A 144,179-nucleotide genomic window follows, 5' to 3' on the forward strand; every position below is an offset into this window, starting at 1 on the left:
AAAATAAATATCCACCTCGAACCACAATTCTCATGACCTAAAATAACTACTTGCATCATAAACATAACATACACATCACTATTAAAACGCTTATCACAAATTTCACCACCACATTCATTGGCAAAATAATATCAACCTTAAGGCATAAGTCTCATTGGCTAGATAAATACCAAACATCAAACCACATCAACCATTTACATCCACTGCTAGGAAGTCCAACTACGAAAATATGCTCTAAAATGCTTAGAAGTAACATATGGTAGAAAAACCAAAGTTCAGAGCAGTAATAGCTTTGATAATAACATGATGCACCCCATAGTTAAAAAAATCTTTCTTGGTCATAAGGACCACAGAGCAATTATCCTTTAATGAAACAATAACACAACTAATACATATACACCATTAAACAAAATTACCCATAGTAAATTTAAAAACTTTATCTTTTTCTTCCTTTCAATTTGTTCTCTTTTAAATTGCTTTAAAATATAGCCATCGCTCGCGTAAATTAGTGAGCTACACCTCCCACACTAATTACATTTCATCAACCAAATAAGAGAATTCACATATCACAACTCTAACGGTCAACTAAATTAACCCTTACGAATCACATTGCCACGAAAATATATGCTCTTCATCAATTTGGTTCGCAATATCAAATCTGACAATAATATCTCATGACTATGATAACCAAACCAATCCAAACAAATTTGTAATTTATAAACCTTTCCCATCAATTATTTTCATCTAACGAAAAAAAAACTTAGCTGAAACAAATCATTTATATTACATAAACTCAATTTCATTCCACAGGTTCATTCACGTCCACCCACCAATCTAATTTTAATGGGGAAACTACAACCACATTTTATAGTTCCATTTCCTTTCGATAGATTACCATAAACCATCACCACTGTCGTAACTATTAAAATTCTCAACCATGGTAATCCTTGGTTATAAGGTTTTAAAATCTCTATTCATAATCATTATTAACCGAACAATGATTTCATCATTTTTTCCCTTGATTCCAAACAGTGATTAGTAGACTGGAAAATATTGTAATATACCTGGCCAACACACATCACACTTTCTTTTTTCTTTTTCTCTCTTTTTTTTTTCACATATCCACGGGCATTTTTGCCCAATTCACACATCCACGGCCTTTTTCGCCCAATTTCACATTCATGGGTCATCGTGCCCAATTCACATTCGCGGGTCATTGTGCCCGATTCAAATCACATCCACGGGTCATTGTGCCCGATTCAATTCACATTCACGAGTCATTGTGCCCGATACACATCCACTGGGTCTTTGTGCCCATACAATATTTCTCACTGGCACAGGTATAATACAATTCTTCCCTCTACTTGTCACCATTCCACCATCATTTTAACACTCAATTCCATTCAAAGCATCATAATTTACAACATATGCATTTCACATAATTTCCGTCATACTCATAGAACTTATGAAATAATGCAATATCAATATAATTTATAATTCACACCCACATCTCAATAATATTCTATAATACATAACATAATGTTAATCCAATTCATTTCACTTCATGATGATTCTCAACATGTATGTAATTCACATATAAAACATGAATGCCACTTTATTCACAAAAATTGTGAAGTCACACAACCATAATGCATACCATAAGTCACACCAACAAGTCTCAAGAATAGTGCATCTCATAGAATAGGACCATTTGCTTTGATACCATTTGTAACACCCCGCCCCGAAAATATTTATTTTCGGCAATAATTATCGGTGATAGGCCCAAAAATTTAAACTCTCATTTATTTAGCTACCAATCTTCACGACACTTTAATTAAGTTCCTTAATTCCACACGTTCTATAACCTTAATTCTCTTAGCAAAGCATAATACAATTTATTTATCAATTTACTACCTTTACTGCACTTAAATAAATTTACGATCTAAGAATAATTCTCAACTAAAATAACATTCTCGATTATTTAAGGCTGCATCTAACACTGTTAGACTGCCTACGTACCCTTGAGCGGGATCAAGCCTCTCGTAGTTCACATACCATTCCCAATTCATTAACTTTAACATCTTAGTGACCAACAATCACAAATTTAGTCCAAACATTTTCATCACACCATGTGAACATAAATTATGGATTCAAAACATCAAAATTAGCATGAAAAATGGCAGAGTCGGCCCACTGGCCAGGCGCCGCCACACGCGCCGCCGCGGGTGGCGGTCGGCCGCCCCGACTTGCCGGAAAAATTAACTTTTTCCAAAAATTTCCAAATTTTACAGTTAAGTAGATCTTAATGAGTAGAACAACTTTCATACCTATGGCCAAAGCCAATTTGGCCGAGAAACACCTCAAATTTCCCACGAACCATCGGAACCCTTATTTTTTGGTGTTCTTGATTCGACTCCAAAACAACTCCGACGCCCTAACCAATTCATGGGCTTTGTTCCTGGGTTTAGGGAGAATGTTCTAGTAGTAGTAATTGGAGGAGTTAGCTTCATAATTGGTGAAACACCACCCAAACCGCCGCACCCTTCTTTGAGGGTTTTACATAAAATCGAACCTAAATTTAATGGTTTTAGAGAGAAATTAGGAGGGAGATCGAATGGAAATAACATGAGGGTCATTTTGGCACCTTTGCCTGCGTCAAAGGTGGCCAGGTGGGGTCACGGGTTGGGGAAAAAACCCAATTTCCCCATGCTTCTCTCTCTCTCTCATTTCCCTCCTCCTTCTTTTCCCCCATTCGTTCCTTTTTTTCTCCCCCCCTGATTCGTCCATCTCCCTTCTTTTCTATCCTTTCCTTTTCATCTCAGCCACACACGTGGCATTACAATAATGGCTTCAGAAATCTGGAGCCTTCTAATTATAGCCAAATTTACAAAAATGTCCTTGACTTTAAACTTTAATAACTCTTTCGTTATAACTCCGTTTCACGAATGGTTTACGCCTACGCGTTCGTGAGATCGAGCTCTATCCACATGTATAAATTGTGACCTCAAAAGGTCTACGGTTTTTAATTTATAAATTTTCAAACTTTAAACTTCATAACTAGTTTAATTTTAAACTAAACTCAAGTGAATTAATATAAATTCTCAATTTTTTTCACATAATCATAATTTTGACATTCAATTCATATATTTATATATTTAAATTTTTCAGGGTATTACAAATGTAATATGTTAGCCGGAACTTCTGTGGTAGTCTGTACGGCTGAATTCATAGCTCTAAGTCAATCTAGCCGGAGTCACTACAATGACCTATACGACAATATACTACACATAAGTCGGAACCACTAAAAAGGGTCTGTACGACAAGATTGGGTGTAATATAGTTATGCTCAATTTTACTCTCTCATAATAGTCAGGCGATAAATCGCTAGTCACCTACGAATCGGAACCATAATTAAGGTATGTACAACAAGACTGTGCCCTTAAATTGGATCCAATATGAGCATATAGTGCGGGAGGTGACATAAATAAACAGGCATGTACTTCATATCCCTGACTAAATCATAATCACCCTAGGTGCAGTTTTATGAGCTCAATATTATTCAATCATATATCACATCATCGATGATTCACATAACCAAACGTAACTTACCTGAACTTACATGTGCCTCCATAGCACCACATATATATATATATATGCAACCATGAAATGCATATTCAGAATATAAAAGCATTTGGCATATTATTTCAAAGCATACTTTCCTAAAAAATGCATTTCTGGGAAATATATCAAGTATATAAATATATACTGAAAACAAAAGCCCACTCACTGGTATGTCGACGAATCGTAACCCCCGAGTCGCCCGTGGATACGCTCGTCCTCGGGATAAGTCTCACCTATATGCGTATTAACTATAAAAACGTTATTTTAAAGCCATAGGAAAAACTAGCTAATAACTTCTCATACATTGCTCAAAATGGTATATGAATATACCACAGTGACCTACACAACCTCAAGATCATCCCCAAATTTTTAAATAAATTTTTCGAGCTCCCACGCTCCGCCACACGCCAGCAAGGTCACGACAAAACGCACCCCCACGCGCGGCCAAACCTGATGGATTCCCTGACCACCGTTAGGGAATATTCCTTTAAAACCTAACAAATTTCATTACATTTATCTGACGATGTCAGAATATTCCGTCAGAATTGACAGAATATTCTGTCGTCTTTAACCTCAGACTCCGGCGACCGTCACCGTCGGCGGAAACTGGGAAAATCTTTAAACTCACTATTCTCACTCGTTTTTCAACCAATTCCTATGAAATTATACCAAAATGAAGCTTAGGGTTCATAGAATCACGTTATACCTATTTGAAGCTTCAAATTCCACGAGATCACGTCGGAGCAAGTTCGAAAATCCGGTGACCTCTGCAACTCCTCGAACCTGGGCTTTCCGACGTCCAATTTTCACCAACGATGCACCCCGAGCATCGAGGGAAGGTCCTTGAGCTTGCTACGGTCCTGAAAATCGAAGAAATTCATAGGTTTAAAAGTTGGTGAACAGTGTCACCCTCGAAGGTTCGATTTCCATGGTTTCCTTACGTTCAAACTTAACCAAAACTCATCCAGAACACTTAGGAGGAAGAGAAGATACCTTTAGGAGCCCTGAAATGGTTTGAAACCTTGACGATCACCACGGTGGTACTGTACCTCAACGGACCTCTCGGTTTCAAGGGTTTTTCTAAAGCTCTACGTTCTAAAATTGTATGGATGAACTCGTATCGCCTCGAGGAATACAATGGTGAGCTTAATACCTTCGATTTGTGAAGTTTGAGGTGATTTTGGTGCTTGTCCGTACATATGAAGAGGAGAGAGAGTGAGTCCGAGAGAGAGAAGAGAGAGCACGGGAGAGAGAGAGAGAAAGAAAGGATAAGTGGTCCAGATTTTTGGGTCACCAATCAAAACAAGCAATTTCCTTACTTCCAATTGGGTCCAAAAACTTAGGAAAGTAATGAATGGGTCCAAAATCCAACTTAAATCACACCACATACTTTAACATCCAAGGGTAAAATTTTCATTTCAAGTCATTGAGAATAATCTTCCGGGACGGGCTGTGACAAAACACCTCCTCGATCGGGGTCTTTAAGGAAAGCTGGGAAGCCACCTCCTCCAAAACTGTCTGGCCCTTCTCCACCATGGTGGACTAGAAAAATGAAAAAAAAAACAAATTAATTTGAATATACATGTAATTAATATTAATACAAATTGAATATTATAAATGTGAAAGAACTTACATGAAGTTGCTCCATCAGCTTATCCCCGAGCCGAACGTACACCTCCTTGAATATGTCAATTTCAGGAAATTTTGACCTCACCTGAAAATTTTTAAGAAGTGTTAACATAGATTAGCAATTGTGTAATAAAGAGTAAAAAGATTGAAAACTTAAAATAAATATACAGTTACCTTACGTTGCTCCTCCAACCTATAAGAGAAGAGTTGTGACTCGAATCGGTGAAAAAGTTTCTTCTTCGACCGATTGATCGAGTTTGCCTTCACTTTTTTCTGTTGAATTAAAAAAACGTATTAGTTTAGATATTTACAACAAATGAATGAAAAAAATGAATTGTTTATTTTAAATTGTAAATTTTTTTATTATTATATTATTGAAATATAAATTATACGTACGAAGTATTTCTCGTCTTGAAAATGGCCGCAGAGCCACTCCCATTCATCCTGACGATCCAGCAACTCCATAGGGCACCCAACTTCTAAAGCGACCTTTGAACCGTCATATAGCTTATAATGCTTGTGGAAGTCACTCTTCTATTAAGTGAACCTACTGGAACAAAGGTCATTGATGTACTCCATTTGGTTGGAGAGCTCATAGTGATGCTGCAAAACTTAATCCATTTGGTTGGAGAGCTCATAGTGATGCTGCAAAACTTAACAAATAAATAGTAGTTAAAATTTATTATCTTTGTATACTTTAATAAAAATGTAGTATTTGAGGTTGAAAATACTTACCGATAATTCATAAAAGCATGGTGTCCTTGGTTTCTTGTGGCACAACTCTCCATGACTCTCACCTGAGGGGGCAATGGCTCCTGATAACACAACCAACGTCGGTGGCCAACACACTGTGTTGTTCCTTTGTTGCAGCTGCACGATGTTGAGGATCCCACGTAATGTTGATCTTCTGGGTCATGGTGCAAGTGGTCTTAGAAGTCTTTTGCAGTTTGCAAGGGGCCCTGGTTTTTTTTTTTACCTACCAAATAAACAAAGTAAACATTAGATGATTTCTATTTTCTACTGACAATTCGACAGAACCTCCCCTAAAACTATAACATTTCCTAAAACCTGCACACAAAATAACAACATAAACAACACATTCACCCAACAATTCAAATAGTTTATACCAATTGGGGACGTTAAAACAAAATTTACAACTTGTAAAGTAAAAAACACAAAAATTGGTACCTTCGGCTCATTGTTATGTTCCCCAATTATAGGTTTTATTCGACCACCAAAACCCTAAAACAAAAACCAAAGAAATCAATGAAATTCATGCACCAATTGAACTAAAGCTTCAGGCGAAACTTGAAGTGCTACAAATACTACAAAAGGAGAATTATTTAACAAAAAAATTGAAAAAGAAAATTGACAACATACAATTCAATCATATAAACCCGAAAGAACATGGTTCAAATCCAAACTCTACGAATCCTGAAATAAAATTGACTAAGTGATTGCAAGAAATAAACATTTCAATCAACACTTAAATATAATTTTATAGGCTGGTTTACAACTTGGGATGAATGTATAGCTACATACACAGAGATTTAACCCAGGATTCCCAATTCCGTAAATCCCTAAATCCCAACCCAATTTTAACCCCAAACCCCTTACTTCCAACCCAAGTTTAATCCTAAATCCCTAAATGTTGTAATTACTGGGTGCTTACCTAGTAATATTGCGGCGGCGAGGAAAGGGTGTGGTGTCGGAGTACAACAGATAGGGAGATTTTCAGAGAGACAAAGAAACAAAGAGAGGTGTGAGAAAGGGAGAGAGGAGCTTGAGGTAGTGAGTCTGAGATATAGAGAGTGCAAGAGAGGGAGAGAGAGGGAGAGAGAAGCTTGAGAGAATCGAGCGAGAGAAGGAGAGAGGAGCTTGAGAGAATCAAACAGAATCGAAAGATAGATTGAGTAAGTCTGAATGGGAGACAGAGAGTCAAGGCGTGGAATTAAAAATGCACCCAACTTTGGGGAAAAAAAAATCAAATTTTTACATTTTTGCACGACGAAGATGTATAAACTTTCGTCGCGCAACCAATTTAAAAAAAATAAATGTTTTTTATTTGCACGAGAAATATTTATACAACATCGTCGCTCATAACTATAAATTTAATTTATTTTTTGGTTTAAATAAATAATTATTTTTTTTAATTTCATTTTGTTACAAATTTTAAAGGAAACTTTTGTTTGTATACAACATTTTTAAATACCATTCAATACATTTAATTAATGTACATCACAATTTTTCGTTAATCCTTGTTTGAACTAGAATAAAGATAATCACTATCGTTAGATTCAGACTCTCATTCCTCCTCGTCTGTAGGCATATCAATATCGCCGTTCGTGCGCTCGGGTGCATTGTAACGCGGCAAATCCCTGAGGTCAATCATAATGGAATCGATCGGTATTTCAATTTCAGGACCTCCAACTACCTGATACGGTTCTTGTACAATAGTCATATCCTGCAGTGTATCTGCACCAAGTGTTATTGAAGTCTCCAATTGTTGGTAAGCAATGTCACCATAATCATCATCGGCAGTAGGATCTCGGTCCCCAATATCATACACCCCTCTGTGCTCAATCTTCTGAACTACTTTCCATCCCCTCCCAACCTTAGGGTCATCTATAAAATTTGTGCATATTTATAGGAAGGATAGGGCATTTGCGCGACGAAGGCTTTGTCATGCAAAGACCTCACTAAATACTTTCATATTCTGTTAATTCACATGCACTAAATGCTCAGACTGAAAACTGAATGTAACTTGCGTGATGAAGCCTTTGTCACGCAAGTGTTCCTTGATTTCCCAAGGTTTGCGTGATGAAGCCTTTGTCGCGCAAAGATACAACAAGCTTTGCACGACGAAGCCTTTGTCGCTCAAAGATATAGAGGGAAAATCTTCTTCACACATTAGGTTTCCCGCCAAAAAAAAACCGTGTTTTTCTTGTTGGCTTTGAGCGGCGAACATGTTTGTTGTCGTTGTGCAAAAGGTTTTGCGCGACGTAGGTCGGTTCATCATTGCGCGATGAAATTTGCTTTGTCACGTAAGTAATTTTTTGTACTAGTGACCTAAGCTTCCAATTGTAGTTTTTTACCACCTGAACTCTCTTAGTTGTTGGAATCTACCACCTCCTGTACTTTTCATCCATTTTGCCGTTAAAGCACGTCACTTGTGGGGTATTTTCATCAATTTACTTCATAGGGCTAGTTAGAATAAAATAGCTCCTAAATGAAATTGTTCAAGTCAATATGGCGCCAAAATTGGACGCATAAGTCAAACCCCCAATTTTGTAAAAAATTACTAGATTTTTGCATAAATTCATTGAATATGTTATAGTAATGATTACATAGTCCTAAAACATTTTAATGGCAAGCCAACTGATGAACAACATTAGGCCTCCAATTTAGTTGACTTATGTGGTGGACATGTCAAAGGTATTACATTACGTGATCATTAGTTAATTAATTTTGTAAGAAAATATGATATCGTTATTTAGCATTTTCTCTCACAATTTGATAGGTTCATGCAGACGTATTATGTTCGTCGTGTGCCATGCATGCATATAGTAATATTAGGTCCATGATGCGACTCATCATTTCTGATGTAGTATGGGGTTCATGTTATCGTAATCAACAAATGTAGTATAAATATCATTACTCAAATTCTTAGTCCTATGGATATTCTATCCACCATAGGTAGAGGAAATGATAAATTTCATGATGATGTGAGCATGACCATTTAAAGTGATTTAAAGATGTTAATGCATAAATGGTATAAGGAATAAGTATCACGGCAAAACAAGAAGAAAAAGATCGTTCGCGTTCAGATATATCATATATGTGGAATGACCAAGATTAATTACCAGTTTAGTTGACTTAATTAAATATTAAGTTTGAATCAGATTTAGTCTGATAATTAATTATTAGATCCCCAATCTTTTTCAATGACTCTATGAACATCAAATCCCCAATCTCTTTCAATGGCTCTATGAACATCAAATACAAGAAGAGTAATGTAAACGCTACATGGTTAGTAAGTTAATACCGTGTTAACAATTAGTTTGCATTCACTATGTACCCAACGTCATTTCAAGACCCAAACAATTCAGTTTTTAGGTCATTATTCCAAGGAAAACGCTAGCAAAAAATTAGTTAACATCGAAAATCATTTCATCATTTAATTGTTATCATGAAAATTTTCATTGTTTGTACAAAATATTGTGTTAAGATATGTTATTTTGCCAGAGTTTGATGACTAAATGTCATCGGATTTGGCTAAATTTTTCCAAACATGATTTTTGAATGATGACCTAATCAAAGAATTAAAAGTTTCGATCATGAGGTGATGACATTGTGGAGTGAACAAAAATTTGTGGGCATTCTTTCTAAAGCTACTATATATAATACATTTCAACAATCGAAACCATCTACATTTTAAGTACTCTCTTGAGGACCGTCTTTGTGAAGGAAAAAATCCAAATACAAAACTATATGGTCATGTAAAATGGCAAAAGACACGATTCGTCAGATAAACCTATAAATAAAAATGCGTGTAATCAATTGGTACACAATTACTAATTTAGCCAAATTTTGACATGAATAATCATTGAAAGGGAATCTAAAAACTGAACAATGTTAAATTATGTGAATCACATATCCAATGGTGTTATGACCCACTTGTAACTTTACATATATACACTTAAAAAAAATGCTAATCTCAGAGTTTCAAACTGGTCATGAATCATGATAAATTTGTTTTTATCTATAGATATTTAAAGGATTTGATGATTAAGAATATCATCAGCAGCGTTCCTGATTGTGTTTTGGGGGGGGGGGGGGGGGGGGGAATTTGGTTAGTGTGGGAGCAGAAGATGAAGGTCCAAGACAAGCCGTGACATGCTTGATTGTAGTTTGTGGTTTGTGGTTTTGTACAATCTTTTTTAGCGAAAATAGTAGTGGTTTCAAACTGTTATGTACCCATCGTTCATATTAGTGATGTGATGAAAAAGAAAAAGAAAAAAAAAAAGAAAAAAATAAACGTTATATTATTGAACCGGTGATAGGTAAAAAAAAATTCGATCAAGCATATGAGATACCACCACTCTCAATTGTCAGACTCATTTTCGCCTACTCATTCATGGCCAAAACATTCAGAGACAATTATTTCTTTTTTGAAAAAATATTCAATCTTCGTTTGGGAGTGATTGTGACTTGTGAGAAGACCAGAATCACCATTGAAAAGAACCACTTTTTCATGTGCTTCTCCATTAAAAATTACATGAAAGTTAGTAATTTACACTACTACAAAAAACACTTTGCACGACGAAATAAGTTTGTTGCGCAAAGTGCAATTTCGTCACGCAAAACCTTGCGCGACGAAATTTTGGCCTTGCATGGTTCGTCGCGCAAAGCTCATGAAGATAGGGTTTGCACGACAAAAAATAATCTTCATTGCACAAAGATTTTTGTTTTTTAATTTTTTTAATTAAATTAAATTAATTTAATATTTTGCGCGACGAAATATTTTGTCTCACAAAGCATATGAGATACCACCACTCTTAATTTAATTATATTAATTGTTTGTCCAACGAAATATTTGGTAGCGCAAGATTTTTCAAATTTTTACTTTTTAATTTAATTTAATTGTATGATTTTATTTTTTAATTAATTTAATTTAAATTAACATATTCAAAATAAAATTACACATGAAAAATAGTGATCAGATTATCCAATATATATAATATATTCAAAATGTACACATAAATTAACAAAGTACAATAATAAAAATCCTAATACAAGTCTATTATAGTGGTAGTGGCGGGGGATATTGTGACAGCCCATCCCTAAAAATTATAGTTTTTATAATTTTTAAAGTATGAAATTACAAAAATGCCCTAGAAGTGAAGGTGTTGATTTTCATTGACCAACGCGTAGTGAAACGTACTAAATATTCTTTTAGTGTATTCCTGAAGTATTCAACGATACGAATGCGTAAACGCAAGCAGAAGTGAATTTGGATTTACAATTAAAGTTTTATGGAGCTACGAACCGAATGTGTTTTGAAGAAATAATTTATTCTAAGAATATTATATTATTTTGTACTAAATGATTGGGCCACATGGGTGTGGCTGAGAAAGGGGAATCAGGAAGAAGAAGAATCAGAGGAGAAGGAGAGGGTTACTGTCCAATCAGAAAGAAATGAGGGATGAGACTGACCAACCAGATAGGAGAGAAAGGAGGGAAAGGAGGGAAGGTGAGCAAGAGGGGAAGCCAGGTCTTCTTCTTGATCCACGGGACCCGGCCAAGCTTCAAGGCCAAATTCGTTCATTTTCCGGCCAATTTCGGGTGAATTGTCTTGAACCACTACCTGGAAACACCACCCTAGCCCTCCCTCTTCCATTTCCATCCAAAATTTGAAGGAATTTGGTTGAAGTTTGGTGGAAAAACCACCATGGGTACCGTGGGAAAGATTGCTCGAGATCCACCAAACCTGAAACAATTTCATTCAATTAACACCACCAAAACACTCCCCTAGAACCTAGGAACAAAGCCCAAGCAATGGTGGAGGCGTTAGAGCAAGTTTGGAGGTCGAATCGAATCACACCCAATTCTAGGGTTTTGTACCGTTTTAGCAAAATTGGAGCTTTTCCCAGCCAAATTGGCCTTGGCCATAGGTATAAAGTTTGCTCTAATCTTTGAGATCTTCATTTCTGTAATTTTTGAGAATTTTTAGACATAGTTGAATTTTCCGATGAGCCGAGGCGGCTGACCACCACCCGCGGTGGCTGGTGCAGCGGCGCGTGGCCTGGGGGCCGTTGATGTTATTCTTAGGTAATTAGATGCCTTGAGTTCATTTTTGGTAGTTGTATGATGTAGGTTGATTGTTGGAATCTAAATTCTCTACGTTATGTTAATAGGTCATTATATGAATCGACGATCCGACCGTTGGATCGTCACCAAACTTTAATATGTTATAGTACGTAATATTTGAGAACCATAGGAACTTAAGGATTGGAAATCCGACGTACGGATCTTCCCGAATTGGATTTGCAAGTTCATAAAATAAAATGTTGACCGCCACTTGATTTTGGCAATTGGCGGAGATCCGACCGTTGGATCATAATGAAACCTTAGGATGTTATTCTAGAAGTATAATATGGATCTTTGGAAGCAACGGATCGGAAATCCGTGATGCAGATCTTCCCAATTGAATTGCGTAGGGATGCGTTTTATGTAAATTATGTATTTTATCGATCAAAACTCTGAGATGTGATTCGATAATTGGTTATAGGCGACGATGGTTTGTGATGTCTCGATATGCATGCTAGAGAGTCGTAGCGCAGACCTCAGGTGAGTGGGTCTTTTCCTTTCTACTGTATATTATATATATATATATATATATATGATTGACAATCCCATAAATGTTTATAAATTGATTATTGCTTATGATTACTGTGAATACTTTGAAATACTATTGCGAACTACGAATGGCTTGATCCCTGTTTAGGGTACGTAGGCAGTCTAACAAGACGTTAGATGCAGGCATATAATAAATGAGAATGAATAATCAAGACAATAGCCTAGTTTGGGAATGGGGCATTACAGTTTATGCATTCTAGACCATTTGTTTATATGTTTATTTATCTGGAAATATTATGATATGTTGAATTTTAGACTTACATCCTAGTATTTCCATCTGTATATTCCTTGCACATAATTATTGTGAACACTCCGAAGTGCAAAGGTGAACGCAGGACACAAAGGTAAGTTCAGGTAAGTATACGGTATTAGTTGAATTCATGGGGTTATGGTATGACTACATTTATGTTTTAAGAAACTCCGACACTGTCATACAAGTTGCAATAGTAGGTAACTCCAGCATTGTCGTACAAGTTGCTTATGAATCGTACATGTTGTATTAGATGCATTTAAAGCTCATAAACATGCACCCCGGTGTTAGTGCTTCCGCCCGTGGCCAGGCACAGTCTTTCACGTAATGTTCACCTCCCGCACCATACGCTCACCTTGAATTTAAGATCGTTGCACAGGCCTGTCGTACAGACCACTATAGGTGGTTCCGACTCGTAGGTGACTCTTCACGTGATTGTAGCACTTGAGCATATTCATTTACACCCAATCCTGTCGTACAGACCACTACAGTGGTTCTGACTCGTGTGCAGGCGTAATGTCGTATAGGTCACTATAGGTAACTCCAGCTAGATTGATTGATGAGATATGAATATGCCGTATAGGTCACTATAGGTGACTCCGGCTAGATTGATTAATGAGATATGGATAAGTCGTACAGGTCACTAGAGGTGACTCCCGACTTATGAGTTAGCATATGTGATGAGATATGGATAAGTCATACAGGTCACTAGAGGTGACTCTCGACTTATGAGCTAGCATATGTGATGAGATATGGATAAGTCGTACAGGTCACTAGAGGTGACTCCCGACTTATGAGCTAGCATATGTGATGAGATATGTGATGAGATATGTGATGAGCTAGCATATGTGATGAAATATGTGATGAGCTAGCATATGTGATTAAATATGTGATGAATTAGCATATGTGATGAAATAGGTGATGAACTAGTATATGTGATGAGATATGGGTAAGTCGTACAAGTAACCCTGGGTGACTCCGACTTACGTACTAGTATGAGTTATTAATCGCATAATTATTTGATATTACTGATGAGATGTTGTGTTGTGGTATATTATGATTTTTCTGGAAATTATATAGGTATTGCAGTGAGGGGTTATAATGTTTTATATGGTTTCTATTAAAATCTTACTTACAGGGCCACTCACCCTTGTCTTGTCTTCACCCTCCAGGTTTTATCAGCGGAGCTTTCTTATCGTCGAAGATTCGTGGCGATTCTTAGTATTGGAGATTATTTCGAGGGTACGATTCTTAATTCCCTCTTCTGTACTTACTTATACTTTAACGTCACATGTGAAGTGGGTTTATTCCCGCTCACCAGTGCACTCTGGTATTTAGGCACTCTTAGGTTTAAATTTATTCACAATTTTTCCCACATCATCACATTTTATGGCTTTGTCACCTTCCAGGTGTCGGCCAGCACAGCTCGATTCAGAGTCCTAGTGGACATTCCGAGTCGGGTTATGTCAGATATGGTTTGATAGCGTCCTAATCCTCAACTTTAACCGTCAAAGTCTCGACGATTCCCTACCAAAAAAAAAAAGCAAATATGGTCAAATAACCAAAAAATAACATAAACTAATACCAAAAAACTGGCATAATCTCCCCTAAAATTGGTATACACCAAATCTGACCCCAAACTCCACCCCTTACCCTATAATCGACACCAAACCCCGCACCAAACTCAAAATTAACTCCAAAAACACTAAAATTTAGGGAGAATATACCTTTTGGCAAGATTGAGAGTGAGTAAGAATAAGAGGGAGGAGTGAGTGTGAGAGATAATGAAGAGAGAGAAGAGAGATTAAGTGAGAGGAGTGAGTGTGAGAGAGATGATCGGATTTAGGGAAAGGGAATGAGAGAGGAGATGTAAGAGTAGAGAAAGACATTGAGAAAAATTGTGGCAAAGTTATTTTGGTTTTAAAAACCGTACCACTTTGTGCGACAAAGGATACAAGTTTACACGACGAAATATTGGTCGCGCAAAGTCTTAAATTTTTTTTTTTTAAAAAAGAATTTCCTGCCTACCATTTTTGGCGCAACGAAGTGTTGGTCGCGCAAAGTTTTGTGCGATGAAGGATTGGTCGCGCAAAGTCTTGCGCGACAAAGGATTGGTCGAGCAAAGTCTTAAAAAAAATTAATTTCCCGCGTTCCATTTTTGGCTCCCGTCCAAATTTAAGGATTTTGCACGACAAAATATTGGTTCATCACACAAAAAATTTATAAAAATAATTTTTATAAATAATAAAAAAATAAAATAATTTTATTTTACAATTTAAAATATAAATAAATTGAAATAAATAAAGTTTAGGCGACCAACTGTGTATTCGTCGCGCAAAGAAAATAATAAAAAATAAAGAAATAATTTAGTTTAAAAATATAAAATATAAAAATAAGTAAATAAGGGTTAGGCAACGAAATATTAATATTCGTCACGCAAAGTTTTTATCACACAAAGTTTTTAAAAAATAATAAAAACTTATTAAAACAACTATATTTTAAAATTTATAATCTAAAATTAAATAAAAAATAAAAAATAAATTGGTTTAGGCAATGAAATATTTGGATTACGTCGCGCAAAGATTTAAAAAAATAAATTTTTAATTTTATTTATTTTTGTAAAGACTTTGAGCGACAAAGTTTAAAGTTTCGTTGTGCAAAGTGACTTTGGTGACGATGTGTGTTTCGTCGCGCAAAATTTCATCACACAAGACTTTGCACGACGAAGTTTAAAATTTTGTTGTGCAAAGTGACTTTGCGCAACGATGTGTGTTTCGTCGCACAAGGGGTTTTTTTCACTAGTGTGAATAGAGAAGTACGAGTTAAAGTGTTTCTTGAGGATTTGGATCCCATTCAGATCTAAATTGTGGGGATCCTAGGGATCCTCACATCTTAATCATTCATCGTACATCGTGCGGTCAGAAATTATTTAACTTTTTTATCTAAAATTAAACACAAATAGTACCTAACGAAAAATTGTCGCACAATATAAGATGAACGGTTAGGATGTGGGGATCCCTAGAATTCCCATAAAGTGGATCTGGAGATGATCCTCTTCCCTCAATAAATACAGCCAATAAAGAATCAGTATGTTAAAATACTTCTCATATTTGTTGAAAAGTAGGGAACTTTACCATCAATTATCAGATTTGGTAGGTTGTCCATATGTGGCTTTGTCGAACTCCCCCTCCCCTTAGTGTATCGATGTACTAAATAAAAATGTTGGGTATCCACATGCGTTCCCTTTTTGGTTTTTCCTCGTGTCCCCACACCTCATCGTACCAACAAAAGAAGAGAAAATTAACTAAATTGGTTGAAACTTGAAACATAAGCACTTAGAAGCTGGATAAGCACTTTCTTTATAATTGCTTTTGTGGCACTTTCTTTATATTTCCATCCCCATGTGGTAGATATTTCCACTTTTAGATGACCACATGGGCTTATAAGAAAATATAGACCCTCTGTGGTTTTTGTTTTGGAAACTAATTAAGATGAAAAGCCACATAATTGAAGGTGCACGATGGTGAATGGGATATAAACTTGGTTTTGATGTACCACCCATTGGAGCAGCGGGAGGTCTAAGCCTATGGTGGAATGAGCCAGTGGAGGTAAATATTTTGATTTCTACAAAAAATTTAATACGTACAGTGATGTGAATTGAAGGTGAATGTGATTGGATTCAAAATACTTGGATGTATGGCAGTATATAGAGAAGAAAAGGTGGACTTCTAGAAATGGGCTATGGAGGTGCTTCAAGTCAGTGATCTTCCATAGTTTTGTGTGGGAGATTTAAATGAAATACTATGAGACTACGAGAAAAGAGGTGGTAGGGAAGGGCCGTATATTAGATCCAAGTTATTGTATGAGTTCATGGAGAAAATGGAGTTAATTAACCTGGGGTTTAGTGGCCCAAGATTTACTTGGCGGGGAACGCGAAGTAAGGCACTTGTGCAGGAAAGACTTGATAGAGGATTGGTTAAAGCTAAGTGGCATATCCAGTGGCCAAATACGACGGTTGTTCATGGGACTGTCAGCGTATCAGATCATTGCCCATTAATTATAAATACTGATCCAATCACGGTTAGGGGACAATGTTTGTTCCGCTTTGAGGCCCTTGGGACAAAAGATGAGTGATGCAGAGAGGTGGTGAAAGAAGCTAGAGGAATCACTATGAAGGGGACTGGCTGAATAAATGGCACAGGAAACTAAAACTTTGCAAGGAAAACTTGAAGGAATAGAGCAAAGGAAAATTTAAGGAGATTGAAGATCTTACAAATCATCTTGGGAATTTGCAATTGAACTGGGAGGAAAATGTTAAAGACATAAAGACTATTACAGAGTCTTGAGATATTAGAAGAGGAAGAAGAAAAGTTTTGGCATCAACGTTCGCAAATAAGGCGGTTACAAGCTGGTGATGCCAATACAGTTTTTTCCCACCATGCCTTCACCCATGAGCGGTAGGTCTCGGGTTCGAGACTTGGGAGCAGCCTCTCCATAAATGGGGGTAAGGCTAGCCGACATTCACCTCTCCCAGACCCTGCGTAAAGCGGGAGCCTTGTGCACTCGGTACGACCTTTATACTACTATACAGCGAAGGAGGATGAATAGAATTGCAAAGATTCAGGATGGAAGAGGGTCATGGACAGAGGATTAGGAGGGTATCAGAAGTACGGTGGACAGCCATTTTAAGACCTTCTTCTCGACAGGTGGACATCATGATTAGGAAGATATTTTGGATTGTGTGGAACCAATGATTACACCGCAGATGAACGAGATGCTGATCAGACCACCGAAGGATGTAGAACTAAAGGAAGTTGTGTTCTAGATACAGGATATGTGGAAGGTATACAGATTAGTTCCAACGGGCCAAGCCTTTCCCATCTTCTATTTGCGGATGATACTTGATTTTCCTCAAGGCTACAAGGAACAACTGCCAAAACATTGTAAGTTTACTTAATGCCTACTGTCATGCATCTGGACAGAAGATTAGCTTGCAAAAATCTGTTGTGTATTTTAGTGCTAACACACCAGCCGGGGTTTGTCATGAGCTTTGTAAAATTTTGAATACGCCACAAGTGGAAGACCTGGGGAAATATCTGGGAATTCCGACTGAATGGGGAAGATCAAAAAAAGAGGCATTGGCTTATGTCAAAGACCGAGTTCTTAGGAAGAGGGTGGAAGCAACAATTTCTTTCTTGGGCCGGTCGAGAGGTGTTGATCAACGCGGTAGCTGAAGCGGTTTCCGCATCCCCATGAATGTTTTCAAATTCCTGGATAGTTTTATGTGAAGAGATTGATGCTGCTCTTGCTAGACTTTGGTAGGGACAGAGAGAAAATGAAAGAAGAATTCATTGGTTTAGTTAGGAAGCTATGGGCTATTCAAAAAGTGAGGGTGGAATGGGATTCAGAAATTTAAAAGGTTTTAATCTTACTCTTCTTGCCAAGCAATGTTCGAGGTTAATCCATGATCTGAATTCTCTTTGGGCTCAGGTCCTAAAGAAAATCTAGAGTTTCAATTGTGTTTCTGATTTTAAAAAAATAAAAATAAAAATAAAATAAAAAATGAGTAGCTTTAATGCTATAGGTGTTTTAGCGGTTATATGTGATTTTCACAACGGTTTAGAATTTCTTATTTCAGTTTCAGTCATTCATATGATTCTCACAACTGTTTCGAATTTCCTATTTCAATTTCAGTCATTCATTTTGTATCATTATATGCTACAGAATATTAAAAAAAGAATTGTAAATAGCAGCACTTTCGAACTTCGAATATTCTAGTCTTGCACATGGAGAGAGAGAAATCTTGGAAATTTTATCGAAAGATCTCTGAAGTGCATTTCACATTCCTCATCAAATATTTTATACTAAATATGCAAAGCAAATAATGTGGTTGTTAACGATTAAATTATTACTTAAACGTTGATTAACATATTTAATGACACATTATTTGATTTAAAATTTTAATCTTCCTAACATTACCCATAAAAATATAATGGGTCTTGTACTTAGCCACATGCAATATTCAACGTCTGCTTACTCTCTTAAAACCGAGAGCTTGTAAACTCCAATAATAGAGCTTTCTCTCCATGATCAAGACTATAATATTTTGAATTCGAAAGGTTACTCATCTCAACTTACAGACTAAGATATCGTTTCTTTGAGTTCGAAAATGCTGTTATTTTGTACTATCTCAATTGACCACCGAGTGTATCACCTTCCTCATAGCGGGAGATGCACAGAACGAGAGCAAGGCAATCGGCATTCTTTTTCCTTGTCTTATGAAAAAATAACAAGAAAGAATTTGAATAGCTCAAATAAATAACCAAAAAAAAATATCATTGGGAGTCAAAGTCATAATCAAGGACGGAGCCAGAAATTTGCCTTCGGGGTATATTTTGAGCAAACAAAATAAAACAATATGTTGACACTTGAATCAACAAAGCTCGAATTCTGATAAAAATCGAAAACTAGAATTCTGAATATGGCAGTTTCTAGCACATATTCTTAAACCAAAATCTTTGGAATTAACCGATGTGGCCTCCTTATACATGTTCTAGATAGCCAGAAGCATGGAGAAAAACGAAATCTGCATAGGAACGTTGTTCTGAAGCAAAAATGATGGCATACCTCATGCCTCACAACCTTTGATTTGTGCCGCAGAACCGCAACAAGCTGATACTGTTACACTTGTACACGAGCAAAAATTAGCAGGGAAGAAGCAGAAAAGACCTGATGCCTCTTAGTCGGTCAGCGGTACGTCCAAAAAAAAAGAAAGTGAAAAATAAAAATGCAGAAACAACAGGATGGAAAAATCTACCTGAAATGCTGCAACTGCAGTGCCTCCAGCATCGCCCTTTCCCCTTCAACCAATTCCCTTACATCAACGCTTCAAATTTCAAACTTGTAAGATAAAGTTGGTGAAAAGTGACCTTATTGTTTCCCTTGAGATACTTACCTCCTCGAGTGTTTATCTTCCTTTTTGACGCCTTGTAACGCATCCTTTACCAAGCAATACTAAAGGTACTATTTGAACACACTAGGTTTGATATTATCAGACAAAGAATAGAGCTAGAGAACAAAACCGTTGACAAATTAAAAGGTCAAATTACAACACAGGAAACTAAAACAATATTTTCATCGCTAAATTTTTTCAAAATTCCTGTGAACAGTGTCTGCGTTTAAAATCCCCACGTTTGCAGATAAACAGTCAGAAGCTGGCAAGCATATTATAGAATCGACACTTCGGTATCAGAAAAAGCAAGCCAATCAGCATGCTGAGGAATACTTTTGTAGATTAAGACCTAATAAATAAAAAGAAAACATTAAAGAGAACACAAATAATGGTATGATAAATGTTTAAACATATGTGAAACAGCTATATCACACAGAACAAGGCCATTCTCTGCTTAAAATTATATGAATTTTAACCATATTTGATTTGGGAAATCTTAAAACCAAATATTACTGACAAGGAACCATCTCACATGCTAAGCAAAACCGAATCAGATAATATCACAACCTCCAGACACAAAAAATATATAGAAAAATATAGAAAGAAACGGAAACTTGTCAACGAAGGTTCAGTGCAAGGAAAAAATGAAAGGGGGTAAAGACTAAACAATATTTGGAAACATCAATGATATAACTAGAACTCATTAAATTCCTCCAATATATCTGTAGACATCGAAATTTCGGTAAATAAATGTTGACCGATAAATCAAAGTGTCAACGCTCATGTATTACATAAATTTTACACGTAGCGTGTGACTCAACGAAAATTGAAATGAGTTGGAAAAGTCATCAAATAGGACACGTGTCAACACCTGGCAGAAACGACTTATTTCATCTGGGATATTATATTCAAAATTAGGCCTTGGAAAATTATATAAATACAAGCCCATTTCATTCATTTGAGAGGAACCAATTCATATTACACCTTGAAGCTCTGAAGCTCTGAAACTCCGAAGCTCTCAAGCATCCAAGTTCCCGAAGAATCAAGAAAGCTCTCTTCGTTCTTCGTTCTTCGTCCATCGCTCTTTCAAGATCAAGCCCCGACGGCCCTTGAAGAAAGCACCATCGTTCATCATCCGTTCATCCAAGATCAAGCCCCAACGGCCCTTTGGATCAACAATCATCCACCTTCAAGATCAAGCCCCGACGGCCCTTGAAGAAAGTGTTCTTCGTTCATCGTTCTTCCAAGATCAAGCCCCAACGGCCCTTTGGATCAACAAACGTCGACAAAATCCACACATCCAACCGTTCTTCAAGATTAAGCCCAAAAGCACTTGAAGATCTGTTCATCACTGTTTCTTCAAGATCAAGCCCAAAAGCCCTTGAAGATCCGCTCAAATCCACCTTCAAAGATCAAGCCCACGGCCCTTTGAAGAAACTTCCAACTGTTCATCCAAGATTAAGCCTCGACGGCCCTTGGATCAACAAAACACCCACAAATCAACACCTTACGGAGATCGAATCAGAGGATCAAGTTGAGAGAGATTGTAACCCAAAATCATCAAATACTTAATATTTGTTTGTGCACGTTGTTCTTATCTCTTTCGTTTTAGGAATTTTCCGTGTTCACAAATTGGCACGCCCAGTGGGACGATCTCTACCTCTTATCTCTTTCTCCGTTCAAGAAATTCGAGCACACTTCCAAAATTAATGGCTTCAAGGAAGGCTCAAACTGTTCCCGCAACTGGCGCAAAGAACAAGAGCGCCCTCGTCGCAAGAGGTGTCACTTTAGGCATCACGACTCGAAGCATGGCAAGAGCTACTTCTGCCGCCTCTTTCACCTCTGCATCAACTCTGTCAAGGGAACAAAAGCACCCAAGGCACGAGCCTTTGATCACCTTAGCCTCACTAAGGGCATCAAGGGGGAAAAGCCCAAGGAAATACTCCGAATCCATGCTCTCCGATGCCGATTCAAGCGACAGTTCAGCCATGCAAGTCATGACCATTGGAGCAACTTCAATCGATGAGCAGCTGGCTCAAATGAATGAAGCAATCGCAAGGCTAACCCGAACTGTGGAAGAAAAAGACTTGCAAATTGCAGCACTAGTCAACCGACTGGAGGCGCAGGACGGCGATAAACCCGACCCAGAGGATGATCCACTAAAGGGAGGAGCTGGCGGAGACGAAGAACCCCCGGTGAAGAAAATCGATGGGAAGCCGGAGCCAGACCAAGCAGCGGCACTCATGGGATCTCTTTCTATCCAGCAGCTGCAGGAGATGATCACCAACACCATCAAGGCACAGTACGAAGGGAGCTCACATACCTCTTTGTTCTACTCGAAGCCCTATTCCAAGAAGATTGATGCCCTAAGGATGCCAATGGGTTATCAACCACCAAAGTTCATGCAGTTTGATGGAAAAGGAAACCCAAAGCAGCACGTTGCACATTTCGTCGAAACTTGCAACAACGCAGGGACGGAGGGAGACTACCTCGCCAAGCAGTTTGTGCGCTCGCTGAAAGGAAATGCCTTTGAGTGGTACACGGACCTAGAGCCTGAGTCCATCAACAGCTGGGAGCAATTGGAGCGGGAATTCCTCAACCGCTTCTATAGCACCCGTCGCACTGTGAGCATGCTAGAGCTAACGAGCACAAAACAGTGGAAGGATGAGCCAGTCATTGACTACATCAACAGATGGCGCACTCTAAGCCTCGACTGTAAAGACAGGCTCTCGGAAACCTCTTCAATCGAGATGTGCATCCAAGGCATGCAATGGGGTTTGCAATACATCCTTCAAGGCATTAAACCACGGACTTTCGAGGAATTGGCCACTCGCGCCCATGACATGGAGTTGAGCATCGCCCATCATGGGAAGAAAGAACCAATCGTCGACTACAAGAACGACAAAGTTCTTGGGACAAAGGTGGAAAAGGCTGCATGGAAACCCACCAAGGAAGCAATGACGGTCAACACAGCTCCCGTCAAAATCTCCACACGAGGCAAGGTGATTCAAACCGAAGCTTTTCGTGATCAAGAGATGCGTAGACGCACTTTGAAGGAGCTTAAAGAGAAGATTTATCCATTCCCCGACTCTGATGTAGTTGCCATGCTGGATGACCTGTTGGACAAGAAGGTGATCAGTTTGCCTGAGTGCAGACGGCCGGAAGAGATGAATCGTACCGACAATCCAAGATACTGTAAATTCCACCGCTTCATCAGTCATCCAACGGAAAAGTGCTTCGTACTGAAAGATCTCATCCTGAAGCTAGCACAACAAGGGGAAATCGAGCTTGACCTCGAAGACACGGCTGCGGCACACACTACTACTATCGTGTTTGAATCACTCGATCCTGTGCATCTCCGAAGCATGCATGACCATTCCCGTCAATGTTCAAGTCACATGGCACCTCCTACACAACCATCACCGGGGGCAAGCAACCAAGATGCATCTACTGGTGATAAGAAAGGGTGGACATCGGTGACCTACAAAAAAACGAGAAAGCCAAGACCACAAGCCACAAGGCCAAAAGAGGAGCCTAAACCCGCCCCTCGAACTTCAGTCTTCGAAAGGCTGAATTATTCAAAACCTAGAATTGCAGCACTTGATCGCATCAGTGGTCGAGACCAAACTTCCATCTTCAAAAGGCTTGAGACGCCAATACCGCAAAGATCAGTCTTTGAAAGGTTATCAAAACCCAAGAAACAAAGTGGCACAGCTAGATCTCCTCCGCAACGGTCGGCTTTGGACAGACTCGAAGAAACTAAGAAGCTTTCTAGAAACAGGAAGACAACGCCAAAGGGAGAGAAGCTCGACGGTCTAGCAGGAAAGGACGATGTTCAAAGCTTGATTCCTTCAAAGATGAAGCGCCAAGCAACTTTGGAAGTCGACACAAAAGGACCATTAAAGGTAAGGAGGCACACCATCATCTACACCGGCCAATCTTCACGGCAACAAACCCAAGAGGACCGCACTGAAGAGAAGGCCCAAGAAGACAAAGAAGACGAAATCCTGGAAGAAGACGTCACTTTCGGCTCTGTCAACTCAAAATTTTCACCTCAATCGCTGGGGGCATGCTCCAAAAACATGCCAGTCAAGCCAAGTGAAGTTGAAGGATGGACTTATGTCACTCCGAAGAAATTGCACAAGAAGCATATGTCTTCTCCACAAGCTCACCAATGGGAAAGGGGGCAAAACAGCTCCTATTCACCTCCAGAACAATGTGAAAGTGTTGGAGATAATGAAACTTTGACACGAAGATCATCCATCCCCATCACGATGCGTGACATCTTCCCAGAAGAGTCTTCAACTACTCAGTCAAGGCTCCTTGCTATGAAGATTGCGAGGAACAACTCTCTCAGATCGCTTGACGAACCAATGCTCCTTGTTCGCACGAGCCTAAACTGCATGAACCAAAGCTCCTTGTTCGCACGAGCCTAAACTGCACGAACCAACGCTCCTGGTCTGCACGAGCATAAAAGGCAACACCAACACTCCTGGTCTGCACGAGCATAAAAGGCAACACCAACACTCCTGGTCTGCACGAGCATAAAAGGCAACACCAAATTCTCCTTGCCTGCACGAGTTGAAACTGCAAACGGCACCAAAAGAAAATACCAAAAAATATACGTATGTATTTGAACTACGTTACGACTTGATCTCTTCTTTAGAGGGGTACGTAGGCAGCTTGAATATTCAAAATTTCGAGTTCAGTCACATCAAAATATAAATAAATGTTTTATTAAAGAAAGTCAATTTTATTAAAAAAAAATGATGAATACATATGTTTATGTATTTAAAAAAAAAAAAAAAAAAAAAAAAACAAAAAAAAACAAAAGAAACATATATATATATATATATATATATTTGTATGTCTTGGCCCAGCTACAAAACAGGCTTCCTCCATTTCACAGCCACCAAATCCCATGCCCAATAGGCCCATGAAGAGGCCCAACTCTCTCTCTCTCTCTCTCTCTCTTTATTTGCTCAGAAAACAGAGGAGGAAGATTTTCTCGGAGTCCAAACAAGTCTCTTTGAGAGGTGACCTGAAGAAGAAGAAGAAGCAGTTTTAGATCTGTATCACTGTCGCAGTCCTTCAATGGTGCTGCTGCCGCCCTCTCTTTCTTAGCTGGAAGATTTGCTGGCATCTCAGCAAATGAAAGCATGTGCAATGGATCAGACCAGTATGTGTGCGAAGATCTGCAACAAGGGAATTCCTCAAGACACCCAACAAGAAATGCAGCCCAGGCCCAATCTCTCTCTACTTCCTCCGTGACGAGTCGCTAGTGCTGTTCGGAAAAAATGGTAGACGACTGCGTCGTTTTGATCGCGATGTGCTAGCAGTGGTGATGATCGTGTAGCTGTCTGATCCAGTGTAGAGATGACGAACGTTTAAAGCTTAAATCCTTGTGAATACTTTTGTTACGTTGCAGTTATGTGGTATCTGCAACAAAGGCGACGCACTGTGACTGCACAAAAATGTAAATGTGACGAGCAAATGATACTCCTCTTTGGCCAATGACCAACAGCCACGTCGTCTTCCTCATCCTCAAACGTCATGATTGGCACCATCGCAATTGCTTCGAACTTGGTCTCTACCCAAACACGAAGTCTACGTTGACCATCGCGAAGCTCTTCAAACCCGTCTCTGCCACAAAGGTTGCAAGATCAGACGCCATGAATCGAAGCAGTTGCGACGGCCGCACCATATCTGCTAGCTTCTCTTGTTTGCTTTCGTCGTCCACTGCGACACAGCTACATCATTCTCCTCCTCGCCCAGCGCATCCGTGACACCTTCCTATCCGTCACCTCACTGATTGTCTACTCTCGACCTTCCTGGAAGCAGCAGCACAGCATCATGGTTATTTTGGCAGGTGAAGACCTGAGACGAGAGCATCACACATTTCCGTTACAGAAGATGGCTCAACTGCTGAAAATGAAGACATGGCAGATTCTGAAGTGGAGGGTTCATCCTCAGTGCCGATTTCTCAACATGCTAAGGGCGTCAAGCGATTTGTTGGATCCGGTGATTCTTCTGATGCTCAGAAGGAAGTTCGAAGGTTTGCTGATTCCAATGTTGTCAACCTAAATGGGCAGAAGAGGTTTAATATCTCATCAGAAAATGAATATAAGCTTGGGAATATGGCATATGGCAATCCCCTCTCACTGCAATCAGTAAACATGATGAACATACCTTATTCTCTCCCGACGAAGGAATCTAACTCAGTTGGTGCGACCACCACATCAGGACATCCAATGCATGGGATGATGCAGGCGATGCCTACTGTTACTGGTGAGCGAACAGGGACTCAACCTGTGAATCCTGGAAACTTGCCAGTTATGTTTGGCTATTCACCTGTCCAGCTCCCAATGTTAGATAAAGATAATTCCTGGGGTGCGATTCTTCATGCTTAACAAATCCATCCTGCCTATGCTGGCAGAAATCCACCAGCCCCTGCTACCTCATCGGTATCCCTCACATCGCCACCAGTGATCTCGTCCGTGACGAGCTGGTTGCCTCGACCATCAACACGCCTTCTCCCGCATCTCCTCCTTGCTGTTGAAGTAGACCAAGTCACCATCTCCGCCGCTTAAGCCGTTCGCAGTGATCAAGCTGCTGTCAACTCCTCCTCCCCGACCGCATCAGCAACATCAGCACGGGCAGTGCACTTCTGGACTCAAAGCTCAGCAACGAGCAGCAGCCACATCACCGACTCGTCCTCGTCCTCGTCCTCCTCTGCAAGACCTTTCCTTCTGCCCAGCAAGGATGATCAGCCACGAACTCCACACCTCCGGCTCCCTTTATCCGTCCATCTCCGTCGATGCTCTCTGCAAGCCCTCTATCCCTATATATATATATATATATATATATATATATATATATATATATATATATATATATATATATAATAAATAAAAAAAATAAAAATAAAATAATAATAATAATAAAATATAAAAATATAAAAATATAAAAAATATAAAAAATAATAAAAAATAAAAAGTTTCCAAGTGGTTGCCAGCACCGAAGGCAAAGAAAAATAGATTAGAATTTTTTAAGGGGTATGATGCTTTGTGTGCGTGTTTATATGTGTGTGTATATAAAAATATATGTATATATATGTATGTGGTGCATCCAGCACGAAAGAAAAAATAATAATAATTAAAAAAATAAAAAAATAAAAGGCTTCATGGTGCGTCTGGCACCATGTGCAGAAAAAGAAAAAAAGAAACGTCTGGCACCATGTGCAGAAAAAGAAAGAAAAAAAAAATATATATATATATATATATATATATGTGTGTGTATGTGTATAGGGGGAAAAGGTTTTGGAATGGTGGATCAGTCCATGTGAAAAAATTAATATGTATGTATGTGTGTGTGCATAATATATGTATGTTTACAAAAAAAAAAAAAACAAAAAACAAAAACAAAAACAAAACAAAACAGATGCATCGAGAGAAATAAAGTCCGTTTTTATTTATTTTTTTTAGAAATTTTACATAAATTTGCATTATACATACTTAAAAAAAAAAATCAAATTTACAAGAGGGATCTTCAAGGACGATCAGGTGCCGCCTCACCACTCGGCAGAGCTCCAGAAATGAGAGGCGCCGGAGGTTGACTATTTGAAGCCACACCACTCGGCGAAACTCCAGGAAGAAGAGGAGCCAAAGGTTGATCATTTGGAGCTTTATTACACGGTACAGCCCCAGAAGACGAAGGCAAATGCTGCTGGAACAAACCCACAAACCGCTGATGATCAAGTAAAATCTGACCATCAGATTCCTGCATCTGGTCAATCTTCCTCTTCATGTTTGTCGCATAGCTATGTGCGAGCTTATGCAACTGTTTATTCTCCTGCTTGAGCCCTCTAATCTCCTGTTTGAGACTCATCACTTCCGCCGCCAACGATTCAACTTGACGGGTTCGAGCAAATAGGCGTTGGGCCATATTAGACACAGAACCTGCACACTGCACACTGAGAGCCAGAGAATCCTTAACAGCCAACTCATCAGACCGTTTGGAAAGTAGTCTGTTATCTCTGGGAGTGACAAGGTTCCGGGCCACCACCGCAGCGGTCATATCATTCTTCACCACTGAATCCCCAACGGTAAGAGGACCAGTAGGGGATATGAAGGATGGGCGCCATATGTTGTCTGGAGAAGAAGGGATTGTCTCTTCACCAAGGTCAAGTCAAACGACGATCAGAGGGGCCAGACATTTTCAAAAGTGTTGAAAGAAAGAAGAAGATCGGACAAATCAAGATCTTAGAAGTGCAAGAAGGGAGTTTCTACAAGCAAAAAATTCAAGTGTGCTTTGAAACAAACTGCATGCCTCTATAAAAAATCAGCACTCGACGAGATTTCAGAGATCAAAGAGGTGAGCTCAGAGTTCGAAAATGCCGATTCAAAAATCGAAGAGGCAAGCTCAGAAATCGGAGAAGCATCTTGCTTTTCCAGACGTGTTAGCACCCGTCACACGCAAACTCAGCTTTGCGGAAATCACGGGCAATTTGTTAAAGCGCCAATCCCAGGTATCGAAGAGGCGCCAGTCTTTTTCAGCCTCGTCAGCACCCGTCACGCGCAAACTCAGCTTTGCGAAAATCACGGGCAATTTGTCGAAGCGCCGATCCCAGATATCGAAGAGGCGCCAGTCTTTTTCAGCCTCGTCAACACCTATCACATGCACACTCAGCTTGACGAAAATTACGGACAATTTGTCGAAGATTTCTGATAAAGAAGAAAGCACGTGAAGCCATACTGATCAATCACGCATTGGTTACCGACACGAGTAAAAGAATAGTACCTCTACAGGTACTAAAGAAATTCCTATAACTGTCCACCTTCACCTTCCATAGCAAGGCAGACATACAGAGCCTTTCTTCATCTCCAAAAATGCTTTCCCAACGAAGCCTCTCGAGTCATTCAATGTTCCTTATTCCTTGGGATACCTCTGCAAGCCAATGACTCCAAAGCAAAAGTATCTCATATCACAAGGGTAGAAAGCAAGAGTATCTCATATCATGCGTTCTCCCTGTCCTTTCCTTTGTCCTTGTTCTTACCTACAAAGACAAGGATAAAGAAAACAATATGCCGGAACTTCCACTCAAACTCGGGTAAGGAACCGACTGCTTGGAACCCTTCCCTGATTGCCTACCTAGCACTGCTCTCGAGTACTCGTTTCCCACTGCTGTTGTACTTCCAAAGAGGCTACCACATCTGCCTGAAGAATAGATAAGGCAAGTGAAAATGATACCTTGCAGCATGTGGAGACAACGTGCAGAAGGAACAAGCAGAGAAGAATGCGGTCTGCACAGTCAACTCAGCAGAAGGAGTCCGAACTGAGGAACTCGAGAAGCTGCCACATCTGCCTGAAGAAACAAACAGAGAAGAATGCAGCATGCACAGTCAACTCAGCAGAAGGAGTCTGAGATGAAGAACTCGAGAAGATGCCGCATCCGCCTGAGAAACTGTTAAAGGAAATGAAAATGATACCTTGAAGCATGTGGAAACAAGTGCAACAAAGCACGTGCTGAGTCATCCGCTACTTCTTCAAAATCAAAAGTATCTCATATCATCAGGGTTGCAATCACTCTGGACGGTGAACTCGTTTTGACCCTCAAATTCTTGGGTCGACTTACTAGGCGTTGTGGGCTGTACGTGCCGATTCACCACCCTTGAATCAAATCCTTAAAGATCAAGTCACCAACTGGAAGAAGAGCCCATCAATCTTGAAGATCATACCGTTGACCAAACTGCTCAGGTGTGAATTAGAAAGATTGAACAAAGCAACAAGTCGTCACCTTCACCTCGTGCCTGCTTGCCATGTGTTCGAGTCAACCTTTAAGAATCAAGCCTCGACGGCCCTTGAAGAAGTTTCCAACCAAATTCAAGATCAAGCCTCGACGGCCATCGAGGAAATCACAAGTCCGATTCAAGATCAAGTGTCTACCACCCTTGAATCAAAACCTAGTTCAAGAATAAGCTGTGGAAAATCAACAATTGGAGGAATCCAGAAAATCCTCCAACCCAGTTCAAGATCAAAGCTGTGGAAAGTCAACAAGCGCAACAAAATACATGCCGATTCACCCACTACCAAAGCCAAAGATCATCTACCACATGAAGCTCCTTGTGGTCCAATTTCAACCTTCAAGATCAAGCCTCGATGGCCCTTGAAGAAATTTCAAACAACAATTCAAGATCAAGCCTCAACGGCCCTTGAAGAAATCTCAAGCCCAATTCAAGATCAAGCCTCAACGGCCCTTGAAGAAATCTCCAACCCAATTCAAGATCAAGCCTCGACGGCCCTTGGATCGACATCTACAGTAAGGGACTTCAAAACGCATCTCCTACACGTGACAAGCACATGTATACGACGTGCCTTGAAATGGGGGCATTTGTAGACATCGAAATTTCGGTAAATAAATGTTGACCGATAAATCAAAGTGTCAACGCTCATGTATTACATAAATTTTACACGTAGCGTGTGACTCAACGAAAATTGAAATGAGTTGGAAAAGTCATCAAATAGGACACGTGTCAACACCTGGCAGAAACGACTTATTTCATCTGGGATATTATATTCAAAATTAGGCCTTGGAAAATTATATAAATACAAGCCCATTTCATTCATTTGAGAGGAACCAATTCATATTACACCTTGAAGCTCTGAAGCTCAAAAACTCCGAAGCTCTCAAGCATCCAGGTTCCCGAAGAATCAAGAAAGCTCTCTTCGTTCTTCGTTCTTCGTCCATCGCTCTTTCAAGATCAAGCCCCGACGGCCCTTGAAGAAAGCACCATCGTTCATCATCCGTTCATCCAAGATCAAGCCCCAACGGCCCTTTGGATCAACAATCATCCACCTTCAAGATCAAGCCCCGACGGCCCTTGAAGAAAGTGTTCTTCGTTCATCGTTCTTCTAAGATCAAGCCCCAACGGCCCTTTGGATCAACAAACGTCGACAAAATCCACACATCCAACCGTTCTTCAAGATTAAGCCCAAAAGCACTTGAAGATCTGTTCATCACTGTTTCTTCAAGATCAAGCCCAAAAGCCCTTGAAGATCCGCTCAAATCCACCTTCAAAGATCAAGCCCACGGCCCTTTGAAGAAACTTCCAACTGTTCATCCAAGATTAAGCCTCGACGGCCCTTGGATCAACGAAACACCCACAAATCAACACCTTACGGAGATCGAATCAGAGGATCAAGTTGAGAGAGATTGTAACCCAAAATCATCAAATACTTAATATTTGTTTGTGCACGTTGTTCTTATCTCTTTCGTTTTAGGAATTTTCCGTGTTCACAATATCATTTATATTCAATTGGCAAACTTGCTAAAAGTATCACACAAAAGAATGATATACTTCACAAGCTAAGATCATTTACAAACAAATCAAGCGACGAAATAATGTTACAACAAAATGTGACTTATTCTGGATGATATCATTGATATCATCACTGATCTACCAATTCCCAACTAATTCTATTGGGATCAAAAACCTCGAGCTGAATTCTGCCAGACCTCAACAGTTTGCTGATCCTTCCTGGTCATGAACATCTTATTCCCTCCGAAAGCCATGTTTGTTATCCTGGAACCGCCCATATCCTTCATTCTCCCCATTAAATTCTTCCTAAAGAGCCTTTCCACCTCTGTCCCATTTTTACTGTTCTTAGAGCCCACCACAACCTCTGACCATAGCTCTACATTTCCTCCCTTGCTACAGAAGACTTGGCTTCCATGACTTTCAATCTTGCACCCGGAACCTTCCTTCTTCCCATTTACTACTTTCTTCGTTTCGCCAAGAGAAACCCATGGATTCTCCGCACCCATGTTTCTCAAATCCGCAAAGAACATCCCGCCTGTATTCACACCAATCTTGAATATTGATGACAAGTTATCTGAAACCGTGACATCGGAAAAGCAATCAACTTTCTCTTGTATCTCCCAAACTACATTGCCAGACCTAGTATCCCAAAATCTAATGTTGCCCAAAACTCCTGAAGGTCCACTGTGAGACCCGGACGCCATCAACAGACCATAACCCGAAACCCAATTCAGTTTCGTGGCCGGTATTGCTGAGTTAATCTCGGCACCATAAATTTCGTAATGACCAATCTCACTAACAGGGCTCAAGCTATTCAAATCATACATCATAATTGAATTCGAGTTCCTCCGAACTGATTCAAAACTAGAAAAGAGAAACTCAGGCGATGACCCAATTGCTTGTACTGTTGACCCGGACCGAGTCACATTCTCCCAATTCAGAGTATCCTTCACAAACCCATTTTCAAGGTCAAGAATTTGAAGCCCCGAGAAGTCGGTGGCTCCCACCGCGGCCGTCCTCGGCGATATCGCCAGCATCGAATCGACGGCGGTGAATTGGGTCAAAATCGTCGACTTTTTCCTCAGCGACCAATCAAAAGACGTGATTTTGCTGCCGTGAGCAACATGGACAGAACCAAACGGCGTCGTGGCAATCGACGACGGCGAGTCTCTGCCGTTCAGGGGCAAAATCAAAGACTTTTCGAGGTTAAAAGCATCGAAATGCGATGGGTTCGACAGCGAATTCATCAGAAACGTTTCGATGCCATAAAATTGGGATTCGAAAATTAGGTCCTGGAGGTCAAGGGATTTTGCCTTTGAGGGCAAATTACCTGTTCGGAGAAGCGAGAGGAGGATCGAGAAGAGCTCCGGATCTCGATCCATGAAAGGCGGAGCGAGTTGAGCTGAGGCCAACTCGGAAATCCGGGAGAAGAGCGAGTCCGGCCCGGCAAGGTTCAGGGTTTGCTTGGTTGTCTGGAAGAGCTGGCCGCCAACGTCTATGGTAGCGATGTTGGACTCCGACTTGGTATGCTTATACCCGTTTCTGGGAAGCCCCGAATTGGCGGCAGGCGGCATGAACTTGAGCATATTTTGTTCCCGAATTGCCCCGAAGAACCTAGTTTCTTAACGACCCAGAAGCCAAAATTGGCAGAGGAATATAGGGTAGGATCGGAAATGTGGAAAAGAGCGGCGGCGGCGGTCTCTTTGGAGGAGGTGGAGTTTGGTAGTGGAGAAATTGTGGGCGTTTGGTATTTAAGGGGCTGAGCTTCTTTTTCTTTGACTTCTAGAAGGTATGACCACAGACGTGTTTTGTGTTTTGCGGTCAACCAAAGGTGGTGGTAAAATTAAAAAAACAATATATCCTAAATGCTTTTTTATTAGCATATCACTGAATACACTTCTCATTAAAATTTAATATTAAATAACTTGCATACATAACACGTAATAACAATTTCGACCTTATAAATTTTTAAAAAAAATAAAAATCCAAATTACTTTTCACATGTATATCCCAAGTTTATTTATCTCTTCAACTCTCAAAACCACTCTCATACTCCATTGTAAAATTAATGAAACTACAAACACATTAATTTGAAAAATTAGTCTTGACGAATGAAATATGAAATCAATGTTTCGAAAACTTTACATAAGGTAAGACTTCGTATTTTCATTATTTTAATGATTTCAACGACATCGGCATGCATATAATTACTTTATGAATGATATTCATTAAAAACAAATATGATTGATGATGAGAATCACACACCTAATAAACCTTAGCCACATTATATCACAAAGATCCCTTGATTTTAAAAGCAACGTAACAACCTAATCTCTTCCTCTAATTCAATGATTCAATAACTAAATCCATTTCCATGATTCGATCAAATAAAAAGAAGAGGAATCATCATCATCAACCCTAATATTTATTTAATCCCCAGTACCCAGTGCCATTGTTCCTACTCTATATAAAGCTCTACACTTTTGTAGGTGCCATATTTTTTTTGGATTTTTATCCTCCTCATCTTCTTCATCCACTGATGCGAAAATCATCTTCCACATCTACATGCAAATAATCAAACAATTGTTGGCATCACTTCGATAGAAAAATTGAAATCACACCAGCTTCAACTTTACACCGAACGTACTTTTGGATGACCTTTTGTATTTGCACTTAAGATTTGAAGAGTGTAGGGTGTTCGTAGAAAATATAAGGTATATGGTGAGAGTGTGGGGTATGAGAGTATTATAGGAAAGTAAATGGGGTGTATTAAGATAAGTTTTAATTAAAAAAGCAAATGTGTGATGTATTAAGTACGTGAAATGTATTCAACAATATGAGGGGTTTCAATATAATAAGCCTATCCTAAATCCTATTTTTTATTTTTTTTATTTCTTATTTTCTAATTTTTTTCATCAAAAATATACCTCATTTGTGCTATTTGTTTTTAAATTGGTGTGACTTACACATGTACTAGATCTATTTTTATTAAAAAGATAGTAGAAATATAATATTAAAAAATAATTAGTGTAGCATTACTTACTTCTCACGATATTTGTGTGATTTTAAAGAAATGTTCTGACGAGAGCAAAGCATCGAAAATTTAAAGTGTCCATTGAAAATGGAATATCTCTCTCGGCCGTTGAGGACAAAAAGACGGGGTTTCATGCAAGTTGCACGATTGAGGAGAGAATCTTCGCGGCCCGCGTCCTTTTTTTGGGTAAATTGGTAATTTAAACTTGCCAGGTGTTTTTTTTTTTTTGAAGCTAAACTTGCCAGGTATATTATTAATTTATTATTATAATAATATTCCAAACTTTCCAACGAAAACAAGTTACATATTAGTATTACTACATGGTCCAAGTTGGACGGCTTCAACACCCATTTTTCCTTTGTTACAAACCTGGCAAGTTTAAAAAGGAAAACGGCTTCAACACCCATTTTCCTTTTTAAACTTGCCAGGTTTGTAACAAAGGAAAATGGGTGTTGAAGCCGTCCAACTGGGACCATGTAGTAATACTAATATGTAACTTGCTTTCGTTGGAAAGTTTGGAATATTATTATAATAATAAATTAATAATATACCTTGTATTTCATTAAAAATAAATATATATATGTGGTGTAATGAGCTAGATTCTCGTTTAGAGTAATAGATTTTTGGGACTTTGCTCTGGAAAGGGGAAAAGCATATTCTTCTCTCTAACTTGGTTTCTAGAATTTAGAGTATTCAATCAAAATTTTAAGATAAATTTTTAAAATGGAATTTTAACAAAAAGCTTATAGTACTGTTCACTTTAACGAAAAATCATATTTTTACACTAAAAAATCAATCATGATACTATTCACTTTACCCTTTATTTTGTCCTTATCGTTAAAACTCAAAGTTTTCAAGCCCTTTTCATTAGTTTTCATTTTTTTTAAATCCTTAAAAATTCGGGTATATTTAATTAGGATTTCAAAAAAAATTATAACATTCTAGATATATTCAATTAGGATTTTATTTTAAAGAATTTTAAAAAGTTGAGGAATTTGTCACTCAGTATCACGGTCTGATGTATTCTTCTTCGCTTAGAAGTGAGAGGTCTTATGTTTGAATCTCGTGGATGGCGAATCCGATAACAATTTAGACTGCCCATTGTGTGACTTAGCCGAACTCCTCCTTCCCCTAGTGTAAAAATATCGATGTATTAGGAAAAAAAATTGAGGAATTTGAGGAAATTAGTGAGATTTCGTAATGCAATTTAAGCATTCACAAATTTCACTTCTCTCGTTGATATTTTGAAGGAATTGAATCAAAAAATTTCATGAAATCTCTACAAATCAATTAATCCCCTTTAAACTACATGGATTTATAAATTCATTAAAATCTTTCAAAATCTCAATTGAATACACCATCTAAAACTCTTCAATCTTTTGATGTGATTCCAGATTAGTCTCAATTTTTTTAAATATTCCGAAAGAGTAACTGACACACCCCAACCGAGATCGAGGCATGCTGGCCATCACGTGAGGGTGACGTAGCCATGTGCACAGTGCAGAAGCAATAAGGATAAGAAATATACGAATAAATAAAAACCAAAAGCTACTAGTGTATACTAATAAGCAGAAAATGCTAGAGTGAGATACAAAAGTAAATACTCCTAATCAGAGCATAGAAAGTCTAGGTGCAGTCTACTAGGACGAGTACTAGTTATACAGTACCAGAAGATGTCCTACTAATTTTTATTCTGTCAGAACCGCCGAGATCCTCAATGCCACCAACAGCAAGTCTACCTAAAACCTGGAGGGGCGCAAAACAGAAAATGTGAGTGGGCAAAAACAAATGCTTTGAGAACACATTTAACTTTCAAAAGCGCTAACCCCTCGCTGTAAAACATGTATACTTTTTCCTAGAAATAAAATATTAACATATACATATATATATATATATATATATATATATATATATATATATATATATATCCATTCAAATCATGTTACACATAATCATAAGTATGTCATGCCAAGATAGAAACAGGATAAGTAACTCAGGTGAAAATAAATTCATGGGAAATAACACATTAGCAGGAACCTGATGTGAAATTTATCTTAACACACAAATTTAACCTTCTTTTGACAATTGTAGTACAAGTATAAGTAAGGATCGTTCTGGACCAGGGATTAGGAGGGTTTGCTAATAACGTCTAAACTGACTCAAAAACATAAAACTAAACTTAAAAATACTTAACAAGACTCACAAGACTCAAAGCAAACTTAAAATACTCATAACAGCTTAAAACAACTAAATAAACTTAAACTAGACACTAGGAATGACTTTGGACGAAAATTGACTTTTACTTGAATCAAAACATTTAAAAACACAAATTAAAACATATTATAACTAATTAGACACACTAAAGTAAAGGGGAATTGAGTTTTGGACGAAGTTGAAACAAACAAACAAGTATGAAAAACTAGACAGATTGTAAAACAAATTTGAGAAATAAGATGATGGATGGGATAGCTAGAGGTTTTTTCTCCACACATGATATGTATGCAAACAACTCGATTTCCAGTTACTACTTCATTGAATTATGAATGACAATGCCCTAAATTAACCGTGACATCACTAGTTAACTCTCAGATTTTCCTTGTTTTATTGGATTGGATGACATCATTCGACAACCCAAAACATTCTTCAAAAGTTCCCTACATGACATCATAATAGAGATACTATCAATGATCATTATGTTTAATGAAAATCATAAGCATTGACAAAGCACTTGCAACTATGACATCATGTCACTCATGCTAGGAATTGAACTTAACGCGATCGTTTATAAGCGACATTCACTACATGTGAATATAAGTTTGTAACGATTATGTGAAACTTCCTTATATTCTAGCAACGGATTTATGCATGCCAATTAAGTGTCGACCCTTAATTAACAAATACAAATAAGTTATCAATCAAATAGTTAAGCCAATTGCATTCACGATTCAAAAGTTCATAACTGGAATTTATCAAATTATATTGCACACATAATCATGGCTTTGAAATCACCCCTAGCCAAGAGGGGTTTAGCCACTCATATTTACAACAAAACGAAAGGAAATGAATTTAAACATTAGAAACAAAAGAAAGAAAACACCTAAACGCTCCAACGATCCAAAGTTGGACAGCAAGCACATCAAAGCACTTTCCTTCCCTTCCTTTGCTACGGCACAAGGTGTTGGTGAGTGTTTGAATGTTTGTTTGTATGGAGGAATTGATGTGAAGATGAATGGATGTGTTTGGATGAAGGTTGTGTTGAAATGGGAGTGAATGCTCTAACCAAGTATGAACTAAATTTATGTTACACACACTTCCTTTTATAGAGGAAGTGCATGGCAATAGAGGGGAACATGGAGTGGTGTAGCAATTGAGTGCAATGATTCAATGTAATGATGCATGAATCTGAAATGATGGAGGGAACAAGGAATGGTGTAGCAATTGAGTGCAATGATTCAATGTAATGATGCATGAAATCTGAAATGATGGAGGGGACAAGGGCGATTATGCATGGCATGGGTGGAAAGGTAAGTAAGTGGTGAATCAATAAGTGCAAGGAGGTGAAAGGATATTGTGCACATGGTAGACAAAGGAAATGAAGTGGAATGATGCAACAAATGAGTCAATGGAGGGAACATGGATGATGATGCACGGCATAGGAATCCAAAGGGAGTGCAATGGTGGTGCACGACAATGATGGAAAGGTGAATGGTGGAGTGACACCCCTTTGTGGCTGAGCTCTTTGTCCTTTTTACATTAATTCTTTCTCTTTAGCACATTCCTAGCCTCTTTAGTCTTCAATTTCGTCCATCCACCTTGCTCCATGCATGTGCTATTCTTTCCAAGCCCAAAACTGCTCCAAAATGCACCAAAATGCATCTTATTGCTTTATAAGGCCTATGGACCTACAAACACACGAAAATAGCTTAAAATACATAATTAACTAAGAAATAAGAACATAAATGCATGAGAACAAGCTAACTCAGTCGCATAAATATGCTCCTATCAGAACCCCTCCAGAAATCTGTACGGCTGAATTCATAGCTCATTAGTCAATCTAGCTGGAGTCACTACAAATGACCTATACAGCACTACATTGCACACAAGTCGAAACCACTAAAAGGTCTGTACGACAAGACTGTGTGTAATATAATTATGCTTATTACTACATTCTCATTATAAGTTGTGCGATAAATCGCTAGTCACCTACGAGTCGGAACCACCTATAATGGTCTGTACGACAATACTGTGCACCTAAATTGGATCCAATGTGAGCATATGGTGCGGGAAGTGACATCATAAACAGGCATGTACTATCTCTCTGGCCAAATCACAATCACCCGAGGTGCAGGTTTATGGGCTCTATGCTACCCAAATAATCACAACCGTTATTCACATTCACAATTCATAAACTCACTTGGGCTTACCTAAGCGTCCACAACACCACAATTATATATTATGCATCATATACTATTTCATATTTTGAATATAAATTTATATGCATGCCATTTCAAAACATACTTTCATTTAAACGCATTTTCTGGGAAAATATCAAGTATATAAATATATACTGAAAACCAAAAGCCCACTCACTGGTATGTCGAAGGGTCGTTGCCCCCGAGTCGCCCTTGACTGCGCTCGTCCTCAGGATAAGTCTCCCCTATATGCGAAACAACTATAAAAATGTTAATTTAAAGCAGATAACCAATACTAGCTAATAACTTCTCATACATTGCTCAAATAGGATGTTTGAATATACCAACGTGATCTACACAACCTCACGAACATCCCCACATTTTTAGAAAAAATTTCCGACATCCACACGCCGGCAAGGGCACTGCAACACGCGCAGGGACCCTAACGGAATCCCCTAACCCCATTAGGAATATTCCGTTAAAAGTAACAGAAACCATTAAAACTAACCAACGCCGTTAGGAATATTCCGTCAAAGTTGACGGAATATTCCCTCATCCCCTACCTTCGAACTCCAGCGACCGTCGCCGTCACCAGAAACTAGAAAAACTTAAAATCCTTATATCTTCTTCATTTTTCAACCAAATTTCACGAATTATATACCAAAATGAAGCTTAAGACAAGTAGAACAAAACCCTACCAGTTTTAGGACCTAAAACTCACGGGATCTTGCCGGAAAAATCCACGATAATCCAGCCAAACTTAAAACTCGCCAATCTCCAGTTCCTGACGTCCAAATTACTTGGTTTTTCTTCTCCGAGCTTCGTAAAGATGTTCTAAAGCTTCCTATAAGCTTCAAATCTCCTGAAACGTCCATAAATACGACCATGTGAACAGTGCTCTAAATCGGCGTTCTCTAGTTTTTCATAATACCGACGTTGAAACTACTCTAAAATGTCAAGGAAGTTAGGACAATACCTTTTTGAGTCCTCAAATGACACACCCCGACCGAGATCAAGGCATGCTGGCCGTCACGTGAGAGTGACGTAGCCATGTGCACAGTGCGGAAGCGATAATGATAAGAATTATACGAATAATTGAAAATCAAATTACTAGGGTGCACTATTAAACAGAAAGTGATAGGAGTTAGTTACAACAGTAAACACTCCTAATCATAGCATAAAAGTCTAGGTGCAGTCCAGTAGGACAAGTACTAGTTATACAGTACCAGGAATGTCCTACTATTATTAGGATAAGTCAGAACTGCCGACGTCCTCAAGCCACCAACAGCAAGTTTACTTAAAACCTGGAATGACGCAAAACAGAAAACGTGAGTAGGCAAAAACAAATGTTTTACAAAACCATTTCATTTATCAATATACTAACCCCTCACTGTAAAACATGTATAATTTTTCCCAGAATCATAATATAAGCATATACATAATATATATATATATATATATATATATAATCATATCAATTCAATTCATGCTTCACATAATCATATTCAAATGTATGCTATGCCAAAATATAACAAAGTAAACAATCCAAGTAAGAATGATTTCATAGAACTATGATATGTTAGTCGGAACCCCTGAGGTGGTATGTACAGCTGAATTCATAGCTCAAAAGTCAATCTAGCCGGAGTCATTACAATGACCTATACGACAATATATTGTACATAAGTCAGAACCACTAAGAAGGATATGTACGACAAGATTGGGTGAAATATAATTATGCTCAACCCTATTCTCTCATAATAGTCGGGCAATAAATCGCTAATCACCTATGAGTCGGAACCATGAATAATGTCTGTATGACAAGACTGTGCACTTAAGTTTGATCCAATATGAACATATAGTGCAGGAGGTAATGTAAATAAACAGGCATGTACTTTATATCTCTGGCTAAATCAAAATCACCCTAGGTGCAGTTTCATGAGCTCAACATCATTCAATCACATATCACATCATTCATGATTCACATAGCCAAACATAACTTACCTGAACTTACCTGTGCCTCCACAGCACCACATTTATATATATATGCAACCATGAAATGCATATTCAGAATATAAAAGCATTTGACATATTATTTCAAAGCATACTTTCCTTAAAAATGCATTTCTAGGAAATATATCAAGTATATAAATATATACTGAAAACAAAAGCCCACTCACTGATATGTCAAAGGGTCGTAGCCCCCGAATCGCCCGTGGATACACACGTCCTCGGGATAAGTCTCACCTATATGTGAATTAACTATAAAAACGTTATTTTAAAGCACATATACAAAACTAGCTAATAACTTCTCATACATTGCTCAAATTGGGTACATGAATATACCACAGTGATCTACACAACTTCACGAACATCGTGATATTTTTAGAAAAAATTTCCTATGGCTCACGCACTGGGGAGGGCACGGCCTCACGCACCCTCACGCGCATTACCTTCAACCTCCAGACGCCGGAACTGTGTCACCAGTGCCGAATTCTGGGCAGACCTACAACTGCCTATTTCTCTCTCGTTTTTGCACCATTTTTCACGTAATTTATACCAAAATGAAGCTCTTAACTTGTAGAACACAATCATACTAATTTAAAAGTTCTAAAAGTCACGGAATCTCACTGGAGAATTCCAAGAAAACCGGCCAAACTTCGTCCACACGATCCCGATGTTCAAAACCTTCAAATGAAGCACTCCGAGCTTCCTTGGGACCTCACTAAGCTTCCTACAAGCTTCAAATTCCCAAAAATATCCATAATTACGTGTGCATAAATTGGGGGTTAAGAAAAACTAGGGTTTTCGAAGGTATCCTTACTTGAAATGGGTGCCAATCGACTCGTTTGCGCTTCACAAACACAATGGTGCCAACTTTGACCACGATCCGTGAAGTTTCAATGGTTTTGGAGGTTTGTCCGTACGATTTCGAATGAGAGAGACGAGAGAGTCTGGGAAATGAGAGAGAGGGCACGGGACTGAGAGAGAGAAGGGTATGGATGTGTGTGGTCCAAAAATACACACCAATCAAATTGTTTAATCCTTTTTGGTCTAATTGGGTCCAATTAGTTAGGAATATAACTAATTGACCCAATTCCTTAACCCAAACACAAACACACGTCCAACGCTCAAGGGTAAATCCGTCTTTTCACAACCACGATAATTAATTCTCGGGATGGGCTGTGACATCAAACTTCCTAGATCACCCACGATCACGATCGAGTCACTATTTACCTCGCTGGAGCTTATGGAACTTAGGGTTCTTGACGTTCTTTCTTAAAAACAATGGTATCACTTGACTCATGAGAACACAAGGAACAAAGTGGTGACCTTAGATGGTTTGATCCGTGAGGTTTTGATGTAGTTTGAGGGATTGTCCGTACAGTTGTACGGACAATGGAGGAAATTCGAGAGGGAGGAGAGAGAGAGTGCACTGGAAGGAGAGAGAGAAAGAGTTGGAATGTGTGTGTGTGTGTGTGTGTGTGTGTGTCCAAAATTGTTTGACTTCCAAACAACCACAAAACCATAACAACTTGAAGTTCTAATTGGTTCCAAATATCAGGGACTTAAGGCATTAGTTCACTTCCAAACTTAAATCACACAATCACACAAAGCGTCCGAGGGCAAAATAGTCATTTCACACCATCGAAACTGAATATTCTAGGACGGCTGTGACAGTAACCAACATGTAGAAAATATCACTTTCGTTACATCCCAAGTTTAAAAAAAAAAAACAGTTAAATGTCTATATGGCATTCATGGTTAGATTTTTTTTTCAATGAAACGTGGACAAATCTCATAGTTTTCAAACCAACGTGGATTCCCACTCATTAAATAGGTCCCGATGGAGGCCAAACATGAAAATACTTCTTTGAAATCCTAACCTCTTTTTCATCTAAATTGCACTTAGGTTTACAAACTTAAGAAAACAACAATTATGGTGACATGGCTCGGAGATTTGCACTTGGATATCAATGGATTTCTATCGATAGTTCCTTTAAATACTAGAGTGCTCCCAAATCTTATATAATTTGAGATCATACAAATTCATGATTGTCATGATAAGAACTTATTAATAAAAAATCCTGATTAAATAAACAAAAATGAGACAAAATGGTGAAAATATTAGCACAAGAAAGCGTGTCATGCCCCGATCTCGGCATACGTCTAGGATTGACACATAACGCTCGACTGTAGGGGTGCGAGGAACTACAAACAAAAAATAATGAACTGAAATTCACAATAAAATAAGTTGGTGAATTCTGTCACAAACAATTATAACAGTTGTACAACAAAAGCAACTAACCCATAAAAGAAAGTCCAAAAATATAACATAAGGAAAATATAGGGGTGACCAAAGTACTCCAATATTTGTACTCTGAACTTTGAACTACTTCCCCAAAAGCTTCTACTACCTTTCACCTACACAATCGCCTCCTACACTAAGCGGATGGTGCATCAGGTAAAGTAACAACTCGGATAAGCTGTGAAGCTAGTGTGAGTGAAAATAATCTAGCGTATGTGATAATTATAAAACAAGTCCATCGACCACAATTTATAAACAACTTTCATCAAATCATATTTTATAAAAGTTCTGCAAAAGCGTCGAAGATGAAGAAACTGTATGATGATAATGACTTGAAATACACAATCTTGGATGTTATCAACAGACGGACAAATGGAAAAAGACCTGGTTTATAAACACACCAAAAATCTCGAATGAGTCACCCAGGTATCCATTGGCCTTTCTAAATCAACCACAAAGGTTATCAAATCTATAATTCATAAATATACTCAAATCTCACTCTAAATCGACACAGTTTGGTTGAAGCCTACAACTCCTATGATTCTAAAATCTAGACTAAATCCAAGGAATAAACAAATCAATGGAACTGAATAAGAGAGGGATTTCGGACCACTCAACGGAACCAAATAGGAAAGGGATTTCGGACCACTCAACAGAGTTTCGGAATGCTCAACAGAACCTAACAGAATACAATTCCAGACCACTCAACGAAATCCAGACATAGTAGGGAACTAGACCACTCAACGAAAGCGAGTAGAGTTCAAGGAACATAGTTTACAACGGCTTAACAAAGTGGGACATGACACAAATTCAAAGCAACAACTCCCCATAACCATGGGTTAACGGTTCCCTACTCGCCCTCACGTTTCTTAAACATTTCAAATATGGATATCAAATCACATTTTATAAAATAGATCGATGTTTCATAAACATTTCAATTATACATTTTAAATCACATTGCATAGAATTGATCAATGGCATAATTTAAAAAACAACAATATAGTAGAAAACACATTTATAAATCCATGCTGTATCCACCAAAGATACTAACAAATGAATTTTCAGGGTAATAATCGATACCACACATTTTACAGTCACTCACCTAGAATCTATGCTAATGCACCCTAGAACAATGATCAAGGCACACATGTACAAAATTGTCGCACAGAACAAAAAATCAAGTCATGTCTCAAAATTTTAGCAATAAAACATATAATTTTACGTTATGCACATCCTCTAGGACACTCTACATGGATTTGGCTCACGTTGACCAAAATCATAACTTGACGTTACATGTCCTCTAGGACATTCTAGATGGATTCGGTTTACATTGACTAAAAGTCAACAATCGGTCAACCATTAACGGTAGGGTCAAGAACCCTATGTAACTCTACCCAGAAGATTCGCACGTCGAATTTCCTATCCATAACTTCCTAAGGGTCTCCTTATGCTTCTAGAACAACATACTAAAATTTCATGTCGATTCGACAATCAGATTTCCGTGAATCATAAATTTAAGTGGCGGTCAACTACGAAACTAGGTTAAAACGGTTGAATTTCACTAAATGGATGCCAAAAATAGATTCAAGGCACTGAAAATAGCTAGGAAAGACATTTTGGGTTCTTGGCCACGCGCTACCACGTGCTCCCATGCCCGAGCTGAGATCAAATGGAAAATTAGATTCAAGGCACTGAAAATAGCTAGGAAAGACATTTTGGGTTTTTGGCCACACGCTACCACGTGCTCCCATGCCCGAGCTGAGATCAAATGGAAAATTTCGTCAAAACTAACATAATATTCAAGGTATATACCTAACTGCGTTAGGAAATATTTCAAGGTTAACAAAATCTTTCATGCCTTCTTACTCTCTTCTCTAGTCGTCGGCACCGTCGCTGTCTACTGTCTGCCGCAGTGATTGTCGTCAAATTTCGCAAAAAAAAAAAGGCCAAAAATATGGATAATTTTCAAAGGCCTACAAGTTCTTCATTACTCCACCAAATTGGACGATCTTTATGTCAAAATGAAGCTAGAGATGAGTAGAATAAGATTATACCTGTTTCAAGTCTAAGAAATTGCCAGAAAATAGCTTGAAATTAACAGGAAAAGTACAGCTCAAACCAATGTTCTTAGAACCTGTCTGTGAATTGATTTTCAGGAAACAAATGATGGTTTCACGTTTCTAGGGTCCAGAAGAGTAATTTGATGGTGGTTTGGGTGATTAATTCAACAAGTCTGGAGGTGGTGATGGTTGTGGCTCACAATGAGGGAAGAAACGGGAAGAGAGAGTTTGAGAAGTGATAGAAATCGCAAAAGAAGTAGAAAAGAGAAGAAAGATCCAGAAAAATGCATTTTTGATTTGAAAACCCTCTGACTACTTAACGTAAACTTTTTTTTCCAGCACTCCATTGAGAAATACTATTTTGACATCCAATTGGAACAGTTTCCAATGTTTTTGAGTTTTGACATCCAATTGGAACAATTTCCAATGTTTTTGAGCTGACAGGGCTATTATAGTTCTAATAGTGTCCAACTTAGTCATTGGGGCAAAGGTTTTATTGAAATCAACTCCAGGCTGTTGTGAGTACCCTTTGGCAATAAGTCCTGCCTTGTTCTTCTGCACAAACCCATCCAAGTTAAGTTTTGTCTTGTACACCCACTTAACATCAAAGGCAGGTTTGTCCCTTGGTCTATTGACTAATTCCCAAGTTGAATTCTTCTCTATAGTTGAGATTTCATCCTCTATTGATTTCTTCCATGTTACATCATATCTGGCTTCTTCAGAGTTTTCTGGTTATACGACACAAAAATTGCAGAAAGCATAAATTTCATTCTAACTCCTCATTCTATAGGAGTTGAACTTGGGGTTGAATCTTGTAAACCTGTGAGTTAAGGACTCCCACTTATAGTCTAAGGTGTTGACATCTGATAAGATTAAGGAGATTGAACAGGTGATTGAATCGTAGCGCTTATCCAGCGTTTTAAAAGACGCGCCTCAGGGTGCGCCTAGGTGGCCTTGGAGGCGGGGCTTCAACAATTTCACCTCTATTTTCTTGGATTGGGCGGAAACTTGCCTAAGCTTCGCCAGGGTGCGCTTAGGCGCCTAAGGTGTTGACTGGGCATTCCGTGATCCAAAATCTTGCTTGAAATCTGAAATTTTCGAAAACTCTGCTCTTTAACTTTGTTGTAGCAGCATCTTCACGAAGAAGACCACCGTGCAAGGAAGAAGAAAGGTTTTTTTTTTTTTTTATAAAGACTTGGCCCAAAACGACATCATTTTGGCCAAGTCTAACTTTTATTATTTTTTTTTATAATAACTACAATCCTTTTTCTCTGCCAATTCTCTGCTATTTTCACCACCCAATATCCTATTTTCTCTGTATATTTCACCAACCAATACCCGATTCTCTGTACTATATTTCACCCCATCCCTAATTCCACAATTCCCCAATTCCTCAAACCCTAAATTCTCAATCCCAATCATATATTTCAATTTTACTTCAATCTCATACCTCAATTGTTTCAAAATTCTCCAAACCACCATAATTTGTTTCAAAATTCAAGTTTTTTAGTATTCTAATCACAATATATAATTATATATACAATATATAATAAATTGTTTAGGTCCCATGAGGCTTCGCCTCATGCCTCACTCCTCACGCTTAGGCAAGACTATCCATGGAATGCCTCACCTACGCGTCCTCCTTTTAATACATTGCGCTCATCTTAGGTTCCTCCTAAGTGTCAGGCTGTACATTGTTGGAAGAATCATCAACCAAGGGTACAGACATTTGCACTTCAGTGTTGTTCTCCCATATCCAGTTTGCCTTTTTACCAAGGGTACAGTCTGTATCCCTTCTCACAACCTCCACACCCAACAAACACACATTTTTTGCTAGTTATGTGGGCTAGCACACATAACTAAATACTTTCAAGTGTTTCACAAAAGGCTTTCTCCCACTCAAAGCTTCAAGGGGTGTCAACTTGTCCACTGCCTTGGACATCAATTCAGCAAGTAAACAGCTGTGTTAACAGCTTCTCTCAAAAGTGATATGGCATTTCTTTCTCATGCAACATTGATCTTTCCATTTCACTATGGTCCTATTTTTCTCTCAACCACTCCATTCTGTTGAGGGCTATAAGCTATTGTCAATTGCCTGTCTAGGCCTCCGTCATCACAGAATCTATCAAATTCCAGTGAAGTGTATTCGCCACCTCTATCACTTCTTAGTTTTTTTTTATTTCAAAAGCACTTTCTTGAACACATCGGACTTGTGTCTCAGCAAGTAAGCCCATCACATTCTGCTCCTGTCATCAATGAAGGTCAAAAAATACCTATTCCCTCCTAGTGTTGAAGTCCTCATTAGACCACACATCACTGTGAATCAATTCCAGTCAGTGGCTCTCCAAGTTTGGATTGTAGAGAATGGTTCTCTATGTTATTTTCCCATTGCACAGCCTTCACACACTTCTGTCACATCTTCTATCTCAGATAGTTCATAAACCCACTCCTGATTCTTCCAGTTCCTTAGACTTTGGTGAATAAGATGACCAAGCCTCTTGTACCATAGCCAAGCATTTTCAACCACATTTTCTCTCATGGCAACTGAATCTAAGTGTTTAAGAAATAGAGGGAAGCTCATGTTCTCCTTCATCCGTACCCTAGTCACCAAGTTCGACAGTGATCTGTCATCATAGATTTCAATCATGGAATCACCAAACAAGAGAAAGTACTTGAGTTTAATCATTTGTCCTACACTGAGGAGGTTCTCATCAAGTCCAAGCACAAGCATTACCTCCTTTCCATTCTTGGTCTTGGTCAATCATTTGAGTTCCTCTACCAACTGAATCAACCAAATTTTCATTTCCTATTTTGACTCTGCCCTTGAAGAATGCATCTATGTCAATGAGTAATGACTCATGTGCAGTCATGTGCTTACTACAACCACTATCAATGGACCAAATGGTGTTTGCCTTCTCCACAGTTGCCATTCTACACTGAGCAAAGAACACATTTGCTTCATCAACTTGATTTGCAAAGTTGACTTGCTAATTTCATTTGAGTTGCAGTCCTTCGGCAAATGCCCAAATCTATTGTATTGTGAGCACTTGGGTTTTCCTTTGAACCAGCAAGCACCAAAATGCAACTTATCACAGATTTTGCAGGGACTTCTTCATGCCTCATTTCCTGCATTTTGTTTCTGCACAACACTAGACTTGCCATCTCACTTCATGTTTTTCCCCTTCCATTCTTTCTTGCCTCTAAAGTTTTGATTTCCAGAGGACCGTCCATTTGAATTGTTATTTCTGTTTCCAATGTTCAGCCCTTGGAAAACATTCTCAGTTGTGTTCTCTGAGTGCCTATCAAGCCTTCGGTCACAATCTTTGACAGATGCTACAACTTCATGAATCCCTAAAGTGTCAGGATCTTCGTCACCTTCTCCTTCTGCTTGGAAGGCTCATAGCCTTTCTGCACCAAATCCCAAAGGTCATGGGATTTGAAGATGGTTTTCATCCTGATACTCCAAAAACCTTAGTTTTCTCCAGTAAAGACTGGAGCTTTAACTTCTCCACTGTTGTTCATAGACATTTTGAAAAGAGGGGGATGATTTCTGGGAAGGTTTTTGGTGTTTCAGACTTGAGCTGTCTGGGTTTCAAACTTTGAAATCTCCCCTTGAACCACAGCTACACCCAGCTAATGATCGAGAACCGGTTCTGAGGCCATGTTAAACTTGGGATAATTAAAAGAAGAACAAGAGGAATTTCTGGGATTACAGTCTACTAATGATTGCAGCAAGACCGATGCATTTCGTTCAACATTGATCACAAAACATTCTCTGCATTCTTATCAGAATTGCAAGAGGTACATGTCCTTCAAATGGACAGCTGGATATGTGAATCACAGCCCCACACTAGTCCAAATCCCAACCTTACATCTGCTCTAGCTTGACTAGGATTTTACCAACTACACTTATCAGAAACTAGCTGTTACAACTTAAACAAAACTAGCCTTGGAAATGCTCCAAACTTTCAGAACCAACTTCCAACCCTCAAGGCTGCAAGCAGCTTTTATTCCAACAGATCTCGCCACCAAGGAATATTGCCAGTTTCCCACGCCGGTCGATGGGGATGACAGTACTGAGATGTTTTTGGCGGTCTTGGGAGGCTCTTTATGCATTTAAGTGAATCGTTGGGGTACCAGGAGTGATGTTTGGATTATGAAGAAATACGGAGTGACAGAATCTTGGACTTTGCTATATTCAATTGAGCAGGAAGCTATGCCTTGCGCACTAAAGCGTTACAAGCCTGTGGCGTTTTCAAAGAATGGCGAAATGCTTCTTTCGATTAAGGATAACAATTCCCTTTTATGGTTTGATTTTAGGGAGAAGAGAGCAAACCAGTTACAATTCGTGGTCTGCCCTTGTACTTGAGAGTAACAGTTTGTGTGAGGAGCATTTGTCTTCTTGACCATGATTCTCTACCTGTTGGGAGCAGCCGCGAGTCCCTTTCTACCTCTAAGGAGGAGTCAGCGAAAGGGCTCTACCTCTTCTAGAGTGTTGATGTTTCTACCTCTAAGTCGATCATCAAAATTAGGCCGGAATGCCGTGACAACAGATGGGTGGATTTTTGGTGAAGTTACAAGTATGCAGACTTGTTTTCAACTCATGGTGAAATATTAGGACAGAAGAGTGTATGTCGTTTCAGATTTGGTTGCGTTGTGATCAGAGGAAGGAAAGGCTGGATCAGTTTTCGCGTGACAAGAAGATAGGAAACTGCAAACAAGAACACAAGACGATGATAGAAAAGGAAGCTAATAACTTATGTAGTTTTTTGTGGTTTGAAGAAGTAATACTTGTAGTATCTTGTTCTTGATGCCGGTCCTGTAATCGTAGAAATCCTTTTCGTATTCAGCTGGTATTTGTATTTGATTAGTTTCATCATTTCAGGCTTTGGAATTAATGAATGTAATTAGAATGTATCTACGTATAAGGCGGAAGAGATGAATCAATCGCTTGTGTGTCTGCACCGCAGTGTCAAAAGCTACATACTCTCTCTCTCTCTCTCTCTCATTAATCCCAATTATGTTTCGAAATTTCAGAAATTTCTCCAATTCCGAAATTTCTGAATATACCGAAACTTTTGAATTTAAAAAAATGATGATCCCATCCGATTTTAAAATTTTAAAACGGAAATTGAAAATGTTGTTTCCAATCGGGAAAACGCCCCTATCGGGGATTTATCCCCATGTCGGTACCTCACTCACCATCAGCAACAGTGAACCGACGACGAAAAGAGTCAAAGCTACATTCGTAAGAAATGTCACTAGGCAAATGATGTCATAAGGCAAATGAGTCAAAGATAAAGGCAACGACTTTAATCAATTAGCATTCTACCATCATTTATTTAATAACATCATCCTTATCTGCTTCTATTGTAATTTATAATACATAAAACACATTTAACATATCCGAAAGCTGACACTAATCTGTGGTTTTATAGTATCCATACCTGTCTTTAGAGCTTGAATTCCAGGTCACCATGTACAGAAAAAAAAAAAACAGCCTTAGACCTGGCTCAGTCATCGTCTAGTAGATTTCCCAATCTATAACCCAAAATTTCTCAGTAATTTGCGGCCATTGTGGCACTGTATATGTGTCGACCGGTTTCAAAAACCAAAGGCCTGTCTTACCTCTGATGCTCCACGGATAGGGAGGCAACCAGCGAGATGCTTACTAGTTAACTAACACCCGGCTGCACCATAGGGAAGAAAGACCAATTCTTTGGTGTCCCGTTTTCCTTCAGACTAACTTTCTCATTTGCCCACCAGTCGGAGCCAATAGTATTTGAGTTACCTGAATCTCCTCCATCAGCATTGTCAAAATTGAATTCCTTACTAGAACCAAGTGTGATGGATCGGTGCTTCTGGTGCAGCTGTGCATCCTCCTCGTCGGCCACAGCGTTCTCTGGTGCATCACTGGGTGTCTCACAGGCAGGGCACTCGGAACTGCTCACTGCTTTGCAAGGATCCTCTTCGCTCTGGCCCTTTTCTGTTTCTTCTATAGAAGTTGATGCAGCTTCCGCTAATGCCGTCTTTTTTTCTACACTTCTTACAATTGCTTCAGAACTTAACTCAAAGGAAACTCTATGGTTGATCACAATTCCATTATTTCTACCTCTAGTGTTGGATCGTGGATTTAATACAACCTCAGGGGTTTGAGGCTTTTGAAGGAAACCATCAGAAACTGTTGACCTTGCACCATCAGGGGTCACAGAACCAGAAGCTAGTCTTGAACCCCAATCACGGGTCGAAAGAATGTCAAGGTTCAAGAGCTTAGGAGGATCACCTGTTCGGAATTCCAGGAAGTGAGGACCACCAACAGCAAAGTCGCGGTCGGGAAAAGGAGACGAAGTACCAGAACCTGAGATTGCTGAGCTTGGCGATATAAGCTGACCAACTGGGCTTCCAGGGTAAAGTTGGTAAGACGGAAACTCGTAGTGAGATAATGGGAATCTCTGACCACCTTCACCATTCCGAAAGTGAGGATCAAGAAGCTGAGCAAATGGAACCTCGGGCGAGGAAGGGGTAGTCAAATGAACAGACTCAGGAGGAGGAGTAAAGGGAGCAGTTGATGGTTCAGTAGTGAGGGTTGAGAAAACAGGCGGTGAGACCAACTGGGTGTCGTGAGCATAAGGACCGATAGCAAAAATTGAGGCAGGCCCAGGGGAGTACATGCTTGCTGAAAGAGAGAAAAAACCAGTCGCTGGTGATTGTGTGACTGAAGGTGGTTCTGATTGAAGAAAGGATGCAGGAGAGGACGGAGGTGCAACAAAGGGAAATACAATTGAAGGTGCCTGGATTGAACTTTCTGCTCTTGAAGCATCACCTCCAGGGTCCGTCGGTTCAGGAGCAATATGCCCAATGCTCTTTCTGTGTCTTTGAAATCCAAAACACCAATATGTGCTCAGGAAACTACCCCATCTTCTCTTCTGCATTAAACCAAAAATCATGAATAAAACAGACCTCTAATACAATAAAAACAGCAGTGGTTATCTTTCCACATTGCGGATGCTTAAAAATTTGAGTCTATTACATCATATCAGTTCGAGATGCCAAATCCAAACGGATGTTATGTTACTCAAGAATGATTTCTATTCTGAACTTTAAGTTAGCTTAAATAAGCATAAGTGGTCCTGTTTTACATTAACCCCTGGTACACTGCTATTATTAACAAGAGAAGATGCACATCTGTTTCACCTTTAGCTCGTTTATTCATCATTCATTCTCTCTCTCTCTTTCCGGATACTTCTTGTATAAATCGGAATAACCTCTGCCCCCCCTCGCCTTAAGTCAATGTTGAATCGTTTCCACTGCCGAAGCTCGATACTAATCAACTAAAGCTGAGACTCCTAATGTCAACTAAAAGGGCGGAACCGTTTATATCGATCCTGCCTCCTCTACAATGACAAATTATAATTCACAAGGAATCTTTTTTCTTCTTTTCTTGTTTGTTTCTTTAGAGGTCGCACTTGGTGCGATGGCAAGTGCCTTCGCCCATGAGCGGTAGGTCTCGGGTTCGAGACTTGGGAGCAGCCTCTCCATAAATGGGGGTAAGGCTAGCCGACATTCACCTCTCCCAGACCCTGCGTAAAGCAGGAGCCTTGTGCACTGGGTACGACCTTTTTTCTTGTTTGTTTCTTTGTTTGTTTCTTCATTTGGCCGAAAGCGAGACCAAACCAAAATCATTCCAATAATCCCAAGAAAATTTCTTATCATTTTTAAAATCTAGTAACCAAAGCCCCATGCTTTTGCAAAAAGCAGGTCAACTCCAAAGAAACTCTCATGGAAATTTCCACTTCCAAAAGCAGTTTCCCGACCAGAAATTTCCAAAAGGGCAGCTCAATGAATTTAAGAAAATACCCAATTCATAAAAACCAAATCAGATTTGCAAAACCAACGAGAACAAAGATTAACATAACACAATCGGATCTTATAAATTTCTCGCATAAACATGGGATTAAAATTAAAATATAAAATTTACCAGGACCAAAGATTAACACTTCAAAAATCCTCCAAACAAGGTCAAATCAACATATTCAGAATCAACAGCAACATCAGATAATAACATTTTGTGACAAATTTACCTGAGCGGTGGCGTGAGGCGCACGGTTCTCCGCGGCTGCAATCGCGGAAGCAGCTGCGTTTATAGTCTCAAAAGCGGTGTTACCAGTTCTCGAGTCTCCACTAACACCACTCATCTCCGCTTCTCTATTTCACCGGAAATCGCCGTTTTTCATCGTACTTCTGACTCCGGCCGAGAAAATAGTCGGATTTTCCCGAGAAAATCGAACAAACCAAACAACCCAGAACAGGAACCGGAAGGATCAAACGAAAATTTGGAGACTTGGGTTTTGAAGATTGAATCGGGAAATGGAAAAAACGAATGAAAAATCCAACTTTTGAGTCCCCGGGATTTGAGTTGATTTGATTTTTCTCTATACTGTGTTTGCGCGTGTGTTACGTAGAAATGAATAAAATGATATTTAGTGATAATATTTAGGCATTGTTTATATTTTTTTAATTTAATATTTTTGGGTGACAACTTTTAAGGTCAAACACGGCAATGACTTTGTTTTCTGTCGTGATTTTTTAACACCTCTCAACTTTAGATTAGTGTTTATAAATTTGATTGTATTGTGATTGGGAATCTTCAAGTTTACTAAAATACCCTTGTTTCTATCTTAGGTAATAATTAGACGGGGAAGTATAATTTGTAGGGGTGGATTTTTTTGCCAAATTGCCATGCCAACCGAATTGCCAACCGTGCCATACCGATTTTGTGCCAAATTTTTTGTACCAATCGGTAATGGTACGGTATTGTACCGTACCGAAATTTCATGGTACGGTATTGGTAATGGATACCATTACCACGGTATTACCGTACCATACCGAAAATACAATATAATTTATAATTTATAATTTCTATAATACATAATTATATAACACATATTTATAATATTCCAATAATTTGAAAATAAAACCCTACTTATATTAGCATTGTTGTTGGTGCTTTGATCTCTTAAAATTGTGGAAATCAAACACAAAAGAGTTCCTAATTCTTTCACAAATAGCCAAAATATCTTTGTAACCCCCACTTCTACTGTTGCTAGTGAAAATGCATTTAGTCTAGGGAGGAGGGTTGTGAACCCTTTTAGGGTATCCTTGACTCCTAAAATAATGGAGGCACTAGTGTGTACTAGTGGTTGGCTTAGGGCAGGTGAAGTAAACTTCTACAAGGACCAACAGAAGATATGTTTCAATTTTACAAGGAAATAGAAGAAGAGAAAACAAGAAAGATGTGCTTTAATTTTTTTAGTAAATTTGTTATTAAATGGTTTTCAACTTTAATTTTTCTTGCTACTAATTAATATGTTTTCTTTGTTTGTAATGTAGGCTTGACACAAACTCAATCTTCTACAAGTTCAATGCCTCCTCCAAAAGCTTCGACATCTCAAGCTTGAATAACTGATCAATGAATTCTCCTTTTTGAAGTTTACTTCCAATTTTCATTTGGTTTGAAACTTTAATTTCTATTTGGATTGTTAACTTCTATTTGTTTTGTTTCGTAACTTCTACTTGGATTGTAAGCTTAATTTTCATGATGAATCTTGATGCTTCATTTGAATTATTATGTGTGTGAATTGTGAATGATGAATAATAGATGAATTTAATCTATAATGTATGAGATAATGGTACCAAAAAAAAAGTTTTGCCCTTGAATTGGGTTAAAAAAACAAAAACATATTTTGTCCCAAAACAAAATGGCAATTACTATTGCCATACCATGCCAACCAAACTTTTGGCAATACCGAACTTCGGTATACCGAAAGTTTGGTACGGTAATGGTAATAGATTTTACCAAACCGAAAGTTTGGTACGGTAATTGGTACAAGAGTTTTGGTACGGTAACCGTACCGAACCCACCCCTAATAATTTGTAGTCGCCAAGGAAGGAGCCATGAAGGGACCGAAATGGTCCCAAGTCTACTTGACATTTTTTTTCACCCACAAAAATTCAAAGTTATCTCTCTGATTTTGAAAACCTTTTTAGAGTATTTGGGTCCCAACTAAAATCTTTTCCTTATTTCCTTCACCGGATTCGATTTGAGATTGGTAGCTCTTATGCTATTAACCGGGTCATTGTGAGTTTTGAGTGACTCAGGTGATCGAAAGAGCTAGTTTTATTTTTATTTTTGCTTTTGTTTTATTCTATTTCTTGAAATCTTAAATACATAACTTTTGCTTTTTCTTTTTCCTGTTTCCTCATTCCTTCATTTTTTTGCTTGAAGGGGCTTTTATTTTCAATCTTAGTCATGATACTAGGCATGGGGTTTGACTTGAGGAAGAGGATAACAAAAACGACATTATACCAAAACCAAATGATGAGGATCGGTAGCTTAGGACATGACATATCAAATCATAAAAGAGTTTTATGGTATACTTTTGGCTACTCCTGAAACAAAATTCTAACTTTGCTATTAGTAATCACTTATAATATTTATTTATACAGCGTTATTGACTGAGGTTTTGAGCTTAATTATATAATTAGTTAGTCATAATTAGATATCCAACAAACGGAATTAACCCGAATGCATAAGAGGAAGAAAGTTATCATTTCACACAAAACTAGTACTATTTCATGGTAAACGGTGGGGTATGAGGGCAGTTTTGTCAAGTCCCGTAATGCAAGGATAATTAGTGATAGCGTTAGTTGGAGATTAATTAACAATTTTTATTTTTAATTTATTATAATTTAAAAAGGGACAAAAAGGTTGGGGGTATTTATTTGTCAAACAAGTGTGCACGTGTGGGCAGCCAGCTATTGATGGCTTTCGTGCGCAAGCGCAACACCAACCAGCCCCCCCCCCCCCCCACTGGCCTCTGCCTAATATGTGGGGCCCTCAAATTCCGCCCCCCTTCTACCCGCCACTTTAAACTAACTTGCACGGTTGGTGCATCTCTCACTTATCCCTCCCCTTCCTTCTCTCTTTTTCTTTTTGAAATGCTGGACTTTTTTTCCCCAAGTCTCCACTCGTTTGTCATTTAGTACTACTGTCTAATGGTATTTTTCTTCACTTGTAAGTGAAAGGTATTAGGTTCGATTTGCCTCACACTCTTTACTTCCGATCGGGCTACGAGCATGAGTAGGTAGGCAGCTAGGGGGGTTTGGGAACAAGAAAAGGATGGTCAAGCAGGCCCAAAGAAGCCTTGTTCGATCTCTTGTTGAAGTGGTGACTCACCTGCAAGTAAATAAGCAGCATGTTCCGTTCCATAGGGCCATCTACTTTCTTTATCTGAGCTTGCCTTGATCTTTTACTTGCTTCTGAAGCAACCTCGCTACTTGATCTATTAAAGGCACATGAAACAAATGATAGCCTCAAAGTGGAATCCATGAAGCTTGAGCCTACGCCCCCTTATCTGTGAAACATGTCTGGCTTGAAGGTTTAGCCTATTTGTACCATCTCAACAGCTCCCTTGCCTTACTTATTTCTTCCTCTCGCCAAAGGCGAATTTGAACCACATTATTACTAGTCTATTGTAAGGCTAAGCCTACCTCTCCCTTTAGTGTAGATAATATCATTTGTTCAAAAAAAAAAAAAAGGAACCAGTTGATAGCTTCGTTACAGCAGTTCATTTTTTTTGGAAACCAAAAAACTTACTAAGGCATTTCAATCTCCCCTACCCACCATCATGTGATTCACTAATGCCAAGAATCTAAACAGGATGTGCTGTATAAATACGGTCTGGAATTCGTCCCCAACCACTAAGGAGCTTTTTCTGTCACTTCATGTTTTTTGCACAATATGTTATAATGTTAGCACAAAAATTGATGTTAAACTGTGAGAGATCAAGAGTTTATGGAGAGTCCCACTTTTGAGAGTCTCCTTACATTCCTTTCTTTTTTCACTAAAAAAAATAGTACTTACATGTTACTTAGGACTACGGTTTAATAATATTTTTCTTTACTTGTAAGTGAAAGGTTTTATATTTAAATCTTGAGAATGACAAGTTCGCTGCTACTTTATCCATACCCCTTAGTATAAATATAAGAGTAGGATTCTCTCCCGTCTTATTCTCATCCCCTTTTCTTCCCTCCTCTCACACATTGTTTTTTGTCTTATTGTTTTTATAAAAAAAAAAACAAATGTAAGATGTTGACATGGTTTAACATTAACCATTGAAGTATGAGGGAAGGGAAAGAAAGAGATATTAGGAGGGAAAAGAATCCTCCTTCATAAATATATTGCTGTATTAAAAAGAATAATAATACTTGCCTCATTTTCAAAAGGTAGGAAAATCCGTATCTAATCAATATTAATGTATCATCATTTTACAGTGCAAAATCATAATTATAACCATACATTTTTCTATCATCCATTAAAAATATTCTATAAAAATATTTTTTTTATATAGATATTGTTTAATTACCTATTGAATCAAATAACAGTTCATCATAAAGATATTACTTGTTATCATAACTAATAGTGAAAGAATGAATGATTTAAAAAAATTAGGGAAAATAGGTCCAAATTTATAGGCCTACTTTTGAAATAAGTCTAATTTTTAGGAACTTTTGACTTTTGAAATAGATCCAATTTTTAGTTACTTTAGACTCATATCAAAAGACTCTAATTGTTAGTAAAGAAATCAGACTTTTCGCATTCCCATAATGACTAAAAACTATTCTCCCTTTATATATGTCTTTTCTATGAATCTTTTGAGAATTTGATGCCCCAAGAGCCAAAAGCCACCTCCCCATCCCCTTTCCTCACATTGAAAGGAAAAAGATTCTCTCCGGATCTCTTCCACCAAAGCCACTGAATCAAGTCATATGGGCCCTTGAAAGTTAATTCAACGGTTAAAAATAGGGATCCCTTTAAAAGTTATAATAACTTTAATCGTTGGATCAAATTTCAAATGTCTAGATCACTTAATTTGCTGACATTGGTGAAAGAGATCCAGAGATGATCTCTTTCCATATTGCAATAGGTTAAAGGCCCTTCTCTTTTCACTCTCTTCTCCTTTTTCTTATTACATTTTGAGTTTTGACCCCTTTGCATTTTGTTTTCATACATGTATAAGTGCAATCTCCAAACTACAAGTTTGGTTTGCGTCAGTTGTTACATTTAGGGTTTTTGTTTAAAACGTTTAAGTATACAATCATGTTTGTCTGTTAACTATTTAGCTGTACATATGAATTTCTTTAGAACGAAAGGACTTTGGAACTAGGTTTCCGTAATTGTAGTTTTTGTTCAACCCCCATGTGTGGTTGTGTTAAAAGCATACTCATCATCTCTACCTTTAAGACTTGGACACAAATCCACTTTTTTAGTACACATTGTTCACAACCACATGTTTTAGGGTAAAAAAAATAACCAAGTGTTATCTAAAAGTGAAAACATATGCTTTTGGAATATGTCATTCACTCATTAATATGTTCTATTTCTCTTTATGAGTTAAAAAGCAAATCACCAACCTATTTCAAAGTGGAAATACAGTTAAATATGTAAAAAGGTTAAGTCAAAAAGCTTGATTTAATGAGTTACCAAAGTTTGGTACAAGGGAAAAGGCTTTGGGGTTGGGATAAATCAATGACCTAACTAAAAATTGGATTTGGATCCCATCCGAATCCTCTTTGTCATATCCAATCTATTTATTATACATCGTGCGGTAAGAAATTAGTTTGAAGTATTTTATTTAAAATTAAACATAAACAGCACCTAACGAAAGTTGGCCGCACGATGTACAATGAACAGATAGGATGTGAGGATCCTTAGGATCCTTTGGAGAAAATCCTCATCCCTAAAAATTAACTTTTAAAAGTTAAAAAGGATAGAGATACTTTTGACTCTAAAAAAGAAGACTAATTATGCAAATTTGATTGAGAATTCATAAATTATCGCATTTGATGGGTGAAGGATTAGGACTCCCTTTGGGGACATTTGGTCAAAACAAAGTAGATTCCTGTTTGGAAAGTTTGGAACCCGTTTTTCTCACATGATATCGACCTTTCTAGGACCTTTGAAAAAGAGGCAAAACCCAAAATCCACATAAGTGCTTTGCATTTGCATGTCTTATTTAGGTCAAGTTTTTCTTTCGGGTTCTCATGAGTCAACATCTCACGTGCTGCGGCCGTGACCATTTCAACTCTCCATTTTGCAGATATTGCCAAGAAAAGAGTTTGTCGTACCCCACATTTCAAACTTACATGAAATAGGACCGCTTAAATTGCGGTATCTCAACCAATTATCAAAAGTTACCTGTGAAAAACGCTATTACTGTTAATCTAAGATGCCACAGTAACATGACGTAGGTCACCAATAAAATTTAAAGACATTTAAAACGCAAGGAACAGCTTTGTTATCATCATTGAATTCCTTACACCGTTAGTGAGAGACGTTTTTGCGGTCCGTTTCTAGTTCGAAACTGATATTGACACTCTAAAAAAGTAGCACTCCTCCCGTCCTCCTCCGTAACGAAGATAAATAAATAAAGAATTCGTCAAGTGCAAAATGACGTTTCTAGAGTAGTACAACAACTCATAAAAGCAACCCCAATAACCATTAACATAATTTGAACTTCACCACAAGTGCAGTGCATAACAACAGCAAACAAGCAATTCTAAAATAGACTTGTCCTCCTGCATAACAAGCCAACGGATGATTATTTCCCTATATTACAAGAGAGTGATACAAATGCATATGCAGTTTCTCATCCAAATTCCCCAAAAACTAAGCGGCCAAACTCTTGGACGCGATCTCAAACACATTTTCTGACAGTCCATTGGCAGCCAATATCTTCTCCAGTTGTGCCTGCAAACACCATACCATGGAATCTATTACTGTGCTGCTCCGGAATTGAAACAAGTACAAACACTGCATCTAAACATCGATTTTTCTGTTCGAACTTTATAACAACATTGTGCTTTCTAGTCCAAGAAATTAAGCAATGCCCAATAAATGTCCTGTGGGAAAAATAACAAAAACGCGAGCGATAAGAATGAAATACTTACTTTGGCAAGGTTTTGCCGGGTTTCATCATAGCGCCTCCACCTGGAGAAGGCTGACACCATGCGGGAGGCCACCTGCAATCCATGACCATGGATGTTATTAGGGAAGAAATAACATGTAATGACAATCAAGCAATTCACAGCAAGAAAATGTTATTCAAGAGGATTCGATGAAAAAACCTGAGGGTTTATTTTATCTAATTGCATCACAATTTCTCCCAAAAACTTGTAGCCTGACCCATCTTTTGCATGGAAATTAACAGGAGAGCCACAGAAACCTCCAATGAGTGAGTACACCTTGTTTGGATTGCGCAAGTCAAATGCTGGGTGGCTTAAGAGGTTCCGCACATTCTCAACATTGCCAGGAATGTTAGACATGGCTTGAAGTTGAAACCATTTATTCACAACCTGAGGAGAGGAATACAAAAATACGGAAGGAAAAAAATACAAAAACAAAAACAAAAAAGAAGTGAAGAAGCTTTTAGTTGAATAAATGAGAGAAGAAATCATGAGAAAGGTACATACTAAACAACTGTAGGCCGGGTTAGCACTCAGCCCCTTTTTTTTCGAGGTCCAAAAGCACCAAGTTACTTGGTATGCAAAGGTGGAAAGGTGAGAAGCATGCCGATAAAATAGAACATCTGATATATGATAAACTAATGTTCATTGAAGAAATTTCAAAAGCTGAAACTTGTAATAGGAAATTGACAAGGAGCTCGGTGAAGACAACAGAAGTCAGAGCAAAATAGATTATGAGTCACTATCATAAAGTATCCTGGGTTCAATCTTGCCTTACAATTGATGTGGGAAATGAAAACAAAAAATTTGGTGTGTAGCTCCATTAAAGTGCTTAACAGTGCAACTTAACGACAAGGAAATGTAGGTTTAGTGAACATCATACAGGCTAACATTAGTTACAATTAATGAACCTCAGAAAAACATGCAGACAGGGAAGGAGGGAGGGAGGGAGAGGAAAACACACACCAAAGAACTAATAAATATAACTCATTCTAGCAATTTAGGGACTATTAAGTTGGAAAGAGAGCTTTACCAAATAGTCCTTCTTCCATTTGTTATAGAAGTCGGCCAAAATATCATCACGAGTTTTACCAGGGTTTTGTGCTAAGGCTGCCAAAGCTGCAAACTGCTCAGTCATGTTTGTGGCAGTCTTGTACTCGTTTAGCACAAGCTCAGTACACTTTGAATCCTCCAGTGATGCAAGATAAGCTATAGACGAAACAAAAAAATATAAGCACAATGAGTTCATGAAAGGTTAACTTCACCAATATAGAAAACATTACGTCTCAGAAGAACAAAACAGACCAAGAGCAATATTCTTAAGAGCACGCCTGGACAAATTGGGGTGGTCAAACACATACTCTTCTGAGCTCCTGTTGTTTTCAACCTGTGAAACATGTAAAGTTCAAGTCTGTTCTTGGTATAGAAAGAGAAACTTCCTCTGTAAGATTTACAATTTGTATTGAATGAATAATTCAGTTACACAGATGTGAATATATATAGCCTTAGCTACCTTAGGCTAGTTACAATAATACCCTCAACTACCTTAACTAATTACAGGTACTAATAAAACTAACTAAACTTAGCTTTAACAAACTATTTGTCACTAACTATATTGGATGATTTGTCATTCTCCCTAATACTTGGTAGAATAGAAAAAGTAAAGAAAGCACACGACGAATTTCTCAATAAAACTCTAGGTAAATCAAAACTATCATACTGTGCTCAGAAGCTCTGCTTTCAGTTCATGGGCTAGCTGCTTCCTGATAAAAGAACGAACAGCATGAACAGCATCAGGATCTGCAACTTCCATCATGTCCATTATTTCTCCTTCACCGGGGAGAGTTATTGCCTTTGCCACAAATTCCTATTCAACCAAGGGCACATACAGTTCACTTATGAATTAATTCTTCCCACATCACAAAATTATTTTTGAAAAAAATAAAAGGCTCCATCATACTTTATCCAAGCTTAAGTCAGACAGTATGCTTCTGAGCCCAAGCACAAACTTCGGATTCAAAACCAAAGGTTTGTTTTGTTGGAAATCAGCAACCAAATTAAGCATCAGCTTACGTGCCAGCACTTGTCCAGCCTCCCAGCTGCAACACAAATATAAACAAGTAAATAAGCAAACTTCAAACAGGGGCTCATTTAATGAAACGAGATATTTTCTGTTTGCACAAGACAAACCGGTTGAATTCGTTGGAATCATAAGCAAGGAGTAAAAAGAGATCACTATCTGTGAGATCAGTTTCCAGACGAATAGGTGCACTATAGCCCCGGAGCAGAGATGGAATCGGTCGTTCGGATACATCAGAGAAGATGAACTCTTCTTCTTTCTGCATAGGACAGTAAAAGCAAAAATATTAATACAAGCAACTGGTGTCCATTTAAAAGACCCAGTTTTACACGCCAACACCTCTATATTTTGCCAATATACATCACTGTGTAAAGTGGTAAAAAGATAACTCAAAGAAAACAAATTAGAGGCTTTGCATTTAACAAGTTTGAAAAAAGATTTCAGTTTTACATCTATTTAGTAAGTACTAGTACATGAAATAAATAGAGAAACCCAATAGACATAGCAGTTTTAACATTATTAGCCTTCTTAATCTTAGAGGTCACACTTGGTGCGATGGCAAGTGCCTTCGCCCATGAGCGGTAGGTCTCGGGTTCGAGACTTGGGAGCAGCCTCTCCATAAATGGGGGTAAGGCTAGCCGACATTCACCTCTCCCAGACCCTGCGTAAAGCGGGAGCCTTGTGCACTGGGTACGACCTTTTTAGCCTTCTTAATCTTGGAATCTGATGGGTTTTGTAACCACCCTCCTAGGACGTTCCTTGGCAATAGAATACTCATTAGATGATGCCCCTTTTGACTTTAATTCTATGTGACTCCTCAGATGATCCTTGATCACATAAAAATCAAACCTCTGAAACAAAATACCCTAGAAAATCAACGACACAATCCCACGGGAGATTATTTTGTGCAACAAAAACGAAGGATTTGACAGAAAACAGGACGCGACGAAGACAGAGAAAAACGAAATGAAGGAAGCAGAAAAACGGGAAGCCAAAGGTAAAGCAAAACAAATGAGTTGAACCAGAGAAACGAAGGATGAAAGACATGTGGCTATCATGGGCAAAACAGACATTCCACTGCACAAAAGAGAACATAAAATGGTAATGCCAGAAGAAGCGGAGGGCAACATAAAATGGTAATGAAAGAAGAAGCGGAGGGCATTTCCGCCCTTTCACTGTTCATTAACAGTGAAAAACAGTGCCGGGGAACTGGGTTTTAGTATATGTATAATATCTTCACAGTTCACACAAAGTTCTGCTGGTTATAATCCAAGCTACTATGCATTCTTGTCAGTGACACTATTGTTTGACATATAGCCTCTAAGGTGGAGGATAGAGAAATCAAAACCGTAAATATGAGACAGAGAAGAATAGCTAAAAATGGAAAATCTGAGCCAACCTTTGTTACTCTAAGAACTGTGGTGTAGACTGGCTGACCATTGTTAGCAATAGACTGCACTATCCCATCATGATGCACAGAGGACAGAGGCAACTCCTTGCCAGTCGAGTCGAGTAAACCTACCGCCACGGGAATGAACATGGGTTCTTTAATGGGCTGCCCTGGAGTTGGTGGCACCTCTTGACTGATCATGTCCATCATCAAACAGAGCTGGTTAGTAGTGCCACCAAACAAAAAGACAGATAAAGACAAGACAAAACTACATCCTGTTGAGTCGAGTATACCTAAACTTCAAAGAAAAAGTACGGGCCTCAGCATTATAAGAGGATGCAACTTTGACAATTGGGGTCCCAGCTTGGGAGTACCTACAGTTTAGTTACACTCTAATATGTAAGAACTAAGCATGAATACCATCAGTACAAAAATTAGGAAACCCCGAAGTGAGGGACAGACACGCACCATAATAAGAAATTAGCAAAATCTGCATTATTAGCATCTCGCATGGCAGCATAAAAGTCTTCACAGGTTACAGCTTGTCCATCATGTCTCTTGAAGTAAAGATCCATGCCCTGAAATCGGGAAAACTCAGATAAGTTGACTTTGAAAAATGGTCCGCCTGAAAATATTAAGTAAACTTGTAATCATTCAAGCATTAGTTTTAGAAATAGGTTTTCAGTCTTACATTTCGGAAACCTTGACTTCCAAGTAAGGTTTTGTACATTCTGACTACTTCAGCTCCCTGATAAAGTTGGACCGTAAGATTGTGCCATTGACTCTAGCAATAGATTTTGTAAACGCGCATATAGATATATATATATATAGAGAGAGAGAGAGAGAGAGAGAGAGAGAGAGAGGGAGAGGAGAAACCTTTTCATACACCTGTCAAAAGAAAATGGAATAACAGAGGATAATTAGTTGTCTTCTCCACAAATAATAGAAAAGGAAAACGAGATAGGAAGAACAGTTAATAATCCCTACCGTCACTGCAAGTAGATGTTGATGGCAGTCCAAAATTACAATCAGATACAACGTGATTGCACAAGACACCCAAAACATGTCAAAATTGAGAGCACAAATTCCTATGACAAACAAAAGAGGCTTCACCCAAATTACTGAAGATAGAAAACTCACCTGTATAGAAGTTATCCATCTGCATGAAAGAAAGAAAACATGAAAATGATCTAAAGGCAATAATTAGAAATGGATTAGAAAAAGCCAACTCTGTATGAGCTACCAAATAGAAGGTGACATCTGACCTTGATGTAAGAATGTGGCCGCACGGGATGAGCCATGGGGCCAGCATCCTAAAAGACCAGAAAAAATATATCAGTACTTAAAAGGTGGCACCGTACAACATATCATTCGAACATCAAATACAGCCATACAATGGACTCATAACTCAACTAATAGGCTCCATAAAATAGTATAAAATAAGATGAAAAAGCAAACCTGTGGAAACTGAGAATTTCTAAGTCTGGAAACATCAGAAATCCGCTTTACAGGGCGACTCCCCATATCAGATGAAAATTCCTACACATAATAAATATCATAAATGAGCAAAACTCTCCATGTCATAAGATCAAATCTACAAGTTTCTCCATGAGACTAAATGGCTTGGGGAAAAAGATAAAAAGTAATACCTGATCACGGAAAACAGTTAGACCCTCCTTCAGGCTAAGTTGAAACCAATCACGACATGTCACTCTGCATGTATATTAGCGAAACAATTAGCTCAAGACTAAACATATTCTTGCATTAAAAAGGTTGTAGACACATAAACCCTAATGCCTTGGTGTAAATACTGAACTGTCTCATGGGACAGGATGCATATAATCTTTGCGAACCAACCTGTTGCCAGTCCAGTTATGGAAATACTGCAAAACAAAAATGGATAGAGAAAAAAAAAAAAAAAAAAAAAAAAAATCAGCACCAATTTGCTCCTGCCAAAAATAAAAATTGGCAAAGGATGAAGGTTTGTGTCCCCCGATCTTATATATGTGAAAAACAAACCTCATGGCCAATAACACCCAAAATGGCTGCATAGTCTGCATCGGAAGCAGTTTCTGGAGATGCCAAGACAAGTCTGGAATTGAATATCTGCAAAAATTAAAAATTAATCAACATTGTACATATATAAAGAAAATATGGAACTCTTTATCAACAAAACTAGATTCTGAGAGGAATACATACGTTCAAACTCTTGTTTTCCATGGCTCCCCTGGTAATCAAATAAGAACAAAAAGTATCGTTAAACTATAGAATAAATTAAGGTTAGTAAAATGAAACCATCAGTCACATTCCACCAAATAAAGTTCAAATTTGGAATGTTGCATAATTATTTTTTAAACTTCTAACTAGAAAGGAAAAAAAAACATACATGTTAAAATCTGGAACAGCCACAATGTTGAAGAGATCCAGATCATACTCGAGACCAAAAACCTGTTAGAATAGTCAAATGTTAGCACTTAGCAGAGCACAACAAACTCTACAATCAATTCAATTACAGAACTTTGATATCAAAACCAATAATCTTCTTAAACGAAAAAAAACCCACATCCTCATCCCATTTCATAGCCGCCTTAAGTGAATACATGGCATGTGCTGTTTTTGCTACATCTTGAGCAGGGGTCCAAATCCTCAAAGCCACTTTTCGACCCGAACGAGTAATAAATGTGTCATCTCTGCTCTCGAGCTGTCCAGCAACCAAAGCAAACAAGTAGCAGGGTTTCTTGAAGGGATCCTCCCAAAGAGCATAATGTCTATTACCCTGAACCACAAGCACAAGATTAGAACATATAAAAGTACAGTAAATCTCCATATATTGCTTCATTTAGTAAGTGATGATCACCTCTAGGTCTCCCTGCTCTGTGAGATTTCCATTGGACAACAACACTGGGTATAACAATTTATCAGCTTCAATGCGGCATGTATACTTTGCCATTATATCAGGACGGTCCTGTTCCAAGTGAAATGTAATCAGTACAGCAGAAGTTGATAAAAACTATAACTGGAGGACCGGAATACATAATCAATTAAATTTACAAAACCTGATAGAATGTAATTTTACGAAAACCCTCAGCTTCACACTGGGTGCAGAAATTCCCGGATGACTTGTAAAGTCCCTGCAGTAAAATTAACCTATGGTCAAGGCCAAAAAGAAACACATACCAGACAAAAAAAAATTGTAGATAGACAACATGCACCTCTAATGATGTGTTCTTCTGGGGATACATCTCTGTTAAAATTTCCAAAGTAAATACACCACTAGGTAGTGATTTTAGTGTCAAATGGCGGGAATCCAAGTTGTAATCCTCCTCCTATCAAGGGAGAAAAAGCAATAAGAATAAATCATAGGATTTCCAGAAAGGGGAGGAAGAACTTTTGAAAATAGAAATCAGTACATAATATATTTCTAATAGAAAAGGTATGCTCATGATCTCAAGGTTCAGGTAAGATGTCAACGAAAGAGGCAACTTAAACTGCTAATTTTACAAAGTAACAAAAAAATAAAAAAAACCTTTCTATGCATGACATTAAGGAATAAGCTTTGAGTCAATGCTTTATGTTCTGCAGAAAGCAATCATTAAACTAACCAAAAACCAGAATGGCACAAACACAATAGAAATTACATGCCTTTAAATCCTTGCCGTTGATCCGAACTGAGAGTAATTTAAGATCTGTTCCATCCAGAACCAATGGGGAAGAAGACCCTGTCATGCAAACAAAAATTTATGAATAAAAACATTACTAGGAATTCTTCCACAAAATAATATGCAGCATAATAGAAAAGACAAGCAAAGCTAGATTTAGAACACTGCGCCAGACAAATGACAATATTTTCTGACAAGCATAATCAACAACAACAACAACAACAACAAAGCCTTTTCCCACTAAGTGAGCATAATCAATTCGTTAAAATAACCAGGAAGTTACCAGACTAACAAAGACAAAGATATTTTCTACCAATGAAATACTATATGTGAAGAGTGGTCATACGACTACCTTCAACCCTGGGGAAGACACATATTTTTGAACCAACAATTGTTTTCTCCTCACCCAGCGAAAAGTGCAAATCCACCTGAAGTAGTAGCTCCATAAGTACAGAAAAACTCCGGGTACAAAAGATCAGAAACCAAAAGAATATACAGTAATTTGATTTATTAAAGTGTAGTATACCGAGTCAAAGTAGTAGTCAGGCATTTTGTAATCCTTCAAAAATATTTCCTTTGGTGCAGCCATTTTGGATTCGTCAACTTGATCTGGCAAGCTTTCTGTGGTAACTGAACAGATTAGCCTCCTGCTCCCTTGTTTGTCCCTCTGGAATGATTCAAGATTTTCACGTGATTAACAAAAGCATAAGATGAAACAACTACAAGATTGGTGTGGAGCATGAATAATTTGTTCAGTACAGAACAAGAACCAAGGACACAACCCATACAAGTATGTGTGTGCAAAGAAATATCAGAACACACGAAACAGTTTCTGGTAAAAGCATTGCAACTCACAGGTAATGCAGTATATGGAATGCGATAATTCCTTGAACACGTGGCCTGAAAACATCATTTCATTAAGAGAGTTTAGGTTTCATAAACTTATGTTCGAATTTCAAAGTTGATATAACAAAGTCGGCAATGAAACACAATACTATAAAAAAGAAAATAACACGAATTTAAAACAATTCACCTATGAAAAAGTTGAGAAATATGCACGAACCTCCAAAGTAAGAAAGTGCTTGTATCTGGAAAGCCTTTTGGCTGAATTCCCTAACAATCTAACACGACTGGTACACTGAAGCTCAAAAGAAAGAGAAAATATTCAGCAAGTGGCCTCAGTTTTAGATACACAAACCAAATACAAAATTGTATCCACACAATTGCAACACGCTGTCGCTCCGTAATTCTTCTATGCAAAACCATACAGCGTATAGATATGACATTCTATATCCTAAAGAGAATAAATAAATAGCTGGCCAGAGACGAAAAGATAGCTAAAGTGAAGAAATTTGAAGGAAAAAAAAAAAACAAAGAACCATAGCTATTAACCACGAAAAAGCGACACGACTTACAACCCTTTAGTAGATTCCTAGTCTAGATTTCAAATATGCTTCTGTGTTTTACTATAAAATTCAACAGACCATCTCTTACAATCACACACACTAGTAAAACTGCTTGCAAGTCCCAATCTTTCAATACACACAATTACAAACAAACACACCAATCAAATATACAAACTAATCACTATCCACTAATCAAAGATATGGGTTAAGAGCAATCACAGGAGCAGATGAGATCAAACCCAAAAGACTGATCCTCACAAAAGCAGAGCTCTTGCATGGCAGAACCAACCGAGCCATCCCAAACCCCAAACAAACCTACTTTAAGCACTAATCTCTTGAATCCCAATAAGTAATCAAAGTTTTAACGAAAACCCAGATGCCCAAAACCCCAACAAAATCCCCAAGAGGTCCTAAAACCCTAGATCAAAAATGACCCAGATGAAAAATGAAGAGAGCCCATTGATACTGATACACTTCTTATATAAGGATATATGGATAATGCAAATTATGGACACCAAAATTCAATAAAATGATAAACAAAAACCCCTAAAACAAATTAACCATGGTTTCAATTGAATCAGATAATATTGTGAAAAAAAATTAAATTGGAATTGGATGGTTACTTGTGCAATTACCTTGTGTGATTTGATGATCAAAATGCAAGGAAAACCCAGGGGCTTTAATACACAATCATAGGTGCCCCACAGAAGCCATTATTATATCCTAAATTACGTTTCATTTTTTATTTTATTTTTAAATTTGATGATAATCTTTTTCCTCCTTTTTGATGTTCCATTGGCCAATGTTTTGGGCTGTCTGTCTCTATTTGTGGTTTTTTAACATTATCTGTTATTTCCTGGGCCTGGACAGCTAAGTTGGGCCTTAACTTGGCCCAATATGGATGGGTGAGATAATCTGAGATTTGTTTAGGTCGTGAGATCATTAGCGGTGGGTGGTTATGTTAATTCACCATCAAACTTATTATGTGGTTCCTCTACCGTTAGTATTACAATTTAATGGTATTTTTCTTTACTAGTAAGTGAAATCACTTAAATTCGAATCTTGAGAATGACGAGCTCACTTCATTCAATTTAGTATTAATATATCATTGTATAAGAAAAATAAGCATGTGATTCGTTCTCATTTTTGTTTAAATGTTGTTAAGCAAGATATCATTTTACTTTTGAAGTTTGGTGTAGTAGTTCAAATTTTGGATGCAATTAGATTCTGTTTATGTCGTGGTCCGTGGAGTCGGAGCTTTTGCTTTTGGGGAAGAAGTTAGAACATTTTTATTTTTAACAAACGATAGTATCTATACTAAGACTATCATCAACCCTTCAGGATAAAGATTTAAGCCATAACCTAGAAACTGCTTTTCTCCTCCAATCATTATGATTTAAAATTTTATTCCGAGTTTATTAAATAATGATTTTAGCCTATTCTTTTTTGGTAACTTTTTTGAAAGTAAAATTTATGTAGATTATCCTAATTTATTTTTATGAACATTTTAATCCAAAAATATTTAAATTCCGATAAGTAATTAAAAAGCATACAAATAAATAGGTATTTATAAAGTTTTATGTGAAATTTGATTTAAATAATTTTCTTAAACTATGTAGATGTTAGATTTAATTTTTAGTCGTCAAATCTTTTTTTTATTATTAGATTTGATCTCATTTGATCAAAGTTGTTAGATTATAAGTAAAAAACGAAAAAAATGTTTGAAATATGATAGTTTGATGGGTTCAAAATAATTTAAGTCATACTTAAATCCTGTGAGGAATCTAATTCAAAGATATATTTTCTTCCCATGGCTTATTTTAACCCAATGATTGGAGATGATTTTTTTTTTGGGGGGGGGGGGGGGTTTGAAGTTTATATTTTAAGATTTATCTTATGTGTTGGAGATGATCTAAGGGGTTGGGGGAATAGGCTAAACATCACAATGGATTAACCATAATAATGTGATTCAAATTCACATTTGGCGAGAATTAAACCTAAGCTCTCTCACTTACAAATGAAGAAGAATACTATTAGATCGTAATACTAAATGACGGGAAAGAAGTTAGAACTTAAATCCAATTCGAATTCGAATTAGAAGGTAGAATTGCTTCATATGACCGGATGTCTACTTTAAATTTTGGACTATGAAAATGAGCTTATGCCAAAAGCCCAAAGATAATTAATTCTACAATTATTCCACTTATTTAGTGACGAGCAACTCAATGTATTGAATATAAGATTTTATATTAGTGAACAGAAATACTACTAACCCACAATGTTAGTTTCAATAACACTTGTCATGTGGTGTTATTAAGTTAATAAGGAGAAGTCTTATAGTGTAGTACTTACAGTGTCGCATGGTTTTGCTAATCCATGTAATATGTCCTAAGCACTCTAGCATTTGCAATTCAATGCTAGCCAAATCTATGCAGAAATTTATCAATGTATGTGATTCCTTACTGAAAAAATACAGAAAGCACACTCCATGATACTTGTCAATATTTGCTACAATAATTTGTAGCCATCAACTAGCATTTAATCTTGCAGTACTTATCTTCACTTGTTCGAAGATATCTCAAATATGATACATATGAGTGTAATTATTATTTGGATTTATAGTGAATTTTGATACCTTCATCATATATTAGCTTCACTCTATTCTGAATAGACTATCACATTAATAAAACAACTTGTATATAGGGCATGTTTGAAATATTTTTAAAACAAATAGTAGTGTTTTCATATCACTAAACACGCTTATGACAATGTGCAGTAAAAAAAAAATTAAAGGTGCTTCTACTTCAGGAAAAAAAAAACACTTAAAGTGTTTTCTAGAAGTAACGCGTGTTGTGTATTTTTTTCAAGAAGCACTTGCATTTTTCTAAAAAAAATGAATGCACTTCAAATAAGCGTTTTTTAGTAGAAGTGCTTTTTAAAGGAACAAGTCCATGATCTATCGTTTGTCTTCACAGGTCAAAGGAAGAATTTCACATGCTTTAAAATGTAGACCACTATTCCACACCTAGTTGGCTGCATGCCTTATAATATGCTACACTCATTGGATCCCACTTAGTAAAACAAACTCGATGTGAATAATGTGACCCTCAAAAAACACCTAGGTGTTCCTTTTGAGGGATCCTTTTGTTCCCACTTCTCGCACAGCTTGAACCTATATATAAATATATGTGTGTGTTACTCATTGACAAACAACTTAACATATAAAATGGAATAATACTTGGCTGCTGAAAATTCAGCAGCCACTCCTATTTTTATCTAATAAGATTTGAATACGTGTCTAAATAATTGAAATTGTAAACACAAACTAGACAAATGTTTCAATTTAATTAGACAAAAACAGAAATGACTACTGAAAATTCAACAGCCAAGTATTGTTCTATAAACCAGAGTAAAGCCATACTTCCAAGTATATGATGATATAATAAAGGTTTTGTCAGTCTAGCTACCAACCATTGGAATAGTATTATATCCCTCTCTCTTTCAGAAAACTTTTAATGTGTTCACAAGCTGTCTACAAATGTGGGCAAATGTGATTGGACTCATGGGGTACTGCAATTGTGGATTTGTGTTCAACCCCATTTCAAAGTTTAAAACTGTCCAAACTTTAATATGTAATATTATTATTATTTTTCTTAGGGAGAGTGATGCAATCTAAGCCATTGATTGCATGGAGAATAATGAGTTGGAACAGATCATGGTTCTCCATTCGTGTGTGGTGGTAATGGTATCACATGGAACCATGTGCTCTCAAGTAGAGCAGCAAAAGAGTGTTTTGGACTGAAGTTGAAAGAGCCAAATCCACTATGATTTTAAGTCAACTGACAAGTCTTTTAATCCGTGGTTAAACATGTTTATATTAATACATTATTAACGATTTCATGGGAAATTTGGTGTAAATTAATTGTCACATCCCGGCCCGGGTCCATCACATTTCGGGCTTGTTCCACCATCGTAACACGATATTATCCGTTTTTGGCTTATCATTCCCTCACGGTTTTATTTTTGGAAACTCACGAGCAACTTCCCAGTGAGTCACCCATCCTGGGAGTGCTCTGGCCTCCTTCTTGCTTAACTTCGGAGTTCCTACGGAACCCGAAGCCAGTGAGCTCCCAAAAGGCCTCTTGCTAGGTAGGGATGAGAATATACATTTAAGGATCACTCCCCTGGGCGATGTGGGATGTTACAATCCACCCCCCTTAAGGGCCCGACGTCCTCGTCGGCACACTTCCGGCCAGGGATTGGCTCTGATACCATTAGTAACATCCCGGCTTGGGTCTACCACATCCAAGGCCCGTTCCACCACCATAGCACGATATTGTCCACTTTGGGCTTACCATTCCCTCACGATTTTGTTTTTGGGAACTCACGATTTTGTTTTTGGCCTCTTTCTCGCTTAACTTTGGAGTTCCTATGGAACCCGAAGCCAGTGAGCTTCCAAAAGGCCTCGTGCTAGGTAGGAATGAGAATATACATTTAAGGATCACTCCCATGGGCGATATGGGATGTTACAATCCACCCTCCTTAAGGGCCCAACGTCTTCGTCGGCACACTTCCGGTCAAGGATTGGCTCTGATACCATTTGTCACATCCTAGCCCGGGTCCACCACATCCCAGGCTCGTTCCACCACCGTAACACGATATTGTCCGCTTTGGGATTATCATTCCCTCACGGTTTTTTTTTTTTTGAGAACTCACGAACAACTTCCCAATGGATCACCCATCCTGGGAGTGCTCTGGCCTCATTCTCGCTTAACTTCGGAGTTCCTACGGAACCCGAAGCTAATGAGCTCTCAAAAGGCCTCGTGCTAGGTAGGGATGAGAATATGTATTTAAGGATCATTCCTCTGAGCGATGTGGGATGTTACAATCCACCCCCCTTAGGGGCCCGACGTCCTCGTAGGCACACTCCGAAGTTAAGCGAGAAGGAGGCCAGAGCATACGCCATGATGGGTGACCCAGTAAGAAGTTGCTCGTGAGTTCCCAAAAATAAAACCATGAGGGAATGGTAAGCCCAAAGTGGACAATATTGTGCGACGGTGGTAGAGCGGGCCCGGGATGTGGTGAACCCGGGTCGGGATGTGACAAATGGTATCAGAGCCAATCCCTGGCCGAAAGTGTGCCGACGAGGACGTCGGGCCCCTAAGTGGGGTGGATTGTGACATCTCACATCGTCCAGGGGAGTGATATTTAAATGTATATTCTCATCCCTACCTAGCACGAGGCCTTTTGGGAGCTCACTGGCTTCGAATTCCATCGGAATTCCGAAGTTAAGCGAGTTCGCGCGAGAGCATTCCTATTATGGGTGATCCACTGGGAAATTCTTGTGTGAGTTTCCAAAAACAAAGTCGTGAGGGCGTGGTCGGGACCCAAAGCGGACAATATAGTGCTACAGTAGAGTCGAGCCTACGATGCGGTGGGGGCCTAGGCCGGGATGTGACAAATGGTATCAAAGCTAATCCCTGGCCGGAAGTGTGCCGACGAGGACGTCGGGCCTCTAAGGGGGGTGGATTGTGACATCCCACATCACCTAGGGGAGTGATCCTTAAATGTATATTCCCATCTCTACCTAGCACAAGGCCTTTTGGGAGCTCACTAGCTTCGGGTTCCGTAGGAACTCCGAAGTTAAGCGAGAAGAAGGCCAGAGCACTCCCAAGATGGGTGATCCACTGAGAAGTTGCTCGTGAGTTCCCAAAAACAAAATCGTGAGGAAATGGTAAGCCCAAAGCGGACAATATTGTGCTATGGTGGTGGAACGGGCCCGGAATATGGTGGACCGGGCCAGGATATGACTAATGGTATTATAGCTAATCCCTGGCTGGAAGTGTGCCGACGAGGACGTCGGGCCCTTAAGGGGGGTGGATTGTAATATCCCACATCGCCTAGGGGAGTAATCCTTAAATGTATATTCTCATCCCTACCTAGCACGAGGCATTTTGGGAGCTCACTAGCTTCGGGTTCCGTAGGAACTCCGAAGTTAAGCAAGAAAGATGCCAGAGCACTCCCAGGATAGGTGACCCACTGGAAGTTGCTCGTAAGTTTCCAAAAACAAAACCGTAAGGGAATGGTAAGCCCAAATAGACAATATCGTGCTACAGTGGTGGAACGGACCCGGGATGTGGTGGACCAGGGCCGGGATGTGACAAATGGTATCAAAGCCAATCCCTGGCCGGAAGTGTGCCGACGAGGACGTTGGGCCCTTAAGGGGGGTGGATTGTGACATCCCACATCACCTAGGGGAGTGATCCTTAAATGTATATTCTCATCCCTACCTAGCACAAGGCATTTTGGGAGCTAACTAGCTTCGAGTTCCGTAGGAACTCTAAAGTTAAGCGAGAAGGAGGCCAGAGCACTCCTAGGATGGGTGACCCACTGGGAAGTTGCTCGTGAGTTCCCAAAAATAAAACCGTGAGGGAATGATAATCTCAAAGCGGACAATATCGTGTTACGGTGGTGGAACGAGCTTGGGATGTGATGGACCCAGGCCGAGATGTGACAAATGGTATCAGAGCCAATCCTTGACTGGAAGTGTGCCGACGAGGACGTCGGGCCCTTAAGGGGGGTGGATTGTAACATCCCACATCGCCCATGGGAGTGATCCTTAAATGTATATTCCTATCCCTACCTAGCACGAGGCCTTTTGGGAGCTCACTGGCTTCGGGTTCCATAGGAACTCCGAAGTTAAGCGAGAAGGAGGCCAGGTCACTCCCAGGATGGGTGACCTACTGGGAAGTTGCTCGTGAGTTACCAAAAACAAAACCGTGAAGGAATGGTAAGCTCAAAGCCGACAATATCGTGCTACGGTGGTGGAACGGGCCAGGGATGTGGTGGATCCGAGCGAGGATGTGATATTAATAGTTTTTTTTTTTTTTTTTAAAAAAAAAGAAGATTAGCCGGTGGCTTTGATATGACAGTCTACTCTTCTGGGGATTGGAAGACTCATAAAGGCATTCCAGCCTACCTTTGACCACTATTGTGTAATTCACGAGTGCCAGAAATCAAAACCAAGACATGCACTTATTTTAGCTTGAAAATTATTACCAAAAGATTTGTAGTGTGTATTTCTAAATGGAAGTAAAAGACGTGAATGCTATCTATAAAAAAGAAGCACTTCAATTTTCATATGCAATTACCTCCCAACTTCAATTTTCAGATTGTGAGCGCAGAGTAAATGAATCAATTACCTTCAAAAAAAAAAAAAACAAACTATGCAAATTGATATATGTGTTTTCACTCAACACTTGCTAAATCAAAGTCAATCTTAGACACCAACAAAATTTTTATTGTAACAGTTTTGAACATTTCTCATTTCCTTAAATAATCTCTACTAATTAATAAAACACTAATTGTCAACCAAAATCCTATGAAGTTACCAGTTTAATCTTCTAATTAAAACATAACATGAATAAGAAAAATGGGGTAGAAATGTAATTTCATACAACCAAATTTTGTTGTTTTTTTTCAAAGCATCACCTACATGTAATCCTAACATATCTCTTTCTCACACACACATACAGTGTGTGCTCTCTGCTAGTAATAATAATAATCAAAGGAAAGTAGTTCATTGGCCTCCCTTTCCCCCGTGACCCAAACAACAAACTCTAACTAAAACTCCTCCAAACGTCGGCCTCTTACGGCCAAATATGTGACGGAGGCAATTGGGTCATGGCTGGCGTATATCCGGTTGCAAAGGGTCGGGGTTTGTGCACCCTGCTTTGTAGTTGTGGAGATGAGTCGATAATGATTTCCTTCTCGGCTTAGTTGTATTTTGTGTTCATGTTTGTGTATGTCTGTGCCGCCTTGCGGTTTGTGTGGCCTCGCATATTTGCCATAGCTTTGTGTGTTCCTAGGTTTTGGGTGTGCCACCACTGATCTATTGTGGCAAATCTAAACCGATGGTTCTTGTGTTGCTTTGCTCATTTTGGTTGCCATATAGGGGTTAATTAAGTTCCTTGTTGTGCATGCATTCTCTCCGGACTAAGGATTTGGTCACTAAAGAAGATGTCCTCAGTTGGCACCCTTCTTATAATTGTATTGTAATCGTATTTTTTGTATCAACAAAAATTATCATTATCGCTTCTCCAACTGTTTGGGGAAAAAAAAAGGCAAGTAGCTTTTTTCTTCGTATTTAACAAATTTCTTCAACCATTTGGAGAAAAAAAAAAAGAAAAAAAAAACCCACAGTACATTACAAATCAAACAAAAATTGCACCCATTTTCTCTTCTCTGGAACCGAAACAATAATCAAGATTTACCATTTGAATCAAAACCCAAGATTTGGTCTATTCTTGTACTATAAAGTTGGCCATATGACATACTATTCCAAATCAGACAATCTAGCACACACCACAAATCAAAGGAAGGACATATTTTGGAACTATGTGCATGTGCTTGCAGATGTACAATTGCACCCGACATTGATAACGATAATGATATAGATCTTTATCAAATTAGCAATAAAATCAAACCCCTTTCTTTATTTTTGGTAAAAAAACCCTAACCCTAATCTTCTTTTGTTCAAATGAAGGCTCATATGCATATATTGCTACATTTACTGGTTGTAAAAATATAACTTTGCCCAAGCTATTAGGGTTAGCCCAGTAATGAGGGCTTGAGCCTAATTTTATAGACAGGTAGTCAATTGCTATTACTCTGGTTAAGTAGACTGACCGGTTGAATCAGACTAGAATTTTGAGATTCAAACTCTCTAGCAGAAAATAAAATAATATTGCCTTTTTTGGCAATTGGTATCAATATTTTGAACAAAAATTCGAAATAACCACTTATATACATCAAACATAAGTTTTTCCTCTTCTTTTTTTGGACAAACATTAACTTTCTATCCTATCCAAACGTCATTTCTCTCACACTTTTCTTTTTCCTCTTCTTCTTGAATTTCCTTAGTTTTGATTGCATATATGTAGGTCTTAAAATTAGTTATAGAGTTGGCTTGGATTCACAAATAATCATAAATCGGGCCAAACAAGTGGCCTTTTTTAGGCTCACAATATGCTAGCAATAATGTGGTTCAAATTTGCCTTTGATAAGAATCAAACCTAAGACCTCTCATTTACAAGTGAATATAAATACCACTAAACCGTAACAGGTGACCTTTTATTATTTCAAAATATCATCGGGAATTGTTATTAGCATTCCAAAATTCTCATTTAGCACTCCAAACTTTCTATATTTAGAAAGAAAAATACACTTGTAAGGAGTGCCAAATGAGATTTTTGAAATGTCAATAATAGTTCTCATATCATCCATATTAAATTCTTTTAAGTGACTCTAAAGTACATTATGTTAAGACATGGGCTGGAGATGTGTGTTTTAAGGGGATTTCATGCGTCCGGGGAGGTACTGGAGGTGGAGTATGATTCAAAAGGATTGGTTCAAATGTTAAATAAGGAGATTCAATCTGATGTGTTGATGGAGGTCTATTTAGTTGATATTTGGAATATGATGCAGTCATTCCAATTGATGAAGTTTATCTTTACCCCTCGACAATGCAATCTTGCAACCCATACGGTGACGGCGTACGTTCTTAAGCATGGAGGGAGTTATGGTTGGAAGGAGTTAGGACCTGAATTTTTGTTTAATGTTCTAGCAGAAGATGCAAATGTTTCTATTCGTATTTGATTATTAGTACAATTCTATCCTTTATCAAAAAAAAAAAAACATTATTTCAAAATATCATCCACATCGAAAGTATTTTAGCTTTACTTATTACATTTTATTTCTTTTAGAATCATATAGTATTGTTCTACATTTTCTTATTATTTTCTTTTTCCACACATCACTTTTTGGTTATGCTAAATCTTCTTGATACATTCAATTACTTCATTATAACAACTATTGTATAATTAGTTTGAGTTAATTATGTTTTTATGAGCTTACTATTTGGTCAGTTGACTGGTTTTACAATAGTGAAATAATTATACGTACTTAACAGAACAAGTTAAGTGTTAACAAACAAATTTATAAAAGCCTCATTCGAGTTCATCAACGCTAAAAAAATTAGGGTTTAGGTTGTAAAATTAAGAGAGTGTCTCTTAACCCATGAATTTCACAACTAAAATCTCTTCGAATCAAATCAACTTCCGCCAAATGTCCAAGACTCATAGTGCCATCTGAAACATTAAACATAAAAACATATAAACAGTATTTCAATCTTGTTGCAAAAGCATGTAAATAGTCTAAAATTAGCTTGTTCTCGGTCAAATGACCTGATTTTATAATAGTGGCAAGATCAAAACTAACGGAACAAGTTAATTGTTAACGAACAAAATAACCAAATCTTATCCACTTTCATGCTAATCAAAGCTCTTTTAATTTGGTGCGTTAAATACTGAGATTTTAAACTGTAAAACCTTTACAGTATTTTAGAAACTCATCGAGTATAGTTTTACAACTAAAATATCTTTGAATTAAATTGACTTGAGTCAAGCGTCCAAACACTAGATCCCATATCAAAACCTTGAAAAAAAATAAAAAAATCCTATACAATTTTAAACATCTAAATAGAGAAATTCATACAAAGGTTGTCTAAAAATAAAAAAACCTTTTAAAACGAAAAGCTACAAATGTGAATCCGAAACCCCAAAACAGAGTGGATTTCTCTGATAAAATTTTCACAGCAAGAAAACGGGGGAGCATGGAGCCTACCATGCATATCTCATCAGATCTCTTCTTCTGGGCCCCATATCTTTTCCTCACTCCAACGGTGTTCATTCCCTTCAGACCACTTCCTCAGTACCTCAGACACCCAGTGACTTTTAGAGAGAGAAACAAAACTAGAGAGAGAGAGAGTTTAGTTAGGCATTGAAAGGAGCGAGTCGAACAGTTGCAGAGTCAGAAGAAAGAACGAAAGGCTCTCAGATTTTTCAATTTTTTTTAAATCTTCGAAGAGGTAAAACCAAACCCAATACCCAGCATTCATTTTTCTTATGAAAATTTTCACTTTGTTCTTAACTTCAAATTTTTGGGATGAAAATTTGAAAAAAATGGTGTGTCTGGAAATGGTATATATCTTAAGTGTCAATTATTTCAATCCCACGGTCACAGTGATTGCATTTTGTCAAAACTTTCTCTTCCGAGTGAAAAGTCTTGACCTTTGGCCTAAAGATACTTTCCCTTTCCATGTTTTGGCCTTTTGGGCAATTATATATTTCCATGTTTCATTCTTCCTTTCTCTCTCTACGCCTCTGCTTTCTCTCTCTACACCACTGGTTTAAACTTCATTGTGTGTATTTTTCAGAGATTTGGGTTGCTCAAATTTGGACTTTTTTGGGGTCCTCATTCATTTCAGCCAACTGGGTTCTTCGATTTGAGGACAAAAGATGGATTCTTTGCCTCCTTGTTCTAGATTTGAATCATGGTAAGTGTTCATATCTGAATTTTTAAGTTTTATCATTTTCTATTGATTTCTGTGTTATTCTTTTTTGTATTTAAGTGTTGCATTGGATCTGTATTGCTTCAAAATACCATCTTTTTTCAGTGTTGTTAAAATTTCGTTTCTTCGATTTCAGTAAGTGGGTTTGTTTCAAATTTCAAATGGGTTGTTTGGAAGCATAAATTTAAAATTTGTCTAAGTTTTCGGCTGCCATTATTTTTCTTGTGTGCCTATATATTTTTGGAATCCATTGGAGCTATATATCCTCTACTGTATCGCTTGAATGTGTTTCTTGTGTTTTTCTCTCTTGGTTCCGAACACGAACAACGTTGTTTTGCTGTGTTAAGGCATATATACTGCTATCCTAGTCCTTTTCCTAATTGTTTGAAGAGTGAACTTTGGTAGTTCCATTTGTCTGTTGCTGTCGAATATCGGAATACGTATACTGTTCTTATAGTGTTCTAGGATGCTTTTCTTAGTTTCTCGACTGCTAAACCCGATTAATTTGGAAAGATGGATTTGGAATTCTACAACTGATTGAAGATGTGCCTTCCATTTCAGAGTGGTGTTTTACATCTTATGCGACTGCGCTCAATGTGAGTCATTGGGAAAGTGGGAAAGTTTGTGGTTATGGATATGGGAGATGATAGCTCCAGGTTCTGTTCCTTACCGGCTACAACTTCGAGGAATATTTCAACCTCATCTTCGGCATTCTTTTCAGCAAATCAGTCGCCTTTCTTTTCCCCAAGATCGCCTTCTTGTCAACTATCTGAATCAACGAGGTCCGATGCTCCATGTGACAGCATGGTTTTAAGTACAGACCCCCTTAGTTCCAGTTCTGGAATTCCAGACCTTGAATCTCTAGCAAACATCAGATATAAATTGGCAAACTTATCACCGGCCCCAGCTGCATCAGTTTCAGGCGATTTTGAGAAGTTTGATCGTGTGTCTTCCTCAACAGCCATTTCTAACAGTATTCTATCTTGTCAGAGCCATGCCCGGGCATATGATTATTCTGGGCAAAAAGAGAGGCAGAGAAAGCATAGGAGAAACTATGGAGCCTCATATACAACAGGTCCAGCTTCAATGACATCTAACAGACTGAGGAGCTGTGATATTTTCATAGGTTTGCATGGCCGTAAACCTTCTTTGCTGAGGTTTGCTAATTGGCTCCGAGTTGAGTTGGAAGTTCAGGGGATGAGTTGCTTTGTATCTGATAGAGCTCGATGTAGGAACTCCTGCAAACATGGAATTGTTGAGAGGGCCATGGATGTTTCTTCTTTTGGGATTGTCATCTTAACAAGGAAGTCATTCCGAAATCCATACACCATCGAGGAACTGCGATTTTTCGCTAGCAAGAAGAACTTGGTCCCAATATTCTATGATTTGAGTCCAGGTGATTGCCTTGTCAGGGATATCGTTGAGAAGAGAGGAGAGCTGTGGGAAAAACATGGGGGAGAATTATGGATTTTGTATGGAGGGCTTGAGAAGGAGTGGAAAGAAGCTCTTCATAGCCTCTCTCGGGTGGATGAGTGGAAATTGGAGGCTCAGGATGGTAACTGGAGAGATTGTATATTAAGGGCTGTCACATTATTAGCAATTAGATTAGGGAGGAGAAGTGTTGTAGATCGGTTAAACAAGTGGAGAGAGGTGGTGGATAAAGAGGAGTTCCCTTTCCCTCGAAATGAGAACTTCGTTGGCAGGAAGAAGGAACTGTCTGAGCTGGAATTCATACTTTTTGGCGATGTCAGTGGAGATGCAGAAAGAGATTATTTTGAGCTTAAGGCTAGGCCTAGACGAAAGAACTTGACAATTGGGTGGGGTAGGAGCAGTTCATTTGACGAAAGGCGAAGGGAACGAAAACTGCAGAGTGGAAGCAGAAAGGGAAAAGAACCAGTTGTGTGGAAGGATTCAGAGAAAGAGATTGAGTTGCAAAGCACAGAAAATCCTCAAAGACAATCAAAGCCAAAAAGTGGTGGAAGATATTCAAGGAGGAAAAGATCAATGAAGGTTGTGTATGGAAAGGGGATTGCTTGTGTGTCTGGGGACTCGGGAATTGGCAAGACGGAACTTCTTCTCGAATTTGCTTACAGACATCACCAGAGGTACAAGATGGTTTTATGGATAGGAGGGGAGAGTAGGTATATTAGGCAAAACTATTTGAATCTCTGGTCATTTCTAGAAGTTGATGTAGGGGTTGAAAATTGCTTTGACAAAAACAGAATCAAAAGCTTTGAAGAACAGGAAGATGCAGCCATAGCTAGAGTACGCAGAGAACTCATGAGAAACATGCCATTTTTGGTAGTGATTGATAACTTAGAAAGTGAAAAGGATTGGTGGGATCATAAACTTGTAATGGATCTTCTTCCCCGTTTTGGCGGTGATACACACATAATAATATCCACATGCCTTCCTTCTGTGATGAATTTGGAGCCCTTGAAACTCTCATTCTTATCCGGGGCTGAGGCAATGTCGCTTATGCGGGGTAGTGTAAAAGAATACACAGAAAATGAAGAATTGGATGCTTTACGGGCTATTGAGGAGAAAGTGGGACGCTCAACCTTGGGACTTTCGATTGTAGGTGCAATATTGTCCGAGCTGCCCATACTTCCAAGTAAGCTGTTGGAGACAACTAGTAGAATGCCCTTAAAAGAATTTTCATGGAGTTGCAGGGAGACTAATTCGTTGAGGCGGCATACTTTCCTTCTGCAACTCTTCGAGGTGTGTTTTTCAATTTTTGATCATGCAGATGGTCCAAGGAGCTTGGCAACGAGAATGGTCCAGGCAAGTACTTGGTTTGCACCGGCCGCAATTCCAGTTTCTTTGTTGGCCCAAGCTGCTCACAAAATACCAGAAAAGCATCAAGGGACGTGGTTATGGAGAAAGCTGATGAATTCTCTAACTTGTGGCTTTGCTTCATCATACACCAAAAAATCAGAAGCAGATGCGACTTCCCTGTTGTTAAGGTTTAACATTGCTAGAAGCAGCACCAAACAAGACCATATCCATTTCCATGAACTCGTCAAGCTTTATGCTCGCATGAGAGTAGTGACCAGAGTTGCACAAGCGATGGTTCAAGCTGTCATCACTCATGGATCGATATCTCAACACTCGGAACATATCTGGGCAGCCTGTTTCTTGATATTTGGATTCAGCCATGACCCTGCAGTCGTTGAACTTAAGGTGTCGGACCTGCTGTACCTTGTCAAGGAAGTGGTGTTGCCTCTTGCCATCCGGACCTTCATAACATTCTCTCGTTGCAATGCTGCCCTAGAACTCCTCCGCCTATGCACCAACGCCCTGGAAGCAGCAGACCAAGCGTTCGTAACCCCAGTCGAGAAGTGGCTCGATAAATCTCTTTGTTGGAGGCCGATCCAGACTAATGCTCAGCTGAATCCTTACCTTTGGCAGGAGCTCGCGCTATCAAGAGCCACAGTGCTGGAAACTAGGGCAAAGCTGATGCTAAGAGGGGGACAATTCGACATAGCAGATGATCTAATTAGGAAGGCGCTTTTTATCAGAACTTCAATTTGTGGTGAAGATCACCAAGACACCGTAGCTGCTCGTGAAACTCTTGGCAAAATCACCAGGCTTCTTGCAAATGTTCGTATTCATACTTCACCATAGATCCCATAGTCTTTTGGAAGCAGATTTTATTGTAGCATTTATACAGAGTCTGAAATAAAACAGTTGTATACCCCATTCCCATAGAAAGAGATTCCATATTGAAAGTAAAAACTGCAACGCACCTTCGGAGTTTTTCACGGATTGTTGGATGGTGACTTGCTGGAAACACTCATCTCCATTTTACTCAGGTCAATCGCTATTCTTTTACGGTGTTGCTATACGGAATTCGTGGGCAACTCCAGTTAACCTTCGCATTAAGTTCTACCCTCCACATTAATTAGAGTAATTTAGAAGCGACAAGTTTTAGATTATGAAAGGATGCAACATTGTTGTATCTGACCATACTTGTCTTTCGCTGCTCTTATCCTGCGTTACTCAATTATAAAAACAAAATGGCTCGAAGTGACGCAGATCGTTTACATTTACGTCTCAAGTTTCGTAATCGAATCTCTCTTCCATACGTCGCTTGTATCCAACTTGCAACTTTTTTTCCACCTTGAGTTTCCGACTTTAACAAAATAATGAGTGTTATTTCCGCTCTCAAAACAGTCAGGAAAAATTGGGAATCGTAAGGACAAGAATTTAGTTCATATATTTGTCGGTGAACAATTAGTTTATTTTTTGTCGAAACAGAAATAAATGGTCTGGCAATATGTAAGAAACGAACAATTTTTGTCAAAGGCTGACACTATAATATCCTATCTGTATTTTTATTTTTGCTTTTACTTTTTTTTGGATGAGACGAGTTATGCGTAGTTGTCAGCAATCCATCTGTCCATCACCTCCATCTTCTCAGTCAGAGCGTATGATTGACTGATACAAGTGGGACCCGGTTCGAAAGTGTACTTTTTACTTAACAGTTTTGACGTGACACCTTCGTCTGCACTTTCCTCCAAAACATTATAATCTGGAAAATTTAAGGAGAAAATAAGAATAGCAACAACAATGATTTTAATAATAAATAAAAAATTTAATCAAAAATAAAGAACGGAAAAGAGGGAAAAATTGCCCTCACGCAGGATCGAACTACGGACCTTCAGTTTACAAGACTGACGCTCTACCACTGAGCTATAAGGGCTAATTGGTTGTATGAGGGTCATTTTCAGTATTAAATGTTAAATTTGATCTAATGTCACAGGGGCATTGTGTTTTTGCCTCACATTATAGTTGAAAATTTTTTAGGGAAGGAAGGGTGTAATTAATCGACCTACTTTTTTTGTATGTATGTTATACAAAACTGATTTGTTTTTTATTGCCTTCGTCGATACAGTTTTTCTCTTCAACTTCTCTCTTATGTTGAGTTTTTAAATTGATAGAATTTCACGGATTTAGTAGACTTTCACATATTCATAAAACTTTAGACTCTTAATGATATATGTTTGTAGAAAAGAAATGAGTTAAATGACAGACTTTTGCACAATTCTAGAGAGTTCAATGCTAGAATCCTATGGATTGTCATAGAATTTTTAATTACCAATTTATTATTAAGTATTATTATTTTTTTAATTTTCATTATTGAAATGGTGATCATGACCATGACAAAATGGTCTTATGAGGTGCTGGTGGCAACGATGGTGGTGATTGTGGTGGCGGGGTGATGCTCGAGTGGTAGAGGAGTAGGGATGGGGGCAATGGCGATGGTTGTGGTAAAGGTGGCGGTCATGGTGATGATGTTTTAGTTGGGGGTCATAGTAGGGGTGTTGATGATGCTCATTGAAATGATTACGGTGGGAGTGGTGGCTGTGGGGTTGGAAGAGATGGTCATATGGTAGGGTGGTGTTGTAAGTCGTGATAATGATAGTCATTGCATTATGGTAGGTGGTGGAGTATATTAACATAGAATTGAAAAAAAATGAAATCCTAAAAGAAAAGTTGGATTTGCTTTGACAAAAAACATTCAAAGTCCATAGAATCCATTGCTTTTTAAAATAAAATCCTTTAAAGCAAGTGAATTTTGAAAACACCTGAATTTTTGTAGACTCGTAAAAAGTAATAAATGAATACCACAAGATTTCTATAGACTTTTTAGAAATCATAAAAAATCTTTGTTCAATACATGGTGACTTTTGTTGACTCCTTAAAAGTCTATATTGAATACACTTAGATTTGAGAGTCAAGTAAAATCCATCAAACTCTATATACAATACACCCTTAGTCGAGATTAGAGGAGTTCACTCACTCCATTTCATGGAAATTAGAATGGAATTAAATTAGCTCCTCAATAGATGAAAAGGAGTTCCTCGTCACAATACTTTGTGACCGAGTCAATGTTTATGATCAGAACCATTCATATTATAAATCACTCTATAAAGATTATCTCTGTAACAAATAAATAACATATGAGATTATTTATTCATCTTTTATAAAAACAAACGGTTGGATTTGGCAGCCACTTTGAACCGTCTATTTGCTATAGCTAATTTAACTAAACGACCTTTATTTTCAATTGATTTTTTCACAGATGATATTTACAAAGTGATTTATAATATAAACAATTTCAATCATATGCACGAAATTTTGTGAATCGACCACAAAGTGTTTTTGAAGAGGAACTCCTCAACCTTAAGGAGCCAAGCATTCCTCAACCTAAATTGAATTACCACTAGTCCACAACATTTTCAAGTCCCATGTGTTAAGTTTCTAATTCATCGTTGGAATCGATGTTCATAGTTCAGTGTTCACATCCAACTCACTCTTCATCTAGTGATATTTTTCTTCCGAATATTGGAAGAGCTCCAAGTTCAAATACTCGCCAGATTGATCTAGCGGTACTTTTCTTTCGATTATTGGTGTTTATGCAGAGAATTCAAGCACAAGAGACCAGAACGTACTGGTCGCATATGTATAATGATGCACATGGAGAGTAGAATATAACCCCTTCCACTACCAACAGTAAATGAATATCCAAAACAATAAATCATAGTCGATTAATTTACACAACCTCCACGAACAGCAATGAAACAAGGGCAGGGATTTTTCCACGAGCCCCTAGTTTTTTTTTTCGGTTTAATTTCCATTTAGAAGCAGAACATAATGTACAACAGACGATTAATTTGGCCAGCGTTATATACCTACGGATCGGCTTGGCCTGCGACTGCATCATCCCCGGAGTCATACTCATCTTCGCTCAGCTCCTCATCACTTGAATGCTCCTCTGGGGCACCCCCTACGTCTTCTGCCTTTGCATATTTCTCACAATACTCTGTAAATTTCAAAGAATAATCAGCAAAACATCGACAAACAATGATCCTCAACAGAATGATGCGGTGAAATAGGGTCAGGCCATTGGTCCAGTTTACGTAGATGTTGAAAGCAGTGATACTATGAATTATATTTGGGGCTGCGACCTCATCACCCTCTGTACTGACAGAATTGAATTACAATTTTCCCAAAATCTTTCCAATGCATTTTCCTATTAGGTGTAGTTATGGATTGTACCCTTAATCCCTTGGGGAAACTCCTCTAATCCATTTAACTGTAACTATAGAATGGACGGTAATGTCTGATTTCCAAAGTAGAAAATATATGTGAGGCATAGCAGTTTCAAAAGCCTACACTTAATATAGCTAAACTTTACTAGTTGCACATGACTTAATATTCAAAGGAATTGAAAGCTTCGGACAAAGTACTAGCGGTGTCATTTGACATCTGGAGTCGTTAAAAAGCTAGATTAAAAGGCCACCCACCCCCCAAGCCTTGGAACTACACATTGATTTGGAACTCAAGTAGACCTTGAAGCCTCAAATCTTTTCCACCTAATTCGATTACCAAGAGTTAAATTTCATAACACTTTAAACCAATTTAAATGTTCAACTAAACCAACAACAAAAACTATATATTTAAAGATCACAGGTTCAGGACCTTCAAACACTTTCTCAAATACTGTCGGGTTAAGATTTCAAAATTCTATGGCTTCTACAGCTAAGGCAGTATACGTGAACAATGAAAAGAAGACTAAAAGGAAGTTCAAGTATGTCAGGAAACCCATATAAGATACAACCAATATATACTCAATTTACAAAAGCTGCATTACTACCTTTTACTCTTTGATCATAAGCAGTGCGATCGCGCATCATCAAAGCAGCAGCCTCTCCATTCAATGGATCCGATGGGTTGGGATACAAAAGAAGTTGAGGCAGAAACACTTCAAACACATTAACCAGGTCTGAACATAGTTAAGAAAGAAAAGAGGTAAATCCTCGTCTCGTCAAGGTAGCAAAACTAGTTATAAAAGTATAACTACATGGTACAAATAAAAGTAAAATGTCTTGGTCTCCAGATAAACTGTATCAATTTTACAGGTACAAGAAAACATGTATAGGCCTACCAAACATGGGGCTCCAAGTTTGGTTGATAACATCTAAACAAACTGATCCCGACCTGGAACTCAAAAAAGCACCATTAGCCAGACTTAAGTACAAGCTTTGCACTATGTTCAAGTTTTACAAACAATTCCGTAATTTACAAGAAAGTAAAATACAACTAAAACAAAGCCAAAGTACTGAATTTTAAGCATCTTCCCACTCACATTTCATCAACATTTGGGTGGTAAATTTTGTTGACAAAGCCGATAGAAGGAGATTTGTAAGGATAAGCATCCGGTAACTCCACCCTTATCCTCCAGACACCTCCTTGATACGGACCTGCCACATTCCGTTCAAAAAGGGGAAAAAGAAAAGAAAAAATCCCACCTTTCATTCAATATCCATATTACCGAGAAGCAAAAGTACATATAAACTCCTTCCTGTTAAAGAAAAACACTAAACAATAATCTTGCAGCCCACTAATGCACAGCAGTAAAGCGAAATCTATGTCGAAAATGCACAAGCAATAAAGTGAAATCTATGTTGAAATTCTAAAATCACATCCTAATCTAAATTGATACAATTTTAAAATCACCTTAATCCATGGCCAAATCACAAATTCAGATAATTTTAAGTAAATTCCTACCACTATAATAATTCAGAGATAACATAAAAAAATAGAGATAAATCCAAAACCCAGAAAAACTTGCACATGATCAAAACAAAAGAACACATCTTTATATAAAATGGATAAAACCCACCAAAAATATCACCAAAATTAGCTGAAATCTAAATAAGAACACACATAGATTAAAAAAAAACGAAATAAAAAAACCATGTTATGGGTTCGAATGATTTACTCTCTTTGGGGCCTTTGAAATCCACATAAAACTCTTGCATGCCGTCATTGATCATCTCCACCTTGTAATCGCTCATCATCCTGGTTCATACCAACCAAAACAAAATAGAACAAACGAGAAATAAAATAATCAAAATTAGAAAAAAAATAAAAAAGGAAAAATATTTATACAAATAAGAGAAATTATACAGTTTCATCAAATCCATCTCACGGCGTTTGCTTGGGGAAGACATTTTTTGTGGTTCAGTCGGGCTTTTTGGGGTGAGAGAGAGAGAGAGAGAAAGAGAGAGAGAGAGAGGCTGGAGAGACTTTGAGAGCTTTCTGCAACAAAAAGAAATAAATTCAGACAAAAGTTGAGAGAGATACGACTGAAATATATATAGGTGTTCAGAAAAGTCGGCTACTGTGCAGTGATGGTCCGGTAAATTTCCTGAGTTACTGCTAGATTTCCGAAGGCCCACAGTAGGTTCCAGAACTAAAGTAAAAAAGAAAAGGAAAAGAAAAGGGACCTGAATTGTCTGCTCTCCCATTTCGGTGCCCTTCTATTTTGTGTGGTCACGGTTAAACCATGTCAACATTTTATATTGTTTTTTATAAAAATAATAAAACAAAAAGAAATAATAATATAAAATGTTGACGTAGCTTAACCGTGACTACACAAACAGGAGGGCACGAGAAGGGCACCGAAATGGAAAGGCAGACAATCCAAGTCCAAAGAAAAGAGGATAGAGAGAGTAATTACAGGGGTATGGGGTAAACTCCTCTTTTGACAAAGTGGTCAAATAGTAAGTACAATTTCTCTTTTCTTTTTGCTTAAATAGTAATTTCAAGATTCATTGCATTTTTCTTAGATTTTTATTTCGTTTTCCTTTTTGGAGTTGTGCTAGGGATAACCGCCTGGCCCGCGAATGTAGGTAATTTGTGGACGGTTTTTCTATCACTCATGCGCGTGTGATCGTTTGTTAATAATGTGTTTAACTTTGTTAATTCATTCATTTGTATAAATTGAATGTGTATCACCTAATAATGCTATGAGATTCCTATTCTATTACAATAACAAAGCGAATTTCAATAATTACTATAAACTTGCAGATGCAAAATTTAATAAGGGTTTGTGGTTTTTGAATTCATTGGAGGCTTGGAGTGTTGACCACTTTAGTTCTTTTCAAAAATAATTTATGCTAAAATTTTGAATTTTTCAAGGTTTGCTTGTAGAGCTGATTTTCAATTAATCTGAATGTAAACTACCTCAAAAAAAATTTTTGGGAAAAAAATTGTCAAGGACCATTTAAATTGTTAGAGATGTGCGCAAATACCACAAAAATTAAAATCTTGCTATTTTGCCATTTATATTAATCTTCGTTAAAAATTTCATCATTTATCTTATCTTTTTTTTCCTTTAAATACTAAATTTCTTGTTATACATCACATCACTTATTGCTTCACTTTAAATCTAGGCCATTGAGGTAAAAGGTAGAAAAATTTATAGGTATGCATGTGTACAAGATGATAGTGGTGGTACTCACCCAAGTTTAGGTGTCACGTCCCGGCCCGGGCCCCCACCACATTCCAGGCTCGATTTCATCGTAGCACAATATTGTCCGTTTTGGACCCCGACCACGCTTTCACAGTTTAGTTTCTGGGAACTTATACGAGAATTTCCCAATGGGTCACCCATCGTGGGATTGCTCTCGCGCGAATTCACTTAACTTTGGAGTTCCAATGGAACCCGAAGCCAGTGAGCTCCCAAAATGCCTAATGCTAGGTAGAGATGAGAATATACATATAAAGCTTACAGGATCCACTCCCCTAGGCGATGTGGGATGTTACAATCCACCCCCTTAGAGGCCCGACGTCCTCGTCGGCACACTTCCGGCCAGGGATTGGCTCTGATACCAAATTGTTACATCCCGGCCTAGGGCGCCACCACATCCCGGGCTCGATTCCACCGTAGCACGATATTGTCCGCTTTGGGCCCCGACCACGCCTTCATGGTTTTGTTTCTGGAAACTCACACGAGAACTTCCCAGTGGATCACCCATCATGGGATTACTCTCGCGCGAATTCGCTTAACTTCGGAGTTCCGATGGAAGCCGAAGCCAATGAGCTCCCAAAAAGCCTCGTGCTAGGTAGAGATGGGAATATACATATAAGGCTTACAAGATCCACTCCCCTGGACGATGTGGGATGTTACATTAGGCTTTAAATCTTGATGCATAAAAATTTAACTAGACATGTAACCATTATCTAGTCTACACTAGATTACATGCATAAGGTGGGAGTGGCATATAATCCAAGCCACACATTTGGGTGCACAATAGTAGATACCCAACTCATTCTTAATTGCTCCTAAATTTTCAATTTCAACATCTTCCTACGCCACCTACTAAGAGTTATACATGCGTTAAAGAATAAACACCACACATAAGGTGGTTGTGTTGAAAGAATTCCACCTTGGAGATGAAATTCTTGTATCAAAAGTTTAACAAATTTTGAACCTATTATTTACAAAATGAACATCGAAGAGTTGTTCATTAGCACTCTCGCCTACATCAATGATCCTTTAATAACATGTTCTTTCTCTCTCTCTCTCTCTCTCTCTCTCTCTTTCTCTAACATGCACCATATCTTACCTAGTGGTGAAGCCAGGATTTCTAGTTAGGAATGGCCTCTCACAAATGTTAAAAAAATTAAATAGATAGTATTTACAAAACTATTAACTAAAACATAGCATCGATAATATTACATATTCCAAATAATCAAAATAATTCTCCTCGATGAGTTTTCATACTTTGAAACCATTGCATGATACCTTCGTCCTCTATACTGTTAAAAATATCCTTCTCAATATAAGCAACCAAACAATTGTTCATCCACAAATTTGATTGCGTATGGTGTTCTTCACAATGTTCATATCAGAAAAGACTCGCTCTACACTTGCAGTTGCAACCGATAAGATGAATGTCAATGTTAAAAGCAAGTACACTAATGGGTAAGTCGAATCTTTCTTCGTTTTAACCATCTTTTGTGCAAGATCATTATTTCTTTCAAATCTGCAAACACACTATTAGAGGTCATGTCCCAAATGTAATTCTCAAGTTGTTCTTTGAGCAACTCAAGATCATGCTCCAAAAAATCACTTGGATAAAATTGGGCAAGACTCATCAATTTTTCTTTGTCAAAAGCGGGGAAAAGTTTACTTTTGACTAAAACATGCCACACAAAGAAGTAGTTCAGTATTCTTCTCAGTAAATCGATCATTTAACTCAGTGAGTTGCTTATTTATGACATTGTTGAATAAATCAACACAATAATGGTGCAAGTTTGTGATGTGATGAGCTTTTCGGTTTGGCTGCTCTCCACTCGTAAAAATATCATCCGTGCTAGAAATTTTAATATGATTTTTGTTACAAAAGGATGAAACTTAATCAAATAAGGATTCCCAATCACTTTCTTTTATCCTTTGCATATATTGCCCAAGTTCATTACATTCACAATATCTTGATCCTTCTTTTGCAATGCCTGTGATAAATCGTTTGTGATTCCAAGAACCTTTTTCATCAAGTGTAGACCAAAAATAAAGTTGAAAGATTGAATAAAAGTCAATAGAAATTTTCCTTCAAATTTTTGTTAAGAATTTGTTCCTTCTATTTTTACCATCTCAAGCACTTCTATCACTGATGAGAACATGTGAACCAAGCTGATTAAACAATTATAGTGAAAGTTCCATCGTGATTCATTAGCCTGCTTAAGAGTTGTTTCCTGATTCCAAGCTTGTCCACTTGAAAGCTCGTTATTTACTAGTGCTTCCAAAACTACATGAGCATGTTTTTCTCTAAGAATATCATGATGCCACCACAACATTCACCACAGAATAAACCATAGTAAATAGATCTCCAATTTCTGAATTTTTTTTTTGTCAGTGCTACTAGAGCTAATTGAAGTTGATGAGCAAAACAATGAACATAAACGACACTCGTTCTCATTTAAAATTAGTGCTTTAAGGCCATTGAACTCACCTTGCATAATACTTGCTCCATCATAGCCTTGCCCACACAATTTGGATATGTTTAATCCATGTCTAGAAAAGAAGTCATCAATGGCTAACTTAAGTGAGGAAGCTTTAGTATCTGTAACATGCTCAACACCTACAAAGCGCTCTATCATATAACCCTTATCCACACAATGTAGTACAATGGTCATTTGCTTCTTTGAAGACTTGTTTTGTGATTCATCAAACATAATGGCAAACAAAAAATCATCAATATCACTAGTGATTGCACTAATAATTTCATATGAAATAGCACTTAAGATGTCTTTCCAAATATCAGGTAATGTCAATTTCAAATTTTCAAGAGCATTTTCTAGTGTGACAACCTTTAAACCTTATTTATAGTGACGTAGCCACCGCAAAATTTTAAGAAAGTTTCCTCGATTGAGTGAATTTTCAGATTCATCTTGCCCACGAAATGGAAGACTTTGTTGTAAGAGAATCTTACTAACACCAATTGATGCACCTACTCGTGTTCGATAATCAATTCATCATAGTCAGTTTGTTTTGAGATAACTGTTTCAATATGTTACTTTTGATTTAATAAGGCCTCACAGTTTCTCTAAACATTATCATGAGAACTATTAGGTCCTTCAACATGAATTTGTAGTTTCCTCTTGCACTTCTAATTCTTCAATCTGGCTCCAACAAAAGTATCCCCACTGAATTGATCTCCAATATCGGGTTTGAAGATATAACAACATAAACAATAGGCATCATCTTGTGATATGTTATACTCCAACCAATTAGGAAACTGAGTAAACCAAGCACGATTAAATCTGCTAGGCTTTGTACCAAAATTTGTGTCGCGAAATATATGGGTTCGTGGTTGAGAAGGTTTATTTGGGAGATAGGCTTTTCGAACTTGGTCTTGGACATTAGGATAATAACTCAAAATCGGTCTACGCAATCCAGGATCATATTGAAGAGTTTCCAAGTTAATTTCCATATGATCCACATAAGTTTGTTTTGAACTATTTTCATTGTTTTTTTTAATTCTTTGGAGATGACGACTCTAATATCTCAGGTTGTGTTTTTCTTATGAAATATATTCCATAATTGAAAATTGAAAAACATAGATTGATTAACTTCAAATTAAAAAATATATGAACATATATACTAATTTTACAAACTAAAACAAATTAGGCAATAGTTAAAAGAAGTTGCAAGACATCAATTTAATAAGAAAATAATCATAATTTATACACAAAAAAATGCAAGAGGGATTGAGATAAAATGCATACTTTGGGTTTTAGGCCAGCTAACTAAACTTCAATGTCTTTTCTTTGTTCGAATAATGGAATTAGTCTTTAATCTGCAAAAAAGAAGTTATTTGTTGAATTAATTTACATTGTAGATGACAACATATATGAATTAGCAAATTGCAAAAAAAATTAAAGATAACAACCTTTGGAGATTGGAGTTCATGCCCGATTGGACTGCTATCTTGAATTCTGCTGTAAAATGATGAAAGAGAGACCAAAAGAAACAAGTGTCATGAAGATGAGAAAGTTGAAATAGAATGATCTATTGGAAAATTGGAATACCATTTAAGGATCATAAATATTGAAGACTGAAGAGCATCTGGTAACCAACCCTTGAACCCAGACCCTATAGGAAACATGGAATATCCGAATATGAAGAAGAAGTTAAATAAACTATTAATTTTAGTATTGAGAAGAGGAATGGAAGTGTTGGAATAGGTAGGGTTAGATTGGGTAAAAGTCTGCTTGAAATATTTAAAGAGGGTCAGATTAAAAAGTCATGGAAATTGGAATAGGAAGGCCAAATTGTCAAATGTGCTGGTTAATGGACTGGTGATATTAACTTCTTACAATAAAAAAACTAGTAATACTACTTAAAAAATAAAAAATAAAATAAAACAAAGGGTGGGCCTTGGACTATTGTGGTCCTATGGTCCCTCACCTTTGTTAAGGATCATGAAGATCGAAGACTGAAAAGCATCAAATACGCATGATACCAACCCTCGAACCCATACCTTATAGGAAACTTGGAATACCCGAATACAAAGAGGAAGGTAAATAAACTATTAATTTTAGCATTGGGAAGAGGAATGGGTAAAGGCCAAATTGTCCAATGTGTAGGTTGGTGAGTCGATGATATTAACTTCTTACAATAAAAAACTAGTTGTACTAATTTTTTTTTTATGAAAAAAAAAAACGCAAGGTAGGACTAGGACTATTGTGGTCCTATGGTTCCACTGCCTCTATTGAGGATCATGAAGATTGAAGAGCATCAAATATGCAAGTTACCAAACCTCAAACCCAAACCTGATAGGAAACTTGGAATACCCGGATATGAAGAGGAAGTTAAATAAACTATTAATTTTAGTGTTAAGAAGAGGAATGGAAGTGTTGGAAGTTGAAAGAGGTAGGGTTAGATTGCGTAAAAATCTGCTTGAATATTTAAAAATGCCAAATTGTTCAATATGCAGACTAGTGGACCAGTGGTATTAACTTCTTACAATAAAAAACTAGTAGTTCTAATTTATTTATTTTTTAGAGTAAATTGTAGCTATGGTCCCTAAACTTTACTCAAATTGGAGCAATAGTCCTTCAACTAAAAATCCATTACCATTGGTCCTTCAACTCATTAAAACGTGCAGCTATGGTCCCTCAACTAAAAATCCATTATCTTTGGTCCCTTAATTTTAATTCAACTGGAGAAATGGTCCCTTAACTTTATCCCAATTGTAGCTATGGTCCTTCAAACATAACTCGTTTTGACAATTTTTTTTACGTAGTTGACGAAAATGACCATAATTACACACTTTGATGAGTTGAGGGACCTTAATTAAATAAATGGTTATTCCAACATAACATATTTTGACAAAATTTTGAAGAAATTAATGAAAATGACTATAGCTACACATTTTGATAAGTTGAGGGACCAATGGTAATAGATTTTTAGTTGAGGGACTATTGCTCCAATTTGAGTAAAGTTCAGGGACCATTGCTACAATTTACTCTATTTTTTAAGAAAAGCAGGGTGGGCCTAGGACTATTGTGGTCCTATGGTCACTCCGACTCTGTTGACGATCATGAAGATCGAAAATTGAAGAGCATCAAATACGTAGGATACCAACTCTTAACCAAAACCCTCTAAGAAACTTGGAATACCAGAATATGAAGAGGAAGTTAATAAACTATTTATTTTAGTATTGGGAAAAGGAATGGGTAAATGCCAAATTGTCCAATGTGTATACTAGTGGACTGGTGGTACTAACTTCTTACAATAAAAAACTAGTAGTATTAATTTTCTTTTTTTATAAAAAAAAAAGGTTGGCGTAGGACTATTGTGGTCCTATGGTCCCTCCGCCTCTATTAAGGATCATGAAAATTGAAGAGCATCAAATACGCAGGATACCAACCCATATAGGAAACTTGGAATACCCGAATATGAAGAATAAGTTAAATAAACTATTAACTTTAGGATTAGGAAGATGAATGGAAGTGTTGGAAGTTGGAATAGGTAGGGTTAGAGATTGTGTAAAATTCTGATATTGATTTTAAGATATATCATGTGTGTTATTAGACTAGATTTGAGGGGGTGTATTGGGATAAGATTCTGTTAGATTTTAAAGGAGGAGTTTATAAATCCTTGTCTATCCAGTTATGATTTTAAATGAGTCTTTTAAATATAAGTGTATTCAATTCATATTTTTAAGGATACAATCCAAGTCGGGTGGTATTCCATCCAAACTTTGAAAGTGGCTTGTAAAGTTTGAGGGCATTCAAAAAGCCGGTGAATTTGTAGGATTCAATGAATCAGAAGATTTTGATGGATTCTAGGGTATCAGGTATAAATACCAAAGGCCCTCATAAATCATGCATCACCCCTCAAGATTTCAACTTGATTCCTCTGTAAAATACGAGTAGTCTCATCTTCTACAGGTAATCATCTTGTTTGGTTTTTCGATTGCTTATACTTTTTTTTTTTTTTTTGTATGTTCGCTTCTAGCTATTTGCTGCATAATGTGGTATGATTACAGTACTTTGGCATGAAAAACTTCAACTTTTTGGAAGGAAATTTGAAGTTAGGACACAGCTCAATATATAAAGCTGAAACTATTGTCTGGGTATTAATTTATTTGTTAATGAAGATCAATGCGTGGTCCGTGATTCCTTCATCTAATTCTTATATAATTCGAATTCCTACAAGTTAGGGCTTGTGAAATATGTAATTTATGTGATATGATTTGTACCCTTATGTAGCACTCTTGTACTGGTATATATTGTATCGTGTACTCTTGGAGTAAAATCACTGAATACGTTCTTTACATTGTATGAAATAACAATGGACTGATTAGAGATAGGGAAAAGAAAAAATCAACAATCAATTGCTGAGAAGGAATGACGTAGAAAAACAAGCAGCAAGGATTGTTTGTAATCAATATGTTCTTGGCTATTATTGTTGAATGTTCTTATCCAGAACTGAGACTTGGTTACACCATTGCAGCTAGATATAGTTATATGGTTTATTGGGTTGACTTGGCGATGTGTGTGGGGTTGAAGAGTTTAAAATGAATCAATTAAAATCCATAAGACTCCACCAAAATCATTAAACTTCATAATCCAGGAGTAGAACTCTGCGTAATTCTTTTACAATCCACGTGAGTATGTGTGAATCATATAAAATTCATAGACTCCATGAGAGTTTATAATTACATAAATCTCGTGAATTCCTAATTGAATACAACCCCTAGAGTCAGGGGCAGAGGCACTATATGCCTAGCATAGGCCTAGGCCTACTCTCACTCTTTAAGTCTTTCTAAATATTTAGCATTATATATTTATTTTTATTTTTTTATAAAATCATACATCTTTTGGTTTGCATAAAACTCTTAAATTCTATTCACTAATAGTTAAAACAAGAGGTCAGTTTTTTTCTTTTTACCCAACGACACTCATCCTAAAACCAAATTTAACTCTTATTGACACACCCTGACCGGAGTCGAGACGTGCTGGCCGTCACATGACAGTGACGTAGCCATGAGCGCAAAGCGGAAGCGATAAAGAGTAAGAGAAATACTAACAATTTAAAACCAAGCGACTAACAATCCCAATTAAGAAATGATACTAGTGAGAGTTTAAGTGTATAAATACACTATCAGAGCAATAAGAAAATTTAGTTGCAGTCAAGTAGGACAATTACTAAGATACAACACCAAAGGGTGAATCCTACTTTTTTGGGATCTGTTAGAACACCGTTGAATTCCTCGTGGCCACCAAACTTTGCTAACTAAAACCTGGAGGGGCGAAAAACAAAGTTGAATGGGTCAGTAAAACACATTTACATGAAAACCTTATTTTCCTTTGAATATATTAACCCCTCGCCGTAAAACAAGTATAATTTTTCCTAGAATTAATATATAAGAATATACATAAATATATATGCGTAAATATATCATTTCAATCATGCTTCAAATAATCATAAACATATGTATGTTATGCCACGATATAATAGAGTAAGCAAATCAGGTAAGAATAATTTCATAGAAATATAACATATTAACCGGAACCCCTGAGGTAGTCTATACGGCTGAATTTCATAGCTTAAAAGTCAATCTAGCCGGAGTCACTACAATGACCTATACGACAATAAACTGCATAAGAGTCGGAACCAAATGAAAAGGTCTGTACGACGATAATGGGTGTAATATAATTATTTTCAATACTCCTCTCACATAATAGCCGGGCGATAAATCGCTAGTCACCTACAAGTCGGAACCATAAATAATGTCTATACGACAAGACTGTGCACCTAAATTGGATCCAATGTGAGCATATGGTGCGGGAGGTGACATAATAAACAGGCATGTATCATATCTCTGGCTAAATCACAATCACCCTAGGTGCAGTTTTATGAGCTCAACATTATTCAATCACATATCACATCATTGACAATTCACATAGTCAAAACATAACTCACCTGAGCTTACCCGGGCCTCCACAGCACCATGCGACAATATGCATAATTATGATAATGCATATACTAAAATAAAATATAGGCATTGGCATAGCATGGCATTTAAATCACATTTCCTTTCAAAACGTTTTCTGGGAAAAACGTCAAGTGTCTGTGTGTGTGTGTATACTGAAAATAACTACCCACTCACAGATATGTCGATGGGTCGTAGCCCCCGATCCTCGATTGATTACGCACGTCCTGAGAATAGATCTTACTTATAGGCGTAATAACTGAATAAACGTTATTTAACGCACATAACCAATAATAGGTAATAACTTCTCATATATTGCTCAATTTGGGTATATGAATATATCACAGTGACCTACACAACCTCAGGATCATCCCTAAATTTTTAGAATATTTTTCCTAGTTCCCATGCGCCGCCACGCGCTGGCCAAGGCACGGCCAGACGCACCCCCCACGCGCGGCCATGTGCCAGGCATACTGACGGTGTCAACTGACGTCGTCAGGTAGATTCCGGAATATTCCATTTATTCCTTAACAAAACTTAACGGCGTGACCTAATGCCGTTAGAATATTCCGTTAAACTTAAGGAAATATCTTCTCGTCTTCTATGTTCAACTCCGGCGACCGTCGCTGTCGCCGGAAACTGGGAAATTTTCATTTCCTTATATCTTCTTCGTTTTTAACCCAAAATTTATGAAACTTGAACCATTTTAAAGATCTCACAACGACGAACAAAACCATACCTGATTCGAGCTCTGAAACCACTGGAATCCCCCCGAAAAAGCTTCGATAATCCGGTAAACCTTAAAACTCGTCGTTCTCACGATTCCGAAATCCAATTTCTTCAAACAAAGTACTCCGAGCTTCGTAAGGACCTCCTTAAGCTCCCTATGTCCTTTAAATTCCCTAAAAATTAACATTTTACGTGAGCATGAATAGTACCCCAAATCGGGTTTTGTGGTTCGACGTGAAATCGAAGGTAATCTTACCTGTAATTGGTACCCTTGAACTCGTGAGGACCTTAGGAACACAATGGTACCATTTTTCTTCTTCAATCTGTCACATTTAGAAGGGTTTCTGGTTGTGTCCATACAAGAGAGGAAGAGAGGGAGAGTGTGAGTCTGAGAGAGAGATGGCACGGGAGTGAGAGAGAGAAAGTGAGGTGTAGTGTGTGGACCAAATCTCTCCAACCAATCAAAAATTTAGTCTTTCTTAGTTCCTAAGTGGTTCCAAAAACTTAGGAAATCATAATTAAATCCAACTTAAATACAAGTCATACACCACACAACTTAATGTCCAAGGGTAAACTAGTAATTTCACGTCAACGGAAATTATTTTCCGGAACGGGCTGTCACACTTATATTTTGTAAACAAGTCAATAACTCTTAAAATTAAAATCTAAAGTCTACTTTAGTTTTATCCAAAAGTATTCTTTTACATTGCCAACCAAAAGAATAATAAACTTTGAGCTTTTCCTCCTTCCCTTGTTGAATTTCATATGTTTTGTCCTCCAAATTTCCAACCCAAAACAATATTAAGGTTTGTAAATCTCTATGTTCTCTTTAACTTTTTACTAATAATATAGTCTAAAAACATGACCTCCCTAGCATTTTTCATTAACTTGATATTGGAAGGTTAATTTCTTTTAATCCTCTTTAATTTTGATTAACAACTGTCTATATTGACTTGATATTGGAAGGTTAATTTTAACATGAAAAAAAGCATTTAGCGCATAAAAAAAATAATTAGCTCATAACTCCAAGCATATATTATACGCTCTTGTAAACATTATCTTTTTTTTTTTTAACATTTAAGTGAGGTCCCTCCTCACATAAAATTTTGGCTTCACCACTATCTAGAGTCAACCTGTTGGAGATGGGAGCATGGAAATCAAAATACAAACTGACCCATAAAAATAACAGGGTAATGCTAGAAAGATTAAAGTTGTAGACAAAATTTTAGAAACTAAAAGACATGAAAGTTGATGATTGATTTCTTACGTAAGTGTTGATAAACATACTCATTTATATAGGTGATACATCATTTTGACCATCTCCAGAGAAGATGCCAAATTATAATAGTCAAATTACAATTGATGGCTGATGTGTCAGTCTAAAGTTTTATGTCAAATTTTGTACTTTTCCAACCAATCTGTCAAATGTTATTTTATTATTTAAATAGAACTTTAAATTGTTGTAATTATTAAAAAAAATATTGAAACAAATTATTATTGGTTGAGATGTTAGTGGAATAAGGGACCCACCATAAATCCCTAAACCTTCAAATTCACTCAGAAAATAACACTTCGATTTGAGAGACTTTTGATATCAAATATGCACAGTGACATTCCATTTAAGATTTTAATATCTCTTTTGGAAATACTCTTAGTTTACAAATTTTATCTCCAATTTAGTTTTCCTCACACTACTCAAAATAATAATTATTATAATAATAATAATTGAATGATAATATATTTAACATGGTTGATTTCATTGATTATTTTACTTTTTTAGTGATGCTATTTATAGTGTTCTTCACTAATCACCTCAAACCACCAGTCCTAGTGTTAATCTTCACTATTCAGTAATCTAGCAGGTGGAATTTGCTGGGTTGCTACGTCCACCAGTGGGCCTAAACTCAAAACGAGAAATTTGGAAAAATAATCAAAATTTAGACTTTATATAAAATTATACTCATGTTTTTAAGTTTATGATAATTATAACTAAAAGTTGATATGAATGTATTGATATACCCTTAAAATGAATTTTCCTATAACAACCAAGAAACAAAATCCTACAAAAACACTCAAACGTTGGTAGTTTTCATTCTTAGGATTGAAAATATGTGTAAGAACGCAAAATCCAACTGTCCATATATGTGTATTTTAGATTCCCAGAGTTTCTCAACAACCAAACAAAGTATAACAAGGACCCAAAAGTCATATTAGTTGATATCTCTTCTCTCAATTTTAGTTACTTGGATTTTTTTTATTTGATAATTTTCCTGTTTTTACTTGTTTGTTCACATGTAAGTCCCGAATGCACTGCGTTGAGGGATGATAAGCCTTTCTCAAACTTTTGCAAATGTAGCAATTCTACTTTTCTGGTGCAAATGAGAAGAGAAAAAAAAAAAAAGCACATATGCATAAAGATATATATGCAATAGAGAGAGAGCTAGAGTTACAAAGAAGGTGGTGGGCTGGGCGCTAGCTTCGGTGGAGATGACGGTGGTTGCAGAGTTGATAGTGTCAACGCTGCTATCCATGATTGCTTGTGTGATCCCATAAAGCTCCTTGCTTTGCTTTTGGAGCTAAATTCCTCTTCTTATTTTTTTCTCAAACAAACAACTCTGGTGAAGATTGACTAAATGGGTTTCGAATACCCTGCTATGTGGCCGAAGAATGACAGTTTACTGGCTAGATTCGACCGACATGGCAGATTCAATCTGAATGAACATTTCTCGAACCTGGATTTTAAAAAAATATCTTTTTGGTTTTATGGGAAAACTCATTTTAAGGGTATGTTAGTAGTTTCATGTAAAATTTCGGTTATAATTACCATCAACTTAAAACTGTGACCTGATGAGGCACCCGCCTAAACCGCCTAGACACCCTCCTAGGCACTCGCTTAGGTTACGACTCACTTTGACAGAAAATAAATAACTTTCATTTTGTATTTTATTTTATTTTAATAAATTATAAGCGACTTGCTGAATAGTTAAAATGCACACACATTGTATGCTTGTTCCCCATGTTTTCATTATGTTCCTATACTTCATAATATATATGTCATTCTATTTTGTGATTTATGATGAAAAAAAATATATTTTAAGTATAAACAGACTTATTTATACAAAATATAATAGATTTACTTAAATTCACCTAGTCCGCTTAGGTGCCCTCTGCCCTAGTATAAAAAGACACTTATTTATACAAAATATAAACACACTTAAGTCTGCCTAGCCACCAAGGCACTAGGCCCCAGCCCACCGCCCTAGTAGCGCCTATCGTCTTTTAGAACTTTCGTTCTTAATCAAGAAAAAAAAGGGTACGAGTGCAAATTGACTAGTTGAATGAACTAAGCAACAATTCCCTGGAAGTACCCAAAAAATATCACAGAAACAAGCAGTTGGAGGTGAATGCGTTTGCATGTGTTCAGCATGGCACAAAAAATCACAGTAGTGCTTTTTTCAGAAGCAGCCTGGGGAAGTAACTAGCAAATGTATAAGCTTCAATGTTGTCTAAGTTCAAATATCGCAAAAAAATATAGAAAACTTCAGCTAAGCACCTCTGTATGCTTAAATATTAATGGAGTCAGTATGCCTTTTATAAAGGGAGCAGCCATGGTGACCCAAAAAGAGCAACTATATGTATATATGTATAGTATTAATAAAAGACAGAACGTTGAACATGTATAACACGAATCTACATGTCGATCAACTCAATCAAAACCTATCACCAAGCTCGTTATATACATAAATAATCTGAAAAACCAATATGAACCTTCCATCACCTTCCATCCTCCATATACACTAAACGACTCCACCACCAGCAACGGACCAGTAATTTGATGCCATTTATATGACAAGGGAGAGAACAAAAATCAGCAGCTCACATATGGCCAGGCTCACCACAAGAAAACAAGAAACTAACCTGCCATTGTGGACAATGAATCTGACTACTATCCCCTTATTCAGTATCTATTTTAACCCATGTCATTCATTCTACCATTCATAATACTTTGCTCTAAGATCTAAGATGTATGCACTACAAATAGAAAATCGAGTTCAATACTAATTTCATGCCAGTGTCAACTCTAACCCCTCTTCCTTTTCATTATCATTGAGTTGAAAGGAATCAAATGCACAAGGGCACTGCATTTGAACGAGCATAGCTCCACAAACAAAACCAAAAACCAACCATATCTGTGACTGGCACCTAACCATGAGCACAGAATAGGAGGAAATAAAAACCTTCGTGCATTTGTAACCTCGGCATCTCAAACCATACTTCAAAATGGAGAGAACTGGACTTCAATTGCTGGATGATACTAGATTGGAGACTCAAATATCATTTCCTGCATCATAAGTGAAGAAGAGGCCTCTCAGTATTGTGGGTGACAATGGATATCTCTTCTCTTAAATCGCAACATAAGGAAAATATTAAACAAGGCAAACCTGATCACACACAGGACATGTGTCACTTCGTTCCATCCATTCAAGAATGCAAGCAAGGTGAAAATGATGATCGCATTTTGTGGTAATTTTTGGATTTTGTGGATCATACTCTGCAGAGAAGGAAGGAAATGATCTAGTAACTGAATGTGTCACATATTTAGAGGCAAGCGGAAAAACAAAGAGTGCAGTTTGAATGGACAACTTCAAGCAACAATGTCGTTGATCATAAGAAATTAAATGAAGGAACTTCCTCTTTAAAAGAAAGATAACGGTTTAATTATACAATTTTAGAATGGTTGAACCAAGGACTTTACCTTCCAAACAGGTGGGACAAAGATCCTCTTCCTCTATTGTTAAAGTAAAAGATTCCACTGATTTCGCAAGTTCAACTTCTGACTTCTTCAACAGATCAAGTTCTGAATCAGTTTGGGCTTTGCAGTCCGCATCCTTCAGGTCTTCACACTTGGGTGAAGCTTCTCGGGTATTTCGACCAACTGCTTCTTGAACAGAATCAGAATTTGTTGCTGTCTGCAATGCTGATTCACTCTTGCTGCCACAAATCTCTTGCACCGATGGTGGAGTATGAGGATCTTCTATAGCCACATCATATGGAATAGGGGCAGGAGGTGGTCTATAAGTGTCAGGTATTGATGTATCCAAATTTGTATCAACTAGGAGCCCAGTAGAGACTGCAGAGGCACCTCCTTGGCGAGACGATAAAGGAACTTGCTCATCTGATGTCCTTGGAAACTGCATTGTAATTCGAATTCACAAAAATATGAATAACAAGAAACAAAATAAATCACAAAATCAACTTCACTGCCAACACACACTGATTTAAAAGACTGAATTCATTAATCAAGTCAATTATCAATTATCAAAGGCCAAATCCACTTAAAACATTCACAAGAAACAAATAACCCCACAAAATGTTTTTAGAAAACAAAAGCAACGCAACTCAACACCAACAACAACAACAACAACAAAGCCTTTTCCCACTAAGTGGGGTCGGCTATATGAATCCTAGAACGCCATTGCGCTCGGTTTTGTGTCATGTCCTCCGTTAGATCCAAGTACTCTAAGTCTTTTCTTAGAGTCTCTTCCAAAGTTGTCCTAGGTCTTCCTCTACCCCTTCGGCCCTGAACCTCTGTCCCGTAGTCACATCTTCTAACCGGAGCGTCAGTCGGCCTTCTTTGCACATGTTCAAAATCACCGGAGCCGATTTTCTCTCATCTTTCCTACAATTTCGGCTACTCCTACTTTACCTCGGATATCCTCATTCCCAATCTTATCCTTTCTCGTGTGCCCACACATCCCACGAAGCATCCTCATCTCCGCTACACCCATTTTGTGTACGTGTTGATGCTTCACCACCCAACATTCTGTGCCATACAACATCGCTAGCCTTATTGCCGTCCTATAAAATTTTCCCTTGAGCTTCAGTGGCCTACGACGGTCACACAACACGCCGGATGCACTCTTTCCATCCAGCTCGTATTCTATGGTTGAGATCTCCATCTAATTCTCCGTTCTCTTGCAAGATAGATCCTAGGTAGCGAAAACGATCGCTTTTTGTGATCTTCGCTAGATTGCTCCAGTCATTAGTGTGGATAAGTATATAAATGGATAGAGATAGGAAAGCAAACACAAGATGTACGTGGTTCACCCAGATTGGCTACGTCCACGGAATAGAAGAGTTCTCATTAATTGTGAAGGGTTTACACAAGTACATAGGTTCAAGCTCTCATTTAGTGAGTACAAGTGAATGATTTAGTACAAATGACATTAGGAAATATTGTGGGAGAATGATCTCGTAATCACGAAACTTCTAAGTATCGGAGTGTGGTGTCGTCTTGACTTGCCTTATCTGTCTCATAGGTAGATGTGGCATCTTCTCTGGAAGTACTCTTCCTCCATCCAGGGGTGGTATCTTTAACTGGTGGAGATGCACAAGGTAATGTATCAATTTCACTTGAAGCTTACTTGTAGTTTCAGGCTTGGTCAAGCGCGATACAAACCATGTAGTAGGAGTCCCCCAAGTCGCCGAGCTAGGGGGTCTGCTGAAAGAGGTGACAGACAAGGTAAGCAATCAGAGCTCCGACTGATTGTTCACCTTCTCCCCATCTTGCAGCAGCATGAAGGATAAAGAGAAGAAAAATGAGAAGAGATGATATGAGATACTTTTGCTTTTGAAGAAGTAACTTTCCACAGGCTTATTCTTGAACTGAGCTGGAGGGTTTTCTGGTTTCCTCCAGAGTATAAGGCCGACTGAAGAATTTGAGGGTCAAAACAAGTCCATCAAATCTAGAGTACGTTCCACCCTGCTGATATGGGATACTTTTTCTTTTGACAGAGTAATGAATGTATCGGCACGTGTGCTGTTACGCTTGTCTCCACATGCTTCCTTGTATCCTTCGCACTTGCCCTATCTGTTCCTCAAGCAGATGCGGAATCTTCCCTGGAAACATAAGATGTTGAAGATGAGTACTCGAGAGCAATGCCAGGTAAGTAATCAGGTAAGGGGTTCCAGGCAGTCAGTTCCTGGCTGGAAGCTTGATTCCAAGTGCTGACTAATTGCTCTCTTTCTCCTTGTCTTGCAGGTAAAAACAAGGCCAAAAGAAAAGACAGGGAAAAAGCATGATATGGGATACTCTTGCTTTTAACCCTGATGATATGAGATATTCTTGCTCTAGTATAGCTTGTTTGCAGAGGTATTATCGGGGGGAAAGAAAGCTGAATATTTCGAAAGGCTTCGTTGGGAGTGCCCTCTCAGATATGATGAAGGGTTGAGCATTTTTGCAGGTCTGCCTGTCCGTTGGGGATGGAGGTCGACATATATAGGAGTCTCCCTAACAACAAGTAGTAATGCTATTCCTTTACCCTGCTTGGTCATAGCACGGTAGTGGGAGCTGCCAGTTTCACATGTTTTAACTCTGTCAGAGCACTTTGAAAAAGTGGTCTGTGGTATCTGGCTCTCGAGATTCGGAGAACGATGCCTCTTCGATTTTTGAGAAAGCAATCATGCTGGGGGTATGACTCTCGAGATTCGGAGAGCAGTGTCTCTTCGATTTTTGAGGAAGTAATCATGTTGGGAGTCTGGCTCTCGAGATTCGGAGGGTGGTGCCTCTTCGATTTTGGAGCAAGCAATCTTGTTGGGAGTGTTGTCTCGAATGTGAGTAAAGGTTGGGCATGTTTGCTAGTCTACCTTGCCACGAAGCACAAAGGTTGACACACAGGGACTTTCCAATTATCCAGCAATGGTACTGTTCCTTTACCCTCTCTTCGATTTTGAGAAAGTAGTCATGTTGGGAGTCTGGCTCTCGAGATTCGGAGGACGGTGCCTCTTCGATTTTGGAGCAAGCAATCTTATTGGGAGTGTTTTCTCGAATGTGAGTAAAGGTTGGGCATGTTTGCTAGTCTACCTTGCCACGAAGCACAGAGGTTGACACACCGGGACTTTCCAATTATCCAGCAGTGGTACTGTTCCTTTACAGTTGTGGGTAATAATATGGTAGCTAGACCTTCAAAATTTATGTGTCTAAACTTTTGTTAGTGCTGTTTCTTTGCTATTCTTTTACCTTTCTTGGTCAGAGCGATGTAGTGGGAGCTGCAAGCTTCACGTGCTCAACTTTGGCAGAGAACTTTGGCAAAGTTATTTGTGGTACCCATGAGCTATTGTTGCGTGTGGGAAGTGGGTGATTGAACAGTAAGATTCATGTGCTTTCTACTTCAACAGAAGTCTTCGACAGAATGCCCATAATTTCTGCAAAGCTGAGTGTGCGTGTGACAGGTGTTGACAAGGCTAGAAAAGTAGGTGCCTCTTCGATTTCTGAGATCGGCCCTCGTGGTCTCTGAGCAGCCCAGCTTTTGAGAAAGCGAGCGCCTCTTCGATTGATTCTGAGAACGATGCCTCATCGATTTTTGAGAAAGCAATCATGCTGGGGGTCTGGCTCTCGAGATTCGGGGAGCAGTGTCTCTTCGATTTTTGAGAAAGTAATCATGTTGGGAGTCTGGCTCTCGAGATTCGGAGGGCGGTGCCTCTTCGATTTTGGAGCAAGCAATCTTGTTGGGAGTGTTTTCTCGAATGTGAGTAAAGGTTGGGCATGTTTGCTAGTCTACCTTGCCACGAAGCACAGAGGTTGACACACAGGGACTTTCCAATTATCCAGCAATGGTACTGTTCCTTTACCCTCTCTTCGATTTTTAAGAAAGTAGTCATGTTGGGAGTCTGGCTCTCGAGATTCGGAGGACGGTGCCTCTTCGATTTTGGAGCAAGCAATCTTATTGGGAGTGTTTTCTCGAATGTGAGTAAAGGTTGGGCATGTTTGCTAGTCTACCTTGCCACGAAGCACAGAGGTTGACACACAGGGACTTTCCAATTATCCAGCAGTGGTACTGTTCCTTTACCCTTGTGGGTAATAATATGGTAGCTAGACCTTCAAAATTTATGGGTCTAAACTTTGTTAGTGCTGTTTCTTTGCTATTCTTTTACCCTTCTTGGTCAGAGCGATGTAGTGGGAGCTGCAAGCTTCACGTGCTCAACTTTGGCAGAGAACTTTGGCAAAGTTATCTGTGGTACCCATGAGCTATTGTTGCGTGTAGGAAGTGGGTGATTGAACAGTAAGATTCATGTGTTTTCTACTTCCCCAGAAGTCTTTGACAGAATGCCCATAATTTCCGCAAAACTGAGTGTGCGTGTGACAGGTGCTGACAAGGCTGGAAAAGGTTGGAAAAGTAGGTGCCTCTTCGATTTCTGATATCGGCCCTCGTGGTCTCTAGGGAGCCCAGCTTTTGAGAAAGCGAGCGCCTCTTCGATTTTTGAGATTGGCCTTCGTGGTCTTTGAGCAGCCCAACTTTTGAGAAAGCAAACGCCTCTTCGATTTCTGAGATCAACCCTCGTGATCTCTAAGCAGCCCAGCTTTTGAGAAAGCAAACGCCTCTTCGATTTCTGAGCAGGCGCCTCTTCGATTTCTGAAGCTTCGTCGAGTGCAGATTTTTATAGGGGCTGGCATTAAGTTCCAAAGCACACTTAAATCTCCACCAGTAGAAGCTTCATTCTTGCACTTCTAAGATCTTGATTTGTCCGACCTCTTCTCTCTTCAACACCTTTGAAAATGTCTGGCCCCTCCGACCGTCGTTTTGACTTGAACCTTGTTGAAGAGGCAGCCCCGCCTTCTCCAGACAACATATGGCGCCCATCCTTCGTCTCCCCTACTGGTCCTCTTACCGTTGGGGATTCCGTGATGAAGAATGATATGACCGCTGCGGTGGTGGCCAGGAACCTTCTCACTCCCAAAGATAACAGACTACTTTCCAAACGGTCTGATGAGTTAGCTGTTAAGGATTCGCTGGCTCTCAGTGTTCAGTGTGCAGGTTCTGTGTCTAATATGGCCCAACGCCTATTTGCTCGAACCCGCCAAGTTGAATCATTGGCGGCTGAAGTGATGAGTCTCAAACAGGAGATTAGAGGGCTCAAGCATGAGAATAAACAGTTGCACCGGCTCGCACATGACTATGCTACAAACATGAAGAGGAAGCTTGACCAGATGAAGGAAACTGATGGTCAGGTTTTACTTGATCATCAGAGATTTGTGGGTTTGTTCCAAAGGCATTTATTGCCTTCGTCTTCTGGGGCTGTACCGCGTAATGAAGCTCCAAATGATCAACCTCTGATGCCTCCTCCTTCTAGGGTTCTGTCCAGTACTGAGGCTCCAAATGATACCCCTCCGGTGCCTTCTCTTTCTGGGGCTCTACCGACTGCTGAGACTTCTCCTAAGCAACCTTTGTGAAGGCTCCCTCTTGTGTGCTTATTTTGACTCATGTATATGTACATATTTGTAGCTTATCGGGGATATCAATAAATAAGCTTTCCTTCATTTCAACGTATTGTGTTAAATACACCAAAGCCTTCTTCGCTAAGTTCTTTGAATTTTCTTTTGTTAAAGCTTGTATGTTGAAGCTTTCTGAGTGGAGCATGTAGGTTGGGGTAGTGTTCTCTTAATTTCCCGAATGAGGAAAACTTCTCGGTTGGAGACTTGGAAAATCCAAGTCACTGAGTGGGATCGGCTATATGAATCTTAGAACGCCATTGTGCTCGATCCTGTGTCATGTCCTTCGTTAGATCCAAGTACTCTAAGTCTTTTCTTAGAGTCTCTTCCAAAGTTTTCCTAGGTCTTCCTCTACCCCTTCGGCCCTGAACCTCTGTCCCATAGTCGCATCTTCTAATCGGAACGTCAGTAGGCCTTCTTTGCACATGTCCAAACCACCGTAACCGATTTTCTCTCATCTTTCCTTCAATTTCGGCTACTCCTACTTTACCCCGGATATCCTCATTCCTAATCTTATCCTTTCTCGTGTGCCCACACATCCAACGAAGCATCCTCATCTCCGCTACACCCATTTTGTGTACGTGTTGATGTTTCACCGCCCAACATTCTGTGCCATACAGCATCGCCGGCCTTATTGCCGTCCTATAAAATTTTCCCTTGAGCTTCAGTGGCATACGGCGGTCACACAACACGCCGGATGCACTCTTCCACTTCATCCATCCAGCTTGTATTCTATGGTTGAGATCTCCATCTAATTCTCCGTTCTTTTGCAAGATAGATCCTAGGTAACGAAAACGGTCGCTCTTTGGTATTTCTTGATCTCCGATCCTCACCCCTAACTCGTTTTGGCCTCCATTTGCACTGAACTTGCACTCCATATATTCTGTCTTTGATCGGCTTAGGCGAAGACCTTTAGATTCCAACACTTCTCTCCAAAGGTTAAGCTTTGCATTTACCCCTTCCTGAGTTTCATCTATCAACACTATATCGTCTGCGAAAAGCATACACCAAGGAATATCATCTTGAATATGTCGTGTTAACTCATCCATTACCAACGCAAAAAGGTAAGGACTTAAGGATGAGCCTTGATGTAATCCTACAGTTATGGGAAAGCTTTCGGTTTGTCCTTCATGAGTTCTTACGGCAGTCTTTGCTCCTTCATACATATCCTTTATAGCTTGGATATATGCTACTCGTACTCCTTTCTTCTCTAAAATCCTCCAAAGAATGTCTCTTGGGACCCTATCATACGCTTTTTCCAAATCTATAAAGACCATGTGTAAATCCTTTTTCCCATCTCTATATCTTTCCATCAATCTTCGTAAGAGATAGATTGCCTCCATGGTTGAGCGCCCTGGCATGAACCCGAATTGGTTGTCCGAAACCCGTGTCTCTTGCCTCAATCTATGCTCAATGACTCTCTCCCAGAGCTTCATTGTATGACTCATTAGCTTAATACCCCTATAGTTCATGCAATTTTGTACGTCGCCCTTATTCTTGTAGATAGGCACCAAAGTGCTCATTCGCCACTCATTTGGCATCTTCTTCGTTTTCAAAATCCTATTGAAAAGGTCAGTGAGCCATGTTATACCTGTCTCTCCCAAAAGTTTCCACACTTCGATTGGTATATCGTCTGGGCCTATTGCTTTTTTATGCTTCATCTTCTTCAAAGCTACAACCACTTCTTCCTTCCGGATTCGACGATAAAAGGAGTAGTTTCTACACTCTTCTGAGTTACTCAACTCCCCTAAAGAAGCACTCATTTCATGTCCTTCATTGAAAAGATTATGAAAATAACCTCTCCATCTGTCTTTAACCGCGTTCTCTGTAGCAAGAACCTTTCCATCCTCATCCTTGATGCACCTCACTTGGTTTAGGTCCCTTGTCTTCTTTTCCCTTGCTCTAGATAGTTTATAGATATCCAACTCTCCTTCTTTGGTATCTAGTCGTTTATACATATCGTCGTAAGCCGCTAACTTAGCTTCTCTGACAGCTTTCTTCGCCTCTTGCTTCGCTTTTCTATACCTTTCACCATTTTCATCAGTCCTCTCCTTGTATAAGGCTTTACAACATTCCTTCTTAGCCTTCACCTTTGTTTGTACCTCCTCATTCCACCACCAAGATTCCTTTTGGTGTGGGGCAAAGCCCTTGGACTCTCCTAATACCTCTTTTGCTACTTTTCGGATACAACTAGCCATGGAATCCCACATTTGGCTAGCTTCCCCCTCTCTATCCCACACACATTGGGTGATTACCTTCTCTTTGAAAATTGCTTGTTTTTCTTCTTTTAGATTCCACCATCTAGTCCTTGGGCACTTCCAAGTCTTGTTCTTTTGTCTTACTCTTTTGATATGTACATCCATCACCAACAAGCGATGTTGATTAGCCACGCTCTCTCCTGGTATAACTTTGCAATCCTTACAAGTTATACGATCCCCTTTCCTCATTAGAAGAAAATCTATTTGTGTTTTTGACGACCCACTCTTGTAGGTGATCACATGTTCTTCTCTCTTCTTAAAGAAGGTGTTGGCTAAGAAGAGATCATATGCCATTGCAAAATCCAAGATAGCTTCCCCATCCTCATTTCTCTCCCCAAAACCATGGCCACCATGAAAACCTCCATAGTTGCCTGTCTCCCTGCCCACGTGTCCATTTAAATCTCCTCCTATAAATAACTTCTCCGTCTGAGCAATTCCTTGCACCAAGTCTCCAAGATCTTCCCAAAATTTCTCCTTCGAACTCGTATCCAACCCTACTTGAGGTGCGTACGCACTAATCACATTGATAAGTTCTTGTCCTATTACAATCTTGATTGCCATGATTCTATCTCCTACCCTCTTGACATCTACAACATCTTGTACCAAGGTCTTGTCCACGATGATGCCAACACCGTTTCTCGTTCTATTTGTGCCCGAATACCAAAGTTTAAACCCTGAGTTTTCTAGATCCTTTGCCTTACTACCAACCCACTTAGTTTCTTGTAGGCACATAATATTTATCCTTCTCCTCACCATAACTTCCACTACTTCCATAGATTTTCCCGTTAAGGTTCCTATATTCCACGTTCCTAAACGCATTTTGCTCTCTTGAACTCTACCCTTCTGTCCTAGCTTCTTCACCCTCCCCCGTCTAATAGGATCAAAGTACTTCTTTTGTGTGTCCCGGGTAAAGTTGATAGGAGCATATGCTCCCAAACAACTTTGAGTGGAGTCGTTCGAAAAGAAGTTTCTATGGCCCCCTTGCTCATTTAACACTGCATCCGGGTGCCGATGGAGATACAGCGACCCTTGCTCACTTATCACTGTGCTCAGGCCACACAGCGCGCCACTTACGGGTGACGCCCTAGCTTTAGCGCGATTTTGTTCTGGATTCATTTTCATAAGGATTCGACGTGATCATGGAGTGCCGGCTGTCGACTACCTGACGCCCTCCCCCTCCTCCTTTATCCGGGCTTGGGACCGGCAACTCAACACCAAGAAATAGAAAAATAAAAAACAGTATTTAGAATTTAGAGTGTGTGAGGGAAAGCATTCTACTTACGTAATAGTATGTTGGTGCAGCATTTAGCTCCGTTCCTTTGGAAGAACAGCAGCAGCAGCCTCCCATTGTTTTCTTTTACTTATTATCTCTGCTGTGGAGAACTCGAGGCACTTGGTGCCACATATCCCTTAAACATAAAAAATGAAAAGGACGTTGTTAGACGACCGCAATAAGATGAACAATTTCCCCAAAATAAACAATAAAACTACAATTGATGATTTCAAACCCCATGACCAATAACTACGATTCAAGTTTTGACACCCGCGGATTAAACCAACTGTTCAAACACAATAGACCCTAAACACGTTCCTGGTGATCTTAGTACAAAACCCCCACCATGTTAATTACTGCAAAACCCAAAAAACCCATCATATTAGCAGCAAAACCCATTTCATGGAGCTTAAAAAATAATTAAAAATTAGTGAAAATCCAAACTTCTCCACTACCAACACCCAATTCTATACACTTCGAGCAATTATCACGAGTAAAACAGCATCAAATTATCATGGAAGCAACTAAAGCAATCAAATTATACACAGACAACAAACAGCATCAAATTATTAGGGAAGCCATAAACTAAAAGCCTAAGCAGTCAATACCAATACACTTTTAGAAAGGAAAAAAATACATGATCAGCCGAAAAAGCTCATAAAAGCAGAAACAGGATTTTACAGAAAAACTCTTGAAAAGTCGATAAAAAATACAAAGAGGAAGAAGAAGTAAAAAATATCAATCCCAATTTAGCAAGGGCTTGAGAATTTTGATTACCTTTTTGTGGATTGAAGACGCTTCGATCGGAATCGAAATTGGAATTGGGGATTTTAGAGGAAGGGAGGGAGTGAGTGGAGAGAGAGAGAGAGAGAGAGAGAGAGAGAGAGAGAGGGTGGACTTGTTGGAGAGCGTTTTGGAGGAGAGAGAGAGAGGGTGGCTGTTCTTTTCAGGGGGAATAAAACAAAAATACTAAATTAATTAATTATGCTGAAAATTATGAAATATAATAAATAAATAAATACATTTTGTTGAAATTTTGGTATGGGTTTGTTGATTGTTGTTGTACCAATATTCACAGGTGGCAGTGGCATATGGGAAAACCAGTTTTTGGGCTTTTTTTGTTCAAAGCCCATTACTAGGTTACAAATTTGGACCCTTTTTAATCAATTTTGAGCCTAAATCCTTTACCATTTCAAATTCAATTCGGTCCTTTTTGTAACTCAACTCAAGATCTAACCTCGTGATCTTTTTCTTGATACAACGATATTGGGCTGCAGGGAGTTTGATTAAGTCATATTGCATCATTAATAATCAAACTCACCATGTAAGAGTCGAACCCAAGATGTTCCATTTACAAGTAAAGAAGAATATTACTAAAACGATACGGCAAAGATATCTACGTGAGTTACACTCATACGTATGTTTTTTTGAAATACATGATCAATACTGCACCTAGAACCATAATTATCTATAGAATTTAGGTTTGCTTAGTCCTACTTCCACCAATGCTTTTCCGTAGTTCAAAACTTTAAACAAGAAATAAAGGTACTACGTCTCACCAATCTACACCAGTAAATAAAGAACCTGAAAAAACTACATGATTGGAGAAAAACTCCCCTCTCACGGTGCAAAACCCCGCACACACACTCTCTCTTTCTCTTCTCACGTAAGCATATGTCCTATCACGTGAAGAGAGAGAGAGAGAGAGCTGGGGTTAGCAGCCAGAATGGATAAGTTATTCGCCCTCGGGAGTCTGCACATTAGATTTTGCACAAAACCATATGCTTGTAAAACCAAGCACATCATATAATACTCAAATGGCAGATATAATGATGAGATTAATACCTAATATTGATATAGAACAACTTAGGTATGAACCCTGTATTACAAAGTTAGGATTCGAGGAAGCGATGTCACCGTACTAAAGCCGAAGACTCTCCACATCAGTCTGTGATTAGATCTGACCTAACGGTTAGGTTAGTAGATACATATGTATATTATTATACAACCATATTTCCTTTTTTTGACATTCTCATTTCTCATTCTGCTTGTTTCCACTTCCGACTCCTGGCAGCATCGACAAATTCAGTGACCACCGATACCTCATCCAACGGCATCTGCAACCAAGAACAATAAATAAGACGCAGAGGATTCTATTTGTGCATTCTAAGCATGTATGTAATTTTCTGTGTGCAGAAACATGAGAGAGAGAGAGAGAGAGAGAGACCTGCTGCGATGTAAAATGTCGTTGTGCAGCATTGATCAATTGTTCCCTTGTTGGATTAGAATTGCCGCTTAACTACAATTTCAAATTGCAAGAGCAGGATTTAGTCGAATGATTTCACAACCAGGCAGAACAAACAAACAAAGAGCAGGAATCAGCGATACCCACAAGATTGAAGTGTCTGCAATACCTCCTCAATGAGCTTGTTCCTAGTTTTCCCAAGTTTACTCTCTGATCATCCACACAGAAGATTAGGCAACACAATAATGGGTGTACATAGAAATGCGGAAATTCATACCGCATTAGGTGTAGAAGGATAACTATATATCAGAGCATGACCATTTAACTAAGCCAGAAAATGTGTCATCTACTAGAACCATTGGAGTGACCAATGCAAGCATATTGAAGCAAAGCGTTTGTTATTACTTGAGTAGGAAATCATAAGCAAAAGCATTCTATCCAAAGGCGTTAAAACAGTACCTTCCCAATTCATAATTTTTTATTCCTAACAAAATTTACAGCATTGTTTTTAAATAAGTGAAAACATATTGAGGAGACTCATTTAGTAGACAGGATAAATTTTCAATGACAAACATGAATACCCAGATCTCACTTTCCAAGTTACTTACCGATTGGGGTGCTTGGATGTATTGAACTTCTCTATAACTTCCACGATTTACTGACTTTGTTGCTGAGGGTGGAACATATGGCCTTGAAAATCGAACTCTTGGTTTACTATGCTTATGGAACTCAAAGCATCTAGCTGCCAAAAGAAATACAATGATGAAAATTAGATAGAAGCTCCAAACAAATGCCAAACGAAAATATCGTAAAAAGAGCAACCCAATACACAAGGATCCCATCATCAAGATCCGAAAGGGGACAGATGCACAGTCGTATCCCTCATCCCCTAGAGGCTGTTTTCCCATTTTGAGTCCACAACCTCCAGGTTGCAATGTAAAAACCTTAGATATGACTAAATTGACGCTTCATCAGGCATGGTTTATGCAACTTACAGAAATCATTCTCCTTATCACCATGGTCAGAGCTGCCGCTAGAGTAATCAAGATTGCTATCTTCCTCATTCCCTGTAGGATGTTCCAGCACACTCAATGCATTCCTTTGCAGCTTAACTTCAACTCCATTTTTCAGAACCTTGTCTCGCCAAAAATTAACGGTTTAAAAAATAAATCCCCACAATGCAGAACAGGATACTGAAGTGAAGTTATAAGATAAATCGTCCACAAGTAGTAATAACAATGAAAATCCATACTTGAGACTCAAGATTTGAAAGAATTAGTATAATAACACGCCCTAGATGGCAATGATAAGAAGGATTACATAAATTTACTTAATTCAAAAAGCTTAGGTTATGATCTAAACAAAATCGCAACCGATAAACTGAACCCAGAACAGAATTTCTGATACAAAATATCCAAAATTACATTTGACATGATTGCGTATATGATGCAAGAAGATAAAAAAAGAATGAGAGAAAGATCCAGAATCCCGCCAATGACAACGCACTCGGAAAAGAACTACAACTTCCAGTTGTCCCCTCCAAGAAACTTAAAACCCTATGATATTCATAAAATTGGTAGGAAAACGTACAAAGTGAGGATAGGGTGCTTATTGGACCTCGATAAAAACCTGGCCGGGGATTTCAACCTGAACGAAGGGAAAAAGAGTGTCCTGCACATACAACTAAGGAACTATCCTCACAAGATACAATGAAAACCCATATATTTGTATGACATGCAAAACCCCCAATTGTTCTCACAGCAGGAAACAACGAAGCACATGAAATGATATGCCTCGCTGTCAACTAATGCCTAATTTTGTGGGTCATCCCATAATTTTAGAAAGATGTTCCCTTTCCATAGAATACAACATAAACACAATTTTTTTTAATACAAGCGATATTGGGGAGAGGTAATGAGACTCAGAACCTTGCTCTTAACGAACCGAGCTACAAGTTAGTTTCACAAACACAACTTTTATAGAATAGAGAAAAATGACTAAAAGCCCAGCTTTTTCCCTTCCCAACAAAAACAACCAAAATTATCAACAAATCCACTTCAGAGCAAAATTTGGCAAAACAGTTGAAAAATAAAAGCAATTATGGTAAACAAGTCCACAAAAACCAAATTAAGAAATAATTAAATGAAGACAAAATAATTTAGAAAAAGTGAGAAGGAAGAATACCAGCCAGTGCCAACCCCCAAGCCCAACAGCTTTCTTGACCACGCCTTGAAGACCCACCAAAACAGACTTTGTTCTGTTGTTTCCAGTGACAATAACCTTGGTGTGCCTGGGAAGAACTGAAAGTTCCTCATCTCCGCTTTCGTCCCGAAAAGGCGATAGCATCCGAGAACCACAGAGCTCTGGCTCCAGCATTCTTCCCAGTTTTGATCACAAACTAGAGCTTCTACTAAACCCAATCAAACAACCAAAACCAAACCGCTTCACAGTCCAATACCCAACTTCTGAATTCAACAATTTGAAATACAAAAACCCATTTTTTCGATCCTAAAGGCCTTTTCCTCAAATGGGTTTTGCTTACATTACTACTAAAATTTCCCAGACAGATTCATGAACCAAATTAGCCAAGAAAATCTAACCTCCAATTCTGATCCCTGTGGCAGAAAGACATATGAAGGCCTTATGTTATAAATAAACCCAGAGACATGCAGTGATTCGAATTAATTCTAGAGGGAGAGAGAGAGGGACCTTTCTTCTTTATGAATGTGTGTAATTCTTGAGCTCTGACACGAAATCTTGAGGGAAATCTTCAATGCAAAACAGATAGAATGTCAATCACTGCTTCACGGGCTACGATTGATCACATTAAATGAAGCACTGTTCTTCACTCTGCATGCAAAACCTGAATCAATATATACACACATATATTGGATTAGTTTTCTTACACTTTCTGCATTGAATAAAATTTTGGAGGTGATTTTTATTTACGAAAATTCATCCGAAACAGCTCAATTTTTTCTGAAAGATAATAATGATAAGAAAAATCTATTTACTTCTATGGTGAAAATACGTCAGCACTCAACCAAAGCAAATCCCAAAACTTTTGTTTGGCAGCTGAGAAAGTGTCAAAAATAAAAAGTTTTAAAATTTTTTTGGCCTATTTAAAAACTGAATAAAAATTTTATTTAAACGAACCCCACTTAACTGAGCTAATCAGACAAAGGGTACAGAAAACCAACATGATTAAATAAAGCAGACAAGAAAAACAGGCACAAAATTTTTGATTTGACTGTTTGTGCCCCCACTTTCTGGAACTTTTTCATTTTTTTTTCAAAAAAATAAGCTCAACCATGCATCAAAATTTGTTAACAACAATGAATAATTACAACTTAATGACATTACAACCAGTGAAAATTACAAAAGCAATCAAATAATTAATCCCAATAAACTCCAAAAGAAAAAAAATAATACTAACAGTGAGGGAGCTGCTAAAATAGAAACTTTTGGAGCTAAATTCAGCAAAGATATGAGCTTGAACCAGTAAAAAAATTTGCAAATGGCTGAGAAACGAAATGTGTCGAAAACCCAACTGAAAAAAACAAAAAAAAACAAAAAAAGCAGAGAAAAAAGTGCATTACCTGTTTGGTTGTCCAGAAAATAACAGGAATCTCTGAGAAAAACCCAGATGACAAAAAGGTACCCAAGACAGGATTTTGAATAATATGGAGTGATCCTGAAAATTGTGGAGAAATGGATGATTTGAAGATTGTGAAAATGCAGAGGCGTTTTCTGAGAGTGAGTGAAAAGGATTGGAATTTGCTGATGGAGAGAGAAAGTAGAGAGAGGGGGGGAAGGAATGAGCACACTAAATGCTTACCAACTGTCAAGGGAACGACCTGCCATTTGCCGTACAGTCATGCCTTTGTAACCGGGTATAGCCGGTTGAAATTATAGGCTCCGGCTCGGCTAGGTTTTGTGAGCCGGGTGGTTTTGTCGTGTAGTGGGAGATTTAAGGACTACAGCGTGGCCCAAACAGTGTGTAGGTTGGAAAAAGTTAAAGGAAAATTAATAAAAAAAGTTTAAAATTTTGAGTTTTAATGATAAAAACAAAATAAAGAGTAAAGTGAATTGTATCAGGATTGATTTTTTTAATGTAAAAATATAATTTTTCGTTAAAATGAATAATATTGGGAGTTTTTCGTTAAAGTTTCCAAAAGTGAAAGGTTCTAAAAAAAATTAGAAAAAAAACTGAAACCGAAGTCTTAACTGAAATAATTCGGTTTCCTTTTATAAATTCTAAAAATCGAACCAAATATTAATTTCGATTTGGTTTTCAATTTTGACTACAACCTGAAACTGAAGTCTGAACTGAAATAATTCAGTTTCCCTTTATAAATTGTAAAAATCGAACCAGATATTAATTTCGGTTTGGTTTTCAATTTTGACTACAACCGGACCGAATCCACTCATATATATTATAGGCTCCTTGTAAATTTCTGGAAATTGGAAGTGAGAGATTCAACCCAAAAAATTGTTACTCTCTTTTTTAACTCCAAAGAAATAGAAATTTATGTTGGTAAAAAGTAAAAGGTTGTGAAAATCTACCCAAGGGGTTTCTATTTGTTCAACAGTTTTGGTCTATGAAATTTAAATTAAAGCTCGGAATGTCGTCGAGGGTGGCAGTGTGAGCAGCTAAGAGAAGCCAACCTCCTAAGCCCACAATCTAGGAAAGCCCTAAAAAAATTTACTAGTACATAAATATGCTGAAAACAACCTACATATCAAAAACTAATAGCATGTTTTTTGGTAACATGTAGCTCCTCCTGTTTTATAAAAGGGTTTGTCTCCCAATCTTCAGGTCTTAAATTCAACAAACTAATTTTTCTTCTTGAAAAATTGAATGAAATGATCAATCAACAAATCTCAATTGGTAAAATGATTGATTTTGGGTTAATGTTTATTTGATCTATAGTCAATGTTCGAATTTTATTAGCTCAACTAGGGTTGGGAAAATTACCGAAAATTTAAACTCAACTCTCTCTCTCTCTCTCTCTCTCTCTCTCTCTCTCACACACACACACACACACACAACTTCTTACTCAAATTCACACACACACACACACCCCTCTCGCTGTCTCCCTCCCTCAATCCTTCTTGATCCTCTTCGGTATCACCATTCACCACTACATTCCTTCGGCTTGCACAAACTCTCTCTTCCTCTTGACCCACCACCACCCATTCCACTATCAAGTAGCCGTTGATCTTATCTCTCTCTTCATCTACCTACCAGCTCGATGAGAAACCCTTTCGTTTCAGCCGTTGACCCGTTGACGTAGAGCTCCGTCAATTCTCAACCAAATCTCTCAATTCGACCGTCAATGTCTGTGTCTTTCTCCCCTCTATCTCCCTCTGCAACTCACTCTCTCTTTTAGAATTTAGGTTTTAAATTTTCGAACTGGGGGATGAATTTCATAATTGGAGGATGATTTTCATAATTGGAGGATGATTTTTTGTTGGGCCTATAAAAAAAAAAAAAAAAGGAATTTCGGTTTCCCAAACCCGAAAAAAGAAATCCAAAAATTTGGGGATTACCAATTTTCGGTTCTTGATTTTTCCGATGTTTTCAATTTAGTTTCCGGTAACCATTAAACCAGATCTAAGTTTTTTTTTTTTCGAAAGGAGAAATTAAATTAAAAATCAAAGCCTCTAGGGCATCCATTACAAACAAATATAAAAGAAGATGCACTCAGAAATTGCATTGATCCAAACATGATCATAGGAGAGGGATCAAACAACTGAAAGCGACAAGAGTATCAGCAATTAAATTAGCTTCACGGAACACGTGGGCAAAATGGATGTCTTCAAACCAGCCTTTAAGAGAAGTAATGTCTATAAAAAGGATTTTAAGCTTCCAATACACTGTACATTTTGAAAGCACAACATCGATGATTAATTTAGAATCTCCTTCCACTAGAACTTTTGAAAATCCAACTCTCCTAGCATGCACCAGACCCATCCAAATGGCCATATCCTTAGCCGTCATCATACTCGCATGGCCAAGAGGAGCAGCAGCAGCAGCAAGAGTGAGACCATTGGACTCTCTTAAGCAATCTTAGCAACCTGGTATGGGTGGGGATTGGTGGTTATGTTCTTGGAAATCAAGTTTTTAAAAGTCCGAACTTGCCAAAAAGTGAGGAAGGTTTTACAAAAATATTGCTTAGGAATATTAGGGGAAGGTTCCAACGAGAAGGATTTAACATCCAATCAAGCAGAGGTTGATGGGGAGGAGGCAAAATATGAAGATTAGAAAACCTCCAAACATCTACGCAAAAACACATCTTACAAAAACTAGCCCTAAGTTCAACCATTCAAATCGATAAACTCATTTCATGGTATTTTTTATAAATGATAAGGTAATCAACATTAAATTCTTCTAAATTATTGTTTGGACCCATTTTTACACTGTCAGTCCGAGTAATCGAGATCGTTGAATGAGCAGGATTTTAGACCAATAAAGTGGTTGAAATGATTTTCAATTATTATTGAGAAATAATATTGTAATTTTAATTATGATATTATCTCTTAGTAATATATTAAATTATTTAAACTTAATATTTGTCTAAATCCCAATTGATTTGAATGGTGATGAAATATAGGGTTATGCATTAAGGCATGGCATTAGATAACAGCATGCAAAGATATTGGGATACGATTTGCATATGTGGTATTGCTTTGGCCACATGACATATGTATAATTAGGACTCCTGTGCAAAGTGGTATTTTGATGGAAGATGACATCTCAAGTGATTAGCTGATATTGCAATAAAATTGCATGCATGGTTGCACAGGTGTCGTGGGAAAGATAGCTTTATAGTTTGCATTAGGAGTCTTTGGCTATGAATGACAGCTTAATGGGATAAAGCAAGACTACTGATGGAGTTTTGATGTGATGTGATAAGCCTATTTAGAAAGGAGAAATTAAATTAAAAAGCAAAGCCTCTAGGGCATCCGTTACAAACAAATATAAAAGAAGATGCACTCAGAAACTGCATTGATACAAACATGATCATAAGAGAGGGATCAAACAACTAAAAGCGACAAGAGTATTACCAATAAAATTAGCTTCACGGAACACGTGGGCAAAATGGATGTCTTCAAACTAGCCCTTGAGAGAAGTAATGTCTATAAAAAGGATTTTAAGCTTCCAATACACCGTACATTTTGAAAGCACAACATTGATGATTAATTTAGAATCTCCTTCCACTAGAACTTTTGAAAATCCAGCTCTCCTAGCATGCATCAGACCCATCCGAAGGGCCATATCCTTAGCCGTCATCACACTCACATGGCCAAGAGGAGCAGCATCAGCAAGAGTGAGACCTTTGGACTCTCTTAAGCAATCTTAGCAACCTGGTATGGGTGGGGATTGGTGCTTCTATTTTTGGAAATCAAGTTTTTAAAAGTCCGAACTTGCCAACAAGTGAGGAAGGTTTTACAAAAATATTGCTTAGAAATATTAGGGGGAAGGTTCCAACAAGAAGGATTTAACATCCAATCAAGCAGAGGTTGATGGGGAGGAGGCAAAATATGAAGATTACAAAACCTCCAAACATCTAGGGCAAAAACACATACTAGCCCTAAGTTCAACCATTCAAATCGATAAACTCATTTCACGGTATTTTTTTATAAACGATAAGGTAATCAACACTAAATTCTTCTAAATTATGAAAAAGAAAATTCAAACATGAATGTCGTGTATGAATGGTCTTAACCAATGGAACATATGTTTTTAAAAAAAAAAAATTGTAAATGCTTATTATGTATTTAACCAGGGTGCCATTTGTCCGACAACCAAAATTGAAAATTGGACGGTTGGTATTCACTCTCATCCATTCCCCAAGTTCTATCATATAAGCTCTCATTGTCATTCTGGGCAATTTAGTCTTTTTAATGTATAACTTGGGCTCCACCTTCGAGATTGGAATAGGGGGTAAGCCATTTAGCCGTTGGTTAGTAGCCAGTAGGCAAGCCGAAGCCAAAGCGGAGGACATGAAAAGTGACCGGTCACTCAACAAAGGGAGGGAAATAACATACACGTGTCAGGAACACAGCTGCCTTACCTTATCCTAACAAGTGTCCACTTGAGACCACGGTATAAAAAAATTGGAAAGAATTATCTTCCCTCCTATTTCTCTCCCTTCTCTCCTATCCTCTCATACTTTTTATTTTTGTCATTCTCTTTACAAAAAAAATTAATATAAAATGTTAATATGACTTATTCATAACGTTGAAATAGAAAGGGAAGGACGAGGAGGGACAAAAAAGGGAATCCTAATCTCTGTCTAGGTATTAAGGGGTTGACCACAATCACGACTAATTATTTGGCGCTTAAAAAATAAAAAATAACATGTCACCCCAACTATGAACTCACTTGGATCGCTTAAGTCACGATTCTCACATAAATATAAAAATAGATAATTTTTATTTTGCATTGTTTTCATTAAACTGTAAGAGATTTGTTGGATCTTAAATAAACATTCATTATATGTTTATTCTCCATATTTTTAATATGATCCAGTACTTTATAATTTATATGCTATTTTATTTTGTAATTTATTTATCTCAGTAAAGCTATATATTTTTAAGTAAGTAGATATTTATTTATATGTTACATAACAAATTTAAGTAAAATTACCCAATAAAAAAAAATTGTCTAAAATTTTGTCTAGAAGCCTAAACGCTTATACTACTGGACTAGCCTTTAAGAAGCTTGTTATCAATATTTAATAGTAAGCAAGCAAAACCCCCACTCACCATTTGTTTTATTAGAAAAAATAAAGGAAAAAGAAAAGAAATAGAATAAATTTGAAATTGGATTACTAGTCCGCCCTTTCCTTGCAACCATTGCAGTTGGCGCGCACCCGTCTCGACTCCCGCTTTCTTATTTTTAGGGATTTCAAAGCGTGGGTCCCCCTTAACCTCTCTATCTCTGTCGGGAAAGAATCCTTGCCGGATCATTTTATTAGAGATCATGAAGATCCCGTGATTGTGATCGTTCATCGTACATTTTGCAGTCAGAAATTATTTCAAAATTTAAAATTTAAAATTAAATATAAATAGTACCTAACAAAAACTGACCATACAATGTACAATGAACGGTCACGATCACGAGATCCCCAGAAAAAGGATATAGCAGGGATCATTTTCCATCTCTGTCTACTTTTCTGTCTCTAGGGTATACGGTATACCCATCTTTCCGGAAAGAGATCCTCTCCAAATTTCTTCCACCAAGGCCACCGAATCAAGTGATCCGGATATTTGAAATTTAATCCAACGGCTAAAATTATTATAACTTTTAAAGAGGCCCCTGTTTTTAGCCGTTGGATCAAATTTTAAAGGTCTGAATTACTTGATTTGGTGACCTTGGTGGAAGAGATTCGGAGAGGATCTCCCCCTTCTTTTTTTCTAATTCATACGTGTACCCTTTTTGTCACATCCCGGCCCGGGGCGGATCACTTCCCGGGCCGGGATGTGACACTTTTATTCCTTTTTATTTATTTTTTTGACAATTTTTTTTCCAGACCATCTCTAACCCTTAAGTTAAAATTTTAAATTTTTAACTTAGAAGATTTAGATTTTCATCCTGAAATAGTTTTTCTCCTCCAACCATTTTAGGTTAAATATTTAGCATGAGATTATTAAAGAACAAATTTAAGATACTTTTTTCTTAAAGTAACTTTAAAAAACAATTATGTAGACTATCCAATTTAATTTTATGTGACACACCCCGACCGGAGTCGAGGCATGATGGTCGTCACGTGAGGGTGACGTAACCAAGTGCACAACAAAAGTGAAAATACTAATAAGAAAATGTGAATAAATAAAAACCAAACCTAAACTTATTTAACTAGAGATAATATATAAGTGTGCGAAAGTGATCAAGTATGTAATACACACATATCAGAGCATAGGTAACACGAAAGTGCAGTCGAACTAACTAAACACTAATTATACAAATCGGGAAAGGATCCCTACATTATTTAATGGAACGTCAAAATCGCCGTGAGCCACCAAAGATAAACAGTTACCTAGAACCTGGAGGGGCACAAAACAGTGGGAAAAAACAAAGCGTTTGAAAACGTATTTATCTTTATGAACATAATAATCCCTCCCCGTAAAACCCGTATAGTTTCCAGAAAACTACTACTATATAGGTATCAAAACCAATGCACAAGACCAGCGAAAACTGAGATATGCCATGTCATAATATTTCAACACTAAAATAAGTAAACCAGATGTGCAACTAATATAAAATAATATGCCAGTCGGAGTCACCTTGCGTGACTTGTACAACTGGATCTATAGCTCATCAATCTAGGCTAGCACACGAGTCGGAGACACCTAGTGTGACCTGTATGACATGCTAGATATAAATATGTACGCTTAAGTGCTACGATCACGTGAAGGCTATGCGATAAATTGTGGGTCACCTACGAGTCAGAACCACCTATTGTGGTTTGTACGACAGGCTGGCACCAGACATGGATCCAAGGTGAACATGCAGTGCGGGAGGTGAACAATCACGTGAAGGCTACCCCTGGCCCCGGGCGGCAGCACTAATACCGGGGTGCACCCATGATGAGCTCTAAATAAATGTATGCATATCAATGCAATACAACCCATTCAATTACATAATACTCACCATAAGCTTACCTGAGTCTCCTCAGCATCACATAATACAATCATAAGTGTAACAATGAAATATTTATAATGTAACTTATTTACGACATGGCAAGCAAAGCATAATCCCATATAAAAACATTTCTAGAAACCGTATATGTGTGTGTGTGTGTGTGTGTGTGTGTGTGTGTGTGTGTGTGTGTAGAAAACATATGCCCACTCACTGATAAGTAGCAGGATCATAACCCCCTAGCTTCGCTTATCCACGCTTGTCCTTAGGGTACGTCTCACCTATATGTGATACAACTATTTGTACGTTAATCAATTAGCACGTATATAAAATCCAAAAATAACTCTTCATAGTTTGCTCAAATGTAAGGTTTGAATATACGAACGTGATCTACTCGATGATACGAACCCACACAAATTTTTAGAAAATTTTTTGGACACTGGATGCGCCCTTACGTGCCAGCCATACGCATACACGTGCATGACACATTGACGGCCTAACGGCATTAGAAATATTCCATCAAAATAGACGGAACATTCTGTTAAATGGTAACGCGTTAGAATATTCTGTTAAAGTTAACAGAATATACCTTCTTCTTCTTCAGTTACCCGTTGGTCTCCACTGTCCACCGCCGCTGGCTGCTGTCTGCACTCGCCGGTTTCGGGAAAATTTTCAAAGCTTTACATTTACTGCATTTCTTAACCAAAATCCATGAAATTTATATAGATTTAAGGCTCTTGAGGAGTAGAACACGTTCGTACCTATTAAAAGTCCAAAATCCAACGGAAAACGGTCGTAAAATCCCCCGACAATTTCAACCAAAACTGGAACTTCTCAAAATCGTGTGATCCGACGTCAACACAACTCCAAAATTGCTCCAAAGTTATAGGGAAGTTGCGTGGGGAATTTTCCAGGACCTAAGACTCCGTAAACTCGCCAAAATCGTGACGGAGTAAACTTGTTCCTCGTCGGAGCTTCTGGTTTCTCGAGTTACATTCGTCCGTTCAATGATTAAGTGGTATCACTAAGTTCATGAGGTCAAGGGGAATATGATGATGTAAAGCTCCCGTTCGATCTGTGAGATTTTGATGGGTTTGGGTGTGGGTGTGTCACGATGTAAAGGAAGAAGAAAGAAGAAGAGTCAAGAATGAGAGAGAATGAGAGTGTACATGTGTGTGTGTGTGTGTGTGTGCGTGTCTGATTGGGCAGAAGAAGAAAATAAATATTTTCTAATTTGGCCACATGATATAAAGACCTAAATAATTGGGTAGAGAAGTATTGAGTTTAGATCAACATTTAAAAGAAAGACAACTTAATTCTACCTAGTTACGCAATCAGTTGTTCATAACCTTTTTCATTACTACTCTGATTCGGTCCTAACTCGCATCAACGCGCTTATGATGTCGAGTACGATTTAATTACGATAGCGAGAAAAATAATTTAAATCTGCACATGTACATCCACGTCACTTAACCAACGAGGACATATTCGTCACTTTACACACTCGGGGAGAAAATTATGTAATAAATTAGGACGGGTCGTCACAGTCTACCTCCCTTAAGAAAATTTCGTCCCTGAAATTTCTACATATTAACACATCAATAGTCAAAGAACAGACGTGGATATAAGGCTTGCATGCGTTCTTCCGTTTCCCAGGTAGCTTCCTCGACTGAGTGGTTCCTCCACAAAACTTTAACCATACGAACAGTCTTGTTCCGGAGAACCTTGTCTTTCCAATCAAAAATCGTCATCGGCTCCTCATCGTAAGTTAAGTCTGGGTTAATCACTAGTGGCTGAGGGGGAATCATGTGCGACGGATCAGGGATATATTTACGCAGCATAGACACGTGAAACACATTATGCACCTTTGATAATTCTGGAGGTAGCTTAAGTCGATAAGCAACTTCACCAACTCACTTGGTGATCTGATAAGGTCCAATATAATGAAGACTTAACTTACTTTTCTTTCTGAACTGTATCACGCATCTCCATGGTGATAGCTTCAAGAATACCCAATCTCCAACCTTATATACCTTGTCAGTTGAATGTCTATCACCGATACTCTTTTGTCGTTCCTAGGCCACCTTCAGGTTAGCTTTAATCACCTGAATATTCTGTGTGGTCTCATCTATAATCTTAGGACCCACTAGCACTCTCTCGCCAACTTCAGACTAACATAACGGGGTACGACATGGTTTACCATAAAGCGCCTCAAATAGTGACATGCCAATGCTAGAATGATAGTTGTTATTATAAGCAAACTCGATCAAAGCTAAACGTTTATGCCAAGCGTCTCCAAACTGAAAAACCGAGGATCTCCGTGCTATAGAGCAATCTCGAACAGAAGGCTTTATGGAAAGCTACCCAAAATTTATAAGTGAACCTGGGATCCCGATCAGAAATGATACTAATAGGAACACCATGGTACTTGACAATTTCCGAAATAAACTGTTCTGCCAACTGACTCAACGAGTAATTTTCTCGAATGGGTATGAAGTGTGCTGACTTGGTGAGTCGATCAACTATCACTCAAATACCATCATAACCATTCTGTGTACAAGGTAACTTGTACACGAAATTCATGGTAATATCTTCACATTTCCACTGAGGTACGAGAAGTGGCTATAATAACCCAAAAGGTTTCTTCCTTTTTGCCTTGACTTGTTGACAAACTGCACAACGACTTACATATTCTGTGATTTATTTTTTCATACCAAGTTAATAATAGAAAGGTTGGATGGTATGATTCATCTTGGTACTCCCAGGATGCATCGCATAAGCCGAAACATGCGCCTCATCAAGTATCTCTTTCTTTAATTATGCTATGTTAGGTACATACATCCGATCACCTTGCATGAGCATACCATCCGGTCTTCGGACCCTGAGGTCTTTCTTTTCCCCTCTAAACACTGCTTGTATTAACTTTTGAGATTTTGGATCATTCGCCTGAGCTTCGAGTACACGATCCAACAAAATTGGCCTAACTTGAAAATTAGCAAGTAAAGCTCCCTGGTAATCTTCACCTAATGTGACTCCAGTAGATTGCAATTCAGTCAAAAGTGGAACACTGCACGCGTAAAGTGTGTTGAGTCGACCCTGAGATTTCCTACTTAAAGCATCAGCTACAGAGTTTGCATGACCCGGATGATACTCAATCGTGCAGTCATAATCATTGAGCAACTCAACCCATCTCTGCTGCATGAGATTAAGATATTTCTGAGTAAAAATGTATTTGAGGTTTTTATGGTTGGTGAAGATCCGACATGTTTCCCAGTACAAATAATGCCTCCAAATTTTCAATGCAAAGATAATAATTGTTAATTCTAGATCATGAGTAGGATAATTCATCTCGTGGGGTTTTAACTATTGCGAAGCATATGCGATCACCTTGCCATGCTGCATTAGTACACAGCCCAAACCAATCAAAGAAGCATAACTATAAATCTCAAAGTTCCCACTGTCATCAGAAAGCGCCAGAACAGGTGCATGAGTGAGACAATATTTCAATGGCTGAAAACTTTGCCCACAATCATCACTCCACTCTAATTTTACTCATTTCCTGGTCAACCTGGTTAGAGCTAGGGATATAGCTGAAAAGTCTTTCACAAAGCATCGGTAATAGCTCGCAAGGCTGAGAAAACTCCATACTTCTGTGACAGTCCGAGGCTGCTCCCAATTGTCCACGACAGCTACTTTCTGAGGGTCCACAAGAATACCCTGGGCTGATATCACGTGTCTCAAGAACGCCACTTGATCCAGCCAAAATTGGCATTTACTAAATTTAGCATACAGCTGATATTCCCTCAACTTCTTCAGAATTAAAGTGAGATGTCTAGTATGCTCCGCCTTAGATTTAGAATATACCAAAATATCATCGATAAAGACAATGACAAACCTGTCAAGGTACAGGCGAAATACCTAATTCATTAAATCCATAAAAGCTGCTGGAGCATTCGTTAACTCGAATGGCATCACAAAACACTCGTAATGTCCATATCGAGTCCGAAATGATGTCTTCGAGACATCTTCATTCCTAATCTTCAGCTGATAATACCTAGATCTCAGATTAATCTTTGAGAACACAAAGGCACCCCGAATCTGGTAAAATAAATCATCAATACGAGGTAACGAATAATGATTTTTAATTGTCACCTGGTTCAACTGTCGATAATCAATACATACCCTCAGAATTATGTCTTTATTTCGCACAAACAAAACTGGAGCTCCCCACGGCGAAGTACTCGGCTGGATAAAACCCTTATTAACTAATTCTTGCAACTGAGTTTTCAAGTTCCTCAACTCAGCAGAAGCTATTCAATAAGGGGTTAATGAAATAGGATATGTACCTGGAATTAGATCAATAGCGAACTCTACCTCACGATCTGGGGGTATACCAGGTAAATCATCAAGAAAGACATCAGGAAAGTGTAGACATCCTTTCCTTAATAGTCTCTTCGCTCTTACGGTCGAGATAACACCTTGTCTCAACCCATAACACTCGCCAACAATATTGACCACAGGTAAGCCCGGCCGATGGAAAGTGACAACCTTCTCATAACAATCCAACTTGGTATGATTGTAATGTAACCAATCCATGCCCAGAATAACATTGACATCAACAATATCCAGAGGAACAAGATTAGATGGCATGATGACATCCTCAACAAGAATAGGATATCCTTGATACTCCCAACTGACATAATAAGTTTCACCTCTAGGCATGGAGAACTCCAACTTATAAACGAGGGGAGTAGGGTGTGGTTGAGTTTTTTGAGCAAACATATGAGAAATAACAGAATGCGTAGCACCTAAATCAATTAATACTCTAGCAAAAGGACCAAGAATATTCAATGTACCTATAATCAAATCAGGGTTGCTATGAGCATTTTGCAGAGTGATGTGGTGAACACGACCCTACGCCTGATGCCGACCTCCACGACCTTTATTTCCTTGATTACCTCGTCCTTGACTAGGCTAATTAGGCTGTCTCGTCGAACCAGCATTGCTAGAAGTAACATCAAGGTTCTAGGACTGTCTTCCAATATACTACTGTGGTCCACCGCCTTGATACGGTGTATACGGCGCATAACCTCTCTGATATAGTGGATAACCACCCTGATAATATGGATCCACTGGCTACTGATAGGCTTCCCCAGAATACGGAGCTATATATCCCTGATAGTGGTAAGCACCACCATAACCTGTCGGAGTATTGCCACTAGGTCCTTAAATCTGCTGAATATGAACAACTGGTGGTAAAGCATGAGGCTGGGGTTTCTGCTGATTCTGCGGGCACTAGTTAGCTAGATGCCCCATCTGACCATAAGTGAAACATCCACTACCACCTTGTGTACATTCCCTAAAACGACGATTATTGCATCTTAGGCAAAATGGAGTACCAGAACTGTTAGGATTTCTCTGCTTCTGAAATCGGGAACCACCTGTGAACCTACCGCCCCTCCGCGGTGTAGTAGAACTCGAACCACCACTGGATGAACCAAAACTAATATGGCTCCGCTTAAAATTCTGTGTTTTACGAGGATCGTATGATGACTGCCCTTAATCTTTATTATTATTTTTCTGAGCATTACCTTTTTCTTCCTCCTCTTCACTATCATCCGGAGCATTCTCGGAGTCCTCAACCTGAAGTAGAACTTCAAAGAATTCCTGATATGTGGAACATGGAGTCGAAGTTACCATAGAACGCAACTTCATACGAGTACTCTTCTTAAAACGTTGAAGCATCTCAGCAAGATTTTCAGCGATCTCTGGACAATATCGGGACAAATCAGTAAACTTTTTGTGATACTCAGTGGCTGACATCTTCCCTTGCTTCAGTTCTGAGAATTCATACCTCTTATGATCCAAATACTCCGGAGTTATAAATCTCTTTTGAAACTTCTATTTAAACACCTTTTAGTTCATAGCATCTTAAGCTGACAACGGATAAGATTTCTGACATAAGAGATCAAAATGATTTGGACTTAAGCAAAGAATACAGGACTGCCCAACCTAATCTCTGATACCAAATTGACACACCCCGATTGGAGTCGAGGCATGCTAGCCGTCACGTGAGGGTGACGTAACCAAATGCGCAACATAAGTAGTAATAATAATAATAATAATAATAATAATAAGAAAATGTGAATAAATGAAACCAAACCTAAACTTATTTAACTAAAGATAATATATAAGTGTGCGAAAATGATCAAGTATGTAATACACACATATCAGAGCATAGGTAACACGAAAGTGCAGTCAAACTAACTAAACACTAATTATACAAACCGGGAGAGGATCCCTACATTATTTAATAGAACGTCAGAACCGCCGAGTAGTCCTCGTGAGCCACCAAAGATAAACAGCTACCTAGAACTTGGAGGGGCGCAAAACAGAAGGGTGAGTGGGCAAAAACAAAGAGTTTGAAAACGTACTTATCTTTATGAACATAATAATCCCTCTTTGTAAAACCCGTATAGTTTCCAGAAAAATACTACTATGTGGGTATGAAAACCAATGCACAAGACCAGGGAAAACTGAGATTTGCCATGTCATAATATTTTAGCCCTAAAAGATGTAAACCAGATGTGCAACTAATATAAAATAATATGCCAGTTGGAGTCACCTTGTGTGACCTATACGACTGGATCTATAGCTCATCAATCTAGGCTAGCATAAGAGTCGGAGTCACCTAGTGTGACCTATACAACATGCTGGGTATAAATATGTACACTCAAGTGCTACGATCACATGAAGGCTGTGCGATAAATTACGAGTCACCTACGAGTCAGAACCACCTATTGTGGTCTGTACGACAAGCTGGCACTAGACTTGGATCCAAGGTAAGCGTGCGGTACGGGAGGTGAACAATCACGTGAAGGCTGGCCATGGCCTCGGCGTGAGCACTAATACTAGGGTGAATCCATGATGAGCTTTAAATAAATGTATGCATACCAATGCAATACAACCCATTCAATCACATAATACTCACCAGAAGCTTACCTGAGTCTCCTCAGCATCACACAATACAATCACAAGTGTAACAAATGAAATATTTATAATGTAACTTATTTATGACATGGCAAGCAAAGCATAATTCCATATAAAAACGTTTATGGAAACCGTATATGTATGCATGTGTCTATATATATAAACAAATGCCCACTCACTAATAAGTAGCAGGATCGTAGCCCCCTGGCTTTACTTGTCCACGGTCGTCCTCGGGGTACATCTCACCTATATGGGATACAACTATTTTTACGTTAATTAATTAGCACATATATGAAATCCAAAAATAACTCCTCATCGTTTGGTCAAATGTAAGGTTTGAATATATGAACTTAATCTACTCAATGATACAAACCCACACAAATTTTTAGAAAAAATTATGGACACCCTCACCTGCCGGTCATGCGCAGGTACATGCACGGCACATTGATGGAAACCCTAACGGCGTTAGGAATATTCCGTCAAAATAGGCGAAATATTCCGTTAAACGGTAACGGCATTACCTAACTCCGTTAGAATATTCCGTTAAAGTTAACGGAATATACCTTCTTCTCCGGTTACCCGTCGGTCTCCGCCGACCGCCGTTTGCACTCGTCGGTTTCTGGAAAATTTTCAAAGCTTTATATCTACTTCATTTCTTAACCAAAATCCATGAAATTTATATGGATTTAAAGCTCTTGAGGAGTAGAACACGTTTGTACCTATTAGAAGTCCAAAAGATAACAGAAAACGGTCGAAAAATCCCTCGACAATTCCGGCCAAAATTGGAACTTTTCAAAACTGTGTGATTCGACGTTAACACAACTCCAAACTTGCTCCAAAGTTCTAGGGAAGTTGCATGGGGACTTTTCTAGGTCCTTAGACTCCGTAAACGCGCCGAAATTGTGACAGAGTAAACTTGTTCCTTATCGGAGCTTCTGGTTTCTCAGGTTACACTCGTCCATTCAATGGTTAAGTGGTATCATTGAGTTCATGAGGTCAAGGGGAATACGATGATGTAAAGCTCACGTTCGATTTGTGAGATTTTGATGTGTTTGGGTGCGGGTGTGTCACGGTGCAAAGGAAGAAGAAAGAAGAAGAGTCGAGAAGGAGAGAGAATGAGAGTGTATGTGCGTGTCTGATTGGGCCACGAGATATAAGGGCCTAAATAATTGGGTAGATAAGTATTGAGTTTGGATCAACATTCAAAAGAAAGATAACATAATTCTATCCAGTTATGCATTCAGTTGTTCGTAACCTTTTTCGTTACTACTCTGATTCGGCCCTAACTCGCATCAACGCGCTCATGACGTCGAGTACGATTTAATTACGATAGTGAGAAAAATAATTTAAATCTACACATGTACATCTACAACACTTAACCAACGAGGGCATATTCGTCACTTTACACACTCGGGGAAAAATTATATAATAAATTGGGATGGGTCGTCACATATGAATACTTTTAGATTCCAACAAATATTGAAAAATCACAAAACCGACATCATGAAACTCGTGGAACACTATAAAAGAATATGAAACACAAAAAATATTTTTTTAATTACTTTAGCCGTTGGATTTAAATTTGAACCGTTAGATCTTTTTTTAAATCGTTGGATTTGATTGTATGAAATCTTAGTCGTTGAATTCAATGAATTTATAAATATAAAACTAAAACAAATACATATATATGGTGGGTAGACCCTACTAACCAGGGAGAATCATGGGCTAAATTTTTCCCAGAAATGAGTTTTAAGTTAAAACTCATATTTGCCCTAAGGGTTGGAGCAAGTTAGGGTAAGTTTAGAGTTTAAAACCTGAGTTTTACTCCAAGGGTTAGAGTAGGTCTTAAGGGTTGTTATCTGTTGCAGCTCTTTTCATGCTAAACCTCCTATTCATGGACTTTTACATATCGATCGACGAATTATAAACCCACTCCAACTTACTCCAACCATTAGACCAAATATAAATTTTAACCCAAAATTCATTTTTGACGCAAATTTAGGCTTGAATTCCCTTTGAGTTGGTGGCCTAGCCTACCATATTTGTGTACTTTTTTTATTAGTTTTATATTTTGAAATTCATTAAATCCAACGATAACAAAATGATTTAACAGTCCAAATTTAAATCTAACGGCTAAAATAGTTTAAATTTTTTTATGTATTTCATATTATTTCATAGTGTTTCCCGAGTTTCATAGTGTCAATTTAGTGATTTTTTAATATTTATCAGAATTCAATATTTTTAGGTTAAAATGTTCATAAAATTAAATTAGGATAGTCTACATAAATTTCTTCTTTAAAAAAAAGTTACCTTAAGAAAGAAAAAAAAAAGTATCCTAAATTCATTTTTTAGTAATTTCGGGTTTAAAATTTAACTCAAAAAGGTTGGAGCAGAAAAACTATTAATGGGTTAAAGTCTAAATTTTTTGAGTTAAAAATTTTAAGTTTTAACTCAAGGATTGAAGATAGTCTAATAGGAGAAACTTTTGAGCTATAAAATAAGCAAAAAAATTGTTAAAGGTAAAGTTTTTTTTATTTGATTAACTAGCACTATTTGTCACACACACTGCCACACACAACTACATATAGATGCATTTGATTTATTTATTTATAAGGAGAAGGAGAGGAAAATTAATGGTGAGTGGGTGCTTTGTGTCTTTTTAACAAGAATAAATTGCCAAAATGGTCCCTGAGATTTGCATAACACATTACTTTGGTCCCTAAGATTCCAAATCGATAAAAGTGGTCACTGAGATTGTCCACCATCCATCATTTTGGTCATTCCGTTAAAAACTCCGTTAAGTGTCCCGGAGCTCTTGGGCGGAAGTTTGGGCAATTTTCAAAGCTTCGTAACTCAATCGTTTCTTAACCAAATTCAACCCATAATATATCAAAATGAAGATAGGAAAGTGTAGAATAAGATTATACTATTTTGAAGCCCAATGGCTGCCAGAGATTGCCGGAAAATAGCCTCAAAGTTGACTGGTCCGAATGAAAACTTGAAAATTCGCCGAAAACTGGGTAAATTTTAAACGTTCATAACTTCTTCAATACTCAACGAAATCAAGTGATTCAAATTCGAAAATCATACTTCTCGACGATACAAAGAGAATGATATCTTTTTTGACTGCTAACTTGTTGTGGTTTGGCCAGAAAATAGCTTAAAAGTGGCTGTTTTGGTCTCGAGTTAGCAACTTTCGAGCCTTTTTCCGACCAAACCACGACGAGTTAACCGTCGAAAAAGGTACCATTCTTTTCGGTTTTTAGTCACGTGTAAAGTGGGTTCATTCTCCCTCACCAGCACACTTTGGTTTTTAGGCACTCTTAGGTTTAAATTTATTCACCTTTTCCACATCATCACAAATTATGGCTTTGTCACCTTCCAGGTGTCGGCCAGCACAGTTCGATTCGGATTCCGAGTGGACATCCTGGGTCGTGGTGTGTTATATCATGTATGTGTACTTTTTTTTTAGTTTTATATTTGAAATTCATTAAATCCAACGATAACAAAAAGATTTCATAGTGTCGATTTATTGATTTTTCAATATTTATCGGAATCTAAATATTTTTAGGTTAAAATGTTCATAAAATTAAATTAGGATAGTCTACATAAATTTCTTCTTTTTAAAAAAAGTTACTTTAAGAAAAAAAAAAGTATCCTAAATTTATTCTTTAGTAATTTCGGGTTTAAAATTTAACTAAAAATGTTGGAACAGAAAAACTATTAATGGGTTAAAGTCTAAATTTTTTGAATTAAAATTTTTAAGTTTTAACTCAAGGATTGAAGATAGTCTAATAGGAGAAACTTTTGAGCTATAAAATAAGCAAAAAAATTGTTAAAGGTAAAGTTTTTTTATTTGGTGACAATTTATTTGATTAACTAGCACTATTTGCTACTCACACTGCCACACCCATGCACAACTACATATCGATGTATTTGATTTATTTATTTATAAGGAGAAGGAGAGGAAAATTAATGGTGAGGGGGGTGCTTTGTGTCTTTTTAATAAATATATGGAATTTTCAAATTAGGAAAAGTTGAGTGGGGCCACCCACCTATCCCTAGTAGCCACAAGCTGCTTCCGTCCATACACGTGAGTTAGTTGTACCGCTTGCTTGATATTGCAATTCAAAATGTACCAACAAAAATGAACTGTTACCAATTTACTGGTCTTGTATTACAATGACTGAGAACCAAGATTTTAGCACAACCAGGGACGAAGCCAGAACTTTGTGTGAATGGGGGCATCCTCAAACAACAAAGCCAGAACTTCTGCAGAACCAGGTCGGAGAGCAGAACCAGATCAGTTCAGTGGGGGCTCTGCTGCTGCAAACCCAGCTCAATTTGAGCAGCATCCCAGCGTCAGAAAAATCTCAGTGGGGGCATCCGCCCCCCCTAGGCCCATGGTGGCTCCGTCCTTGAGCACAACTTATGTAAAAAAACACACTACATACACTTGCAAGCTTAGGGAAAGTTTTCAACAAACAATAAATTTGACATTCAAAATCTTTACGTTAAACGTTGTTGTGGAGCTAAAAATAATCACAAAGCGACACGTGGATTTTTGGGTGAAGATGACAAATTTACCTTTGAGGCATACCGGGTCTCCTATACGCGAGCAGTGGAGAATCATCTATCAACCAAATTAGGAGTGCCCAAAATAGGTAACAAGTTCAAATTTGTCTTATCCATTCTCATTCCATAACCTCCAAAAACCTCCCAAAACATTTCTTTTATTATGATAATTAGTCAATTAATATATTTATACCTAATTAATATATTAATTGCTAATTGAATCACCAAATAACACTCCAAAACACACTTAAAGGCCGGCCACACCCCACACCCCATTCCTATATATATGACCCTATTTCTTCTAAAAAGCTAAGTTGATACTCTTGCAAAACTCCCAAAAATCTTCTAAACACTTTTTCTCTCTAAATTTTAACTTTGGCATCGAAGGTTCTTTGGCCAAAGCCCCCCATTCATCGTGGCCGCGTGGGATTGTTGGCCTTGACCAAATGTGTTGATTGTTTTGTAGGTGCAATTTTGTCCAAGAAGAATAAGGCGAAAATTTACATCCACAGTTGCCATAACAACTAGCTTCGAGATCGTTTGCGGTCATGAACACGATCATGTCCTGCATCTGTATAAACCATGCTTCAAAGGAAGTAGGTACTGTAGAATTGTGATAAACATTACAGGATGAATTGGGTAAGCCTAGCATTACTCTTTTAAAACCTCAACTGCATTTTCGCGGCTTCGAAGCTAAGTGAGAGGTCAAAGAGGAAACATTTTTAATGAACAACAGTACCATCAAACAAAGCATTATACTAGGCTTTAATCCGGAAACTAGGTATCGTGAACTCAATTGGACACCCAAAATGCAAATTGTTCGACCTAATTATCTAACCATGTCAAATGTTAGTGAGAAAGCACAATTACTACAAAATTAGAAGGGTGAACTGTTAATTTAGTTCCTGAATTATCACCTAAGTGAAAATTAAGTTCCTAAATGATTTTTTTCATAAAAATCAGTCATTGAATTATAAAAATCTGTCAATTACATTCTTAATATTAGATTCAAATCTATTGCATTCAATTTTTCGTCAATTTAAGCCACGTTACTCGCATATAATATACATTAGAGGGTAGATTGATAATTTTTCATAAGGAAATAGTGTATGGAGTTAACTTTGGAGGGTAAATTAAACATCAACGATTTATATGAAATGTTAAGGGCTTATAGGTTAACTTTGGAGGGTAAATTAGACTTTAACAATTTTTTTTACAAAACTGTGATGCAAGGATGACATTGATTTGAGGCAGCTAGAACTATATTGATCAACAGATTCACGGCACCTGCAGCAAGAAAAACCAGAGTTTTCTTCAACTCAACTCAACAAAGCTTGAACCCGGTATCTAAGTTTGAATAAAACAGAATCCATAAAACCAAAACAGTTTTGCAAATAGGGAATTCGAGATCTCAACGGGCAGCCTCTGACAGGTGAAGGAGAGCTGCATTATGTTTACACATACATAGCTGCAAATAATATAACTGTATCACGGTCACCTGTGATATTCTCACGTTGCAACACCAATAACTAAGCCTTACCGGCCTGTTTGTGTTGGAACAGAGAGAGAACCAAAACGAGAATGGCAAAGACAAATCACTGAAACTGAAACTGAAAGGCGAAGGGTCACAACATTTTTAGTTTTTTAGAAAGAAAAAGCCTGTCAGAAGTTACAACAAAGAAAAATGGTTTTCTAAAAACGAAAGAAATGCCCGAAAACTTGGACAACTCTGTGTCTCTTCCTCTCTTGTTTCCCTATCTACTTCTATAGTTGTATCCAAGGTTATAGAACCTGGTATAAGATACAGTATCACGATGCATCCATCCAAAATTGTAGCATGGTTCTTCAAAACGAAAGCTGAAGACAATTGTTGAGTACTAACAACATTCTTCGGCGCATTCCATCAATTCTACCTTCTGGCCTCACCACCAATCCCACCAGGCCCGCTTCCACCTTGACACGCACAGCCCTCAAAATTGCATCACCATTTGATACGTTAATGCAGTGGTTCAAACCCCAGTCCGATTATCTAACTCCCAGGGACAGAATTTATACCTAGTCGAAATCAGTGGACTGCTGGTTCAGAGAACATGGTAGAGAATTGGCTGAAACCTCAACTATCTCACGCCTAAAACCATGACTTAGAGATCCCAACTCTGTTACGTCATCATCACTATCAATGGTTTTTGGAGTTGCACGATTTTGATAACTTCTGCGCTGGACAACAAACACATTGAAGTAATAGCTTACCAAGTCTTCCCTTGTTTTTCTAAGAAACCACTTGGATGCACTATCCCAAAAGGAAGAAGAACTTGAGGTATTTCCCTCACTAAAAGGAGAATTTGAGTGATTTAACTTTACCAAATCCTTGAATCTCTTTTCTTCTTCAGCTGTCCACCGAAGAGAAACTTCCTCACCCATTCGATCAAATCGCCAATGATAGAACAAGGAACCAAGCTCTCTCTTCAATTTCATCCTAGCCTCAGTAATGTGAAATCGGAAACATGCAACAGAACCTGGAAATCCACAGCCACACTTATCTTGTCTTCCTTGGCCAATAAGATCTGTTTCACTAAGGGGGCCGTCTTCTTCACGTTTCAAGGGCCATACCCGTGTGCCTAGCCATTTAATATCACTTTCAGAAGCCACCCCAGTCCATTCAGGGACATCAGCTTGAGCATGAGAGCCTATAGAGACATCCTTTTCGCGGGGATTCTCCTCAGACGTTGCATCAGTGGCCAATAAATCAACTTCTGCGGGAGCTTTCTCCATAGAATCGTTTTCCACCTCTTTTTTACGGCAACAAGGGCATGATTGAGATTTAACTGAATGAGGAAGCCTTTCACTGCATCGAAACCTCCCTGAGCACTGGCGACCAGCAACAATATTATCTTCGTACAACAATGGATGCATCTTTAGCTTCTTCTGCAAGTTTAGACCATGATCTGTTTATAAAATTGGAAACTAATTTACTTTCATACATGAATATTCACAGTTCCAGGAAAACAAAAATTGGTGCAGAAAAGGAAAAGGAAGAGCATGGCTAGACAAACTTAATGAACAAGAAGCACCTGATCAAAGAGTTCGGATATTGCTGAATTAAGTAGGATTGAGGTGTGAACTATCTGGAAACCTGTTTAGGTTTGTAGCTATACGAGCGTATGCAGTTCCCGACACATTATGTTACCAGAGCGCAGATTACAAACTAATGCAATGCCCTATTAAGGTGGATGGCGATATCATATTGCGGGGGTTAACTTACTCGAGGCAGAAACAATGGCAACTTATCACAGGGGATGATTGTCATCATCTCGTTAATAACTTAAAGATTTAAAGATACAGCAACAATTCTTTAATTTCATAGATAAATGTTACGGAGCAAGAAGAGCACAGTCGAACGAATAACTATACTATGCATATAAAATTCAAGAAATGGCTGTAGTCTAGATTCTCTAGAAGCAAAAGGAAAAAACATTTAGGGAAAGACACAAACAAATGCACCTGCTGGAGACATTCTTCAGCCTTTGAATTAACATTCCTTCTTATCAGCAATGCCTCCTTTGCTCTAAGTGCTTGGACCCAGCACTCGTCATCGCTCCTATGTTCTTTCCACTTAGTTGGCCCTGGTATTGCTCCAATTGAATGATCATTTGGTTGCTTTGCAACCTGGACTACCCAATTTAGCATTCCTACTAAGTATTCTCGCTTTCTTTTACGATCATTTTCTTTTTTACTGAGACTAGATAGTGATATCAAAATATCATTCTGATCGTAATTACAAACTTTTTCGTCATCATCACCATTGCATTCTCCAGATACCAGATGAACCTCTCCATCACTTTTGCCCTTCCGCTCTGGCCAACCCGACAACAAACCTCCGAACTCTCTCACCAACTCTGAAGACAACGGATGCAAATCCCCATTTCCCGAACTCCTAGTTTCACAAATCTCCCTAAACCATTTCTCCAGCTCATTCAAATATTTAAAGTAAATCAATTTCACAGAACACATTGCTTCCTGATCAAAACCCAATTCATTGGCAACAAAAGACCAAAAAATGTTCTTCGAAACCGAATCAGTCCCACCTCTATCTTTCACCACACAGAACAATTTGAACAAATCAACAGGTTGCCTATCACCAATCACTGCTGGGACAGGCCTAACAAAACCACCTCCATCACCAATTTCCTTAAGAAAAACAGCTAAAACTCGATCAAACATACATCTTAGCCTACCCTTTTGATCACCCTCATCAAAATCCACACCATCCTTTACAGAACCAACATGATTGGTTTCAGGAAAAACACCATTTTTCTGACATGTCTCATTAGTTTCGACGCAATCTGAGACAGACCCAGCTGTTAAGGATGACCATCCTGCCATGAACTTCGATTTGACCAATGAAAACCCAACAAGAATATTTTTCCCAAAAGATCAAATTCAAAACAACAGAAACAAATTTTGGGCAGAGGGTGTGAGGCCCTTTGCCCTCTTTTATTTGCAGAGTGTTTTGGAAATGTCTTTTTTACCTGGACATTTCTGGGTTGCTTTCTTTTTGGTTTTGGCTTCGGAAAGCAGCCACCTTTGTGAATTTGCAGAAATGCGGAGGCGGCAAAAGGGACAAGGGGATGAGCAAGGACAGGCAAGAATAACGTTGGAGTTGAGGAAATTGTCGAAAAAATGATAGTGGGTGACACCCTGACAGTACCAGGTGGACTCAAAAATTTGTTTTGGACAGAGATTAGATTACACACACACACGCGCACATATATAAGCTGAGGGAGGAAACAAATGTTTATACTTTATTGAAAGCGGACAAAATGCAAAAGAAAAAAAAAATTAATTGAGAGAAACAATTCAATGAATCTAATTTATAGATTTTTTTTTCTTTTTTTTTCTGGCCAAAGAAATAGAAGGTTGATTTTGAGATATGTGTTTTCTGAAATGGCTGGATTTACGAATTAGATGGGTCGATCTAATATTATCTATGTCTTTGTATCTCTTTAGTTTAACTGACATTTAAAATTTTATATAACCGTTAATAAGAATATACGACGTGAAAGCTATTTACGTTTTCAATTGTACTCTCATTTTCCAATTTAGGACTATAGGCATACACTTGCGCTAAGACGTGGGAAGGATCAAAAGAATGTGCACGACATGGCACTTGAAGAGCTCTGAGAACATACTCAAAATTAATAAATATATTTTAAAAATATAGATTGGCACGTGATATAGAAAAGTTGGTATAATCTACCAATATTAGAAGATTAAAAAAAAAAAAATCAACTAACTTTTAGTCTAGTGATATTTCTTTCAATATAGGTCCTATTTTCGAATCACCATTTTTAATTTATCCCCAAAAAAAATGAAAATTGCAAAAGGGAGAGAATAGTTTTATGAATCTTTCTAGAATGATTTATTTTTAATTTGGGAAATTGGTTGTTTTTATTTGGCTTTTCAAAATTGAGTGTATGGTATAATGCAAGATGCATTATTGAAAGTCAGTGATTGTGCTACCATTTTTTTTTTTTTAACAAAAAGAGTTTATTTAAAAGAGTAAAGCAATTAATGATACAAAGCACAAAATCTATCCAAAATGGGAATAATATTATAAATCTAAACCAAAAAAAAAAAATAGAAATATATTTATTAATGGTTGATTTGAATAAAATTAATAAAAAGTTACAATATATCAACAATATTTATGTTAATTATGAATAGGTCATTCATGTATTGCGATACTTAAATATATTTAAAATAAACAAAAATTACAAAATATGCCACTGTAGCTAGCACCCAGTTTGACTGACACCCTTTCTCATATTTTTAAATATTTTGGAACATGTTAATACATATTTAGACATTGTAACCCAGTGTTTGTTAACTAATTGTGTTTGTCACATTTGGATTCAGACGTTGTGTTGCAGTTTTCGTTTCATGGTTCCGTTTGTTTTTCACCACTCACACGCCTCCTACGCTTCACACCTTGCGTGACTCCTAATTTTTACATTCGGTTTCAGAAACTACAATGCAATATCCGTTTCTTGGTTCTGTTTCTTTACATTTGGATTCAGACGTTGCGTTGTAATGTCCTTTTCCTAGTTTTATTTTTCCCATCACTCACACGCCTCCTACGCTTCACACATCGCACTAGGGATGGGACCTTGGAATCAAAACAAACCAAACCAAACCACATGTAATAGTTTGGTTTTTGCAGTTTTGAAACGGTTTTGGTTTGAAACTGAACCACAATATGGAAAGACAGTTTAGTTTTGGTTCCGAACATCTAAAACCGCACTGAAATTGAACTGGACATGGAAAAATAAAATAAATACTTAATTTAATACCAATATTAGGTAATTTATTTTGTAGACTTTCTTTGTTTTATTTTTTCAATGTGTTTTGTTACTTT

The 144,179-nt window shown here is 38.1% G+C and overlaps 8 protein-coding genes, 2 long non-coding RNA genes and 1 other non-coding gene across 20 annotated transcripts; 1 reads left to right on the top strand and 10 right to left on the bottom strand.

The window, feature by feature from the left end:
- Positions 1-19,367: 19,367 nt before the first annotated feature.
- LOC126625386 (uncharacterized) lies at positions 19,368-19,954 on the bottom strand. The gene is made up of 2 exons (XR_007624420.1): positions 19,737-19,954; positions 19,368-19,597 (listed from the first exon to the last, which is right to left on the bottom strand). It is a non-coding gene; the product is annotated as an uncharacterized LOC126625386 (long non-coding RNA).
- Positions 19,955-31,154: 11,200 nt separating this feature from the next.
- Positions 31,155-32,934, bottom strand: LOC126627121 (BTB/POZ domain-containing protein At5g41330-like). Its single transcript, XM_050296546.1, has one exon. The coding sequence runs from the start codon at positions 32,773-32,775 to the stop codon at positions 31,357-31,359; it is 1,419 nt and encodes a 472-aa protein (XP_050152503.1). The 5' UTR covers positions 32,776-32,934; the 3' UTR covers positions 31,155-31,356.
- A 17,358-nt stretch (positions 32,935-50,292) lies between these two features.
- On the bottom strand, positions 50,293-53,476 carry LOC126626859 (uncharacterized). Its single transcript, XM_050296260.1, has 2 exons — positions 53,083-53,476; positions 50,293-51,927 (listed from the first exon to the last, which is right to left on the bottom strand). Exons 1-2 carry the CDS (start codon positions 53,194-53,196, stop codon positions 50,677-50,679), a joined length of 1,365 nt encoding a protein of 454 aa, XP_050152217.1. The 5' UTR covers positions 53,197-53,476; the 3' UTR covers positions 50,293-50,676.
- Positions 53,477-59,540: 6,064 nt separating this feature from the next.
- On the bottom strand, positions 59,541-69,339 carry LOC126625999 (puromycin-sensitive aminopeptidase-like). Of its 7 annotated transcripts, XM_050295155.1 has the most exons (32): positions 68,780-69,016; positions 68,218-68,292; positions 68,010-68,054; positions 67,681-67,821; positions 67,507-67,582; positions 67,138-67,214; positions 66,708-66,821; positions 66,552-66,626; positions 66,353-66,460; positions 66,059-66,271; positions 65,882-65,943; positions 65,695-65,722; positions 65,515-65,601; positions 65,353-65,378; positions 65,145-65,208; positions 64,954-65,034; positions 64,761-64,808; positions 64,636-64,654; positions 64,483-64,487; positions 64,372-64,383; positions 64,187-64,243; positions 63,964-64,073; positions 63,789-63,869; positions 63,505-63,688; positions 62,216-62,364; positions 61,986-62,124; positions 61,746-61,892; positions 61,331-61,412; positions 61,059-61,234; positions 60,188-60,415; positions 60,011-60,082; positions 59,541-59,810 (listed from the first exon to the last, which is right to left on the bottom strand). In XM_050295155.1, the coding sequence occupies exons 1-32, from the start codon at positions 68,855-68,857 to the stop codon at positions 59,730-59,732; spliced, it is 2,940 nt and encodes a 979-aa protein (XP_050151112.1). In that variant the 5' UTR covers positions 68,858-69,016; the 3' UTR covers positions 59,541-59,729. The 7 variants fall into 7 exon arrangements, with proteins under 7 accessions (XP_050151112.1, XP_050151107.1, XP_050151108.1 ...); XM_050295150.1 differs by lacking the exons at positions 64,372-64,383; positions 64,483-64,487; positions 68,780-69,016 and adding an exon at positions 69,196-69,339 and having other exon boundaries at positions 64,187-64,251; positions 64,627-64,654; XM_050295151.1 differs by lacking the exons at positions 64,372-64,383; positions 64,483-64,487; positions 68,780-69,016 and adding an exon at positions 69,196-69,339 and having other exon boundaries at positions 64,187-64,251; positions 64,627-64,654; positions 68,188-68,292.
- A 9,892-nt stretch (positions 69,340-79,231) lies between these two features.
- Positions 79,232-83,763, top strand: LOC126627480 (uncharacterized). 2 transcript variants are annotated; one of them, XM_050297042.1, is made up of 3 exons: positions 79,232-79,487; positions 79,836-79,955; positions 80,532-83,763. In XM_050297042.1, the coding sequence occupies exon 3, from the start codon at positions 80,601-80,603 to the stop codon at positions 83,595-83,597; it is 2,997 nt and encodes a 998-aa protein (XP_050152999.1). In that variant the 5' UTR covers positions 79,232-79,487; positions 79,836-79,955; positions 80,532-80,600; the 3' UTR covers positions 83,598-83,763. The 2 variants fall into 2 exon arrangements, with proteins under 2 accessions (XP_050152999.1, XP_050153000.1); XM_050297043.1 differs by lacking the exon at positions 79,232-79,487 and having other exon boundaries at positions 79,536-79,955.
- Positions 83,764-84,603: 840 nt separating this feature from the next.
- TRNAT-UGU (transfer RNA threonine (anticodon UGU)) lies at positions 84,604-84,675 on the bottom strand. The gene has a single exon. It is a non-coding gene; the product is annotated as a tRNA-Thr (tRNA).
- Positions 84,676-86,461: 1,786 nt separating this feature from the next.
- On the bottom strand, positions 86,462-89,127 carry LOC126627327 (ubiquitin-conjugating enzyme E2-23 kDa-like). The gene is made up of 6 exons (XM_050296783.1): positions 88,950-89,127; positions 88,762-88,841; positions 88,126-88,240; positions 87,925-87,977; positions 87,634-87,762; positions 86,462-86,799 (listed from the first exon to the last, which is right to left on the bottom strand). The coding sequence occupies exons 1-6, from the start codon at positions 88,991-88,993 to the stop codon at positions 86,669-86,671; spliced, it is 552 nt and encodes a 183-aa protein (XP_050152740.1). The 5' UTR covers positions 88,994-89,127; the 3' UTR covers positions 86,462-86,668.
- Positions 89,128-92,720: 3,593 nt separating this feature from the next.
- LOC126627329 (uncharacterized) lies at positions 92,721-94,401 on the bottom strand. 2 transcript variants are annotated; one of them, XR_007624975.1, is made up of 3 exons: positions 94,220-94,401; positions 94,056-94,126; positions 92,721-92,841 (listed from the first exon to the last, which is right to left on the bottom strand). It is a non-coding gene; the product is annotated as an uncharacterized LOC126627329 (long non-coding RNA). The 2 variants fall into 2 exon arrangements; XR_007624974.1 differs by lacking the exon at positions 92,721-92,841 and having other exon boundaries at positions 93,871-94,126.
- Positions 94,402-103,114: 8,713 nt separating this feature from the next.
- LOC126626942 (probable E3 ubiquitin-protein ligase RHB1A) lies at positions 103,115-114,262 on the bottom strand. Its single transcript, XM_050296344.1, has 5 exons — positions 114,081-114,262; positions 113,313-113,439; positions 104,259-104,694; positions 103,945-104,054; positions 103,115-103,844 (listed from the first exon to the last, which is right to left on the bottom strand). The coding sequence occupies exons 2-5, from the start codon at positions 113,376-113,378 to the stop codon at positions 103,818-103,820; spliced, it is 639 nt and encodes a 212-aa protein (XP_050152301.1). The 5' UTR covers positions 113,379-113,439; positions 114,081-114,262; the 3' UTR covers positions 103,115-103,817.
- Positions 114,263-115,136: 874 nt separating this feature from the next.
- LOC126626941 (uncharacterized) lies at positions 115,137-119,369 on the bottom strand. 2 transcript variants are annotated; one of them, XM_050296343.1, is made up of 8 exons: positions 119,148-119,368; positions 118,258-118,411; positions 117,733-118,163; positions 116,544-116,682; positions 116,157-116,290; positions 115,696-115,758; positions 115,531-115,602; positions 115,137-115,420 (listed from the first exon to the last, which is right to left on the bottom strand). In XM_050296343.1, exons 3-8 carry the CDS (start codon positions 117,922-117,924, stop codon positions 115,343-115,345), a joined length of 678 nt encoding a protein of 225 aa, XP_050152300.1. In that variant the 5' UTR covers positions 117,925-118,163; positions 118,258-118,411; positions 119,148-119,368; the 3' UTR covers positions 115,137-115,342. The 2 variants fall into 2 exon arrangements, 1 of the variants encoding a protein (XP_050152300.1); XR_007624826.1 differs by having other exon boundaries at positions 115,339-115,420; positions 115,692-115,758; positions 119,148-119,369.
- Positions 119,370-139,346: 19,977 nt separating this feature from the next.
- On the bottom strand, positions 139,347-142,545 carry LOC126626939 (AT-rich interactive domain-containing protein 2-like). The gene is made up of 2 exons (XM_050296341.1): positions 141,266-142,545; positions 139,347-140,689 (listed from the first exon to the last, which is right to left on the bottom strand). Exons 1-2 carry the CDS (start codon positions 142,145-142,147, stop codon positions 139,820-139,822), a joined length of 1,752 nt encoding a protein of 583 aa, XP_050152298.1. The 5' UTR covers positions 142,148-142,545; the 3' UTR covers positions 139,347-139,819.
- Between the last annotated feature and the right edge of the window lie 1,634 nt (positions 142,546-144,179).

Source organism: Malus sylvestris, chromosome 6, assembly GCF_916048215.2.
Source record: "Malus sylvestris chromosome 6, drMalSylv7.2, whole genome shotgun sequence".
Lineage (NCBI taxonomy): Eukaryota > Viridiplantae > Streptophyta > Magnoliopsida > Rosales > Rosaceae > Malus > Malus sylvestris.

Excerpts from the sequence above, each read along its gene's own strand:
- LOC126626859 (XM_050296260.1), bottom strand. The coding sequence starts at position 53,196 with ATGAGTGGTGTTAGTGGAGACTCGAGAACTGGTAACACCGCTTTTGAG. Across the intron at positions 51,928-53,082 it reads CGCCTCACGCCACCGCTCAG|AAGAGAAGATGGGGTAGTTT; the intron begins GTAAATTTGTCA and ends GGTTTAATGCAG.
- LOC126626941 (XM_050296343.1), bottom strand. The coding sequence starts at position 117,924 with ATGCTGGAGCCAGAGCTCTGTGGTTCTCGGATGCTATCGCCTTTTCGG. Across the intron at positions 116,683-117,732 it reads TTGGGGGTTGGCACTGGCTG|GTTCTGAAAAATGGAGTTGA; the intron begins GTATTCTTCCTT and ends TGGCGAGACAAG. Across the intron at positions 115,759-116,156 it reads ACATCCAAGCACCCCAATCG|AGAGTAAACTTGGGAAAACT; the intron begins GTAAGTAACTTG and ends GTGGATGATCAG.
- LOC126627327 (XM_050296783.1), bottom strand. The coding sequence starts at position 88,993 with ATGTCTTCCCCAAGCAAACGCCGTGAGATGGATTTGATGAAACT. Across the intron at positions 88,241-88,761 it reads TTTCAAAGGCCCCAAAGAGA|GTCCGTATCAAGGAGGTGTC; the intron begins GTAAATCATTCG and ends GGAATGTGGCAG. Across the intron at positions 87,978-88,125 it reads CACCCAAATGTTGATGAAAT|GTCGGGATCAGTTTGTTTAG; the intron begins GTGAGTGGGAAG and ends TTTGAGTTCCAG.
- LOC126626939 (XM_050296341.1), bottom strand. The coding sequence starts at position 142,147 with ATGGCAGGATGGTCATCCTTAACAGCTGGGTCTGTCTCAGATTGCGTC. Across the intron at positions 140,690-141,265 it reads CTGAAGAATGTCTCCAGCAG|AAGAAGCTAAAGATGCATCC; the intron begins GTGCATTTGTTT and ends CTAAACTTGCAG.
- LOC126627121 (XM_050296546.1), bottom strand. The coding sequence starts at position 32,775 with ATGCTCAAGTTCATGCCGCCTGCCGCCAATTCGGGGCTTCCCAGAAAC.
- LOC126625999 (XM_050295155.1), bottom strand. The coding sequence starts at position 68,857 with ATGGCTCGGTTGGTTCTGCCATGCAAGAGCTCTGCTTTTGTGAGGATC. Across the intron at positions 68,055-68,217 it reads AGCACTTTCTTACTTTGGAG|GCCACGTGTTCAAGGAATTA; the intron begins GTTCGTGCATAT and ends TGATGTTTTCAG. Across the intron at positions 61,235-61,330 it reads TCTTAAGAATATTGCTCTTG|CTTATCTTGCATCACTGGAG; the intron begins GTCTGTTTTGTT and ends TTTCGTCTATAG.
- LOC126626942 (XM_050296344.1), bottom strand. The coding sequence starts at position 113,378 with ATGGGAGGCTGCTGCTGCTGTTCTTCCAAAGGAACGGAGCTAAATGCT. Across the intron at positions 104,695-113,312 it reads CTGCACCAACATACTATTAC|TTTCCAAGGACATCAGATGA; the intron begins GTAAGTAGAATG and ends ATTACAATGCAG. Across the intron at positions 104,055-104,258 it reads TTGTCCCACCTGTTTGGAAG|AGTATGATCCACAAAATCCA; the intron begins GTAAAGTCCTTG and ends CCTTCTCTGCAG.
- LOC126627480 (XM_050297042.1), top strand. The coding sequence starts at position 80,601 with ATGGATATGGGAGATGATAGCTCCAGGTTCTGTTCCTTACCGGCTACA.